Below are 144179 nucleotides of genomic sequence, written 5' to 3'. Positions count from 1 at the left end.
GCCCTGGGTAAGTCCTCTTGAGAAGCCCTGCCCACTAAGCACAGTGGCCCGCGGGACCACAAGAAGAGGCAGGAGCAGATCCATGTACTGGGGTAAGTGCATTCCTGGCCCAAGAGAGTGCCTATAGTATTGCTGTGCCCTGAAAGTGGGAACACATCCCAAGGCTACTGTAAGTGGAGGTGGCAGCAGCCCTTAGCCCACTCATCGCTTTCCTGGCAGTGGAGGAGCCCACCATGCCCCAGCAGCCTCAAGGAGTGGCCCTAGCTTGGACCCTGTGAGGAAGCCCCGTGTACCAAGCACAGTCTACACACACACCAGAACACTCTCCAGGCTGGCGCAGGTGCCCACAGTACCCCCACAACTTCCAGAAGACGGGATGGGATCAGAAACTCAGCTTCTGTTTCCCCTTAGCAGTAGCAGGTGGAAACTACAAGATAATAACACCACAAATGCACCAACAAAAGATTAGTTCATTAAACACCATAAGAAACTACAGCAACAATTCATACCAGAAGGAAAATGGCAATTCTTCAGAAATCAAAACTGAAGGCACAGAAATTTATGATCTAAATGACAGAGAATTCTCATAAATTCTCATAGCTCTTATAAAAAAACTCCACGAGTTACAAGAAAACTCAGAAAAACAGTTTAAGGAGCTCAGGAATAAAATTAATGAGAAGAAGAATACTTCACCCAGGAGATTGAAAGTGAAAAAAAACAACCAGAAATTCTGGATATGAAGAACACAATTAATGAAATAGAAAATAATCTGCAATCCTTAAAAAAATAGAGCTGATGTTATGGAGGAAAGAATTAGTGAGTTAGAGGATAGAAATTGAGTTAGAGGATAGAAATATAGAAATGCTACAGGTGGAGGAGGAGAAAGAATTAAGATTTTTTTAAAACTGAAGGAATTCTTTGAGAAATATCCAACTCAATTAGGAAAAGCAACATAAGGATTATACATATTCCAGATGGAGAAGGGAGGGAGAAAGGAGCAGAGAGCTTGTTCAAAGAAATAACAGCTGAAAACTTCCCAAACATGGGGAAGGAACTGAATTTATAAATACATTAAGCTACTGGAATACCTAATTACATCTACGCTAAAAGACCTTCTCCAAGGCATATAATAGTAAAACTGGTAAAAGTCAACAACAGAGAAAAAATATTAACAGCAGCAAGGCAGAAGAAGATGACCTACAAAGGAACCCCGTCAGGCTTTCAGCAGATTTCTCAGCAGAAACCTTACAGACTAGGAGAGAATGGAATGATATATTTAAAATACTGGAAAACAAAAACTTTCTGCCAAGAATACTCTATCCAGCAAAACTTTCCTTCAGCTATGACGAAGAAACAAAAGCTTTCCCAGATAAACAAAAGCTGAGGGAGTTCATCACCACTAGACCTCCCCTACGAGAAATTACTAAAGAAGCCCTGACACCAGAAACAAAAAGGCAAAGTTCTACAAAGCTTTGAGCAAAGAGATAAAGAGACAGAAAAAATTAGAAAACTACAGCTTTCTATCAGAACAGGGAAGCAAACACTCAATTAGAACTTAAAAGATAAAGGGAAAGAAAGCATCAAAAGTAACTGTAAGCACTTCAACTTTGTAACAAACTCTCAACACAAAACAGAATACTTTGTGACAGCAATAACTCAGAGGGAAGAGGAAAGGGATGGAAACTGCTTAGTTTAATGGTGATAAACAGCTATGAGAAAATGGACTATTTCATCTACAAAATCTTTTATACAAACCTCATGGTAACCACTAAACAAAACATAGCAGAACAACAATTCATAAAGAGAGAAAACTTCCTCAGAAAACCACCAAAATAAAATGGCGGTCAGAAATACAAAGGAAGAGAAACAGTGGAGACATAGAACAACTGGAAAACAACTGGAAAACAAGCGATAAAATGGCAGCATTAAGCCCTCATGTTATCAATAATCACTCTAAATGTAAATGGACTGAATTCTTCAATCAAAAGACACAGAGTGGCTGGATGGATTAAAAAACAAGACCCAACAATATGTGACCTCCAGGAAACACATCTCAGCTCTAAGGACAAAGACAGGTTCAGAGCGAAGGGATGGAAGATGATACTCCAAGCTAATGACAAACAAAAGAAAGCAGGTGTTGCCATACTCCTATCAGACAAAGCAGACTTCAAGTTAAAAAAGACAATGAGAGACAAAGAGAGGCAGTATTTAATGATAAAAGGGACACCCCACCAAGAGGATATAACACTTATGAATATATATGCACTAACACAGGGGCACCAAAGTACATAAAGCAATTATTAACAGACCTAAAGGGAGAAATTAACAGCAATACAATAATAATAGGGGACCTCAACACCCCATTATGTCAATGGACAGACAATACAGACAGAAAGTCAACAAGGAAATACTGGATTTAAATGAAACACTTGGTCAGATGGACCTAATAGATATATGGAAAGCATTCCTTCCAAAACCAGCAGAATACACATTCTTCTCAAGCGCACATGGATCATTATCAAAGATAGACTATATGTTGGGTAACACAGCAAGCCTCAATAAATTTAAGAGATTAAAATCATCTGAAGCATCTTTTCTGACCAAAATGCTATCAAATTAGAAGTCAACTACAAGAAAAAAACCGTGAAAGTCAGAAATATGTGGGGACTAAACAACATGCTACTGAACAACCAGTGGATCAATGAAAAAATCGAAGGAGATATTTAAAAATACCGGGAGACAAATGAAATTAAAACATACCAACTCTTCAGAGATGCAACAAAAGCAGTCATAAGAGGGAAATTAATAGAAATACAGGCCCAGCTCAACAAACAAGAAAAATTTCAAATAGTTAATCTTAAACAGCAGCTAAGAGAACTGGAAAAAGAAAACAAACAAAGAAGAAACAAAGCCCAAAGCCAGAAGAAGGAGGGAAATCAGAGCAGAAATAAATGAAATAGAGACTAAATAAAACAGTGGAAAGGATTAGTGAAACTAAGACCAGCTTCTTTGAGAAGATAAAAAAATTGAGAAACCCTCAGCCAGAATTACAAAGAAAAAAAGAGAGAAAGCTCAAATAAATAAGATTAGAAATGAAAGAGGAGCAATTACAATGGATACTGCAGAAACACAGAGGATTATAAGAGAATAGTATGAAAAACTATATGCCCACAAATTGGATAACCCAGAAGAAATGGATAAATTCTTAGATTCATAAAACCTCCAAAATCTTAATCAAGAAGAAATAGAGAATCTGAATTGACCAATCACAAGTAAAGAGATTGAAACAATAATCCTCCCAAAAGACAAAGTCAAGGATTAGATGGCTTCTCTGGAGACTTCTACCAAACATTCAAAGAAGACTTAATACCTGTTCTTCTCACACTATTCCAAAAAATTGAAGAAGACAGAATGCTTCCCAATTCATTCTATGAGGCCAGCATCACTCTGATACCAAAACCAGACAAGGACAATACAAAGAAGGAAAATTACAGGCCAATATCACTGATGAATGTAGATGCAAGAATCTTTGACAAAAGACTGGCAAACTGAATGTAACAATACAATACCATGATCAAGTGGGATTTATACCAGGGACACAAGGGATGGTTCAACATCCACAAATCAATCAATGTGGTACACCACATTAACAAAATGAGGAACAAAAACCACACGATCATCTCAATAGATACAGAGAAAGCATTGGATAAGATCCAACCTCCATTTATGGTAAAAACTCTGAATAAAATGGGTATACAAGGAAAGTACCTTAACATAATAAAAGCCATATATGACAAACCCACAACTGACATCATACTCAACAGTGAAAAACCGAAAGCCATCCCTCTCAGAGCAGGAAAAGAGAAGGGTACACCCTCTAGCCATTCCTATTCAATACAGTACTGGAGGTTGTGGCCAGAGCAATTAGGCAAGAAAAACAAGTAAAAGGAATCCAAATTGGAAAGGAAGAAGTGAAATTTTTCCTGTTTGCAGATGACATGATTCTATATATAGAAAACCCTAAAGAATACATCAGAAAAATATCAGAAATAATCAACAACTACAGAAAAGTAGCAGCGTACAAAATCAACTTGCAAAAATCATTTGCATTTCTACACACTAACAGTGAACTAGCAGAAAAACAAGTCAAGAATACAATCCCATTTACAATCACAACAAAAAGAATGAAATATCTAGGAATAAACTTAACCAAGGAGGTGAAAGTCCTATACACTGAAAACTATAAGACATTATTGAAATAAATTGAAGACATAAAGAAATGGAAAGACATTCCAAGCACATGGATTGGAAGAATAAACATAGTTAAAATGTCCATACTACCTAAAGCAATCTATAGATTCAATGCAATCCCAATTAGAATCCCAATGACACTCTTCATGGAAATAGTACAATGAATCCTAAAATTTACATGGAACAACAAAAGACCTCGAATAACTACAGCAATGCTGAGAAAAACGAATGAAGCTGGAGGCATCACACACCCTGGCTTCAAAATATTCGACAAAGCTATAATAATCAAACATCATAGTACTGGCAGAAAATCAGACACAGAAATCAAAGGAACAGAATTGAAAGCCCAGAAATGAAACTACACATCTGTGGACAGCTAATCTTTGACAAAGGAGCCAAGAACATACAATGGAGAAAGGAAAGTCTCTTCAATAAATCATGTTGTGAAAACTGGACAGCCACATGCAAAAGAATAAAAGTAGACCATTATCTTGCACCACACACAAAAATTAACTGAAAATGGATTAAAGACTTAAATGTAAGACCTGACACCATAAAAATCCTAGAAGAAAACATAGGCAGTGCACTCTTTGACATTGGTCTTAACAGCATCTTTTTGAATACTATGTCTACTCAGGCAACGGAAACAATGAAAAATGAATGAATTGGACTACATCAGACTAAAACCTTCTGCAAGGCAAAAGAAACCAGGAACAAAACAAGAAGACAACCCATCAATTGGGAGAAAATATTTGCAAATCATATATCCACCAAGGGGTTAATTTCCAAAATATATAAAGAACTCATACAACTCAACAACAGAAGAACAAACAACCCAATCAAATAATGGGCAAAGAATATGACCAGACATTTTTCCAAGGAAGATATAAAGATGGCCAACAGACATGTGAAAAGATGTTCAACATCACTAATTATTAGGGAAATGCAAATCAAAACTACAATGAGATATCACCTTACACCGGTCAGAATGTCTATAATCACCAAGACAAAAAACGAAAAATGTCGGAGAGGATATGGAGAAGGGAACCCTCATAAACTGATGATGGGAATGCAAACTGGTGCAGTCACTATGGAAAACAGTACAGAGATTTCTCAAAAAATCAAAAATACAAATATCATATGACCCAGCTATCCCACTACTGGGTATTTATCCAAAGAACTTGAAATCAATGATCCAAAAAGATTTATGCACCCCTGTGTTCACTGCTGCATTATTGACAATAGCCAAGAAGTGGAAGCAACTCAAGTGCCCTTCTATGGATGAATGGTTAAAGACGATGTGGTATATATATACAAAGGAATACTACTCAGCCATAATCAAAAGACAAAGTCGTCCCTTTTGCAACAACATGGATGGTTCTTGAGAGTATGATGTTTAGCAAAATAAGCCAGACAGAGAAAGACAGATACTGCATGATTTCACTCATGTTTGGAAGATAAACTAACACGTGGGTAAAGAGAACAGATTAGTGGTTACCAGATGGGAAGGGGATGGGGGGGGGGTGAAATGGGTAGAGGGGCACATATGCATGGTGACAGACAAAAATTAGACTACTGGTGGTGAGCCCGATAAAGTCTATTCAGAAATTGATAAATAACAATGTACACCAGAAATTTCACAATGTTAAAAACCATTATGATCTCAATAAAATTGTTGGAAAAAAAAGTAGTTCTTCAACCAACCACAAGGGAAGATAGATTGACAAATGTGGCAAACATGAATATTCAAAGATCCATTTTGATAAAATTAAGGTTTGAAAACAGAAGCTGTAATATTATTCATTACTGTGCCAGACCAATATGAAGGAATAAATTCTTCCCTCTTTTCAGAGAATACATTAACGTGGTTAAAATATATTAGTTCATCACTTTTTCTTTTTTTCTGCAATATTCTGTTATTTTTTATTACTTTTTTATGGTATGATGATATTTACAAAAATTAATAAAGCATTTTTAATAGTTTGTATTTCTTTCCTCTCCATTATTACTTGTTTTACTTTGTGATACGTTTGTGAAATAATTTTGTGATGGAGAGGAGGGGGGCGTTAAAACACTGTGAATTCTGGGTGTCCAATACCCTGGGTGAGCCTATAGGCACACCACTGCTCGAGCCCCCTCCTCAGCCCCCTCACAAACTTGCCTTCCGCCCGGCCTCTCTCTCTTCCTATTGGTCCATCTCATTTCAATCAGGGAGGCTGAGGTTGAAATGGAGGTTTTGTAGCAGCAAGGTCAATCAACAAACCCTTAGGCACACCTCCAATTGTTCTTTGAACTAGAATGTGGGGGTACTTATTACCATTCATTCTCAGAATTGGCCTTTGTCTTCAACTCTAGAAAACAGGAAAGATTTTTATCAGCTCCTCACACCACCACACATTTTAGAAAAAGTCGTAAATCAGTTCTTGAATACTCCTTCTATTGAACTTGATTGTACCAGATTGGCATTACTTAATATGAATATAAATGATTTTAGTTTAATGAGATAATTTCGAGATTTTCCCTAATAACATTGCTTTTTAATTCTCAACTTTAAGTATCTTACATCACTTCAACTTGTAGTTTTAAAATAGAATGGTAGAGAAATTTAAAATATGTGATACTATAATTTTAACGCACAGGAGAAAAAAATTAGTATGAATTAACTTCTTTGCAACCACCGCACTACTGACAGGATTCGCCAGCAGCGGGAAACTCTGCTTTTGTTTCCAGTTGAAAAAGATAAAAATGGTTCTGATATGTACAGTGTTATTTTGCAAAGAAGACGTATACTTATTAAATTAGGTTTAAAAACTTGAGACTACTTGGCATAAATGCTCTCTGAAATCCTTCAGAGTTGCTCTCAGGCAAGTCGTATTCCAATGTCTTGCTCTGCTCTAGCTTCCCCGGGCTGGAAGTATGAGGGTTCGAGGGTGAACAATTCTGAATCTTTGTGGTTCCCTCCCGGGAAGAAGGCATCAGTGCAGGCCCACAAATGAGCAGCGGGGGCTGTGTTCCTTGATCGATGAGCCACAAGGCTGGGCAAATGGAAGCCAGCTTTTGTTTGTCTTTTCCTCCTGTTACTAGTCGGTAACGCAGGCCTTGCGATCAGCGTGTGTTTGGTTTTCTCTGCGTAAGCACACCCCTTCAGGTGGAGCCCTTGCAATGACAATGTGGAATGAGGAAGCAAAAAACAAAGTCGTGAAGCGTAGTGTCTTTTGCTCCGGAAGGGGATTTCTACCTTGTTTAATGATTTCTTTATAACAGACACGGCCTGAAAAGAGAAAATTAAGGCTTTCGTATGTCTGTTCTCCGTTTAAATAGAATATTGGTTCCAGTTCACCGACACAGAGGTAGGAAAATTAGTAAAAGGAGCTCAATCTTCATGATTGATGGCTTCCTGAGAAAATCTTTAAAATTATGCATCTTTTATCTTTTAACAAGAGAGGCCATCTAGATTTGCTTTTTAAAAAGAATTCCAAAGTGTTTAAAGACTGATACTTCAAAGGAAAAAGCTGAATCATAAAGGCGGTGCAATACAGTCTTGATCTACATACTAAGGTCTTTAATTTGGGCTACACTACCAGCATTTGGCCGCTTCCTTTTTATCGTTTTTTGAAATAATACTTCAGTGAAATACACCAGGACCTGAAATAAATATTTTCGCACTTAACTGAGATTGGCTCCCTGTCCTACAAGTCACAGACCGCTCGGGTAGAATGCCTCAAAACCTTTCTTTGACCTGCCTTCAAGTCAGCGTTTGCCTAGTGTAAGGACACAATTGTGAAATTATAAATAGATGTGGATCAGAAATAAAATACCGGTTGGTTGTGTTAATTTTATTAAGCTATGGTTAGTGAAGTCGACTGATCCTGCAACTGGATTTTCTCTGCCCCCAAAGCTTTCCAACCCCCTTCTTCTCAAGACAGACCCTAGTCCTTGGGCCACAGAGGTGGGGGTAGCTAATCCCAGTGCTCTCTACCTCTCGGCAGCAGTGCTTGATCAGGAGTGAGCCTGCGACCATGCGGGGCCAGTCATCGTCCTTCCCTGGAACTGATAAATAAACACTTAGAGTTAAAAGAAAGTTCTCTCTTTCTGGCTGGGTTACTGAATTGAGACTGCCAGGGGACAGGTTCCCTGCCACAAGGAGATCAATAGGAGAGAGCGACCAAGAGTCTAAGACTTGAGAGCCAGGCAGAGAGAAGCAGCCTGGCCCTGAGCGCTCCGGGTCTCATCTCTGGTTCTGAAGCTCTGCCTTTAGGTCTGTCATCTTCCCCAGGAGCTCTTCCAGGTACTTGAACAATGAAGCATCTCTTTTTTTCTGCTTAAAAACCATTTGAGTTTCTGCAACTTGCAGCCAAAAAGTCCAGAGTACTACATGTACCATTTTTACAGCACTTATTTTTGCCTTTTTTTTTTAAATTTAGTTTTTAGTTTGCATACAGGAAGACATTTTTGGGGGTGGGGGAGCGTGCAGCTATATCAGGTATGTTAGCTTTAGCGAATACATAGAGTCATGAGACAACCACCACAGCAAGATACGGAACAGCTCCGTCACACCCAAAATGCTGACCCTTTGTAGTCAATCCCACACCCAGTGATCTGAGAACCAGTGATCTGTTGTGATCCCAATAATTTTGCATTTTTCAGAATGTTATATAAATGGAACTATACAATATGTAGTCTTTTGTGTCCGGCTTCCTTCACTTAGCACAGGGATTGGCAAACTTTTTCTGTAAGGGGCCAGGTAGCAAATATTTTTAGATTTGTGGGCCATATGGTCTCTGTTGCAACGATTCAACTCTGCCATAGTAGCATGAGAACAGCCACAGACAATACACAAACAAACAAGTGTGGCAGAATTTGGCCTGTAGACCAAATTGCAAGCTGACCCCTGACTTAGCATGATGCATTTGAGATTCGTCCATCTTGTGATTGGTATTAATAGTTTGTTACTTTTGATTGCTGAGCAGTGTTCCATTGGATGGATGTACTGAAATGTATTTATCCATTCAGCAGTTGAAAGACACTTGGGTTGTTTCCAGTTGTTGGCAATTATGAATAAAACTATTACCAACGTTTGTGTACAGGTTTTTGTATGAACTTAAGTTTCGTTCTCTTGAGTAAAATACCCAGGAGTGGAATTGGTGGGCTAAATGGTTGTTGCACGAGTAGTTTTATAAGAAACTGCCAAACTATTTTCCAGAGTGGCTTACCATTTTGCCTGCCCACTAGCAATATATGACAATTCCACTTACTGTTTATCTTTGAAGGAGCTTAATATTGTTAGCTTTTAAAAGAAATGTTGTCGTTCTAATAGGAGTACAATGGTATCTTGTGGTTTTAATTTGAATTTCCCTAGTGAATAATGATGGTGAGTATCTTTTCAGGTGCCTTTCTATATATCTATCTTTGGTGAAGTATCTATTCAAATCTTTTGCCCATTTTTTATTGGGTTACTTGCTTCCTTTTTGTTGAGTTTTAAGATTCTTTATGTATTCTGGATACAAGTTATTTGTCACACATTATATGTGTGATTTACAAACATCTTCTCTCAGTCTGTAGCCTGTCTCTTCAGCCTCTTAACATTGTCTTTCACAGAGCAAGTTTTCAAATTTTGATGAAGTCTGATCAATTTTTTCTTTGTAGTCATGCGTTTGGAGTCATATCCAAGATATATTTCCCCAACTCAAGGTTATGAAGATTTTCTCCTATGTTTTCTTCTGAAGTTTTATAGTGTGCTATTTTACATTTAGGTTTATAATCTTGTATAAAGTGTACAACGTCAAGGTCCTTTTCTTTGCGTATGACTGAATGACTATTCTTTCTCTGCTGAATTGCCTTTGCATCACTGCCAAAATCAATTGGCTGTATTTCAGTGGGTCTATATCTGAGCTCTCCATTTTGTTCCATGGATCTACATGTCTGTCCTTTCACCAATATCACACTATCTTGATTAGTGTAGCTTTATAGGAAACGTTGAAATCAGGCAGTGTGCCTCCTCCAATTTTGTTCTTCTTTGACAAAATTGTTTCGACTATCCTAGTTTCTTTGCTTTTCTATATAAATTTTAGAATCAATTTTTTGCTATCTAAAAAATATTTTGTCAGTTTTGTTTGGATTTTGTTGAACCTGTAGATCAACTGGGGAGAATAACTTACTAACAATATCGAGTCTTTCATTAACGTGGCACATCTCTCTGTTTAGGTCTACTTTGATCTACTTTCGGCATAGAGAATATGTATACATTTTGTTAGATTTATGCTTCAATATGTAATTTTTTTGGAGCGGATAATTTTCTATAATTTCAATTTTAGATTGTCCATTACTAGTATATAGAAATATAACTTATTTTTGTGTATTACCTTTGCATCCTGTGATATTGTTAAACTTACTTATTAGTTCTAAGAGCTCTTTTGTAGATTTCTTGGGATTTTCCACAAAATAATTGTGTTATCTTTGAATAGAGATAGTTTTATTTTCTTTCTAGTCTTTTTTTCTTTTTCTTGCTTTATTGGACTGTTTAAAACTAACAACATGATACTAAATAGGGTAAATATGATGAGAAATAAATATGATGAGAAAGAACATCCTGGCATTATTCCCAATCTTAGGGAGAAAGTGTCCAGTCTCTCGCCATTGAGTATAACATTAGCAGTAGAGTTTTGGTAAAAGCTCTTTACCAGGTTGAAGAAGTTCCCCTCTATTCCTAGTTTGGTGCGAGTTTTCATTATGAATCATATGTTAATATGGTGAATTACACTGATTGATTTACTGATGTTGAACCAGCTTTGTATCATAGTGCATTATCCTTTTTATATATTGTTGGATCCTATTTGCTAATAGTTTGTTGAAGATTTTTGCATCTTTGGTCACGAGAAATATCATTCTGTAGTTTTTTCTTTTAATGTCTTTATCTGGTTTAGGAATCAAATAATACTGGCCTCAGAAAATGAGTTGGGAAGTATATCCTCTTCTTTCATTTTCAGGAAGAGAATGTGTAATATTGGTATAATTTCTTCTTTAATATTTGGTAGAATTCTCCAGTGGAACCATTTGGGTCTGGAATTGTCTTTGTTGGAAAGTTTGCAACACAAATTCAATTTTTCAAAAGATGTAGTACTATTCTGGTTACTTATTCTTCTTGTATGATTTTTTGTAGCTTGTGTCTTTTAAGCAATTGATCCACTTTACGTAAGTTATAGAATTTATGGAAATAAAGTTGTTGTCATATTCCCTTATCTTTTTAATTTCTCTAGGGTCTGTAGTGATAACTCTTCTTTCATCTTTATACTGGCAATCCTTTTTTCTTGGCTGGTCTGGCTAGAGGTTTATCAATTTTATTCATCTTTTCAAAACCTAGCTTATCATGGCATTGATATTTTTCATTTTTTTCTCTTTTCAATATCACTGATTTCTGCTCTGTATTATTTCATTCCTTATACTGCTTTGCATTTAATTTGCTCTTCTTTTTCTAGTTTCTTCAAGAAGTATAGAGCATTGATTTGAGACCTCTTCTTTTCTAATATAAGATTTAATGCTATAACTTTCTCTCTAAGCATTGCTTTAGCTGCCATCAAAATTTTGACATATGGTATTTTCATTTTCATTCAATTCAAAATATTATCTAACTTCCTTTGAGACATCTTCTTCAGTCCGTGTAGTATTTAGAAATGTGCTTTTTAAAATTTCTAAATATTTGGGTATTATCCAGATATCTTCCTCTTCTTCATTTCTAGTTTAATTCCATTATCATTAGAGCATATATTTTGTATGATTTCAATTTCTCGTTTCTATTTATTTATTTATTTATGTGGGGGCAAAGATACAGTCTATCTTGTGAAAGTTTCACATGTACTTGACAAGAAAGTATATTCCACTATTGTTGACAGGAGTATTCTATAAATAAATAAGGATATTTTCACAGGTATAGAATTCTAGGTTGACAGTTATATTTTTTGGAGTTTTTAGTAAGAAATCCACAGTTATTTGAATCCTCATTCTTTTATAAATGTGTCATTTTTCTCTAGCTCCTTTTAAGGTTTTTTTTCTTCATCTTTGGTTTTTAGGAGTTTGATTATGAAGTACTTGGGTGTGGTTTTCTGTGGGTTTACTTGGTTCAGAGTTCAGTGACATTCTTAAATCTGTAAATTTGTGTCTTTCACCAAATTTGGAAAGTTTATACTCATTATTTTTTCAAATATATTTTCTCCATCCATCTCTTTTTCCTCTTCTTTTGGGACTTCATTGGCAGTAAATTAGACCATTTGAGATTCGCCCACATGTAAGGGTCTATTAACTGTTTCAAAATCATTTTTTCTCTCAGTACTGTCCATTTAGCTACGGAGCCTATCTAGTAAATTTTTTATTTCACATATTGTATTTCTCAGTTCTTGGTTTTTCAGGGTTTTTTTTTTTTATTGTTTCTGTTTATCTGCTGATAATTTACATTTTTCCATTTATTTCAAAAGTGTTCACCTTTACCTCACAGTACGCAGTGGTTATAATGTGTAGTTGTATTTAACTGTCTGTCTGATAATTCCTACATCAGTGTCGTCTTGTGGTTGGCATCTGTTGATTATCATTCCCTTTCAGAATTATTCAGCTTTTCTTGGACTTTTATATGTTCAGTAATTTTCTTTTGCATCTTGGACATTTTCAATGTTATACTGTGAGACTCTGGGTCCCATTAAAATCCTCTGGATAATGTTAATTTTGTTTATTTGTTTTAGCAAGCAAACAACCTAGATAAGTTTGGATGACAAGTTCTGGCTTACAGATCCTGGGCGGTGGTTCCAATGTCTGGTTTTCAAAGCCTGTGTGCATGAACCACTGAGGGGTCAGTCTGAGACTTGGGCGGTAAGGTTGGATCATGGTTTTGTTCTCAAATCTTTTGCTAAGCTAAGCTTTTTTGGCTCTGTTCTGCACATGCACAGCTTGAGAGTCAGCCTGGGACGTGTACATAGAGAGACCTAAGGGATCCCCTTCTCTCAGGGTTTAAGTCCCAGTACTGTCATGTAATTCTGTACACCTAGGTTTGCCGTGGAGGTGAACTGATAAGAGAGAAAGAGAGAGAGAGAGAGAAACCCAGGAGTTCCTTTTCCTGGTCCCTCTCATTGGAGAGAGGAATTGTCTCCGGGATTTCAGATGCTCGTGCCATGCTGCCACTGGTGCTGCAGCAGAGCAGCCTCACGGCTGGGGCTGGCTCAAGGCAGAGGAAAAGAGAGGGGAAACAGGCTCTGGCTAGAAAGAAGTGCTTTCTCTCAGCTTTTCCTGACCACGTCCACTGCGCAGTTCCCAGACCTGGCTCAGCATCAGACTGAAACTGGCAGATTAAGGAGGGAAAGAAATCCAGGAAAGTCTTCTTCATGCTTTGGCTGGGCTGCAGTTTGTGACTTCCTTCCCCGTTCGGCCTGCTGTGTTTACTTCTCAGAGTCCTCAAGCAGTTACTTTTTATATTCTGTCCAGAGTTTTCGTTATAATCAGTGAGAGACAGACTGGAGTGGGTTGACTCAATCTCGGTCAACACTATGAGTTCACACTGCTTATTTTTAAGGTTAGTTCTAAAACTTCTTAAATTACTCTAGAATTTGCTTAGTCTTTTCCCCTCTCCTTCGGGAACTCTCATTTTTATGTCCTCTTACCCTAGCCCTTCTGTGTACAATGTCCCATTAAGTCTGTTCCCACGCTGTACTCAGATTGTGGTCTCAAACTGACACTTAGTAATTGCACCTTTAACCTAAGAAATCCTTACTTTCTTTTTATATTTGCTTTGGATAGTAGGAAATGGTTATAAGTTTCAATGAGAAAGTGCTTGATTATTAAAAATAAGGATCTTGTATGGGTTTGGGATTCCTTCAGGAAATCTAATCACTTAAAACTACTAACCATTCAGTATTTCCCTGACTTTCCCACTTCATCAGTTTTCTCCTGACGTGGAGGAGCACCCCAGAGGAGAAGGCAGACGAGCCGGACCATGCGTGCACAGCCTGCTTTCCCATCACCCCCATGCTGTAGCCTCTTAAAAGTACAAAATGGATTATAGGGACTTTAAATTCCCCACTGTTAAAAGTGTAAATCAAGAGGGTTGAACTTAAGTCCTGATGCTACCATTTACGGGTTGTGTGAGCTTCAATAATTTACTTCACTTCTTGAACTTAATTTCCTCACTTGTTAAATGGGCTCATTGGACAACAGGTCTCTAAAATCTTTCTTTTCCAAGTTCTGACATCCTATGAGTTTATAAGAGACTGTTGAAAACAGACTGTGCAGATGTGCAACTGAATGGGGAGCCAGGGATGCACTATCAGTTACACTAGAGAGCAGACAGCTGGGGGAGGTGACCAGCATGATCCTGCTGCTGAGAAAGGCAACAATCACTGAGTGATTAATCCAACATTTTTGGACAGTTACTGACTGTCCAAATTATTTGAAAATGTATGATGTGCAATGAAGCTAAGGCCAAAGCTGGAACAGTTCTGAGTCTGTGATGGAGTTGGCGTGTCAGCGCTGGGCTGGTAGTGAGGCTGTGAGCTGTGGGCAGATTTAAGATGCCTGGAAAGAGACGCATTCCTGGGAATCAGAGGCAGCGTAGCTGTCATATGTTAGATCAGCCATCTGTTTCCCTTGCTCAGGAGCCCTGGGAGAAGGGAAAAACAAAAATCCTCAATGTGCAGAGCAGAGCTCAAATATTGGGCTAAACAGAATTTGAAGTTAAAAAGGAAAAATAAATCTGAAAAACAAGAATGTCAAATATGCACATGAGATATTACAAAACCATCTAAGCTTTCATAAAAAGAACCAGATAAGTGGGAGAAATTGTGACAAAAAATTTCTAATACATGAGAATATTAACTCTAGACAAATTTGTTGGGTTTTAGCCAATTTTAGTTCTCTCCTTCCCTCCCATGTTTTTATACTTTAGAAATTTAGATAAATGTTGGGCTGGCCCCGTGGCCTAGTGGTTAAGTTCCTGCACTCCGCTGCAGGCGGCCCAGTGTTTCGTTGGTTCGAATCCTGGGCGTGGACATGGCACCGCTCATCAAACCACGCTGAGGCGGCATCCCACATGCCACAACTAGAAGGGCCCACAACTAAGAATATACAACTATGTAACGGGGGGCTTTGGGGTGAAAAGGAAAAAATAAAATCTCTAAAAAAAAAAGAAATTTAGATAAACGTTATCACGCTCAGTATATACCTTGCAACTTGCTTTTTCCTTCAATTTATCCTGTTGATATCTAAGCTCCAGTTCACTCACATGACTTACTCTCTCATTTACCATTGAACAATGATACAAACATTAATTTATCCATTCTCATCTTGGTAATGTTGTTCCCTGATTTAGGCTATTGCAAACAATGATGTCTTGCTTCTACCATCTTATTTCATACTTCTTGTTAACCATTATTCTTATATTCTTTAATTTTTTCCCTGCCAATTTGGAAGCTATATCTTGTATTTTATGGCCGACAAATTACCTTTCACTTTAAAATGTGAATATTTAACTATATATTTTTCTAACAAGACTTGAAGTTTTCCAGTATTTTAATCTTCTTCCTGTGTAGGATGCAGAGCTTAGCATGCTTTAGAAATTCACGAAAAGCTCCTCCCCCCATTATTAAATTTTTTTGACATACAAAAATAGTAAAAGCTGTATATTCAATAGCTAATTAAGACATTTTAATTCCTTTTTATGATGAATTTTCTTTCTTGTAATTTAGGCTTGTGAGGTCATTTCTTTTTGCATGGTATATGCTTTAATAATTCTTTCGTAAGGGTTTAGGGTTGTACACTTTCTTAGTTTGATCTGAAAACATTTTTATTTTCTATCTCTGTCTCGAATAATAATTTACGTAGGTAATATAAAATTCTAGGTTGATAGCTATTGTCCCTTTAGCACTTTAAGGATATTAGTGTATTGCCTTCTGTCATTGTTGTTGCCCGTGACACATATGCTGTCAGTCTAATTGTCATTCCTTTGTAATAGTAACTAACATTGTTTGAGTGCCTGTTCTGTAGCAGTGTGCTAAGAACAAATATGAGCTCACTTACACTTCACAACTACCCTGTGAGCTAAGTGTTCTTAATGTTTTCCTGTTAGAGATAAGGAAACCAGAGCACCTGGGGCTGAAGTGTCTTGATCAGTGCCCGCAGCCGATTAGCGGTAGAGCTAGAAGTATGTATTTATCTTCATCATGCTCAGTACTCTGAGCATTTGCTTTTGGGTTGGTAAATCACATCCTTCAACTCTGGAAAATTCTCAGCTCAATTCTCTTTAAACATTGCTTTCCCATTATCCCCTCCTTACTCTCTTATCAAACTCCTAGGTTGGCAAAGGCACTGTGTGCGGTTGTGCAGGTGATGCACTGCACAACTCTAGGGACACCATTCACATCAGAGGCTGTGAGCCCTTTATTTTCAACTTATTTTCGGTCAATTCACCTGGAGACATTTTTGCCAATTCTCAAAGAATTTGTTTAAATAAGGAAATTTCTACCACATGTTTACAAATTCTCTATTATATATCTGGTGATCCAGGAAAGAAGATTATTTCTGATGACAAATTGCCAAGTAATTCAGGTTTACCGCAGCTTTTAAATAATTATAATGTTAATGATAATACCTTTCATGTGTATCATGCTCCACTGTCTTAAAAACGGTTCTTGTATAGGGGCCGGCCCGGTGGCACAGCAGTTAAGTTCTCACCTTCTGCTTTGATTTCCCAGGGTTCGCCAGTTCAGATCCTGGGTGTGGACCTAGGCACTGCTTGTCAAGCCATGCTGTGGCAGGCATCCCATGTCTAAAGTGGAAGAGGATGGGCACGGATGTTAGCTCAGAGCCAGTCCTCCTCATCCAAAAGAGGAGGATTGGCAGCAGATGTTAGCGCAGGGCTAATCTTCCTCAAAAAAAGAAAAGATTCATGTATATTATTTAACCTCATTTTCGCTCAGTCCTGTGAGATAGTTTGGGAGCGTAGTATCGTTAGCCCGTGTTTGATAGATACGGAGACCTGATCTCAGAAAAACCAAGTGCCTTATGCAAGTTTACAAGGCTGATGAACGGCAATTGGACTTGCATCTTCTGAGTCTAAAACAGTGGCCGGCACGCTCTCAAAGGACTAGTAACGTGCATAGTAAGGTGCAGGACCAAAGGCAGGTCTATGGTACCACCCCCGACTTGTCGTTGCTATTGTTAACTTTACCATACGATAAATTGCATTAATAACACAATAAACTACGGTACGGGGTGAAAAGCCTTGACTTGACACGCAACTGTTTAACGTAAATATCGCCAGTGGTTTCCCATGGCTGAAAGATGAAGTCTCGGCACTACAGCCTGTCACGTCGTGGCCCTCTACATTTTTCTAGTCACTTTTCTTATCATCCCTGTTCCAGGCACTATATCTTTCAACATCCCTAAACCCCTCCAGCCCTTTTCGAGCTGACGTTCCTCTCCTCTCTGGTTTCTGCCCCCTCTGCCCTCTGTGGTGCCCGCGGAGCAGGAGACCTAGGAGGTTCCCAAGGAGGAGATAACCTCTTCCGTGACTTCTTCACAAGCCTCTCCTTTGCTGTGCTGGCTTCTCCCCCACCAACCTCTGAGCTCCCAGAGAGGGCAGGCCAGTTCTTCTTGGTCTGTGAACCCACACTTCTTAGCTCAGGGCTTGGGCCATACACAGTCAGTGCCTGACATTTTGCGAATGACTGAATAAATTGAAATGCAAAAAGTATTTCAGATATATTATTTTAATGAAATTTTACAGTTTAAAAACACTTTTATATGTCAATAACCTTTTATTTTCAAGTTCTCTGAAAAATACCAAATGCTGCATTAATGTATGCCAAATGAATAATGGGCAAATGAACTAATGAATGGATCATAACAATAAAATAACGCAATACCTCCACGTGTGTTTAATAATAACTACTCTCGCTTTAAAATTTAATGTAGTCAGTTTCATGTACAATTAATTCTTAACCTTTACTGACATTTAAATCTACAAGCTTACAGACTTAATCCTTAAATTAAATGCAGTGTAAAATGTTTAAAATTTGTCAGGGAATCTGAATGAAAAGGTACGAGCAAATACAACTGGCCGTGTTAGATATTGATTTCATCATTTCTGACCTGGGAAAATAAAATCAATGTTTAACGTGGCAGCCGATGACAAACGGTGGGGGCTAAAGGGGTTCCTGTGTGTATTCATTCTGACGATAAGCGAAACGAAAGGGATCCACAGTGAATTACGTCTGCGGCGGAGTTGATTGAACCGGGGCGCACAGTCACAGTGTGACTGAGACATCACCGCATCCATGATGAGTTGCTCCTCTGGATGCTGCTTGCCTTGTGGGACCCCCAGGCAAGCAGATCTTCCTCGGTTCGGTGATTTTACTGCATATATACGATTCCAGCAAAGCGCAACAGAAAATACTCAGAATAAGGGCAGCACTGGAAAGACAGCCAAGCCATACAAGGCAGAATGGCTGTTTCAGCGCAAGGACCAGGGCGGCGTGATAAGCACGAAGAAAGGAGAAATGGACGCCCTGCATTCCATTACATCGTCAAAGCCAGATGCGAGAAAAGCACGTCTCTGTTGATCTGTAAGTAGGCAAGGAAGGACAATTACAAGCAAATATTCAAGGAGAGAAAAATATAAAAGCATTTTTTTTCACACCTGGCCCAAGTACACCGGGCTAGATTAGAAGAGCAATTTAAGAGCCGTAGGGAGAGACACTACTACAGAGAGAAAATTCCGTCATGTAGCTGTTTGTGGCGGTCTACTTCCCTCCTCCATTTAACAGACATTAATAGGGGTCTTGCTAGGATATGTGGAGAATGCAAAGAGAACAGTCACACCTATGCTCAGGTTGCCTTGTTTGGTTAAAGACGCACTTTGCCATCATTGATTTGATTGTAGTTGGAGGTTATAAGGAAGAGTGTCTGGTTCTTCCATAAGTACATTTCCCCACAGAATCTGGAGAATTCTGTATTACGCTGGATTACATTATTCTCATGTTATCATGGAGATATTTCCTTTTGGAGGCGTTTAGCAACTTTTGGGCCATAGGAATGTTGTTTAGGAAGTGATTTCTTCAAGTCCCTGAGCATTCGTATCTATTTCAGCAGAGGGTAAGCGCTAGGCATGTTGTATATATTTATACGTTCAAATTCAGCAACTTACTGATTTCCTAAGCCTTTCTATTAATCTGGTATTCTCCCAGGCCATTTTAGAAATCTCTTTCAGACATGTCTTTTAAAAGTGAATTATACTTCCTCAGCAGATAGATAAGATATTAATACTAGGTGTCAGTTACTTATAAAGTCTTTTCAGCTTTGCTCTAGCGTAATATGAAAATAGACACGGGTCCAGAAGCTTGTAGGCTAAAATACCCACCAAAGGAAAATAGGGAGGCCATTTTCCTCTCGCGGGACTCGCATTTGTGGGTTTTCAGGACAACTGGCTGCAAGCGTGTTGAAAGTATCACTTCACAAGTCGAACGTGAGAACCACAGGAGGTGGGGGACAACATCAGCTATTGTGAGTACAGTGCATTTTGGGGGCCTATGCTATTTTAAATTATTCTCTGAAACGTTATTCTAGGCTTCTTAATGACAAGAAACCTCTATCTGTCTTGACTATATCTTCTCAATTACTTGGCTTTTGGAACAAATACTTTACTTTACATTATGTTACACCTGTTTAATTCAATTCAATAAATATTTTAAAGCTTCTACTTATACTCTTTTCAACTGAGAAACGTGTATTCCAAGGGCCACGTGCTAGAAAGTCTAACTCGCACAAGCATAAACTGTGGGGCAGTTTCTAGAGTCTAAGTTTTATGCAGGAGTCAATTTAAACATTTTTGTATGAAAATTACTAATACTATATGATGAATTTGAATGTAAAATTCACATGAATTTTTAAGATAAAACACAGCTTCAAAGAAATTCCATCCTAAAGCAGTCTGAAGGCATACACTCCTCTGCTATAAGAGGTACCTAAGGGGAAATGTGAGAACATTCTAGGCAAGACAGGCTATTAGGCATGTCGCCCTGGGAAGTACAAAGAGTCGACATGTTCCTTTCACTCAGGGAGCTTATAATCAGGAAGTGGAAAACATGTTCACAATGAACACAAACAGAGCTGCGGGAGGACAAGGGGGAAAGACCAATTCTGATTAATAGAAGTGCCATGTGAGTGTTAGTACTCAGAAGAACCTGGAAATCCGAGTAGAATTCCAACAGGTGGAAAGTGCGGGAGGACTTTCCAGGTGGGGTGATGAGTCTGTGCAAACGCACAGAGACATGAACTGGGATGGTAGTTTAGGAACAAGAAACCACATCGTGTGGCTGGAACATCGATAGAGGGCACAGTGAAGATTTATTAAAAGTTGCCCTTATGTATATTTTTTCCATTACTTCAGATAAACCAATGTTTAGTATTTAAAGGAATCTTCCTATGAAGAATTAACGTTATAAAGTGAAAATAACTTCCCCATTTATCTGCAAAAAGATTAGAGTTTTAAATTCACTTAGAGTGGGGCACAAGTACATAGTATCATCCTTCATAATAGATTGGGTGAACATTTTTTCCTTTGTTTACCCATAGCGGGATTTTGTTTATTTCCACATACATGTATGTAGTGCCTACCATTGGCTGGAACAGATTGGCAAAGATTGCCATCTCCCTCCACAAAAAAGGGAAAACTTCCTCTGAGAGAAGGTACCGAGCCCAGCTTTATGCAAACACTCATGCTCCTCTGGACTTCAGGGGAAGGCCAAGGCTTGTCCAGGATGTTGGGATGATCCAAGAGAGTAGCTTCCGCACTGGGTGAGGCCTGCTGTGTTCCTTTTACCAACACATCCCATCTGGGGCCTGAACTTAAGTGCCCAAGAAAAAAGCAATCACCATGATGCCATCAATTTTAGACAATAATTCCCAATATTCTCACAAACTTGGAAGAAAGCAAATAAGTCACATCATTTAACTCAATCCCAGTATTTCCTCCCCAAGGTTGGAGAATTTTCATAGAGGCCTCCTCTTACTTTCACTTCCCTCATTCCAAAGTGAATCCTTGGTTTCCTACAAGTAATATTGAGAAATTCTAACTTTCTCTGTGTGATGAAAGATCAAGAATAATGACCACATTTAAAACTTTTCATTGGACTGAAAAGAACAGCTGTCGAGATGGAAAATTATTTCAGTGTCAAGAAAAACAAAAACGCTGATCCACATTAAGGTCATAGGATGACACAGATGGCAAAATAAACTGGGGCCTTGTCAGAAAAATTCAGCAGTGCCGGAGACAGACCGAGAGGCATGAAGGCGAAAGACTGACCTGGCCAGAAGGCAATGCATAGTGTGACGATCCCTTGTTAGGGTCACCACAGCCAAGGTCTGTGCACCAGCTTTCCAGGGCCAGGAACTGAATTTTGCCAGTGCTCCCAAAGTTGTCAGTTTGAGTGATACAAAAAACAGAAAGCAAAGCAAAAACTTCTGTATTAGCCACAATGTCAATTCATTGATCCTGGGATTAATGGTCAGAAATCTTCCTAACAGCTAACTATACATTTCTGCTAGCCAGAGCACCCCCTCTGACACGAGGATCCCAAGAAGGCATCGGAAGGCTGCTTGGCAGGCGTGGAATTGGATCAAAGGAAGGGGGAGTTTGAAGGTTGGCTCCCACAGGCCTCCGCGCACTCCCACAACAGGGAATGCCTTCTGTTGCCCCAGAGGAAGAAGCATAGTACTGGGTGTGTGGATTTTGGGGTCAGTCAGATCTGGGTCTGAGCTCAGCCTAGCTATTTACCAACAACAAGCCCTGGAGAGTTATGCAGTCTCTCCTAAAGCCTCAGTTTCCTCACCTGTGAAGCGTTATGTGGATAACAGCGATAGCTAATTCTTAACGAACAGCCATATGGACCAGGCTGTGCGCCCAGTGCTTCATAGACATCTCCCAACTGACCCCAACCTCAGGGGTGAGTGCTCTTATTACCCCAATATGGCGGATGAGGACCCGAGACACTGCTGTTCCCTGTAGAACTGGTGACAGCTCATCCCCACTGTGATGCCTTGTAACCGTCCCATTTCTTGGTGAAGGGCTTTGCTCCTTCTCCAGCTTTCTCCTGGCTCACAGAGAAGTGAGTAGACCGCTCTCCAGACCCCTTGACTCTTGGGGCTGGGGGGCAGTGGGGTCTGGAAGGGAAGAGAGAGCTCTGGTTCTGTGACGCAGAGAGGAGGAGGACCAGAGGCGCCTTCCAATCCAGCTTGGGGCTCCTCGTCTCCTAAAATATCTAAAATCAAACACACATCACACTGTGAGATGTAATTTTATTCCTGCTCCACCCTCCAAACCTCCATCTGGCCCATGAGAATGATTCATATTCCTCTTATTTAAATGTATTTACTCTTATTTCGTGTCAATTAATACTCTTGACTCTGATTTGTTGAGGGCATCGCACCCTCCTTTCTCTGGGGTGCCTTCTTGGGCTTTCCCTCAGGGACTAGCAGTGAAAGGGATGGTGCCTGCAGCACGGCTCCCTTCTCCTTTGCGTTCTCCTGTGGCTATGAAAGGGTTTGGATACAATTACATTTCGCGCAACCACAGAAATTCTTTATCTAGTGGCCAGAATGTTAACATTGGCCAGATGGTGTGTTTTTCTTCTATGAACAAGTAGAACAAACACTCTCAAGTTCTTTAGTAATGTGTGTCACACACCCGGCTATGAAGAGAGCTGGCTAAGGTGGCATTCAGTGAAGAGCTTCTAACTTGGTCTTCCCACCCAGGTTACCAGAATCTTAAAGACAACTACCAGTCATTTTAAAATATAGGTCTGGTTACTGTCCAGGTATGGCAAGGCCAACAGATCAGAAGGCAACTGCCATAGAAAAGATAGTCTGCTATACTCACAGATCTCAGGAGGAAGGGGCAGGCCACACCACGAGGGGCCACAAAGAAAGCACCAGGTTTGGTCAGGAGGCTGAGGGAGTGGGAAAATGTGAGCAAGAGCATTTATTGCAGTTTTCATGGGAAGGAACTAGTGAGGCAGTGTAGACAGGTTTAGGATTGACTAGTCTGAATAATGTCAGCAGGCTTGGGGCATAGGATCCATACCTTGTCGTCTGGTACCTGGCCCCGTGGTGATGCGCATGGGTGTGTGGGGGCCCAGAACGTGAGAGCCCACAGAGGGGGTGCTTGAGGACTTTGGGCTCTCTATGGCTGGCTTGCAGATGAAAGGCACTCACAGGCGAGTCGTTTGCTATCCAGGTAGTCCCTCCCTCCAGGGGCAGCAAGGTCCCAAGATGTCAAAGCATCAGAAAATAAAAGGCATGGTTAATACACCAACTGAGATCAATTGGATATAGACATTAAAACCAGAGAAGCTCATTAACTCAACGCTTAATAACGATCACAAAAGGAGTCATCGAGAATAACTTAATGAAGGCCATCTGGAATAAGAACTGTAAACACACTCCTCTAAATTAGCTTGGGCACAGTTCTTTGCTGCAAACTATGAGCGCTGTGTGCTGCGGTATTTGTAATAACTTCCAACGTTATTTCACTAGGCATCCCTGGAGCCACTAGCTGTGCGGCTAAAGGAAGTTTTGGGTTTCTCTTCTCTACTTCAGGCCTGCTATCACCTCGTCTGCTGAGCCTCTCTTTTATGATTCTCATCAGTCTGCTGGAATGGTCATTTCTTTACATTCCTTATAACTAAGTTCAAAATTTTTCATTCTCTTGATTCATAGCCATTGAAAACTTAGATTTTAGGAAGGTTAAATTTTCACCAGTTGTCTTTCTACAACTTTGTCAATCTGTTATTAATTTTAAAAACATTTCAAGAGTTCCTCCTGAAAGGCCCGTTGACAATTACTTACCTGAGAAAGGTTTGCAGTTACAGAGTTCCACTGGTTTGTGTCCCAAGAGGTTTTAATCTAATACTTGGTCATAAAATAAATGCAATTTTCTTCCATTAGCCTTTGAGTTTTACCTGTCACGTCGAGATCTCATCCATTTGGCACCCACCCTGGGAGGTCGTCTTCCCTGTGCTCCGCGCAGACCCACTCTGCCTGTGCTGGGCTCTGCGTTAGCACTGCAGGGCTTCAGTGCCCTTCGCAAGAGGAGTGGCTTTTTGGGGCGTTATTGCATTCGCCCCAAATTCCATGTTCAAACTCTATTTCTGCCACTTACCAAATGTGTGACATTCAGTAAATTAACCTAATTTCTCTAAGTCTCAGTTTCTTCCTCTATAAAATGAGGTTCAAATAATAATACTCACTTTATAAGGTTATTGTGAGGACAGGAGATCTCGTCAAGGTGGCGGTGTGAGCAGACTCTGAACTCACCTCCTCCCATGAACACAACCAGGTTACAACTATTTTTGGAACAATTACCCCAGATAGAAAACTGAAAACTGGACAAAAAGAACCCCCACAACAAGGGACAGTCCTGACAAAGGCAGAAGAGGTAGAAATTCCTGCTGGAGAGGAAAAAAGCCACCTTTGGGAGCAGCAGAGCTTCTCAGCTGGCCACGCGGGAGACACCCTAAGGTCCGCAGCCCTCCCTGGAGGAGGGAGGTCCGGAGCGGGCCCGATAGTTCTCTAAGCATCCTGCAGACGCAGCCCAACTGAGACAAGGGTCTTACTGTCTGGCTTTGCTGGCTATTAACTGCAGCAAGGATACCCCCAGAAAAGCTATCGGCTGAAAGCCGAAAAGACCTGGGTCTTAAAGGGCCCACGCACAAACTCACTCATTGCAGCAACCTAAAATCACCAGAGAGAAGGCTGACAGTCCTTTGGTGAAACGAGACTCACCAGGTGGTCTCTGGGGGCATCTTGGTGAGAGGAGGGACCTCTCCAGAGACTGAGACATTGGTGGGGGCCGTTGTTCTGAGCTGGTCCAGGCATGCTGACACGGACCCCAGTGGGTGCCACGGAGGTTCTTCCCTTGGCCTGTAAGCCCAGAGATCTGCTACACCCACTAGAGCACAGATTTAATCCAGTTCAGCCAGGGCAGGCAGCCTGCCCTAGAGACTGGCCCCACCCAACAGCAAGCCCTCAGGCTAGTTTTCGGCCTGCATTTACTGGGTGTCTTGATCCTCTACAGGCAGGCAAGGGTGTCCGCCTCTGTGGGGCAGGGCCTGTGTGAGGACCAGGTGAACTGTGGGGGGCATTGGGGGAAAGGAGGGGGTCTCTGCAGTTGGGTGTCAGGGTATGCTCCAGGGGATTGGGAAGTGTGCAAGGACCAGGACTGTGTTGACAGTGTGTGTGGTCCTGTGGGGGGGTGAGGCTTATCAGCAGCAGAAGACCTGTGCTTCACAAATAGCCATAAAAAGGATCAGCCCCACCTTCCAAAGCCTGAAACAATTGAGTGCCCCCATGCCTAGGGCCAGCCCCACTCAGCTGCACTCCTAAGAGAACTGACAATAGCCTTGTACGTCTGAGGCCTATGGCAACTGTAAACCCCTGAGCCTAGCAACCAGCTACTCTGGGTACCAACCCAATTAAGAGGAAAACTGCAACAGGAGTGTGCTGATAGACTTTGTAGCCAATGGTGCTGAGGTTCCCCAAACCAGATTTACAAACAGCTGGCCAGGGAAGGAAAGATTAGACTCCCTGGGTACCTGCAGTGGGAGCAACCCTGCCACAGTAGAAGGACACAAGTAACCCACAAAGGGGTCACTCCTGGATCATTGGACTGGTGACGAGAGGGAAGCACACTGCTGGGCCTCAAAAGGCATCTCATACATAAGGCCACTTCTCCAAGATCAGCAGACATAGCCGGCTCACCTAATACATAGAAATAAGCACAGAGAAAGAGGCATAATGAGGAGACAAAGGAATACATTCCAAGCAAGGGAACAGGATAAAATCCCAGAAAAAGGACTAAATGAAACAGAAATAAGCAACTTCCTTGACAAAGAGTTCAAACAAAATTTCATAAGGGTGCTCACAGATATTGGGAGAAGACTGGATGAACACAGTGAGCTAATCAGCAAAGAACCGGAAAATATAAAAAACAACCAACCAGAAATGAACAATACAATGCTGGAAATGAAAAATTCACTAGAGGGACTCAATAGCAGAGTAGAGGATGCAGAGGAACGGATCAGCAAGCTAGACGAAAGACTAGAGGAAATCACGCAAGCAGAATAGAAAAGAGAAAAAAGAATTGGACAGAATGAGAACAGTCTAAGGGAACTCCGGGACAACATCAAGCGCACCAACATTCAGATTATAGATGTCCCAGAAGAAGAAGAGGGAGACAAAGGGGCAGAAAATTTATTTGAAGAAATAATAGATGAAAACTTTCCTAACCTAAGGATGCAAACAGACATCGAAGTACAGGAAGCACAGAGAGCTCCAAACAAGATAAGCCCAAAGAGGCCCACACCAAGACACATTATAATTAAAATGTCCAAAATAAAAGACAGAGAGAATCCTAAAAGCAGCAAGAGAAAGGCCACAAGTGACATACAAAGGGAAGCCCATATGGCTATCAGCAGACTTCTCAGCTGAAACCATCCAGGCAAGAAGAGAATGGCATGAGGTATTAAAAGTGCTAAAAGGAAAAAACCTACAGCCAAGAATACTCTATCCGTCAAGGTTGTCATTCAGAATGGAAGGAGAGATAAAGAGCTTCCCAGACAAGCAAAAATTAAAGGAGTTTATCACCATGAAACCAGTTCTGCAAGAAATGCTGAAGGGACTTATTTAAGTGGGAAAGCAATGACCACAAATAGAGATAAAAAACAATTACAAAAAAAAACAGGCAATAAAATCACTTGTAAAGGTAAAAATATAGTAAAGGCAGCAGATCACCTACCTGTGAAATAATATGGTTAAAAGACAAATATACTAAAATCACCTATTTCAATGATAAAAGGGTAATGGATAGTCACACTAAACAAGAGACTGTATATGATTTCAAAAACATAAAATGTGAGGGGAGGGGAGTGAAAAAGTATAGCTTTTAGAAAGAGGTCAAGCTAAGGAGTCTATCAACTCAATATGGACGATTATATACACAGACTATTCTATGGGATCCTCATGGTAATCACAAATCAGAAACCTATAATAAGTAAGAAAAAAAGTAAGACAAAAGAAATCAAACATATCACTAAAGGAAGCCATCAAACCACAAGGGAAAACTGTATGATCTCACTCATAAGTAGAAGATAAAAACAACGACAAACAACACATAGCAATGGAGATTGGATTGGTGGTTACCAGAGGGGAAGGGGCGGGGAGGGCAAAAGGGGTAATTAGGCTCACATGTGAGGGGATGGACTATAATTAGTTTTTGGGTGGTGAACATGATGCAATCTACACAGAATTTGAAATATATTACAATGTACATCTGAAAGTTATATATTGTTAAAATCCAATGTTACTGCATTAAAAAAAATTTTTTTAAAGGTTATTGTGAGGATTAAATGAGAGTGCACATAAGAAGCTGGGTACACCTGGTACACTATAGATGCTCAATAATGGTTATAGTTGCTATCACAGATACCCCAACTTTGCTCTTCCTGGAGGCTTCCTGTATTTTAAGTAGTTTTTCTAAATTATTGGTCTCATTCGTTATGTTGATTTACTAGTTTAACTCTTAAAATGTAGCTTTGCTTTAAGTGTGACCAGCAAGTACCAACTACTGGACCTAGAAGATAGAGACCCTTATAGTCTCTCCTAGTTTTCATCAACCAGAAGTTTTATAAATTCCTGTACGTCAGGACCTATAGTGGAGAGGACAGCACTATGACTTGTGGACCCTTTCTTTCATTAAAACAAAAACTGAAAATTGTATTTTATAACTGAGTTGGTATAAAGACAAATATAATCAAAACTGCATTATTACATATTCATCATTATTATGCTCCTTTTTCCCTTCTGATTTTAAAAGAAATTAAAACATTTTCATGGGCCCTAAAAGTACCATGGACCCTAGTGTCTACTGTGTGTCAAGGCTGAGTCAGCACTGATGGTGGACTCAGACCACGATGAGAGTCAAGCAGCCTCGGTGATGGTATTTCTGAAAACACAGCTAAAGATACTGCTGTCGCTGTTTTCTTAACAGGGATAATAAAGCTATTACAAAAATCACTCCTGTAGTGAAATATTATTGAATCACAAATGTGTCAAACCCCCTTGAGGTCACCTACTTCAAGACGCATGGTTCAGAAACGGGAAATTAAGACTCAGTGTCAAAGTGTTCAGCTTGGATGCACAGACAGCTGGAGCTAGATCCCAGGTCGCCTGATCACCAAGCAGTGCTTTTCCACCACGTGATTCATTGCTCTTTACAGCCTTGTTTGAGCTTATGCCAAAATGTAGTTAAAAATCACCTCTCCTGTTCCCCAGCAAAGCAGATCTCCCCATACTGTACTTCCACAGATCTTTACAGACCCCGCGGAATTGGACGAGCGCTGTTACTTACGGGGTGGGATTTGAAATCTCTCTCTTCCCCACTGCATTACTAGCAACTATCTTCCAACATAAACTGACACTGGGTTTATTTAAAATAGTTCTTATTAGTTCTCCAACCCGAGATAAGCCAATTTGGTCATTAGAAGATAAACAATGGAACCTTGATAGGTTTGGTGGCTTTGAAAATGACATGGTCATATAAATGCCCAAATGGGAAGAGTCAAATGAATGGATAAACAATAAATTAGGTCAAATATTCAGTCAGTCAGCAAATATTTGTTGAGTGTCTCCCCTGTACCAGACCCTGTGCTAGGCACTGGTCATAGACATTTCAAATGGGGGAGTACCTTTGTCTTACTCATAGTGCTACATGTATGACTGGTAGTTATGTTTTCTGATTATTGACATAATATATGTTCATTCAGGACAATGTATAAATTACTCTTTAATTAGACATTACATGTTATTTTTAGGCTATGCAGAGAGCTTGTAATGAACATTTTTGGGTCTTATTTGTTTGAAATTTTATTTATTTTGCTCTCATCTTAAAAGATAGTTTCTGTGAGCATACAGTTCTAAATTGATGGTGATTTTCTCTTAGTACTTTGAAGATGCTTTCTAGATTTCATTGATGCTATTGAGAAGCTACCTGCTAATCTAATTTTAGTATAATCCTTCTTTTTCTCCTGGATTCTTTTATAAGCTTCTCTTTTTCCCTTCACATCAATGTGTCTAAATAAAAATTGCTTTTTATTTATCTGGTTTGAGATTTGTTTGGGTTTCCTGTATCTGAGAATTTGAGTCTTTCTATAGTTTGGGAAAATTTTCAGTGTCTTTGTGGATATTGCCTTTCCTCCATTCTATTACCTTCTTCTGAAACTCTGCATTGACTATAGTTAAAACTTCTCACTGTAGGCCTTTCTTTTATATTTCTTATCTTATTACTCTCTAATTTAATTCTGAGTAACTTCTTCAGCTCTAGCTTCCAGTTCACAAATCTTTAAGCTAGGTCTAACTGCTATTTAACTTAGCCATGGGGTTTCTCATTTCAATAATTACGTATTTCTTTATTTCCATAAGTTTTATTTTTTTATCCTGTCTGGTCATTTTGTAAATCTTTTTGTCCCGCTCATATTTTCAATACTTTCTGTATTTCTTTATGCATATTAATACTCTTTTATATTCTGGTATCAAATGTCTCCAATATCCAACCTTTAATTCTGCAGTTTGCTTTTTCTGTTAATTCTTAGTTATAGTAGTTTATTTCCTCTTGCATTTAAGTCATTTTTAATTTGAGCTCATGTTTCCTGGAACATTCTCTGAGAATCTTTTGTGTTCTGGGTTTATAATACTTACAGTAGACAGGAATGCCATCTCCTACTGCTTGTGACCCGTGTGGAGCAGCCTGGTCAGAGCTATCTCTCCCCTCTGCCTTGTTTCACAGTCCCTCCAGGGCACCTCTGTTGCATGGAGGTGGGTTGTCTGGTCACAACATCCCTGGGAGAAGGCTCCTTTAAATATGGCATCTCTCCAAGAACTGAAGTCTCAAAGGCCAGGGAGCAAAGTGGGGGAAAAGGGAACTAACATTTGTCAGGTGATTATTATATGACAAGGTCTAAACTGGGTGTTTTATATCTAATCTATCTTTTAATCTGGAAAGTAGTTATCAATATCTTATATCTTGAACCCTATACCCCTACCACTTGCTAAAAGACTCAAACAGCTAGGGAAGGCTAGACATACCTGGTTTCCAGAATATGCTCGCCCTCTTAGATACCATCTTGTTTTGACCCATAAAATTGGAGTGAATTGCAACAGTAATTTAGCCGCTGCAGTTGTAGATCCAAGCTTCTCCAAAATCCACATGTATTTGAATATTATACTCTCTGGCAGAATGTTCCAAGTGGCCTGGTAACAATGATTCCAGCTTTGCTGTAATACAAAAGTTAGTTATATCCATGTGACAATGCCAAAAGTTCGACTTCATTGCCCAAGGGACTGTGTTTGTCTGCAGTGATTAAATTAAGGTTCCATCAACATTTCTGAGAAGTGCCCCAGCACTATATCAAAACCTTCCTAATCCAGCTAGATCAACCCTTTTGTGTATAAACCATCAATATTTCCATAGGATAGTTTCCATATGGATCATCTTCATGTTAACATACTAAAACAGTATTTAAGATGAAATATTTAGCCTAAATAGAGAAGCACTAAGAACGAAGACCAGCTGTTGTGTCTATGTACTTGGTAAAGAAACAGCTGGAATTGATATAGCCTTTGGACATGTGGCTGAAGATGTACTTTGCGTGAGGAATATGCCTTTGAGAGAAAAGAACTTTTGCATTTGTGTACAACTGAAGTGGAAAAGAAGAGAGAACCGTGAAAGCCAGGGACTCTCTTCAGTTACATGACAGGAGTAAAGAGTGAAAGTTTTAAACGTTATTGATTAAAAGGCAGCCATGATAGACCATGGAATTTTAATTAGTAAAGCCTGCCCACTGGCAGTGAAGGCCCAGTCCCAACTTTGTGCTAAGTTTTAGGAATTGAGTATTAATATAGCCTCTTGGGGCATCTAAGTGGCCTGCGCTTGTTAGATCTGTGCTCATCAATATGGTAGCACTAGCCGTTTGTGGCTATTTAAGTTTAGAATTTAAAATTCAGTTTCTCAGTCTCACTAGGCACATTTCAATGCTCAGTAGTCACATGTGGCTAGTGGCTACTGTATTAACAGTGCAGATACAGAACATTTCCATCATTGCAGAAAGTTTCTTTGGACAGCACTGTATTAGACATTCAATAAATGGATGTTGAATGAAAGAGCAAATGAATGTCCAACATTCGAAAGAAGAGAAAATGTACTGCTTTTATAAAAAGTTGAACCAGTCCCCTTAAAGAAGACATAGTATTTATTTGGGAAAAATAAAACCGAGTGGTGAAGTGATAGAACAACCTTTTAAGAAATGTAATGTTACCACTTCATTGGACATGCTTATATTTCTGTGACAAACTCCACTTCTGAAATCTCTAGTAAGTTTGATTTGTTCAAGAAGACCTGTGTGGGTGGTGACTTTTTGAGGAGCTCAGTGAAGGGGTGATACTTCATAGGAGGGCAGCATGGTGCAGAACAGAGACCAGACATGAGGAAAGAGGAATCAGGAGATTGAGAAGGTCATGAGCGCATATGTCCACCAAGAACAGACAGGAATTTAGGGACAGCTTGGAAATTCCACAGGCCAGGGAACCCGGCTCAAGCCATTCTTACCTCCACTTAAAGTACCCTGGCTGATGTCTAGGCTGCACTTCAGTACACTGTATCAGGGGTTGACAGGCCAAATCTAGCCCTCCATCTGTGTCTGTAAAGCCTACCAGCTAAGAATGGTTTTTACACTCTTCAATGATTGTAAAAAAAATCAAAAGAATATTATTTTATGACACATGAAAATAATATGTAATTCAAATTTTGATGTTAATAAAAAATTTTGTTGGAACACAACCACCTCATTTGTTTACGTATTATCTACTGCTGATTTCATGCTACAATGGCAGAGTCAAGTGGTTGTGACAGAGACCACAGGGCCTGCAAAGCTTAAAATATTTATGCTCTGGCCTTTTACAAAAAAAGTTCACCAACCCCTGTACTATATCATCAATAGTGAGAGAAAGATCTGCATACAAGATATCACAAAATACTGAGGCCAGGAATGGGTTGCACTAAAACATGGCTGCCTCATGGGGAACCAGAACACAAGAGAAGATTTTAGAGATGATGAAATGAGTAGAGAGTTACTTCACAGTTTACATTACATGTAAACTGCTAAATTTTCATTCATGATGATAGCAGGAAACTGGACAGTTAATAGAAAACTGTGGGGCCAGCCCAATGGCCGAGTGGTTAAGTTTGCACACATCACTTCATCAGCCCAGGGTTTCGCCGGTTCAGATCCCGCGCGCAGACTTAGTACCACTCATCAAGCCACGCTGAGGCAGCGTTACACACAGCAGAACCAGAAGGACCTACAACTAGAATATATAACTATTTACTGGAGAGTAGAAGAAGAAGAAGAAAAAAGAAGATTGGCAACAGATGTTAGCTCAGGTGACGATCTTTAAAAAGAAATGAAAAGAAAACTATGTGACCTAAGGCAATTAATCATCTAACCTTTCTGAGGATCAGTTCAATATCAGGCAACTGTCCATCTGCCATGCAGCACCAGGTGCTGCAGGTCATTTGCTCAACAAATGCCTATTTAGTGCCTCCCATGGGAAGGATGTGGTAGAGTCAATGGGAAGGAAGGATGGGAAGCCTAACTTTTGGCCCTTATTTCCAAAAAATATGTAATCTCCTTGGGGAGTTAAAAAAACATATGAATTATTGATGATAATCCAGTGACAAACGAGAAATTCTAGAAATAAGTTATAGAACCATTCAAAAAGAAAGGAGCTAAAAATCAGCAGAAGTAGTCAAGAAAGGCCCCCTAAGAAAGGAAGGACTTGGGCTGAGCTTGAAGGCTTATTGGCGGGAGGGAAGGGGAAGAAAGGCATTCCAGATAGAAAATGGACAAGCAATGGCTCTGTGTTGGGTGTGAGAAAGGCACACTCCACAAAAGGAGAGATCAGCCAAGCTGAAGCAGGTGAGTATGATGGGGAGAAACTGGAGATAGAGAGGAACAGAGCAGGGACAGGAATTTGGGAAGGTTTTTGAAAGCCAGGATGAAGGGCTTCCCAGACTGACAATGGAGAAACCTAGAATCCTTCTGTAAGGAAGAAGGATAAGACATTGGTATTTGTCAAAGTGACAGCACAGGGAAGAGTTATGTAAACACAAAGAAAACAGACAAGTCTGATGATATCCGAGTAGGAGAGAGAGAAGCAGTAAGAAATAGAATGTGTACCTTGGACCTTACAAGCTAGGAAAGAAGTAGTCCTACCAGACACATCCTCTAGAGCTTCTGAGGACAAAAACAACAAAAGCCCAGGAATAAAGACGAAAACTGTGCAGCTAGCACTGTGCACTTAGGCACATCATGGCATGACCAACTGCTGGCCACACAGCCAATGGCTTCATTTACGCAAGGAGCTGACGAACTGCTTTGAAAAGATAATGAGTAGAAGCATTGGCACAGGCAACCGGCTCCTTAGAAAGTGTCCTAAACAACTGGGGAACCACAGATGTCCCCTACCCTCCTGAACGAAGGATTAAAGAATAAAAAGGGAAAGTGGTTCAAGTGGGATGAGACTCAGAGGACATTTGCTAAAGCCATCAACCTTGAATCGGGGAGAGAGACATGCTCAGACTGGAGCCCTGAGTAATATTCTTATCTCCTGACCAGACTTCCCAGAGCTTCTCTCCAAATTCCTGGAGAGAAGGGAGTGGAGAAAGTGTAATGCTGGAGAGTGAATCAAGTCAAATATCTTTACTATTCAGGAAGCTGCTGAAAACACACAGCATACTCACCATCTTTTTTTTTTTTTTATCACCTTCTTTCTTGACTATTTCAGTGTGGCCACAATTAGAGTGAAATAGTGGCTACAGCACCAACCTCATGGCTGACAGGTGACCACATCCCCACTGGGAATGTTGAGCAACAGTAATCAGAGCTGTGAAGCTTGGAGAAGACCATCCCAAGGGATGCTCAGAGCTCACACAAAGGTCATGACCCCCTGTCTGTGAAGATTATAAGAGGAGCCTAAGGACTTCCACCTTAGAGATTTCACCAGAATGGACAATAGCAGATGCTACTGTTTTTATAGTGCCGTAAAGAGGCAAGATTTTTACCATTTGGGTTGGTGATAAACCCTAAAAATCTTGACTCATACAATAAAATAAAATTATTTTTTATAAATTGAAGAATAATTTTGTTAGTTTTACCAGCAGATTTAACATCGTGCACAGTTTTTACTAGGAGTCATTGAGTCCCAGTGGTGATGCACTGAAGAAGGCAGTGAGCCCTGATTTGAGCAGACCAGACTGGCTTGGAATGAATGGCCCAAAGGCCCGATTCATCTGATATGGAGGGTCTTGTCAACACTGACCATAAATGCACTTATTGTTTGCATGAGAATAAAATGACTGGAAAAAAAGGAACGTACATGAAAAGTATTCCATGATTAAGATGGCTTGTTGTAGGTATGAAATAGAAGAAAACCAATTATCACATTGACCTTGCATGCTTGAGGAAAGGGCTTATTAAAAAAATTTAACAAAAACTTCAAACCACTATTTCTTGGGGAATAGAATTAATTATCTCACTGTATCAGTAAATTTAGTGTGGATGGTGAGAAGACATAGACTATATAGTTTTATATTTAAGAATGTGCCCAAAACATCTAAATCTTTTGCTAATTAATCCACAAGTTCATGAGTAACTAGCATGGACAGGAATTGACAGCGCTGAAACTGAAACATGTTTCTAGATTAATTTCTGCACAATAGGGTGATTATACTACTAAACGAACTAAATTCCATAAGAATAAAAGGGTACAATGATCTAATTTCAGATCATTTATTTCTGCCAACAGAAAGGGAAGATAAATGGTTACATTTAAAAATAAAATGCAACTGGTGTATTGTAAAAGCTTTTCCATTAAGAAAATAACTTCTGTATTAAATTATTCTTATATATTTTAAAGTGATTCTTTAGGCAACTAGGATTAGGTTATAAAAACTCTAGGAAACTTCCAAAAGTAAAGAAAAAACAAAACTTCAAAAGAAAAGACAAATTGCTAGCTCAGAAAAAAGTATTTAGGTACTTTTCAGGTGAAAATAAAACATTTAAAATGTCCAGTTTCTTTTAAAAATCATGCAGTTCAGGTCAGTGCCTGCAGTGAACACTAAGAAGTGGTGAATCATTATTCTGGTACTTTCTCTTGTTCCATAAATTCAACAACGGTGCAATGTCAAAATAAAGGGATATTTTACTCGTCTGCTGGGCGCCACTTCCTGAACCCTAATTAGAGGGTCATGCACATGTCTTCCTAACCAACCTAACATACTTGGAGTTGAGATACCGTCCCGGGAATATACATTCAAATGAAAAGGAGAACTTATTTTGGGTAATGATTATTCTTGATTACTAAATGTCTCATCTCTGCTTAAAATTAAATTTCTCTGAGAGAAATGTTTATTTTAAAGCAGGAAATTAAGAAAATGAAGGTAAATACAGCAAAGTTCACTGATTTATCGGTTAAAAATATGCCTGTGGATAGAATTTAAACTTAAACAATTTATTTAACACTCACTTTTTGGCTAGGAAAAAGAAGTAGCTTCTTTCTTTTCAAGCAACAAGTGTTTCGAACACAAAGAGTCCAGAGGCAAACCAGGACAGCGCCCCCCTGCCGGGCGCGAGCCACGCCAGCTGGGGGCCGCAGCTCCCTGACACACTGCGGACCTCAGCAGACTAGACTAGACCAGAACAATCCCCAGAATAGTAACGAAATGATGCTTTCCGGTGGACAGACATCCCAAGACACACTTTCCGCACAGCCCGGGAGCCTCGCCTCCTTCATCTCTGGAGACACGTGCCTGTGGATCCCGGAAGCACCATCTCTGAACTTCGGCATCGCCGCTGTCACACCCGGGAGCAAGACGCCTGCGGACCGCTGCTCTCCTTCAGCCGAGCCCACTGAGATCTTCTCCTAGTCTTCAGGGATGGATTCAAACTTCATGGGGCCTGGAGTTTATACAAGATTAACAATACAAAATTGGGTAGGAAAGGAAACATTGGTTGGAGTGAGAAAAGATATTACATAAAATTACAAATTTTAAAAAATTGACTAATACCAGCACTCCCAAATCCAGAAAAAGCATATTTCTTATAATTACACTTCTAACTTTTCCTACATTTTTGGTTGTATGTTCTTTGATCATTTCTTCATATGAAAATCAGTTTTTAATCCAATTTTCTGTAGAGAAATTAGAAATAATTCATGCTTTCTCCTGGCACAGTTGATTGAACTTTTAAAAAATTATTGATAGTTTAGAAAAATTTTTTCTAATTTCACAACTCATTATTAATGGCCTGTATGTTTCTAGGAAACTTCTGGCAAATTTCTTCCATACGTGTGTTATAAAATTTCAAAATTTTTATGCAGCGACTAATCTTAAATATTACTTGAACTGATAACACTCAGTTTTGTGGGTCATTTTGCCTGGAACCACTAGGCTATGTCAGGACAGCATGTATCAAAACTGCTAAGACTCAATCTGATAGGTCAGGATACATAAAATGAGTGATTCACATACAGATATTCTCACTAATATGCTCCAGGTTTGTTTTTCCAAACATAGGAATTCCATTAAATTTTATTTTGCACAATTTCTATGAAAAACGAAAAAAAAAGTATATGGCACCTTTATAGTTATAGGTGCTATTTATTGCCTGCATTCCTGACCAAAAAGAAGCTCTCTTCTGACAAGGCGTCAGTGAGAACTGAATCCTCTGTGTACAACTTCGCACACAGATGACTGGAGGAAGTTTCCATCGGCTGGCTCACGGCTCCGTCCGTCGCACCTTTCTTTTCCCTTCTCTGCCCATGGGCTTTGCGGGAAGCTGTGGGAGGACACGTTTACAGCGTGATCCCCCGGCCCTGCAGCCGTGTGCCAGGATGCTGTGAAGCAGCACAGGGGCAGTAGGAGTCTTTTGGGAGCTTATCCCCCACCAAGCCAGTGAGCAGTAACTTCCCTGGACAAAGAAGTCATCGTGAACCACACAGACAGCTCTCAGACCAAGCGGATCCGCAGTTCAGCTTCCCCTTAGCCAAATTTTGGACCACGGCCACTCCGACACACTTGACATAAGAGAAAAAGCGACAGAGAACATATCGGAAGGGAAAGAGGCAGCTATCCTAGCCAGTCTTATGGTGACTTTTACACTAACATGCTCATATGAGCGCGTCGCTCGGGCCCCTCCCATTGCCTTGAAAGGGAGCTGTGTGAATGAGGGCCCTGAAGCTTGACAGTTATCACGAAGTTCACCTCCGCTGGTTATTAGACAATCCAGCCTTGGGCTTCTTGGCTTCTCCAAAAAGATACTTCTCATTAGTTGGTCTCTCTTCAAGCCTGATGCAGTGAAAGGGAGAGTAGAATGCCGTAACTAAGTCCGAGGAGCTTCCCCCTCAGGTGTTCTGAGCTAAAACCAAAGCGCTCTTATATTCAGAGCTGGTGTGGAGCGGCTCTAAAGGAGCGAGCATCATTTCAGTAACCTGAAATCCAGAATGCTAACTGGGGGGCAGATAGTTAGAGAATTACTGTGTTGGAAAAGGCACGTTCTTGACCAAAGTAGAAAATGCCTGGGTACTCTATGCTCTTTCTGACCAGCTATTCACAAAGTATCTCTGAGCTTTCACATGGCAGAGGACTAAACTTCCACGTCGTTTAAGCCATTGTGACTAGGGCTTTGTCTATTAGTTGTAGCCCAAACTGTCCTTAACTGAGAGAGGGTACCAGCAGGATCACCGGGAGCTTTCCTGAGTTATCTCCGCCTCCATTCTGCTGTCCTCCAATGTCGGGAGGGTGGAGCTCTGAGGCCTTCTGCTGGGGAGGGGGGTGAGAAGACAGAGACTTCATGCAGTGTTTCAGCTATGTACTGCAGTGAAACACGCCACCCTGAAGCTTAGTGGATTAAAACAACAACTTAACATTTCCTGTGATTCGGTGGGATGGGTCAACAGGGCTGGGAGGTTCTGCCCACACAGTGTCAGCCAGGATTAGAGGGGGTCTGCACTCAGCCATGCGCTCAGCTGGGGCTGGAACACTCAAAATGTCCTCACTCACATGCCTGGTGCCTCAGCTGAGGGCTAGCTGAGTCTCCACATGGGGTCTGCCATTATACATAGTCCAACCTGAGCTTCTTTACACAGTAGCTAGGGCCCACGAGAGCAAAAGCAGAAATTGCCAGGCCTCATGAAGCCTAGGCCTGCAATTAGTGCAGCATCAACTCCCACCACATTGTGCTGGTCAAAGCAAGTCACTAGGCCAGCCCAGCTTTAAAGGCAGGGGAAATAGACTCTACCTCTTGATGGGGCAAGTGGTCTTCAGGTACAGGGATGGAAAATGTGTTGGCAGCCATCTTTGTAGACAGTCTGCATGCAAAGAGATGGATAGAAAAGTGAAATGATTCCTAAAAGGACAACAAGTAGGATGGAGTGGAACCCAGGTTTGCCCTTTTAGTAGCAAGAACACAATGCCTGTGTCAGATTTCAGCCATTCTTCCTATTCAATCGCTTGTTTTTATAGAAAATTGATAGTTCTGGGGAAAGGGATGCTGTCTACTTTCCTAGACTGGGGCCGCCCAGGATGGAACCACCGTGTTGGTAGTGACCATGTTCCAAGATCTAGCTCTCAGGAAACAGGCCTCCAAACCAGTTTTTCAGTATATGTTGAGCTGAGCTGGTTCACCGAAACAAACATCACACACAAATACACAGACATACACAGAAGTTGTGAAAATCAGATTGCCAATTTATTAGTTTGAAATTAGAAAATAGCTGCTAAGTAATCCAGAATATTGTGTTTTCTGATCAGTAGACTTTTTCTTAGAAGCTGGACAAACTACCTGGAAAGCCAAATTATTTCCAGAGGTTGCACAAAGAGAATTAGAATCAGGATGGAGGAAGATTATCTTAATATAGTATCCTCTTCTGTAAGGCTTGAAGGAAGGGCCTGCCAAGTGGGCAATCAGACTACCAGTCCACTGGCTAAATGAAACCCGTGGTCTGTTTGTGTGTGAACTTCGAGCTAAGAATAAAAGTGTTGTAAAGAAAAACAAAGAGGAACATACAACAGAGACCATATGTGATCAGCAAAGCTTAAGATGTTTACTATTGGTCCCTTTATGGAAAAAGCATACTCAGCCCTGAGCCAGACAGCAAATTGATGGAAGGCACTCTCTGTTTCACCTAAAACAGTGTTTAAAAATTGTCACAACCCAATAGTAGGCAGTGAAATTAAGTCTCTGAGTAGAAATCAGTATGTTATGGGCTGAATTGTGTCCACCAAAGTTCTTTTGTTGAAGTCCTAGTCCCCGCTACCTCAGAATGCGACTGTATTTGGAGAGAGGGCCTTTAAGTGGTATCTAAGTTAATATGAGGCTATTAGGGTGGGTCCCAATCCAGTATAACTGGTGTCCTTCCAAGAAGACGAGATTCGGACACAGATACGTACAGAGGCAAGGCTGTGTGGAGACGCAGGGAGAAGACTCCATCTACAAGCCAAGGGAGAGGCCTCAGAAGAAACCAATCCTGCTGACGCGCTGATCTCAGACTCAGCCTTCAGAACTGTGAGAAAATAAATTTCTGTTGTTCAAGCCACTCAGTCTGTGATGTTTTGTTATGGCAGCCGTGGCAAACTAGTACACAGGAATCTTAGCGATATGCAATAGACTGAACGGAACATGTCAGGGAACACTTTATACTGAAGGCGCAAATGTTGTTTAATATAGCTTTATTATATTATATGGTCTGTGTGTGTGTGTATTTGGGTTTTGATATGTGACATATTTCCCAATGTGGCTCATGATCAAAAAGTTTGAAAGTCCTTGGCTGGGAACGCTGTAGGTGCTCAATCCGTTTGCTAAAGGATACTTGCTCATCCCGTCAGGGACCTTCTAGGGCTTGCTGGAAATTTCTGGCCTTGCCTTCCCTTCCCTATGAGGACCTCTCTCTTTCTCTTCACATTCCTCCTGATATGTTATTGTGATCATTCAGACCACGATCTTCTATACTGTCATGGCCTGACTGACTTAAGTCAACTTCCGCTTTTCACAAGGTCTTATTGCTTCTTGATTTATGTGGTTTCTGATAGTTTTCAGATCATCTCCAAATGGCTAATTTCACTCATTATTTGGGATGTAGTAGATATCTGTTATTTTCATCTGACCAGCATGGCTGCTGACATCTGGCAATTGCCCCTCAACTTTTCTTTTGCGGAACCGCCCCTCCCTACTCCGTGTGGTTCTGGTAGGCTGTTTGTAGGGTGGCTATGTGACCCAGACTGGCCAAAGTCTTCCCTGATATTTGACATATGGTCATTAGTTTTAAGGACCATAGGAATCTGGAGATTTTTTTTCCTTCAGCATGGAAGACTATCTGTGAAATGAAGCTAGACGCAGACTCAAGCAGAGAGTTGGAGAGAAAGAGCCCTAGCAACATGGCTGGAGTTCCAAGACCCAGCCACTCCTAACGTGTTAACTTCAGTTCTCAAACCAGTATTCTGTTATCATCACTTGAATTTAACAAAGCAGAGGTTGGTCCCATTTGCCTCACATCCAAAGTTATCCTTGGACTATTGTTGGCTACAAGTGCTGGCATGGTAGCTGATAATGGACAGCAGGTTCCCCAGTGAGGAGCAGTGGTATGGTAAATGAGGTGGGGTTAAAGAAAGACAATGGAAGTGTCAGTGCCTGGTTAAGAATTCTGTAAATTCAATTATGCACATCATGCAAGTGGAAAGGAGATGTGTAAACCGGGAAAGACGACAGCAAACAAATCGTGTTAAATGAATGAAGACCATGTATGGGACGTCTCCCTGTAGGGCCAACGACTGAACTAAACCAATTAGCAGGCAATTTAAAAACTTTTCAGAGTATGATGTTTTGTTTAGAGGAAATTATTGTATGTAGTGATTAAGTAAAAATAAAGACTCCTGCAAGTATAGTAATCAGTCTCTCGTTTTTGGTTTTAATTACTTTTTTTAAAAAGCAACACAAAAATTATGGGCACCAAAGGGTAGCTTTAAATCAAATTTCATAGAGTTATTCTGGAATAGGAGAGGGTAAAATTAGACACAGTTAGTGACCCAAGTGTCCGAGGTTTTGCCATTGACCTATACGGAAGCCTTCCCGTGGGCTTTGCTCCGTGAGTAGAACAGATCCCCAGGAGCATACATTTTTTTGAAGACACTAAAAAATAAGTTACTGTGATAAAAAGCATCTCTCTGTAGCTCATGGACAACCCGGTTTCTAATGCACTAAAGAATTACACCTAGGAGTGAAATACTGAGAGGTAAGAGGAGGCCTAGCACATGGAGAGCTTCCAACACATTGTGTAGCATGAACAGATAGTTGAGAGGCTATTAGTCATGTGAGACAATAGGCAGTTCAACTCCATAGTAAGAACTCTATAAGGAGTTCATAAGAACTCTGCTTTTAATGCGATAGCACAAAATTGAAGACATTCTTAAAAACCAGTTTTTAAAAGTTACCTTTGTCTCCATCACTAATTTCCAACTTTTTTCTCTGTTTTCCTTCTGTAAAAATGTTCCTAGAGCCTCTAACCCTTCTGATCTCCTTTTTCTCAATTTCGCTTATTTCTGGGCTCCCCATGCTTCAGCTGGCTTGCGGAAGCATTCCCTGGTTCAAGTGCCTTGCCCACTTCCAGGAGAGTCCTTAGTCACACCTGCTACTACAAGTCCACTTGCCCCGACTTCAGCAACTTTCTACCTGCATTCACTGGTCCTATTCCATTTCTAGTCACTCTCTCTCAATTCCAGCAATTCTTCCCCACATGCAAATAATTAAGGAGCTCACCCAAAACTTCCAGGATGTCAAATCCAAAGGATGTGTCCTAGTGTTTGTTTGATCTGACCTTTCTTTGAGACTCTTGTCTCTCAGCTTTCCATACTGTACTTTCTGCTGTTCTTTCTTCCTCTCAGACGGGTCCTTCATTTCCCGTTCTCCAGGACTTCCTGAACGATCTCCTCACAGGCACTGCGCTGCCCGACGGTGAATTTAACTGCCTCCGTGTGTCACCAATACCTCAGACTCATAGTGGCCAAAGGCAGCCCCATTACTCCCCGATTTCCGTGAATTGAGTCCATTAACCCCACCAGAAAATGTGGGTGTCACCCTTTACTCTTCCCTTTCCCCAACGGCTAATAAGACATCTCCTTGGCCATGACCCTAGTTCAAGCCCTTATCATCTCTGAATAAACTAATTGGTCTCCCAGCCTCTACTCTTCTCCACATCCCATCTTCTCTTCTCACTGCCACATCTGTGATTTTCTGAAAATGCAAATATGATTCTTTGACACTCTTGCTTTAAATCCTTCAATGCCTTCTAACACCTACAGCTGTGCTTCTCAAACTTCATTCTGACTCTGAATCACCAAGAGTGTGTTAAAACATGATTGTGACTGGGGTGGGGGGTATAGCAGGCTCCACGTGCTGCTCCTCCTTGGACCACACTTTGAGTAGCAAGAGTTCCAGGTTCATGTCCAAATCCCACAGCCGCTTACAGACTGGTCCCTGCTGAATATTGCAGCTGCAGTTCCTGACACTGCCCGGGAAATACCTGAGATTCCTCAGTCACTCCCAACCTGCATTCCACCTCCATGCAGTGACCCTCATGCTCTTCTGGCCACGGTTCTCATTTCTTCTGTCAGCCAGTGAAATAAGCCCCAGCTGGGGATTAGTCCATAGTCAAAAGATAAAAATCAAATAAAATTTCCATAATAATAGGGAAATACATGTTTTACAAGCTCTTTAGTGTGAAATGATTCAATAATAGCACATTTGTTTCACATTTCTTAACAATTCACCTTGAGGTCTTTACCACAGTAATCTTTTTTCTTAATGAAAATCTCACTAAAATTTTCATGAGGCAGTGGTGAGGGAACAGAAGTATATTAAGAGTCTTATGAAAAATATATTATACATCTTTCTCTAGATATTGTCATTTTGCTTTGGATTATCAATTGCTTATCTTCATTCTAGCTTCTTAGCTCCTTTTTCTCTTATCATTAGAGGTAGGTAATAAAAAGGCAGATGAAAATATATTTGCTTGTTTGACCAGAGTTGAACAGAATTTCCTACGCCATGAATGCTGGGAAGAAATGTTTATGTAGACAAGATCAACTTTCTCTTTCTTTGAGCCCAAAACAGATACTATCGTAGGAAGAGCAACGTCTCATAACGTGGTTGGGCCATTAGGTTCTGCGTCACCTCCCACCACTTCCAGCAACACAACTCAGTCTTATTAATCATGGAAACTGCTGGGCTATTTTACACGTCTGCACTCTTACATATGCTATTTGCTCTGCTTAAAACTCCCTTTCTTTACCCCCAGAGCCAACTCGTCCTGATCTTTCAGAACTAGGTCAAATGTCACCTGGATTAGGAGGTGTGAACTGATTGCCTCAGCTGAGCTAGTTTCTCACGGGGTTACCTACCATTACTGCTGTTTGTACTGCTGGAAAATCCCATTTATTTGTATGATCCCTATCCCACCCTATTAGAGGCAAGAACCGAATCTCTTGAGCCTGGCTGGCCCAGTGTTGACTGTAAGGTGGTTGTGTAGGCAGCGTTATCTTCCCCTCCTCCCGAAGATGTCCACATCCTAATGCCCTGAGCCTGTGAAGGTGTTGCTTTATGTTGGCAAAAGGGACTTTGCAAGATGGAATTAACAATCTTGAAATGGGGAGTATATCCTAGGTTATTATCTGTGTGGGACCAATGTAATCACAAGGATCTTTTAGGAGGAAAGAAGTGTTAGCGTCAGAGAAGACGTGACGTTAAAGCAGAGGGCGAGTAATGCAGCCTTGAACTGGGGCACGCAGGCTGCCTCTAGACACTGGAAAGGCGAGGAAATGGACCTTCTCCTAGAGCCTCCGGAAGGGAACGCTTCCCTGCCAACACCTTGGTTTTAGCCTGTGAGCCCCGTTTTGGACTTCTGACCTCCTGAACTGCAAGATAGATTTGTGCTGTTTTAAGCCACTAAGTTTGGGTAATTTGTTAGAGCAGCAATAGGTCACTAATGCAGTGCTCAATTAATGTTTTTAAGGAATACACGAATAGAAAAACGCCTCTAGGCTCATATTCTCTGGCCTCGTGTCCCTTCTCTCTCCTCTCTCTCCCTGAGCTGCAAGGGAAGCTGCAGCGATGGCCCTGAGACCTGACCAGGTACCTTTCACTCCCACAGGTGTTCGGCTGGCCCAGCTATGTCATGGCTGGGATGAGGGACTCCCCAATATGTCACTCCACCAAAACGCAGAGACATGCTTAATAAAATATCTTCTGTCACCTATGGGTGCAAGACGCTGTGGCTGGTGCTGGGGGAAATGTTATCGGGTCTAAAGTTTACCGTACGTTCTCTAGAACTCCTTGAACAGGAACGCTGCACTAAGGTAAACTGAGGCACCACAGCCCCGCGCGCCGCCGCCCCCCCCGGGGAAGCAGGGCCGCCCCCTCCTCCGAGAACGCGGCTTCCTGCCCCGCTCGCTCGCTCTCCGAAAGCCTGCCAAGCGCCCCCTCCCAGGCCTTCAGCTCCAGCTTAACGTATCTAAGTATGTACTGAAAAAGCCTTTTTTTAAAGGTAGATTTCCTTTCAGGGATCTTCACAGCTCTGTTTAATTTCTCTGGTGACGCTCAAGATGCAACATCAAGTCCACTCTGGAACTTGGACTCAGCCGTCCGGCCTCTAGGTGTCGCCAGCACCCAAGCGCTGTGATCAAAGGGCGCCCGCCCGTGCGCACCGGCTAAGCGCTTGGTATTTTTTCAAGATTATCCAGGGAAAAAATATACACAAAATATATATTATATATGTGTAAACATATATATTTTTCGCCTATATTATTTACATATACTGTATAAATCACAGAAAATTGCCATTTTCCTGTTCCATTCTAGCTCTAGTTTTCTGTGCAAAAATCAAACTAAGAGAGTAAACGATGTACCTGGCTACTTTTTAATTTTATTCTTTTGTTCTCTTTTCCACATCAGCCCTGGAACATCCTGGATTTTGTTTGACTATCAGAATACTCATTAACAATGCACCCGGTTGCACAGACACACACAGAAACTGTTTCTCCTGTCGGACCCCGTCGCCTGTTTTCCTTCCCTCTCGATCTGCACACAGTTCTGAGGGCTGCTGTGAGCTGATCTGGTTGTCAAAACAAGTGGAAAGCAGCACCCAGGGAAGAGTGGACGCGGGCAGAGCTCTGGAAACTCGGACAGGTCACCAGGCACCACTGACAGGTGGCTCTTCCGCATTCTGAAGCTGCACAGCTTACAAATGCAAACATATGGTATCTGAATGTGAAACAAGGTGGGTGGGTGAATTCAGGAGGGTTCGGAAAGGTTAAAACCTGCCCTTCGTTCAGTGCAGCTCCTTCCTGACTTTATGAGGTTTTTCTCTATATTGCCAAGTTCAGAAGACTAGTTTGTCTTGATTTCAAAACATACGACAAACTTTTACAAAAATCATCGTTCAGTTGTTCTGCTTTCTCTCTTTATGCCAGATCTGCCTTCTGGGTCCACGTGTCCTTATTTGTGCTGTGGCGTTGCTGCCACTCCTGCAATTCCACTTGTCACTCTCTCCCCGTAACTCTTCCTGTTACTTTGTAATGATCGCATTTTACTTCTGATGGCTGCTGTAGGTCGAAGTTCATAGGCAAGGCCAAGACTTAAATTAAATAGCTGGAAAGGATATTCTGTTTAAAGATACTCGACTCTCTTTTTTTTAAAACTAAGATTGAGTAGAACTAAAAATTGAGACAAATCGCCACTAAGATATATAAGTGCGTATGTATGTGTATACACACACACATAAAAAGGAGAGCTTTCCAAATCTTACATTTAATATTTACACAGTCATTTTCTGACAAATTTGAATATAACCAAAGCTATTGTTAGGCAAAGAACTGTGGCTATCATCAAGGTTATTTAAGACAAGAGAACACGCTGTTTTTATCATCCACCTACTTGCTCTACCCAAGAAAAACACTGAACAGCAGTTAGCTCATGTTAAGGGCTATATCTAGTTACTGCTAAACTGGCAGTCTGCTGGCAGGCTTCTAAAAGCAATTCATATTGATTTCTGACTTTGGAGGTAAAATTAATCAGGGCTCAGGAAGGTCAGAGTTCTCCCTTGAACAGAGAAACCACCCAAAGGTTATGTTAGTGACTGAACTGGCTGTGCTAGTTAAGGGTTTAACAAAGTATGTATATAAAAGAATATCCATCAAAATGAAAAGGTGGATAGTTATGTAACAACAGTGAGTCTCAGATTTTCGTCTGCTTTTATTGTAAGCCAGCAGTGGCTCTTTCATGTGGCTACTGGAGAAATTGGAATGTTTAACTAGTACTTTTGTAAACTAGCAAATAGTCCCAAACCTCCCTGGTTGACAAAGTGTAGGCTTGTGGGGGATGGGTAATTAATTCCCACAACTAAAAGCAATGTCACTGCTGACTTACAGACATGGGTCAAATCCATCCCATTGAACTGAAGCTTTAAAAGGGCGCAGAGGCTCTCCATTGCAGCTCACCACCCCCACAGAAATCTTCTCTACAGGTGGGCGTGGTGGCACACAATGATGTCCACGCTGTAAGCTCTTAGTGTGCTAGAGCCGCACTGGAACTTACTTTTATATTCCCCACAAAGGCCAGACAGTGCTGGTCCTCTGAACAGCTATTTGTTACTCTTGATTTAGTGAACATGTCCTGATGGCACACAAACCCCTCCAATACTGATGAGAAAATCAAAACAGAAAACGGGCAAACCAAGTGTTCCAGCAGCAAGCTGTGAGAGGCCCTGACGAGGAACGGAGCGTCCTGGCCTACCGTCTTCTGAAGCCAATTACTCAGTGAAATTAATTTTTCTCTCACTCCAGGCTCACTTAAAAGTTAATAACAGAAAGATGTCTGACAGGATCATCTCTCTCTCCGTCTACCCACCACTTAATCACTAGCCACCACGGACCGAGAGTCTGGGAATGCCCATAATCATTGGATTTAATTAGATCTAGCATCTACCATTTCCTAATAACCTTCTGCCTTGTCTTCCATAGAAGTCAGATTTTTTAGGGTGAGTGAATAGGTCAGACTTTACAGAGAAGTTTTTTCAATTTTCTATTCACCGCAGGAGAAAATTAAAAACAAAAAGAGAAAGAGCTAACAGCTATGTCCTTTGTGGAAGCAGTGGGTCCTTGGTATGTATTGTTTTGGAATTAACGAGAAATTCTAGTGCTAGGCTAAGACCAATCCTCTAAACATAGCTTGGTGCATATCCTCTGAATAACTGATTACATGAAGAGTCATTTCTAGAAGCTTTAAATATTTATTTAAGCATCATGCTTTTTCCTTTAAATAACATTTCAACAGCTTTAGAAAACTGAGAACCACAAAGTAAGGAGGACTAGAAGTCATGGTTACATTCCTGAGCTTGGCGTCTTCCTATAACATTTATTTTTGTGACAAGACACTCATTGGTTTAGCTAACAACTGACTTGCTAGCTCCCGAAGACGAAGTTTAGATACTGGACAGCAAGGCATCAGTGTTGCTTGTAATGCAAATTTTCACTTAAATTACCTGTTTCACAAAACACTGATGATCCTTTTGCTCTTAAGAAACATGGCTAATTCCAGATAAGAAGTCACTAAGAGAATCCTTTTATGACACCTGCCAGTTATCAATTTATCATGTCTTAGCTCCAAATTTACCCTGCAACACACGTTCTTTGATAATGGACAGAATTCCTTTAAGCTTTTCTCCTGCACAGTGAGCACAACGTTGCGCTTTCTCAGTCAAGGGCGCTGGAGGGATGCTGCAGGAGGAAGGGGGCTCTCGTGTGGGGGGGCTGCACGGTGGTCGGCGGTGTGGGTCTGATGGTGCTGCCTCAGCCTGGGGTCCCAGAACACAGGTCCCTCAGGGACCTTGCAGCTCTCACCTGGCCTGATGATAGCCTCCCTGCAGCCCGCTTGGCCAGGACACCACCTGCTCCAGGCCGCCCGCCTGCACTGCAGCCACACAGCCTGGCCACAGCTGCCCGGCCCGCTGCACTCTGGGGGTTGCTTCCTGTTGCCCAGGGACCGCGGACCAGCCTTGCCCCGGAAACCTTCGACAGCTGCCATCCCTACGCTACTTCTCTAAGGAGATCTGAGGCCTGCCTCCTTCCAGGGTGCCCTTCCTGGGTAGTCTCCCTCAGCCTCAGGGCAAAATAGAGTTTTCTCATACCCGAGAGTGGCTCTCTTATCAGAGTTTAATAATTCTCTGTATTTGACCTAACTCGCCATGTGGTGTTTATCTCCTGATTGGTAATAGGCTGACACAACATGTTTCACACTTAGCAACTGGTGACTGTTAGCAGAAAAGACATAAGGAATCAGGATACAGTAAGAAAAAACTAGACTTTTGAGTACATGGCCACATATTTAATTATCAGATAGACTATGAACACATACTAATAAACCATGTCTTTCATTTGACTGTAGGGTCAGCTTTTATATAACAAATTATTGTATACAAGTAAAAAGAGGACATACAAGTAATTTCTCTCTCTTCATACAAAGCTAACCCAGACCAAATAGTATTAAAAGAAAAACCCTGAAGCAGCAGCTTCTGAGATACTCAACAGTAAACACATTTGCTCACAGTAAGTTACAAAGAGTACTGACTGCCATCAACATCCTGCAAACGTACATATCAATACTCATCAATCCTCAGGATCAACAGACGCCACACAATGGTCCTAACACAAGATAAGAGATAATGGATCTGGTTTTTATATCATCATATTTTCACCTAATCGGTGATTGATGATTGTGCCCTTACTGAAACAAGAAAGGCCTTATTCTCTCCTTTCTCAGATCTTCACCAGGTAAAAGTTACGAGCCGAAGTACAAAGAGAAAAAAAATGACTTATCAGCACAGAGTGCTCGGGCTCGGGCTGGATGGTCACTTGGCGACCCTTGCATCTACCACAAGCCATGCAAAGGATACTACTCCAATCAGCAAAGATCTGAGTGTAAATTATAACAATATACTGAAAATACTACAAATCAAAGGCCATAGGCAATGAGAATGACTAATATTCAGTAACGACGAAAACGTGGGAGAAAATAGATCTTCACCGACACTTAAAATCCATTCTCTGCTAAAGTGACACATTTTCAGGAAGGCAGCTGTCTTTCCAGGTAGACACCACCACCACCCAAAGTCCCCTACCATCAACTTGTCGTTTGCCCGCATATCAGATTCCAGCAGTACCTCTGTACGTCTTCACTGTAGATTAACAGTTTATGTTTTGGGGTTCCTGGAAAGCTGTCCCTAGGGAACTGGGTCACTCTGGAATTGTCTCAGTTAGGGGCAGGCTGGTCCCTAAATGAGTCAATGACAGAGAACAGATTTCCTGCTGTTGTCATTCAGAAACTGTCCACCAGCCTGAATGCTTTAGTCATTTTACCTGCTAAGTATGTAACTGCTGAGTATGTAACCTGCTAAGCATGTACCTGTCTGCACAGTCACCTAACTGGATGGGAAATCTGTCAGTATTCAGTTTCTCATTTATGACTGGGAAGCAGAATAGTCATAAATATTTATTAGGCATGTAAAATAGTACAGTACGGGAAGCTGCAGCTGGAGTCACTCCTTCTGGCTGCCAATCTGGGGAATAAAAACATTGCTGTTGTCATCACTTCTGCTACCGTACTAGTTGGTTAGGACGTGGCGGGGAGCCGATTAAGAGTGTTTTACCACTAAAGACAGGAAGAGAGAGAGGGAAGGATGAGTCTGGTCCAGGATTAGAGTCAATGCCAACTGCTGGTCTTTTCGCTACAGCTATTTTCTTGGAGTCATCTTTGAGCCTAGCTGTGGACCGACCGTCCCAGAGCCCAGAATCTGTATTTCAACCTAGTGATGTTTTTAGGACATGACATAAAATGGATTGACAGGGAGAAAAATATTATCTCAACTTAACAGATGGGATAACAATACCAATAAGCTAAATCAAATTAGCATGAAAAATGTCTAGAATTTCTCTCAGACAAGTTGTTCCACCCATGCCCAAAGGATAAATCCCACAGAGGTGTGGCAGTTCATTAGAATAGCAACTAATCAACCGAAAGCAACATACAAAGCTGCTCGGTGAGACACAAAAGGCTGTCATCTCCCGGCTGGCGAAGACCAGAATGCAATCACTCTCTCATTTCAGGCAAGGGTCCCAAACAAAATAATTCAAAAAACATTCTCCCACTTAACAAATACTGTTACCATCCATTATTTTAACGACAAAAATAATACAGGTTTTCCCCCAAAACTACTTTGTTAAGAAAGTAGCAAAAAATAAAATTTAAAAAAAAGGTTAAAAAGTCTGGGCAGGGAGAGGAAGAGATTTTCCCTTGATATTCACATTCTGTTTTAATCTTTGGCAAAGAGACCAGAAAGAAACTTTTAAAAAGCAGATTATCCATCTTACTCTTATGAGCTCAAATGAGTTTTACAGATACAGAGAATTAACACTTTAGGAAATCTAGGACAAATCCTATTAATATTCATCACTGTTCTGCGGATTATAGATGGTTATCTGTGTGGTTCATTAAATACCTTCTTTTAAAAAAAGAAAAAACAGGGGCTGTCCCCGTGGCTGAGTGGTTAAGTTCGTGCGCTCCACTGCAGGCGGCCCAGTGCTTCGTTGGTTCGAATCCTGGGCGCCGACATGGCACTGCTCATCAAACCACTCTGAGGCAGTGTCCCACATGCCACAACTAGAGGGACCCACAACAAAGAATATACAACTATGTACCAGGGGGCTTTGGGGAGAAAAAGGAAAAAATAAAATCTTTAAAAAAAAAGAAAATTATATTACAGAAGATCTTCACATTTCCCTTCATATTACAAGTCAAAGAAGGAGATATTTTTGCCAACGCCCCCAAAACCTTTTAAAGGTATTTATTTCTCTATTGTAAATTCAGTAGAGGTTGGTACAGAACAGTACTGCCCAATAGAACTATAATGCAAGCAACAGTTCTAAAGCATAGACAGGTTTCCAAAGCACATCTTCTCTTGGCTGATATGCTGATAAGCGGAAAATTAGCACACAATAAAAACACACAAGACAGGCTTTTAACTTTATTTTCTCCAAATAGAATAAAGTTTCACATGCTTTTCATACTTCTGGGAATAGTTTCAGAGGATTTTTCTACTCTAAATATGGTTTCACTTCACTTTAATAGTTAAATAAGCATTAATTAAGGTAAGTATAAACAACTTTTAAAAATTAGTAATTAAAAATAATACAAAAGGAAAAAAGGTAAAAGACTGAAGATGGATTTCTAGAATAGGAATTCCCACAATAAAACACGTTCAACTGATTTGTGTTCAAATATACGCAAATTGAGACACCATTTTACACTCCTGTGCTTGGCAAAAATTTTAGTCTGACGATCTCAAACACTGGCAAGGAGCTAGAGTACCGGAAATTCCAGTACACAGCGGCGGCATAAGGTGGTACCGTCACTCAGGAAGACAATTTGGCCGTATCTATTAAAGGTGATGATGTGATTTATTGTACAACACAGCAGTTCAATCAAGGTGTACATCCACTCTGTGTATGTACACCAGAAATCATAAAGAATGTTCATAGCAACATCTCCTCTATTTCAAAGAAAGACGCAGTTCAACGTCCAGCAAGAGGAGAAGGGAAAAACCGTGATATTCATACAATGAAATAATACCTAGAAGTGAAAACAAACGAACTAGGGTGCTTGTTTCAAAATTATAACACTCAATTGCTGTGAACATAAAAAGGAAGTGACAGAAGAATCCAGTTTAATCTCATTTATTATTATGTAAAGATACACACATGGAGGTAAAACGATAAAGGAGAGAAAGGCTACGATCAACACAGAGCTCAGGAGAGGCGCTGCCGCTATCGAACAGGGACAGGACAGGGTCAGAGATGAGGCACAGTGCCTCAGAGGAAAGGCAGAGAGCTGGGGACAGGCACGCAGGGGTGGGTTTGATTATTTCTCTATATTTTAGCATGTCTGTGTATATATACATAATATATATGTGTATGTGTATATACTCCATTGCACGTATGAAATAATTTTAAAAACTGGAATGTTTGTACTAAACAAAGGAACAGATTATACCTAACGTTTCAGCCGACGAACCATTGCCTGGAGCGCCGTGCACGGACCTCAGTGCTCTTGCTCACTGCTCGGCTGCACCTGCTGCTGCCGCCTCTCTGTTTCTCCCATCCTCGAGGGTGGAGAGTCGTCCCGCTCAGACACACCCGTTACATTCCAGGGACTCAACAGACGCTGACTGGAAGGATGACCAAACTAACCTGACCTGCATTTCTGGAAGAACTGGGAAAACTGAAAATCTGAGTTACAAGTAGGCGGTGATTACTTGGCTGACTTGGTTTAGTGATTTAGCACATTTCTGCAAACTTACAGCCTGTTCTCTTTCATCTCCTCCTCACCCTCCCTCGGTCGTGGTGTGTAGAGTTTGAATAGTTCAGTGCTGAGATCGCCTTCAGAAGCGCTGTTTTCTGCTTTCGGGGGTGGCTGCATCGAAGGCAGCCCCGCCATGACGAGCTGCGGCTCCACTGTACCCGTGCTCTCCACCCAACCAGGGGGGCAAATCCACCAGCCCGAGGCTTCCGTGTCCCCAGGAAACCACCGTCATCCACCTGAACCAACCACAGGACGAGTGATCTAACACTGTCCCAGTCCTGGTCACTGTCTGAGATGATTCTGTGGTTAGCTCCCAATACACACACATATGCATACACACACACACACACACAGGCAGGACTGCACGTGCGTGTCCTCGAACGGTAAAATGATCTGTCTGCATTTTTAGGACTAGCCTGCAGCTTTCAGGTATGGGGTTCCCAGAAGGCAGTAGGAGCACAGCATCCCAAATAAACAGGAAGGTTTCAACCAAACAGAAGCCAAACTAGAAATGGTGTAAGAAATGGCAGGGAACAAACACTCCATTTTCAGAACATGTGTTTTCTGGAATTTATTCTTCTTTAATGCTGAAATAAAATCTGGGATTTCACCCATGTCTTTGGAGACAAACGCATACAAACTGAAATCTAAAAACAGTAATTACGCAGTTCAAAGTGGGCCCTGACACTTAAGCTGTTAAATGAAGCATTTCTAGGAAAATCAAAACCCTACATAGCAAAATCAAATTAAAAAAACAAAACAAGACAAACAAAACAGAAGGCGGCTTTGGTACCTTTCAAAAGTAGAGGACAAAAATAAGTTTAGTTCATTATTAAATTCATGAAATATAAAAACATCTACGTGGGAGTATTGAATAAATCTATAAAACAGAAACAAATCTAAAATACATTGGAATCTGAAAGAAAACAATCCTCCTTTTCTTCTCTTTGACTTTAATACAACACCAGAATTTGGAAAAACAACTATCTGCCCAACTAGATCTTCTCCTGGTCTGCACAGACCCAGCAGGATGGTACTCTACTTTATCTAATTGTAAAACAGCATAATTTGACTTTCAGCAGCACATTTCCTTTGCCCCAACAAGCCTACTACAGGAAATAAAAATCCTGTCTAGCAATGCCCTTGTTATTACATCTATGTCTTCTCATCCACTTCTTTCCTAGGCTTTAAAACTGTGATTATCCAGAGGCAGCTAGTTAAAGAAGGGAATAAGAAAATGATTACATGTTTGGAATTCAGCCAGTAAAACAGCACAAATAAGGATACAGTAATGTTCTCGGAACGGCGTGGTCCCAGAGGGCAATCCCACAGGATCTGTAGGGCCTGGGTCCTCTGGTGGACGTCACACATGTGCGTCCAGCTCACTCACAGCCAGCACAGGACCAGCCAGGCTGGTCTCTCCTATGTCTTTGCTGATCAAAAAAAAAAAAAAAGTGGGGCGGGGGTAGACGATGTGTAACTGTGGGAGTAATTTAGCACTACTATCCATCTGGTCCAATTATGAGAAGCCTACTGGGCCTACCATAACCGTAGTAATTCAAAGTTTCAAGACAGACATCTGGGTAGCTTTCTTTGTCTAGCAAGCATTATGATGACCCTACAATGCCAGAATCGAACTTGCAGAGCCTCTGCCTTACTAACTTTGCTCTTGGTGCTCACTGGCAAAAGCAGACTAAACTATTAAGTTAGATCACGGTAACGTTAAGATATTTTAAATTGCTGTATCATAAACAGCAATTCTAAGTCTTATCAGATGACTCTCATACTCAAACACAAAATCCAGTTCAAAAAAAATCTGCTGGATAGTCCCTGGGATTTATCAAATGGAATTTGACCTGGATTTTATTTAATGCCAACTAAGCAGTAATACCCATGATTTCACAACAGTTTTCCTTGGAGAGAAAATTGTGGATCGTCTGTCTGTTCCAGTCAAGTAGAAGTCTGTGGCATGCTTTTCTTCTGGCTGTGGTCCTGGGCTGTGAGTCAGGCTGGGACCTCAGCTTTAGCCTTCGGCAGTTCTTTAGAAGAGTCCACATTTAGCAAGTTGGAGGGTGAGAGAACACCTGTGACCGGGCTTTAACTCTGTTCTTTCGATTTCTTACAGACTTCCAGCTCGGAATCTAAACAGCAGGTCCACCACCAGGATGCTGAGAATAACAGGATATTTTAAGCAGCCCTCTGAGACTTTATCCTATTCAAGACTGTCTCCATGTTTGGCAACTAAACACTCTAAAAAAATGGAAGCAGGAACAAGAATGCAGAAAAGCAGCCCCTACCCTCATGAAGTAGACATGTTCAGTGTTTAGAAGCATCCACTCCAAAGGGAGTAGAGACACACACTAAGTACAATTCGGAGTTACTCTCTGCTGGCCCCTTTCTCATATATGCTGCTCTGAAAACTCACTGGTGCTCTTATGGAATGAGACCACATACCTACATTACTCTGCAAAATCTGGGACTGTGCACTGGCCAGAAACATGACCTAGCAAAGTTAGAGGACCAAGGAGGAGTAACACAGGAAAAATACTAAATTGTACAGCAGTATCAGTATCTTTTAATATGCCTCAACAAGGGTTCACAAAATATATCTAACCAAGATCTTCCTTTCTCAAAAAAATATAATCCCTTCACAAAATAGAATAAGAAGCTGCTAGCTAGGGGAGCCGCATTTAAAAATACATGCACTTATGCATAAATAAGTTGCTAGAGCCACAAATGCCTTCAGATATAAGTCAGATAATTTGCCTAGAAATTCACTATCTAATTAGTGCACCTCTTAAAATATATCTTTAAGCAGTCTTATGCATTTAGGTGAAACTTTCCCCTTGCAAGAGATAAAGAAACATATATTTTCCAAACCAGCAATTATTTTCATTCCTGTCACTTGGGTCTGATCACACATTTTTGCAACAGTGATTTCTGGAAACATCTGTAGGAGCTTGGAGGATTTATGGGGGTACGAGTCTCCACTACCGAAAGGAAGGCAGAACATCTAACTTTTTCCTCAGGTGTTATTACAAAGCACTGGAACAGTGATGTTTGTGGTTCTGCAGCAAAACTCTTCAGCCCTTTGTCAAGCAGCATTGCTTTTTTCCTTTCTGATCAAAAGAGTGTAATAGCGTGCAGACTAATTTCCAGGATACAATCCAGGCAGCTTAAAGAGAAGCAGGTCTGACCAATACTGGCATCAATAACAACCCAGGGCAGATGCACCATTTTCTCTCTAAGGGTGCCACCCACTTATCTTTCAGTCATGAAGGAAGTACACCTGTAACAGGTTAACAGCACCGCCAGGGGAGTGAGGCAACTGCAGGCAATTCTGAAAATAAGGAAAAACCCTCCACAGTCTTGATTTGGTTTAGCGCAATCATGCAACCCCATTATACCCACATCTTCCAGAAACACCTTTTCCATGGCAAGCAAAGTAACTGGTGATGCATGTGGCTTCTGTCACAGGGATGCATTAGGTAAGCAGGTGTGTGCTGAGTACCAGGGGTGCTCCCAATGCATCTCCATCATCTTCCACCCATCTTCTCTAAGGTTCTGCCTATTTATTAAAAAAAAGAAAAATGTCAGTTATTGTATTGCGTTGACAACAAAATTCACCCTGGCAGTGATATTTTAAATGTCAGGAACAGGGTGGCTGGAAATCACAATAAACCACTCCACGTGACTGATAAGAGCAATCTTATCAACTGGTTTTCAGGGTCAGAACCCAGACTGAAATAACACGCACCTGACCTGCCACATATAAAAGTGGAAAGAAAGCCACAGGTTTTCAACAACTGCTGAGACCCTCTGAGAGGTACTGTTACACTCACACCTGAGAGAGTGTGTGGGGTGGGGGTTACCTCACTCAGGGGGACTGCGGAGGGGGCCCCGAGCACCAGTATGGCCATATCTATTGGTAAACAGCCACTGCCCCAATCCTCTAAGTGCCACTCCAGCCCCTCCCCCTGGAATGGCTCCATGATTCAACCACTAAACAGACACCTGGCACAGGGGGCCTCCAAGACCTGCTCCAGCACTGGCTGGTCAGAGACCCAGGGGTAGCCAATTGTTACGTATCGTGAACACCACCCCTGAGTGGCAGAGATCCGAAAGCAGAGACTTCTACCTCAGGCCCTGCTCTGCATCTACTAAAATTACAATTGATAGTCTTCTGCCTGAAAACTATTGGTGAAAAGGCCTCCTTTTCTGCTAGGTAGGTACCATGGTGGGCCAGCCACTGCTGGCTCCGGCCAGCCACGGGAGAAAGTGGGCTCCCCCCAGGGTTTCCACACCTTCCTACTTTTCAAGAAAAGTGGGAAATCTGTTGTTTTTTTTTTTTAAAGACTGGCACCTGAGCTAACATCTGTTGCCAATCTTCTTTCTTTTTTTCTTCTCCCCAAAGCCTCCTAGCACATAATTGTATATTCTAGTTGTGGGTCCTTCTAGTTGTGGCATGCGGGACGCCACCTCAGCATGGCCTGATGAGCGGTGCCATGTCCACTCCCAGGATCCGAACTGGTGAAAGCCTGGGCTGCCAAAGCAGAGCACATGAACTTAACTACTCGGCCATGGGGCGGGCCCCTGTATTTTAAATATTAGCAACCCATTTAAATTCTTTTAAAAAATTCTATGCAGGACAAAAACATCCAGAGTCAATGTGGCCTGCAGGCCACGATTTTGTGGCCTCCTACCTCCCGCTGCTCTGTCCACTTTTGAGAACTGCCCGGAGTCTACACTGTAACCGTGTACAGCCAAGAACATCCTTTTCCTAGCATCCCCCTTCTCTCTCCTCGCTAAGAAGCAATCACAGAGGCTAATGGTGTCTTTACATGGTCCTGCAGGCTTTCTAGCCCTGGCTTTTACGTGTGCATGCTGCACAGAGGGGAGAAAAGGAGCTTCCACCTTTCAGTACCTCACACCTGTGAATGCTCTGTCTAGGCCTGCACTTGCTGGGCCTAGAGTGTAGACAGTGTACTGAATTACTACCAAGGTGAAAAATGAAGACCTAGAAAGGAGGAAGATGCTGAACTGCTCTTGAAGACATTTTTATTTCTCTCTTATGAAGTTTGAGTTGCTGTTAACCCATGAGGCCCTGAACGGCTCCTGAGGGCACGGCACAGACCCTGCTCCACGGACTGCCCCTCTGGTTCCGTGTGCTCCTGCTCAGCTGTGAGTGAGTGTCTCAGGCACCTGAAATGGTGGGCTTCACGGCGGGGAGGCCCAGAGCCCTGCCTGCCTTTGGAACAGTCCACTGAGATCAAGTAAACATCAATGGCAGACCAACTCCAACACTATGACCGCGAGTCACGTGAGGATGCAAATTTTATAGATCAGAGGTTTCCTGAGACATTTCTGAGAGAATCAATATTTTTAAAAAGTAAAAAGTCAGCCTTCAGAGTCTCTAAGGAATCTACATCTTTGGGGAAAATAAGAACAAAGATGGCAAGCACACAGTATTTCTTTAAAGGTTTTTGCATAGACAATAATGTCCACTGGATTTAAACATCCATTAGATTACCCCTACCCTAGTTTTTTCTAGTTCTTTGAAGATAAATCTGGATTTAGTATCTTTGGATGAAACATGTTATAAAAATACTATAATTTTCCTAACAAGTTCCATCTTTATAAAATTAGTTTTAAGAACCTTTAAATACTACATGTGTGGGTTTTGCCTCTGTTTAAAACATGTGCATGGAAACCACCCACAACCATCTGTGGGCTCACTGATGTAAAAACAAAGCAAGATTTCACCTTGGCTGTGAGCTGCAGGGGCTGGTGTATAATTTATATTATCGATAGTCTCTGCCTTCCTCCCACAGGTGTTCCAGAAATGGTACAAACGCTGGGCAGCCTCAGAAGCCCTATGACAGACATCACAGCTCCCAGTAATGTACTTTCATTCCAATTCAGTGTTAAAAATAGACACTTTAGAATTCCGTCTCAATTTGAAATACAGTCAAAACCTCGACTGCTATGTATATAAAGACTGCAAGGAAATACACCAAAAATGTTCATGTGGTTCTTTCTCAGTGGTGGGATAAGAGGTGATTTTTATTTTCTGCTTTATACTTCTTCGTAGTTTCCCCATTTTTCTAAATAAGCCTAGGCTACTTTCATAATCAGAAAAAGAGAGTTTTTTTAAAAGGGGAAATAACAAACAAAATATTACTTCATTTAATAAAGAAATGCTATTTTCTATTTTGAAAGTGGATGCACATGCTTTACAAAGTTGTGATAACATACATTATTTCTAGGTCTAAAGATTACAAGAGCTTGAGCTTTTTACGTTCTTGGCAGGACATATGACATAATGAAGTTGCTTCAGAAACATTTTGATTAACTCAGGAACTGCAGCATTCTTTTCAAGGCCGACCATTTGTTATTGCAGACCATCGCCCTTCCAGTGTAAATGAACGTGCAGAAGACTTGAAAAACATGGCTTTGATGCTGCTATTTCAAAAAATGTAAGGTAATATAAACTTGCACTTTAAAACAGAAAGCACTTACTACTTTTTGCTACCTTAAATTCTTCCTGGAAGAAGGGGGTATAAATTATAAATAAACTAAATTATAAGTAAAAATAAACTCGAGTATACAGCAACAATTGAAAATTGGAAAGAGAAAAAACTGGGCTTCTCTGTGTTTTTGCACTGTGCAGTCTCTAACAGCGCATTTGAGAAAGCAAAAGCTACAAGCTTGGAGGTTATATATGCATTCCTCTAACATCGTCAACCTCGATCCCTAAGAACAATTCAAGAGAGATGAATTTTAAAACAAGAAAAGATTTACCTACCGTTGATGCCAACCGTGATTTTAGGCCTAAGAATGAAAAGACAGTGTTGCTTTCCTTTGATTCAAAAAAACTGTCATAATCCTAGGAAAAAAAGGAGGATAAAATAAACAAAAGCAAACAATTATCTTTGTATTTGGTCTTTGTGACAAATTTTCTTATGGAAATAAAAGATGTACCATTGCTCCAATCGGGCCAGGGAAGAGCTACATAAATCTACTGAATTTGCTCTGTTTGAGCCAAAACATTTCCTTGAGCAAGATGATGAATGTAACAAGTTTTTAATCCAAAACCTATGACAGGATTAAAATGTAAAACATTGACAACAGAAATGAAATTGGAACACGCTCCCTTTCCCTTGCATGCAAACTAACGTTTTTTTGTGTGGAATCACTCTGACCTAAGATTTTACTCCAGCACTTCAACATGGAAGGCTGCCTCCCAATTCCAATCCTGATGTTTCGTTATCTAGGGCTTAAAAAACATCACTGGGTAAACAGAAGGCCATAAAGGTCTCCTTCAGTCAACGTGTGTCTCTATTCTGCTTTTGAAGTTTCCCACATTCTTTGAGACTATGTCTTCAGAGAGAATAAAAAGATCAAATAAAAACTAGAGGAGACTATATTCTCTATAACATTTATCTTTGCCTCAGACAGAGAATCATTTTTATCTTCCTACTTTCATAAAAGAAGCCATCAAGGAAATCTGGTCAGTATGTTCACCAATAGTTTCTTTTCAAAAGTTTGCATATATAATACTGCACAGTCTCTAAGCTGATCTAAAGCAGTCCTAAAATTTGGTAGAAGTCCCTTTGATAACTCTATCCTAGAGGTAAATATCACAAGCAGATAATGATCAGAATTATTTTTAGGCATTTGGTTTGTGCTAGGTGCCTTAAAGTCAGGACGTCATTGAATGCCCACCACAGCCCACCCAGTTGGAGTCTGGCTCAGAGCAAAGAAATATGTTGCCCAAGTGTGACAGCCAATACGTGAGACAGCTATTTGGGCCCACTTCTCTTTGACGTTGAAACTGATGCTTTTAGTATTTTGTGAAGCTTCTCGCCCAGGAGGAAACCAGGTATGGGGCACTCTGTACACCAGTATCACTGAGCCCTAATGAATCCACTGCTGAGTGGAGTCAATGGCATCACAAGTACTTTTGAAATCTGTCTAGGAATCTAAAGGAGAGTCGATGACTTACAGAGATCTGCTTCTTGCAAAGCATGCCACAGTTCAAGAGAAATCTTTGCATTTTTCACTCTGTGTAGAGTACAGACCCTCTTGTCCAAAAGCTTTAGCAAGTTGAGTCTCACGGTTTTGAAGCCAGCTTGATTTTAAGCCATGGTCATCTCAGCCTCAGGCCTTGCACTCCCTGCTCCTTCTGTAGATTTTAACGGGGTAGCTCCCTCTGTCATTTGGATCAGCCCTAACACCAGCAACCTCCAAAGAGAGGCCTTCCTTGACCATGCCAAGAAGGAGCAACACATCTGAAGAGAGAGGCTCAGCAAAGACCTCCTTGAACAGTGGCGTTTAAGCTGAAATCTGAAGGATGAGTAGAGCTGGCCTAGTAAAGGGCTGGGACAGGGCATTCACGACGGGGAACAGCACCCGTGAAGAGCGACCATGGCAGGTTTGACAGGGATCAGCACATGCCAGACATTGGAAACTGAGAAAAAGATTTTTAATCTTATCTCAGGTACAAAAAGGAAATCATATACAGGTTCTGAGCAAGGGAGCAGAATGCTCTAGCTTCCTTTAAGAAAATACCTAAGTCAGCTGTGGGGAGAAGGGCTGAGAGAGAGGGCAACAAGAAGAGAAGCAGGGAGAAAAGTGAGAACAGTACCACAGTAATTCAGGTCAGAGACGATGGTACCTGAACCAGAGCAATGGTGGTGGAGACGGAGAGAAGTGGACAGATTGGAGATACATTGCGGAGGAAGAACTGACCATATTTGATTTTGCAATTGGTGTAGGAGGTTAGAGAGAATTAAGAATTAAAGTGGCTTTGAGCTTTGTGACTTGATGGAAAGGGCAGAGAAAAAGCAGCTTTGAGGGTAAGGTTGGAGTTGAGTTTCGAAATATTAAGTTTGAGAAATTATATGAGACATCCAAGTGAAGAAGATATCAGCTGGGCAGCAGGAGGTTCCTAGCGGCTCTAGGATTTTACAGATTTCGTAGAATTTTATGGAAAATTTTAGAATTTTTATAAGAGAAAGTATGTCACAAATAATACAGGTCTAAATCTGACATACAGTTTAGGCAAAATCCCATGAACTGAAAAAGTTGTTACAAACAGTCTTTGTAACAAAGATGCTTCCAAATAGTTGAGTAGCATTTCATTAATCTGGGTTCAAGAAATAATCCTGTTCAATAGACACTTTCTCTACCTGACCATTTGTTACTTATATTCAACGTGGTAATAGGAGGAAAAGCGCTAAACTATGGCCAGACTTATCTCACCCTTGTAGAGATCCACTATGTCAAAATTGGTGTGCTTGTTCCTCTCGATACCATATTCTGCCACTACTCAGTCTAAATTCTTTCCCTAGGGAATCTCATTCACAGCCAAGGTCCTCATTAAATCCATATCTCGAACTCTGATTTCTTGTCTCAGTTCCGGTTCCATAAAAGCAAGTAACTGTTCATAGACTCTTAAACATAATGGGGTCTAAATCTCAATTCATGTTCTTCCTTCTACTCCACAAGTTAGACCTCTCAGAAAATGTCACCACCATCTAATGGGCTCTACCAGTCAGAAATCAAGCATCACAGGAATACTCTCTTCCCTTAGACAGTAACTGTCTTCTGTACCCCTTCAATCTCTCCATTTTTCTACCTCTGTCTCATCGCTCTAATTCAAGCTGGACTTCTGCAGTAGCATCCCAATTCATCAACCCTTCTCCAATCTAACCTATTTCCACCCAATTATTCTCAAGCAAGGACAGACTAATGTTTTAAAAATGCAAGTTTGATCATATTGTCTGCTTAAATCCTTTCCATCAAGATGTCTCACTGCTCTTAGAAAACAGATTAAAATTCTTAATATGACAAAAAAGGTGCTATATGGTTGCGCTCTGATTTAGTCAAGACTGGGGAGAACTTGTACTTCCACCTGCAGTGACCACTGTCTGTTTGCAGATTCATTTCTGGGAAACTGAGTGGTATATATGCTCAGGCAACTGTAGATACGATGTCCAGAAATCTACTATCTGAGTTATATGACCTTGATCAACTCATTTAACCTCCTCAGACTGTTTCTTCCTTTCTGTCTCAGATACTTCAAGTCCCTTGAAGCTCCAGAATTCTATGAAATGATGGCGCATTCAGTGGAGGTGCTCTTAAATAGGCTGTTAGCTGTGTCCAGGTGTAAGTCCAGCCTCTCTTGCAGTTACTGGAGACCTATCGGAAATGTCTCCCTCTCTCTGGCTGAACTGAACAGGAAAGGGAAAACACAACAGTGAGAGAAAAAAATTGAGGACTAGTGACTTAGTCATCAAAATGCTGTCCCTGCTCTTGAATTTTGAAAGGTCTTTTCTGTTTCTATTTGATTAATAATTTCTGATGTCAGTGCAAAATGCAGGAATAAAAAAACTAATGTAAAAACTAAAAAATGAGAAACAATGCCTGACTCAATCTGTAAATGTACTGTGAATTCTACTTTAAAAGATGAAGTGCTAACATAAAAATATTGTTCATGTAAAACATCAAAAGGCAAGTTACAACGACACGATGTGTATAATTCAGGTTTCAGTGTGTATATTAAAAATCTTAATGTTAAAATGACTAGAATTCTCCAAATCACAAAACTGGAAATAAGGTCGACTTTCTTATCACAAAAAAGTTTCAAAAATATAAAACAAGATAAATAAAATATGTACAGGTAGAGAAAATATGGTACATTGTAAATAATCCCTTTAACCACTGAACCATAAACGTCCTCATAAATTTTAGTCACAAACAAAAGTATTCAGAGATTTCAGACATTTAGAAATCTCAGAATGGCAACATTTCTTATTTATGTAAAAAACTCTTTGACTATATTTCTGTCATAAAAATTATATGCATTATTTTTATGTTATGAACCTTTAACTCAATGCCGCATCACTACGGTCAGGGGGCTTCTTGCCCGAATACTGAATTGGAGCCTCCCAACAGTTCAGAAATGGTGACTTAAGTTAATCAGTTCCTTCCAAAGTGACAAATATACTACTTGGTAATTAACTTTAAAAGCAGAATAACTTAAAGGAAATCATTTTGAAAAGTCAGTGTTAGAACAGTACCTGACACACACCAGGTTGCAATGCTTGTCAAGTGATGAATGAGTCGTGGTTGCTAATTACTGACTGCCATGTCATGTTTTAGGTAATCTCATAGGAACACAATTTGAGTAAATCCCATTTCTACTGTATTACTCACGGGTTTTAAAGAATTATGTAACAAATTTACTTCCTGACATTTGAAAGGTTTTGAGTGGCCTGGTGAATCTCAAAGTGTAAGAGTTTACATTTTTTTTTTTACCATGTTTAGGCAATGCGTAGGTGATTGATAATTTAAAGTCTAGCATTTCTTAATAGTTAATACCTCCTTTCAGGGATAATAAATTAAATAGTATGATGTGAAATAATTTAAGAGTAAAACAGTATTAGAAATTTTTTTTTCCTGAGGAAGACTAGCCCTGAGCTAACATCTGCTGCCAATCCTCCTCTTTTTTTGTTGTTGAGGAAGACTGGCCCTGAGCTAACATCCGTGCCCATCTTCCTCTACTTTATATGTGGGATGCCTACCACAGCATGGCTTGCCAAGCCGTGCCATGTGTGCACCAAGCATCCGAACTGGCAAACTCTGGGCCGCCAAAGCAGAATATGTGCACTTAACTGCTGTGCCACTGGGCTGGCCCCAGTATTAGAAATTTTAAAATCATGTGCTATTAAGATATAAATTCTGATATTATGGCCCTAGGCATTCTCCAATAAAAGAGAAAGATTTGCTTTCTTATCAAATTCATTTCACTTATCAGGCTTATATTTTAAAAAATTATTAGGGATTGTACTTGAAAAGTTCAAAGCACTGTATTTTAAGAACCCACTATAAAGTTTCTAAATGGGCTTGCTGAATTCCTTAGAGTCAAAGACACGCTCTCTGAAGTGTCTAATTGCTTGTCTGCAAACTGCACATTTCAGGACAACCAACTTTCTGTGTCTATAGAATATAATGATTAGTTAATATCACACAAACACACAAAGCATATTCAAGATAAAACTGCCCAGACTCAGAAGCTGGTAGGTTTTTATTACATTTAAGACAAAGGATGAAAAATTCACTTTGTTTCTAGTGCCAACTGCTTATGCAAAGAAAAATTTCTGGACTCTATAGATCTCAGCATAACTGAGCACTGTTACTGATAGAACATTTACCCAAATGCTGAAATTTTAAAAATAAAGCAAGCTAAACAGCTGTTGAAAAGAAAAAGCTAGCTTCCATCACCCATACTTCTGCTTGCGTTCAAGTGAAAACCAATGTCAGAGACATGTAAAGGCTCAGACAGAACCAAGAACAGGGAGAGCTCACGGCAGCCTCCTCCACCCACCGAGCTTCCTAAGGACATTACCACATGCCACGGCTCCACTATTGCAGCCTAGACAAGCATCTGAGACAGACACCTCAAAGTTCTTTGCCTTTTTGCTGTTCCCTAAGAGAACAGTGGGGAAAACCCACAGCAGCCACTCGGAGGAGCTGCACCGCCTCCCACACTAAGGCAAGGACAATTAAGTGACAGCCCCGTATTATTTCCACACGCCAAGGGCATATCCAAATAGGAGGCTGCACGGAACAAAAACAACACGCAGGCCACAAGAAATGGTGGCAGCAACCAGTTCTAAAGGAGCCAAAGGAAACTGTGTTTACCCAAAAGAAAATTTTTTTAAAATTATTTTTAAGACTCTATGAGTTACTGCTGCTGCAGCTGCTGCTGCTTAAAATGAGCAGAGGCTCCTTTTCTTACAATTTCTTCCAAGCCTGAGGGTAGCCTCTAGCAGAATTTCTTGATTAAATGGTTAAGGACTGTTAATGCTATATTCTATTTTATGAAATCTTGATACAGAAGGAAAAAATAGTTGACAGTTCCAATTCTGGCAGGAAATGTAAGATGGAGTTGTCTGAAACAGCTTCATTCAGCAATTTTTATGCCGAAAACCAAAAATATGAGTAAGCCCAAAGATGAGGATTTTAAATTCCTAATTCATTTTTCTGCTTTATCTCCCCAACGCCCCACCCCCCGCCCCGTACATAGTTGTATATCTTAGCTGCAGGTCCTTCCAGTTGTGGGATGTGGGACGCCCCTCAACGTGGCCTGATGAGCGGTGCCATGTCCGCGCCCAGGATCCGAACCCTGGGCCGCCGCAGTGGAACTCGGCCACGGAGCTGGCCTCAGTAATAAAATTTTAAGAAATACCCAGAGGAGTAAGTGAAAAGGCTAATTAATTAAGAGAATCTGTTGGATATTGCCGTTTGTGTCATTATCCTTTAAGCCACAAGGATTTAGCAAAACAGAATTATATAGCCTCCTCTATGACTGTTCGCACAGCTAAACAATTCTGTAGAGAATGGTATTTATATATTTGTAACAATATAAATATAATATATATTTACATATATAATAATTATAGTTACAGAACAGAATGTGACAAACTTTAGCAATGCTGTGTACGTGTGTGCATACATGTGTGCATCTGTGTGTGTAAATAAAAATGTGAGAGGAATGAGAGAAGCTATAAGAATGCAAACTTATCATCTTTCAAAGAAAAACAAATACTGTCTAAACTATAAAAGCAAGGAATACAGATATTAGTACACGAAACACAGAGTGGTGATAACTTAAGGAAACTACAGAGCAGAACCTCCTAGAAGAGGGCACATTTTGGGAAGCTGGGGGAGGTGGCAGACAGAGATGGGTGGAGGGAAACTGGCTGTTCACTGTGACCCTCTTGTCAACAGGCTTTATTGTCATAACATTGATGTTAACGTGGCCTTGGTGTCTTAACAGTTTTCTTTTCATTAACTAACTTCAGAAAGAGAGAACATTTTAACAAAAAGAAAACCACCAGCTTGGATATTAGTTAAGATACACTGCCAACCATGCAAGTGCGGTGGCCTGGAACTGTCTGGATGAAGGTTGTCAATATCCACAGCACAAGTCATTGTTTTTAAAAGAGACACGTCTCGGGGATTCATCACTGTAGAATATTGAGGCAAACGTCGCAGTAAGGTGAAAATGGGAGACTGAACATTTATAGACAGAAGAGTAAAAACCAGGGTTACATAGAAGAGATAAAACTGCAAAGAATATCTAATTAAATTGGTATGCTTCTGGGCATACAGCTGATCCGCAATCAGCGATAAAGAGGAATTTATATCACCCCTCCCCCACCTGACTTTCCTCTCCTAGTATCTGGGAGGACGCCATGTGAGATCATTTCCAGTGAAACATCTGAAGAAGACTCTCCTTGATTAGATAAGTATCTTTTAGACAAAGGACTTGGAATACAGATTTTCAAATTCAGATCAAAAGTTTCCTACAAAAATTCTACCTGTGGGATGAGTGAGCTTCTAAAAGAGGTGACTTCCCAAATAGATTTCATTGTAAAATTTAGAAGGTTCTACAAACTTGCTTTTGAGAGATTTGGCTTTGGCTTTTATTAATAAAAAGGGAATGCAAATGCTCAGAACCTTGACAAGGCGAGACCCATTGGAACGAGTCAGCTACCCGCTCAGCTGCAAACATCTGTGTAGCTATTCGCCTGTTCATCTAACCAATTCTGCTATGTTCTCTGTTCCCAGCACTCTGAAAAGTACCAGATACTAAGACAAATATGCCACAGAGCCTGCTGAGGGTGAGCACAAGGAACTCAGAGACTGCTTGAAGGCAAAGACACGGAAAAAAATTCTATGAGAGAAAAGTCATAATAGCAGTAACGCAGCACAGGTTTGCTGGGCATGGGGGAGGGGGAGTAATAACCAGAGTCCTAGTTAATTAGAGCAGCTCAATAACAAAGCCCGTTTGAAGTGCATGTTGCAAGAGAGATCTTCCTCAGAGGACAGAATTAAGTAGGAGGTAAAAATGACAGGATTTGGTCATCAACTGAGTACTGAGGCGAGGAAGATGGGTGTGGGGAGACTCAGCACTTCGCCCTGAGTACGGTGTAGATGATGCAGCCATTAACCCCACATAATAACATCCATCTCCTCCTGTGGATAACTTGAGAAGTTTGGACTTTAGCTTTCCTTTTTTTTTTTCCTTATTGCCTCTAAACAGAGTTCTATTAACACGTAATTACTGCAGACAGGCTTCAACGTAGGTCAAAATATCCATCCATCAATATGTTCTACTCCATTCCGCCAGAGGATACGCTTAATTCTCACAGAGGAGACTGCGGAAGCAGCTGATGCTGTGTTTCTCCGATGTGAGCACTAAGGAGCCAAGGAGGCAAAGGGAAAGGTGAATGGACCGCCCACAGCAGGAGTAAACTATGAAGGGGTGTGTGAGCCAGGCAGGGTGTTGCCTTTTTTTTTTAATATTCTTTTCTTTCTTTATTTTTATCTTATTGAGGTCACACTGGTTTATAATGTTGTGCAAATTTCAGGGTACATTATTCTATTTCAGTTTCTGGACAGACTGCATCATGTTCACCATCAATAGTCTAGTTTTCATCCATCACCGTACGTATGTGCCCCTTTCCCCCTTAACCCTCCACCCACCCCTTTCCCTCTCACAACCACTAATATGCTCTCCTTACCCATGTGTTTATCTTCCATATATGAGTGAGATCATACAGTATTTGTCTTTCTCTGTCTGACTTATTTCACTTAGGATAATACCCTCAAGTCCATCCATGTTGTTGCAAATGACAAAATTTCATTTTCTTATGGCTGAGTAGTATTCCATTGTATACATATGACACATCTCCTTTATCCATTCATCCATCAATGGGCACTTGGGTTGCTTCCACATCTTGGCTATTGGGAATAATGCTGTGATTAACATAGGGGTACATAAAATCTTTGAATTATTCATTTCATGTTCTTTGGATAAATACCCAGTAGTAGAATAGCTGGGTCATATGGTATTTCTATTTTTTGAGAAAGCTCCATACTGTTTTCCTTAGTGGCTGCACCAGTTTGCATTCCCACCAGCAGTCTACAAGGGTTCCCTTCTCTCCACATCCTCTCCAACACTTGTTATTTCTTGTCCTGTTAATTACAGCCATACTTATGGGTGCGAGTGATATCTCACTGTAGTTTTGATTTGCATTTCCCTGATGATTAGTGATGCTGAACATCTCTTCACGTGCCCATTGGCCATCTGTATATCTTGTTTGGAAAAATGTCTGTTTATATCCTCTGCCATTTTTGATTGGGTTGTTCATTTTGTCGTTGTTGAGTTGTATGAATTCTTTACTTATTCTGGAAATTAACCCCTTGTCGGATATATGATTTGCAACTATATTCTCCCATTTGGTCTTTTCAAGCGAACAGTTTCCTTTGCCTTGCAGAAGCTTTTTAGTCTGATGTAGTCCAATTTGCTTATTTTTTCTTTTGTTTCCCTTGCCTGAGTAGACATGGTATTAAAAAAATACTGCTAAGACCAACAGCGAAGAGCATACTGCCTGTATTTTCTTTAGGAGTTTTATGGTTTCAGGTCTTACTATCAAGTCTTTAATCCATTTTGAGTTAATTTTTGCATATGGTGTAAGATAATGGTCTACTTTCTTTTGTACCTGGCTGTCCAGTTTTCCCAACACCATTTAGTGAGGAAACTTTCCTTTCTCCATTATATGTTCTTGGCTTCTTTGTTGAAGATTAGCTGTACACAGATAAGAAGTTTTATTTCTGGGCTCTCAATTCTGTTCCATTGATCTGTGTGTCTGTTTTTCTGCCAGTACCATGCTGTTTTGATTACTATAGCTTTGCAGTATATTTTGAATTCAGGGAGTGTGATACCTCCAACTGTGTTCTTTTTTCTCAAGATGGCTTTGGCTATTCAGGGTCTTTTTTTTTTTCTGAGGAAGACCAGCCATAAGCTAACATCTGCCACCAATCCTCCTCTTTTTGTTGAGGAAGATTGGCCCTGAGCTAATATCTATGCCCATCTTCCTCTATTTTATATGTGGGACGCCTGACACAGCATGACTTGATAAGTAGTTCGTATGTCCGCACCTGGGATCCAAACCCATGAACCCTGGGCTGCCAAAGCGGAGCACACGAACTTAACTGCTGTGCCACCGGGCAGGCCCCTGGCTATTCAAGGTCTTTTGTTGTTCCATATAAATTTTAGGATTCTTTCTTCTATTTCTGTGAAGATGTCATTGGTATTCTGATTGGGATTGCACTGAATCTGTAGATTGCTTTAGTAGTATGGACATTTTAACTATGTTTATTCTTCCAATCCATGAGCATAGAATATCTTACCATTTCTTTATGTCTTCTTCAATTTCTTTCAATAATGTCAGATTTCAGTGTATAGGTCTTTTGCCTACTTGGTTAAATTTATTCCTAGGTATTTTATTCTTTTTGTTGCAACTGTCAATGGGATTCTATTTTTTATTTCTCTTTCTGCTAGTCTGTCATCAGTGTATAGATATGCAACTGATTTTTGTATGTTGATTTTGTACCCTGCAACTTTACTATATTTGTTGATTATTTCTAATAGTTTTTCAGTGAATTCTTTAGGGTTTTCTATATATAGAATCATGTCATCCACAAATAGCAACAGTTTTACTTCCTCCTTTCCTATTTGGATCTCTTTTATTTCTTTTTCTTGCCTAATTGCTCTGGCTAAAACATCCAGTATTATGTCGAATAAGAATGGTGAGAGTGAGTATCCTTGTTTTGTTCTTGTTCTCAGAGGAATAGCTTTCAGTTTTTCATCATTGAGTGTGATCTTGGTTGTGGGTTTGTCATGGCCTTTCTTATGTTGAGGTACTTTCCTTCTCTACCCTTTTTTTTTTTTTGAGGAAGATTAGCCCTGAGCTAACATCTGCCACCAATCCTCCTCTTTTTGCTGAGGAAGGCTGGCCCTGAGCTAACATCCGTGCCCATCTTCCTCTACTTTATATGTGGGATGCCTACCACAGCATGGCTTGCCAAGCGGTACCATGTCCGCACCTGGGATCCGAACCTGCGAACCCCGGGCCACCAAAGCAGAACGTGCACACTTAACTGCTGTGCCACGGGGCTGGCCCCCTTCTACCCATTTTATTGAGAGATCTTATCATAAATGGATGCTGGATCTTGTCAAATGCTTTCTCTGCACTTGAGTCTCTCAAGAGTTTCTGCTTATTGAGATGACCATGTGATTTTTATTCTTCATTTTGTTAATGTGGTGTATCACATTGACTGATTTGCAGATGCTGAACCATCCCTGCATCCCTGGAATAAATCCCGCTTGATCCTGGTGTATGATCCTTTTAACGTATTGTTGTAATTCATTTGCTAATATTTTGTTGAGGACGTCTGCATCTATGTTCATCAACAATATTGGCCTGTGATTTTCCTTTTTTGTGCTGTCCTTGTCTGGTTTGGGTATCACAGCAATCTTGGCCTCATACAATGAGTTAGGAAGTGTCCCATCCACTTCAATTTTTCAGAAAAGTCTGCGAAGAACAGGCAATAAATCTTCTTTGAATGTTGAGCAGACTTCACCAGAGAAGCCATCTGGTCATGGATTTTTCTTTCTTGGGACTTTCTGATTAGTGTTTCAATTTCTTTACTCGTGATTGGTCTTTAAAGGGTAAGACAATAGAACAAAAACAAGCAAACAAAAATCAAACAAAAAAGAACACACAGCAGAGAACTAAGTGGCCTGCAAAGCTTAAAGTATTTACCAGGTGGCCCGACTCCTGACTGGAGGATATATTTTGATGCAGCCCCTGCAAATGTGAAATTTCTCTGAAGCCTTGTTTAATCTTAAAAATTTATGGAAATTGGGCATCCTGCCCCATAATCTATCAGGGTCTGTTTTTCTATTAAAACATATTATGTTTTGCAACGTACTTATCTTCAAGTCAAATGGCCGCTTTGGGCAGATGGGCAGTCTTTATTCTACAACTTTGGGCACTCCCAAGCCCTGCGAAAGCTAACTCTGGCTTTACCAGCAGCACAATAGATACTCATCTTGTTTTAACTTTTACTAGTTTTCATTTCACCAAATGAGTTTTTCTTGACCTTGAACCCAGATTCTGGGGCCACCAACAATAACCCTTCATATCTTGATAACAATTTACCCCAAAATATTTCTGTTGTTTGATAGATGACTCTAAGGAATGGAAGAAGAGCGGAATAGACTAAAATGAGAATGCAATTTCTATAATAACATTCAAATTAATGCATTCTTCACAACAGCTTGCTAGTTACAAACTATGGTTTCAGGTGGATGGAAACAAACTAAATAGCCCACAGTGGGGGAATGATTCAGTTAATTATAATAATCTACCCAAGGGAATAATAGATAACCTCTAAAAAATAAGTCTATATGACATGGAAACTATTGTTGTTAGAGAAGAAAGCAGAGCACAAAACGGTATATATAGTATGATCAAAAAATGTGATGTTAGGGGCCAGCCCAGTGGCATAGCAGTTAAGTTCACGACTCTGCTTTGGCAGCCCAGGGTTCAGATCCTGGGCATGGACCTACACACCGCTTATCAAGCCATGCTGTGGCAGGCGTCCCACATATAAAATAGAGGAAGATGAGCACAGATGTTAGCTCAGGGCCAATCTTCCTCAGCAAAAAGAGGAGGATTGGCAGTGGATGATAGCTCAGGGCTGGTCTTCCTCAAAAAAAAAAAAAAAAGTAATTTTAAAAATTTAAATCTACCTGTAAGAAAATAGAACATGTATAGACCAAATGTTTGCAGTCTTATTTAAAGGTAAAATTGATCACTCCCCCTTTCTTTCCCATTCTCATTTTTCAAATTCTCTCTACTTTCATATTCATTTTAGTGCTGAGGAAAAAATAAACAATAATAATGTTGGATAACCAATTCAGTATGAAAACTTTTAAATATCTTTTTCCAACAACTTCTTTTGAGACCTTTGGCTGACGATCATTTCTTATATTTATGTGTGGAGACATATATATAAATATGATCCTTTTTTAAAAAAATAAGATCTTATGTATGAATCAGGGATTTGTAAAACTGATAATTAAGGGATTTGGCTCTTCGTGCTTCAAAAAAGATTCCCAAACACACTTAAAATATATTATCCCATGACAATCCTCTCAAAAGTCTTACATAAACACTGTATTTGGGCACCATGTAACTACACATATTTAGGAGTTCTTGTGGGGTGTTTCTGAGACTCCACCAATGGTCAGAAGATGATACCACATGTCCTTATCTCCTTTCATGGGAAAGAAAGAAAAGGAGAGGAGATGCCACAAAGAACCACTGCTGGTCGTTTAGCCTGTCTGCACCTCGTGAAGATTAGTCTAACCCATCTCTAGTCTACTTTCAGGCTCCAATTAACCAAGGTAAAATGGGGAACAGCAGTCATAGTTGGCCCCCAAATCATTACTTAAACAAAACGAGTCAATAGCTTTAACGTAACCTTATTTGGTTGCAATAAACCCAATGTTTAGGTTCAAATTTAACATTCTACAACCATCATCTGAAAGTGTGAAAAAAAAAATTTAATAGTTTTAAAACACAGATAATCTTCCATAAGTTGCCTCATATAAAATGATCAAAAGGTTATTTTTCATAAAAGCAGTCTGCCATCAGAGTCACGTCAGCATCATGGCGAAGTGAACTAGCCCAGGATTCTCTCCCCTGCAACATACAACAAAAAGGGGCATCCACACTCCAACAGAGGACATCCTAACACAAGGCAAAAACATCAGAGAGACATGAAGCCATATGAAGGAGGGCGGAGAGGCTGGAGCCCCCCTCAGAAGAGCTGGAACAGGGTAAGAGAGAACTTCGCTCCCTCCCCTAAAGACTGCAATCAGTCACCATGGGCGTCTCTGTGAGGGAATGGGGGAGGGGACACTCATTCACAGGAACATCAAGGACTCCCTAGGTCCCTTGCAGCCTAGAGGGAAGCCCTTTAATGGGGTGAAATCTTTAGCAGGGGGTGACCTCATCAAGTCAACATGCCAGGAGACCAGATAGGGAGAGCAGGCAGGAGACAGTGCCCCTCCCCCACTTGCTGCATGCCCGCTCCACTGCCTGGGATCTGGGCTGAAAGCAGAGGGCTCAGAATATGTGGCTCTCGACCCCCACCCAGTGGCGAGAGGCAGTAACTTCAATCAAATAATATCAAAATGCATAAGACCCAACCCAGCTCTAGCAATACCAGACACTACATCAAATCTCGAGACCAGAGAGAAAACAAGTACCCAGAACTCATTACTGAGGACACAGAAATATGTAATCTAGATGACCATGAATTCAAAATAGCTATCATCAAAATCTCAATGAGGTAAAAGAGAACGTAGAGAAACAATTCAACGAGTTGAGGAGCTACTCCACTGAAGACATTGACACTATAAAGAAGAATCAATCAGAGATACTAGAGATGGAAAACAAAATGGAAGAGATAAAACAAAATACGGAGTCCCTGAACTGTTCAAGGGAACATCATAGAGGAGAGTATCAGCATAATCAAAGACAGACATGTTGAAATGCTCCAGACAGAGAAGGAGAGAGAACTAAAACTAAAAAGAAATGAAAAAAGTCTCTGAGAAATATCTGACTCAATGAGGAAATGCAATATAAAAATTATAGGTATTCAAGAAGGAGAAGAGAAGGAGAATGGAGCAGAAAGTATGTTCAAAGAAATAATATGAGAGAACTTTCCAAACCTAGGGAAAGAGATGGAAATTAGTGAGGAAGAGGCTTCCAGACCTCCTAGATTTGTCAATGCAAAAAGACCTACTGCAAGGCATATAGTAGTAAAACTGGCAAAAATGAATGACAAAGAAAGAATACCCAGGACAGCAAGGCAGAAGAAAATAACCTACCAAGGATCCCCTATCAGGCTTTCAGTGGATTTCTCTGCAGAAACCTTACAAGCTAGGAGAGAATGGAACGACATATTCAAATCTTTTAAAGACAAAAATCTTCAGCCAAGAATACTCTATCCAGCAAAAATATCCTTCAGATATGAGGGAGAAATAAAAACTTTCCCAAACAAAAACTAAAGGACTTTGTAGCCACAAGATGCCCCCTACAAGAAATCCTCAAGAAGGCCCTCATACCTGGGGGGCAAAAAAAGGGAGAAAGGGGTCACAAAATACAGAGTAAGGAGATAAATAGGTAGACAGAATCACAAGAAGGCCCTCATATCTGGGGGGAAAAAAAGGAGAAAGGGGTCACAAAATACAGAGTAAGGAGATAAATAAGTAGACAGAATCATAATAGGATAGCAAATACTCAAGTATAGCATTAAAGATAAAGGGAAGGAAAAAACCAAAACCAAATATAATCCTGTCAGTTTAACCACAAACTCACAAAACAAGATGGAATAAGATATGAGAACAACAACTTAGGAGGGGAGGAGGAGAGGGACTGAATCGATTTAGACTAAGGAAATAAGAGGCCATCAGAAAATGGACTATCCTATAGATGAGATTCTGAATACAAACCTCATGGTAACCACTAAACAAAAAAGCAGAACAGAGACACAAATAATACATAAGAACAAAACAAAGAAACACATCATAAACAACTACATAATTCAATGGGCAGACCAAAACACACAGGACGAGAAACAAAGGAAATGCAGGAAAACTAGGAAACAAGTGATAAAATGACAGCATTAAGCCCTCATTCATCAATAATCACCCTAGGGGCCGGCCTGGTGGGGCAGCGGTTAAGTTCTCACGTTCCGCTTCTCGGCAGCCTGGGGTTTGCCAGTTCGGATCCCAGGTGCGGACATGGAACTGTTTGGCAAAAAGCCATGCTATGGTAGGCGTCCCATGTATAGAGCAGAGAAAGATGGGCATGGATGTTAGCTCAGGGCCAGTCTTCCTCAGCAAAAAGAGGAGGATTGAAATAAGCCAGACAGAGAAAGACGAACTCTGTATGACTCCACTCATAGGTGAAAGTTAACATATAGACAAAGAGAACTGATTGGTGGTTACCAGGGGAAAGGGGGGGTGGGGGGAGGACACAAAGGGTGAAGTGGTGTACCCACAACATGACTAACAATAATGTACAACTGAAATTTCACAAGGTTGTAAACTATCATAATCTTAATAAAAAAAAAAAGAGGAGGATTGGCAGTAGTTAGCTCTGGGCTAATCTTCCTCAAAAATGATAATAATAATAATAATAATCACCCTAAAAGTAAATGGATTGATTTTCCAATGAAAAGACAGAGTGGCGAGATGGATTAAAGAACAAGACTCAACAATATGCTGGCTCTAGGAAACACATCTCAGCTCCAATGACAAACACAGGCTCAGAGTGAAGGGATGGAAGACAATACTCCAAGCTAATGGCAAACAAAAGAAAGCAGGTATTGCAACACTTACATCAGACAAAGTAGACTTCAAGATAAGACAGGTAAAGAGAGACAAAGAGGGGCAGTATATAATGATGAAAGGGAAATTCCATCGTGAAAAAATAACACTTATAAACATCTATGCATCCAACACAGAAGCACCAAAGTTCATAAAGCAACTATTAACAAACCTAAAAGAAGACATTAATAATGACACAATAATAGTAGGGGACCTCAACACTCCACTCACATCAAAGGATAGATCATCCAGACAGAAAATCAACAAGGAAACAGTGGAATTAAATGAAAAGCTAAACCAGTTGGACTTAATAGACATATATAGAACACTCCATCCAAAAACAACACAATACACATTCTTCTCAAGTGCACGTGGAACATTCTCAAGGAGAGACCATATGTTGGGAAACAGGGCAAGCCTCAATAAATTTAAGACTGAAATAATAATAAGCATCTTTTCTAATCACAATGCTATAAAGTTACAAATTAATTACAAGAAAAAAGCTGAGAAAGGGACAAAGATGTGGAGACTAAACAACATGCTACTGAACAAGCAATGGATCATTGAAGAAATTAAAGGAGAAATCAGAAAATTATCTGGAGACAAATGAAAATGATAACATACCATACCAACTCATTTGGGATGCAGCAAAAGCTGTATTAAGAGGGATATTCATTGCAATACAGGCACATCTTAACAAACAAGAAAAATCCCAAATAAGCAATCTTAAATTACACCTAACTGAATTAGAAAAAGAAGAACAACCAAAGCCCAAAGTCAGCAGAAGGAGAGAAATAGTAAAAAAAAAAAAAAATCAGAGCAGAAATAAATGCAATTGAAACAAAAAAGGCAATAGAAAGGATCAATGAAACAAAAGCTGGTTTTTTGAGAAGATAAATAAAACTGACAAACTCCTAGCCAGACTTACAAAGAACAAAAGAGAGATAGCTCAGATAAACAAAATTAGAAATGAAAGAGGAGAAATAACAATGGAGACCACAGAAACACAACGGATTATAAGAGAATACTATGAAAAGCTATGTGCCAACAAAATGGATAATCTAGAGGAAATGGATAAACTGTTAGACTCTTACAACCTCCCAAAGCTGAATCAAGAAGAAACGGACAATGTGAATAGACCAATCACAAGCAAAGAGACTGAAACAGTAATCAAAAGCATCACCAAAGAATAAAACCTCAGGACCAGACAGCTTCCCTGGGGAATTCTACCAAACATTCACAGAGGATTTAATACCTATCCTTCTCAATCTATTCCAAAAAATTAGGGAAGACGGAACACTTCCTAACACATTCTACGAGGCCAACATCACTCTGATACCACAGCCTGACAAGGACAACACAAAGAAGGAAAACTACAGGCCAATATTGCTGATGAACATAGATGCGAAAATCCTCAACAAAATTCTGGCAACCCAAATTCAGCAATACATCAAAAAGATCGTACATCATGATCAAGTGGGATTTATACCCGGGACACAGGGATCGTTCAACATCCGCAAATCAATCAACGTGACACACCACATCAACAAATTGAGGAATAAAAACCACATGATCATCTCAATAGATGCAGAGAAAGCATTCAATAAGATCCAACAGCCATTTATGATAAAAACTCTTAACAAAATGAGGATAGAAGGAAATTACTTCAACATAATAAAGCCCATATATGACAAACCCACAGCAAACATCATACTCAATGGGCAAAAACTGAACGCCATCCCCCTGAGAACAGGAACAAGACAAGGTGCCCACTCTCACCACTCTTATTCAACATAGTACTAGAGGTTTTGGCCAGAGCAATTAAGCTAGAGAAGGGAATAAAAGGAATCCAAATAGGGAGTGAAGAAGTGAAACACTGTTTGCAGATTACGTGATCTTATATACAGAAAACGCCAAAGAATTTATCGGAAAACTAATAGAAGTAATTAACAACTACAATAAAGTTGCATGGTCCAAAATCAACTTACAAAAATCAGCTGCTTTTCTACACTCCAATAATGAACTTACAAAAAGAGAATACAATTCCATTTACAGTTACAACTAAAAGAATAAAGTACCTAGAAATAAATTTAACCAAAGAGGTGAAGGACTTATATAACAAAAACTATAAGACATTACTAAAACAAATTGATAATGAAATAAAGAGATGCAAAGAGATTCCATACACATGGATTGGAAGAATAAACATAGTTAAAAGGTCCATACTACCCAAAGCAATCTACAGATTCAATGCAATCCTAATCAGAATCCCAAGGACATTCTTCACTGAAATAGAACAAAGAATCCCAAAATTCATATGGGGCAACCAAAGACCCCAAATGGCTAAAGTAAACTGAGAAAAAGAACAAAGCTGGAAGTATCACAATCCCTGACTTCAAAATGTACTACAAAGCCATAGTGATCAAAACAGCATGGTACTGGTACAAAACAGACACTCAGATCAATGGAGCAGAACTGAAAGCCCAGAAATAAAACCACACATCTATGGACAGCTAATCTTCAAAAAGGTGCCAAGAACATACAATGGAGAAGAGACAGTCTCTTTAATAAGTGGTGTTGGGAAAACTGGACAGTGGCACGCAAAAGAATGAAGGTAGACCATTATTTCATGTCATACACAAACATAAACTCAAAATGGATCAAAGACTTGAAGATAACTCCTGGAAGATAATATAGGTAGTACACTGTTTGACGTCAAACTAAAAAGGATCTTTTCAAATACCATGTCTTCTCAGACAAGGAAAACAAAAGAAAAAAAAAAAAAAGTGGGAGTTCATCAGACTAAAGAGCTTCTGCAAAGCAAAAGGAACTAGAATCAAAACAAAGAGACAACCCACCAACTGGGAGAACATATTTGAAAATCACACATCTGACAAGGAGTTAATCTCCATAACATATAAGGAACTCACACAACTGAACAATAAAAAAGCAAACAGCCCAAACAAAAAATGGGCAGAGGATATGAATAGACTTTTTTCCAAAGAAGATATACAGATGGCCAATAAACACAGGAAAAGATGTTCAACATCACTAATCATCAGGGAAATGCAAATCAAAAATACACTAAGATACCACCTTATGCCTGTTAAAATGGCTATAATCACTAAGACTAAAAATAACAAATGTTGGAGAGGGTGTGGAAAAAAGGGAACCCTCATACACTGCTGGTGCAATTGCAAACTAGTGCAGACACTAGGGAAAACAGTATGGAGATTCCTCAAAAAACTAAAAATACAATTATCATTCAACCCAGTTATCCCACTACTGGGTATCTACCCAAACAATTTGAAATCAACAATCCAAAGTAACATATGCACCCCTATGTCACTGTAGCACTATTCACAATAGCCAAGACATGGAAGCAATCCAAGTGCCCAGCGACTGATGATTGGATAAAGAAGATGTGGTATACATATACAATGGAATACTACTCAGCCATAAAAAAAGACAAATTCATCCCATTTGAAACAACATGGGAGGACCTAGAGGGAATTATGCTAAGCGAAATAAGCCAGACTGAGAAAGAAAAACACCATATGATTTCACTCACATGTGGAATATGAATGAACCCACGGACAAAGAAAACAGTTCAGTGGTTACCAGGGGAAGCATGAATGGTGGGCACAGGGGGGTGAAGGAATGCACTTACGTGGTGACAGACAAGAAATAATGTACAACTGAAATCTCACATTGATGTAAACTATTATGAACTCAATTAAAAAAACAGATGAAAAGTCAACTAAAAATAAAATAGTCTGCCATCTCTCTCTCAACTGAGCTGTTTTCTCTTCATTAATAAGGCGGGGCTTTACATGAGTAACTCCAGCCACACGTGCCACCTCAGTCCATCTCTCTCCCCACCTTCACCCAAGGCCCAACTGTTAGCCTTGGCCAAACCTGCACCGACTCGTCACTGTTTTTTTCCCTCTTGATGGTTAATCCACAAACTGGTTAATGTGACCCCAGGCAAATGAAACTTGACTGCATTCTCAATTCTGTCTACCAGTATCTTTTAAAAAATAAAAGAATTAATAAATTAATTCAGACAAGTTGCAAGACAAAAAAACAACATATAAAAATCACTTGTGTTTCTATGCACTAATAATGAACAATTGGAAAAGGAAATTAAGAAAATAATCTATTTACAATAGTACCAAAAAGAATAAAATACTTTGGAATAAACCTAACCAAGCTGGTAAAAGACTTGTACACTAAAAGCTACAAAGCATTGCTGAAAGAAATGATTGGAGACACAAATAAATAGACATCCCATGTTCATGGACTGAAAGACTTAATATTGCTAAGATGTCAATGCTACCCAACGCCATCTAAAGATTCAATACAATTCCTATCAAAATCTCAATGGCATTTTTTGCATAAACAGAAAAAAAAATCATCCTAAAATTCATACAGAATCTCAAGGGACCCCAAATAACCAAAACAAATTTGAAAAAGGACAAAGGTGGAGGGCTCACACTTCCTGGTTTCAAAACATATTACAAAGCTACAGTAATCAAAACAGTGTAGTACTGGCATAAAGACAGACACACAGACCAACAGAAAGTCCCCCCCAAAAAACAAACCCTTACATCTATGGTCAAATGACCTACAACAAAGGTGCTAAGACCGCTCAATGGGGAAAGGACAGTGTCTTCAACAAATGATGCTAGGAAAACCAGATATCCACATGCAAAAGAAGGAAGTCACACCCTTATCTTGCACCAGATACAAAAATTAACTAAAAATAAATTAAAGACCTAAACATAAGACCCAAAACTAAAAAACTCCTAGAAGAAAGCATAGGAGAAAAGCTTCTTGACACTGTATTTGGCAAGAACTGATTTCTTGGCTATGAATCCAAAAGCACAGGCAACAGAAGCAAAAATAGACAAATAGGATTCCAACAAACTTAAAAACTTCTTCACCAAAGCATACAATCAACAGAGTGACAGGCAACAACCTAAGAATGGGAGAAAATATTTGCAAATTAGGTAACTGATAAGCAGTTAATATCCAGACTATACAAAGAACTCTTACAACTCAAAAACAAAAAATGAAATAACCTGATTAAAAAATGGGCAAAGAACTTGAATAGACATTTCTCCAAACATGATAGACAAATGGACAACAAGCATGTGAGATGCTCAAAATCACTAATCACCAGAGAAATGCAAATCAAAACCACAGTGAGACATCACCTCACACCCATTAGGATAGCTACTCTCAAAACAAAACACAAAAAGTAAGTGTTGGTGGGGATGTGGAGAGGTTGGAACCCTTGCGTACTGTTGGTGGGACTGTAAGATGGTGCAAACACTGCGAAAAACAGTACAGAGGTTCCCCAAGAAATTTAAACAGAACGACCATACGATGCGGCAATCCCACCTCTATCTTTATAGCCAAAGAAGTTGAAAGCAGGATCTTGAAGCGATATTTGCAAACCCATGTTCATAGCAGCGCTATTCACAATAGCAAGAGGTGGAAACAACCCATCATCCATTGACACATGAATGGATAAACAAAACGCGCTATATTAACGCAATGGAAGCCTTAAAAAGGAAGGAAATCTCGTCACATGCTTCAATGCTACAGGCTGAATGTTTGCATCCCATCAAAACTCACAGGTTGAAGTCCTGACGCCCAAAGGCTTTCGGGAGGTGGTTAAGTTATGAGAGCAGAGCCCTCACGGATGAGATTAACACCCTCATAAAGAGGCGTGAGAGAGCTCTGCTGCCTCTTCCACCACTCGAGGACACCGCAGAAAGGTGGCAGTCTGCAGCCAGAAGAGGGCTCTCGCCAGAACCTGCCCGTGCTGGCACCCTGATCTCGGACTTCCAGCCTCCAGAACTGTGAGAATAAACTTCTGTTGTCTGTAAGCCTCCTAGTCTGTGGTATTTCATTACAGCAGCTTTAATGGACTAAGACATACTACATGAAGGAACCCTGAGGACATTATGCTAAGCGAATAAGCCACTCACAGAAGGACAAGTACTGCGTGACTCCACTTCTATGAGGTATCCAGAGTACTCAAATTCAGAAAGAAGGATGCTAGTTCTCAGGGCCTGGGGAGAGGGGACAAACAGGAGCTGTTTAATGGGTACAGAATTCAATTCCGCAAGATGAAAAAGCTCTGGAGATCCGCTTGACAACAATGTGAATACATGTCACACTACTGAATTGTACATTTAAAAGTGGTTAAGACAGTAAATTTTATAATACGTGTTTTTATCACAATAAAAACTTTTTAATAGAAAACAAGAAAAATATATAAAGAAATCCAAATCACTTTTTTGCTGAATAGGGAGGGAGGAAAGAAATCAAAAGGGAGTAAATATTTTCCTTTTGTGGAGATGTGTGCATTTTCATTTCTGGTATTCCACACATGCCAGGTCGACAGAGAAAGCATAAACTTTAAACCTTGAACACAAGGACAGGTCTAAAGGGCTTTCTAAAATCCAAAGCAGACTGTAAAACCCATCAGAAAAGCCTAGGTGTTGGGATGTTTTCCTTTCGGACCCCATTTCCAGAGAAGAATCTTGCTCATGGTAAGACGTGCCAGGGATACCACAAGGACAACCAGTCTGTGCCCATTTGGGTTCTTGACTACAGACACCTGAAATGGACACTGGCAACTTAAAAGGAAAGGAATTTATGGAGGTCTAGTGGGGAGCTCACAGAATCCACATTAAAGCTGAAGGACAAGTTCAGAAAAGAGGAGGACTTTCTGTGTCTGGGTAGACAAGAACACACCCAGGCCAGACCCCAGGCTGTCATTAGGACACCAGCCACAGCTATGCCTGGTGCCATCACCCCCGGACACTTACTGCCACCCTCCAACTGATCGTGTGTTTCTGCATCATCCCCTCAATGTTAAAATTCTACAGGCGGGGGGCGGCAGGGGCAGGGGCACGGCGACTCTGACTGGGCATGCCAGGGAGCTTCCATTCAGTGGGGGAATTCCTCCCAATAGGCAGGATCTTCAAATGCTAAGGGAGACAGAGAAGACAATTGTCCACACTGCTTACCACGTAGTTTAGCAGCTCTTTATGTCTCACACGCCTAGCGCTTCCAGTTTAAAATACAGTAATAAGTTTCCAAGCAATTCCAGGAAATAGGAGGATCTTCATGCTTCCTGGATCCTGTCAGTTGCAATGTGGCAGGTTTCCACAGCTTATATCCAACCAGATAAGGCCACTCATGAACTAGCACTGGGTAAAGACAGCAAGATGCAGAGGAGCAGGTGAAAGGAATGAGGCCATCGTTAGTTGCCCTCTAATGCTTTTGCTTTTGTCAAAGTTGAATTTACTTGACCTTGATAAGAGCAGATACTGTCTTCAACACTCCTGCCAGAACAGACTCGAGAGTGCACACACCAGCACGACTGTCACCATCCCCAGGGGACTAACCCCACTCAAGCAGAGAAGATGCCATTTATCTAGCACAGTTTAATCAATATGTAAGCCTCTAGCCAGCTCCCAGACAGTCTATCTGAAAAATTTCCATAGACTCCACAGGGCAAAGATATATACAGATTTAGAAAGTCATAAAGAGGTGGAAATAAAACCGGATTAACTTTTTTTCACAACATTACATTCTTTCATTCATCCAGTACATTCCCCTATTCAAAGGGCTCTGAAGACTTCTGCTTTCATCATGATAGAGCAAGGATGTCTCTACTTACTTTCTCTTGAAAGTTAACAAAACAATAAGGATTTTTTTATAAAACCAGAAACTCCATTTCTTTCTTTTTATAAACCTAGGAGACATCTACAGCCCTGAACCACAACATATACAGAAAGTGGGCAGAAAACAATGAGGGACGTTACATGGCAAAGGACGGTCAAACCTCAGTGTCTGCAGAGGCAGCATCAACAAGAAACAAGCTGCAGGGCCCCCAGAAAACACGAGGACCTGGAGGCTCTTGTGAAGGTGGGGTGAGTGGGCAAAGGCAGACAACAGAGACCGTTCACAAGCCTACATGAACAGCAGCTGGACTCCAGGTTACCTTGCTCTCCCTAAAGGAGCTGGAAGGTACACTGTTCATAGACATGACCTCTGGGAAGCAACAAACTGATAAACACCAGCGTTGAAGGGAGTAGGAGTGAGAACAGGGACACGAAGTGAAAATGTGCATGACAGAGTAAGACCCTCCAGTTCTCGCACCCACAGGGCCAGAACTCCAGCAGCCAGGCTGATATTCCCAATGCAAGAGAATAAAGGGTCATTCTCTGGAAAAATTAAACCATCACCTGAGAAAAGACCTACAGATACTGCTAGCAGTATCAGTAACGAGAAACTAGCAGGCTACCCTGTCATCCCACAGCAAAGCCCACTGGGAAACGAGCCTTCAAGCCTGTATGGGCACACACAGCTTCTAAGTTGCTTTGTAGTGCCTCACCTCTTAAATAAACAAGACAAGGATCACCAGAGAACCGAGGAAAGCCCACCACACTTGGAAGGAAAGATCAAAATAAAGTAAAAAAAAGGAAATTAGTGGAAACAGGGACAATACTGGTAAAAGAAGACAACTTCAAAGAAATCATATTTAATGCCTCCATTGAGCTAAGATCTTGCATTCATCTCATAAAAGCACAAGATTATTAAAAGAAAAAAATCAGAAAGAAGGAGGAAAAAAAAAGATGACATAAAGAAATTGAATGAAAAGATTCAGAGCTAAGTTAAAGAAATCTCCCAGAAAGTACAACAAAAAGTTAGAGAAGCGGACAATACAAAAAAAATAAGAAGTCCAATATTCAAACTAATAGGTACTACAGAGAGAGAGCACACAGAAGAAAGCAGGGAGAAAATTTTCAAAGAAAATAATATAAACATATTTGATAATTCAATCACATAATTTTTAAATTATAAGGACCTAATGAGCACTGAGCACAGTGAATGAAAAGCAGCTTACATCATGGTAATTTACCAAAAAATGTTAGGACACACATATGAATGAGAGATCTTTAAAACTTGCACAGAAGAAACTGATGAAAACATAGAAAAGATCAAGAAAAATGGCATTAGACTTCTCAGCTGCAGTACTGGAAACTGGATGATGACGAAGCAATACCATCAAGATTCCTTCCACCCCAGAATTCTATACCCAGCCAAACTACCACTCAACGATAAGACTAGAATAAAGGCATCTTCATACCTGCAAAGCCTGAGCAATGGAAAACTGCTGGATTTTTGTTTTAAGCCTGCTAGTGCTATTTGACTCACACCTTTACTTTATTTTGAACTGCACAGTTTACAAACATTTTCAACTGTTACCTCATTTTGTCTACCGGCACAACAGTGTATCTTCTACAGCCTGTGATCATGAATGGGATACACCCTTGGTCCACATACTCCCCTAATAAAATATGAGATCATGACATAAAAAATTCCACAAAAATAACCACCTTTACTTCTATATAACAATCTACCCCAAAAATACTTTAGAAACAGTCACAAATAATCCCATGAAGTAAGATAGATAATATCATCCCTTGCTTAAAGATGAGAAAATTGAGGCTTAAAGAGGTAAGTGATTTTCCAAAGGCATCCCAGCCAACATGAAGGTGTACAGAACTCAAACCTATGTCTAACGCCACGTTCAGGATTCTCCTCACGACACTGGACGTAAGGTCTCCGCACAATCTCTTTGGCCTTATGATCCAACAACTCATTCTCCCTCATACATAGAGGAAGGGAAGCATTTCCTCTCAAGCTGCCAAAAGCACTCTGTGATCCCTTTCCTCCACTCTAATGACAGCCTAGCTATTCATTTCATCTCACACACCCCAGCGCTGTAGCCCCTTCTCCTTCTCCAGGCCATCCTTAAAGAACTGGAGTCCAGGTCCCAAAATAAACACCAACTTAGACAGAGCTGTGGCAAAAGCAAATCCTAACTTACTCGTTGGAGAGAAGTTTCTCTATTTATTTATTTATTTGTGTGTGTGAGGAAGCTTGGCCCTGAGCTAACATCTATGCCCATCTTCCTCTATTTTCTTTTTATGTAGGACGCCACCTCAGCATGGCCTGATGAGTGGTGCTAGGTCTGCGCCCAGGATCCGAACCTGTGAACCCTGGGCTGCTGAAGCGGAACGCACAAACTTAACCATGCGCTACCAGGCCGGCCCCTCAATTTTTTTTTCTTAACCTAAAGAGTGAGAAGGAAAATAAATAATCAGACAAAAGTGACTTTATCTTCCCACATGCTTCATATAGCAGGAAGGCAACTAATATATTTTAGATGCTCAGAATGATCCATCTGGCTTATTATCATTAAAAAAATGAAATTCTTGTTTATAATCAGCTATTAGCAGTTTTTTTATACCATATAGAGCAAAAGATTCTAGCATAATTACCCCTTCTACTCTGCCTCCTCAAAATGTGTTAATCAAAAAGTATGCTTTAAAATTTAGAACACCATAAACACACACACACAGCTTCCCTCCCCACTCCCTTTCCAAAGCAGAGAGACAGGAAGACTGACAGACACGCATGTGCTCACATCCACATAGTCCGTGACCTGGACTCATGTCCCCTCTTGACTTCACCCTCTGTTAGATCTGTGGACCTGAACAGGCACGGGATGAAGAGGTCACCAGCCTCATGGAAAAAACCCCACCAGCACTCTAGGTGACTGTGATTTGAGCCATGAAAAGAAACAGTGTGATGACAAATGTGCACTTACTCCACAGTAGCGGTCACCATTAAATATCTGAGGTGGCAGAGGGTTGCCCTGAGCGGGCTTCTTTTCCGGGGGGATGTTCTTGTACATCCATTGCCTCTGTTCTTCTGACATTGTGATATCCACCTCCTCAAACTCTATCTTGTTGGCTTCCAGAAATCTAACCACATCCTGTTGCTTCTTCTTTATCTAAAGAGAGAAGAAGAGAAGTAAACAGAAAGGCTCATCTGAAACAATATGTACACATTTCCAAATTGAACTGGATTTGCTTTCTCATTGTCAGAGGTCACTGACACAAAAAGCAGGCCACCCACAGGCGCCACGCACTGCCCACTCGCTGCACATCCAGCAGAGATCTAAGCAAGTCCTGACACAGCTGTTTCTTCACCTGGACTCCCCAGAACTTGGGGGCACAACGCAGACTGCCTGGAAGGAACAGACTCTGGATGAGGTGAGAGGTCCACTTAGTTCTCGGGGGGCCCCCTTCACCCTCAGAAACTGACGTCTACAGTCACAAAAGCTCCCTCTGCCAAAACCACTTAAAAACCACGTACACACGGCCCATCAGAGATGTCGACATTTCTTTGATTCCCGGGAGCAGCAGTATTTTCATTCCCCTCAGCAGCCTCTTTCAGATATTCCACAGCTGTAGCCACTGTCGTGAAAGCATCCTTTCACCAATTCACAGGAGAAAAAGTCCTCCACCTCTAGGCAGAGGGCAAACAGCCGCACCGCCTCGCCCTGACTCTGTCTCAGCCCTCCTGTTCTCTGCTCTTCCACGTTCCCTCTTCAGTCACTAGGGGTCAGCTGTGTGCTTGAAGAGCTGCAAACGCCAGCAGGCTTTCGGAACGCCACCAGCCTTCTTAATTTGAGGTAGGTAGTAACTAATTTAGATGGGACGCCAATACTCAGTATCTTAAACACAGCATGTAAAACATGAGAAAACCAGCTTGCTTTTTCTAAATAATTCTGGGAAATCTGCATAAAGAATGAATGTAAGCAGTGAAGTACATTTTATAATGGCCAAATGAAAGAATCATTTTGAGAGGTCAAGCAGCCAGAAAGACCTCTCATCACAGAAGATAAAATGCTTGCAAAACGAACTTTCACACACTGAGCGCCCCCCAGCAATTCCCCCGCCCAACTCCCCCTAAAAGCCTCAATGGCATGTGTCTCTGAGGTCGAAATCTGTCATACGCCATGAACAAGGAAAGAGATTCTGATCACTGGGTTGAAGTTTATGAATGACTAACAAGATGGCGTAGTTAGTATGGACAGAAACAAAAAGCCGGCAAGATAGGACGTCTTTAAGCTCAATGATAGAAAATGAGAGAATTACTGTATGGTTATAAATCCAAATTGATAAATGACATTATCTCACTTTCTTCAATTAAGTCATTTCTCCTGTCTGAAAAAGTTAACTTTTTTCCTTATTGACAATTTCAGAATACAGTTACATTATTTTGTAACTTCAGCTTGCAAAAAAGGATCATCCATCCTACTGAATTTCCCCCTTACAACGCTACAAGGTAGATTTTATTATCCCTGAGATCAAAAGTGTCAGCTACTTTGATCAAGGTTCTAGCGTGTGTTCTTGTCAAGACAACTGTGTCATTCTCCTACTTAAAATTCTTCTTTGGTGGGTCCACACCACCCTTGGAAGAACATCGACACTTCTTAGCACAGCACAACGTGCATAATCCAGCTCCTCTGGCTACTAAAGCAATGTATTTGCATTCTTAAAAGTCTGGCAATTGTAAAACAAACAAACAAAAAGTTCCCTCCTCTCCTACTACAGACAACCACTGAGAAAATCTAGAGGAAAAGGTCTGGATTTAATGTTGGTGTGGAGCTCGACATATCCAGCACATTTCAAATGTTCATGGGAGAGATCAAAATTGACACTGATACACAGTCAAACCCTGGTTTTCCATATCACGTATATACATATAACATCCACCACCACCCCAGAATGTGGGCACTTAAAAACACACACGTTCTCTCAGTGCTAGGATACATCGAAGACATGCAGTTTCTTTACTCCCTGACCCCTTGCCCTATACATACACACACACACACACACACACACACACACGCAGCATTTATTGCTGGACTGTAGCCCCCTGCAGCTTGACTGGTCTTTCCTTTCACAGGATCACTCTCAGTAAAAATAGCTGCGTCTTGCCCCTTTCACTCAACAATATATCATGAGTACTGTCCCCTGTCATTAAAAATTTTTCAAAAGCATGAATTTTAATATTTTCCTGGCCATTCTAGCAGGTGCAGTTAACTGTTACTCTGTTGTTAGATATTTAGCATCCTTGTTGTTTTCACCACTAGGAATAACATCACGTTGTGAACATCTTTATTCATAAATCTTTGACTGTGTCTCTCAATACCGCTTTAGGACAAAGCCCTCTAATGAAACCCAAGTCAAAGGCTGGAGGCGTTTTCCAGGCTCCTGAAGGACCCAGGCTGAACTGCTTTTCAACAAGGCCACATCGATGTACATTCCCATTAGCAAGGTTTGAAAGTGTCCCTGTGTCAACACCCCTCCCTTCTTACAGCCAACAGGTGAAAGCTGTATCGAAGAATATTTAAATTCAAATGGTGTGAGGTGATGGATGTTAACTAAACTTACTGCAGTAATCATTCACAGTATATATGTATACCAAATCCTTATGTTGTACACCTTAAACTTATACGATGTTATATGTCAATTATATCTCAATAAAACTAGAAAAAAATAGCTGCTGTTATTATTTTTAAAAAATTCAAATGCACGATTCTACAGTAACAATGCTCATGAAGCAGAGGATAGCTCCTTACTAACAATGCTGATGACGACAGCAGTGCAAGGAGTAAATTGTAAGTAATTCCACCTCTATTTTAAGAGGGACGCAGGGGAGGCATGACCAAGTTTGGTACAAAGAGATCACTTTAATACTATGGAACTTAAAAAGAAAAACGGAGAAATTCCCTCTGTACTGTTAACACTGCTATGAAAAGGTCGGTAAGATATATTAGTAAGTGAAAAAGAAACTGTACGGAGTAGGCAATCTTTTCGGGGAAAAAAGGAGAAAAATAGGAACACGTTTGTATTTGCTTGTATTTTCATTTTTCAGAACAACTCGAAGACTGTAAGAAACCAACAAAAGTGGTTACCGGGTGGTGGGGAGTGGGACCTGGTGACAGGGACAAGTGGGAGCAAGAGTTTTCACTCCTACATGTGTAAACTGAAAACTTGTTTGAAAAGCATGAATGTGTCAATATTCAAAAGATGAAACAGAATAAATTTATTTTGAGAGAAAGCGAGCTTCCCGGAGCACAGCCTGCGGGGAGCAGTGGTGGCGCCACAGAGACGGGAGAGCTCTGCACAAACCAGGCCTCTCAGGGCCGCGGAGCAGGAGCCAGGCGGCTCCGTCACGCGCTGGCCTCCACGTTTCCTCACACTTGTAAGAAAGGCCAGATGATGAAAAAGAAAAGAAAAAACGAGCTAGGAAAATAACTAATACTACAGCAAATCACCCAAATAAACAACAGGGAGAAATTTAACCTAGAGAAGGCAGTTTTCAAGTGCATGTTTGTGACAGCAGCATCAGGAAGGAAGACAAGTCACTCTGTTTTTAAGATCCATCTGCCAAGGTGAATGTGGCCTGGAACTGTGGGGCCCAGGCCTGAGGGGCAGGGACAGCCCAGTGCAGGAGGCAGGGACATGGGAGAAGTCGGGCCCAGGTAACAGAAAGGCTTCCCACGTGGCAAGAGGAAGCCGTCGAGGCCACTTGATGTGCTGGCACAAACCCCGCGCTCACATAGCAATAACATACTCCGTCATTTCCTTGACACAAAGAACTCTATCCTCCCCATGTTTCAACGGTCCTGAAACAACACGCACCTTACAGTCAATATCAAAAGAAATTTGGGGAGCACACGGAAGAGAAGTAACTTGCAGGATAAGAGTCGCTGCCTTCACCCATGTTCATTTAGCCATGAGAGGAAGGTGCCTATAATTCACGCGGTTTGGTTTTTTTCCAAACATGCTTAGAAGCTATGGCAGAAGGCTAGTTATTTACCCGGGAGCCAATCTCCTTTTCTTTCTTAATGACAGAAGCCTGGTTTTGTTTAGGAACGCAATGTGCTCAGCTACAAAAACTTGTTTACCCAAACTCCTCTGTAGCTAGGGGTGATCACACGACAGAGGCCTGGCCGGGAGATACACGGAAGACACTCCTTGGGAAGGTTCCACTTCACAAATGACAAGACAAAGCGCATTTTGCACTTCCTCCCTTCTGCCCTGCAGAAACGCAGACGGGGGCCTGGCGGTGCAGAAACCATCCCGCAAACGTGAAAGCAAACACCACACGCTGAGGATGCTCAAGCAGAATGACACTAGCCGGGGCCTCGAGGACACTTCACAGCTGCCACACTAGTCTTGTGCAGCGTACTCTAAACCTTTCTGACAAACAGACAAATAGACCCCTAATTAGTTGAGTGCTTTACCAAGTTTTCTATAGCTTGCATTCAAATTCAATGCTACTCGGTAAAGTTCTTAATTGCTACAAAAATGTCTCCAGAAATATTGTAGTATGATGGATTGAAAATAAACGCTGTTAGCGCACAGCAGAGCCTAGAAATAAAAGCCGTAAGACACAAATTTCATACACGTGAAGAGAATATTTGTCACTGGATAAACAGCTGAATTTTCATTATTTTCCTTGCAAAGCAACAACAAAGTTGTCAAACCTAAACAGGAAGATATCTACAAAAGCTGGAAAGTTGCACTTCACCTTATCATTCAAACATCCACCATTACACACCATCCAAAGCAATTAAAGGGAACAGACACCGCTAAGTCTCCTGGGCTCGATCCAGGAGAGCAAACTATGGCCCACAGGCTGAACCTCGCCCACTCACTGTCTGTATGGCACACAGCCAAAACTAGTCTTTATAGTTTTAAACAGTTGGGAAAAAAATCAAAAGAACAATAGAATTTCATGACATGTAAAAATGATATGAAATGCAAATTTCAGTGTCCATAAATAAAGTTGTACTGGAATACAGCTACACCCAGCGTTTACGTACTCTCCACACCCGCCTTCGCCCTGCAACAGCAGCGCTGAGCAGCTGCAAGAGGCTGTATTGTTCCCAAAGCCTAAAGGACTCGCCAAGCCTGGGCTAGATCAGAGAGCTTCATTTCCGGCTCCCAGTTCCCTTTCTCGGTGAGCCTTCCCTGACGGCCTGATTCTACATTTTCACCCACGCCCCTAGAATCCCCCACTCCCCTTCAATGCTTCATTTTCCACCACAGCATTTAGCATCCGACACACTGGATGCTTTATGTGTTTGTCCACCTCCTGCTACCAGAAAATCAGCTGCACAAGGGCAGGGGATCCGTCTGCTGCTCTGTGCACTGCTGGATCTCCGCGGCCTAGAACGGCTTCCGGTACACAGCTGCCACTCAGCAGACAGTTGTCCAAGGACGGGACTCTCACAGCAGGGCAGCGCAGCAGCAGTGCTGGCTCTCGTCATCCAGGAGGAGACACTGGAAGTATCGCCTCCTTGGAGAGCCCTCTCGGACGGCTTCAGCTGAAGTTTTACGGTCGAAATTTACCAAAATTTTATTAATTTATCAGTGTACTTGTATTTATGTCATCTCTATCCACAGTGTGAGTTCTGTAAGCACAGGGACTAGTGTGCAGGAGGCCTCAGTGAATATTAACTGAAATGAAGGATTAAAGAGTTATCACTGCGATGCTGGACATCGAAGATTTCCAGGTGATGTTCAAGAGACCAAAGTGAATGGCTAACTGAATTTAGGAACAAATGTAACTAACAAGTTTAGCCAAACAGGAATGCAGATCAAACACCAGCATTTCTCACTTAATGTTAAAGCCGTATGACTTTAAAAAGCAGGAGGGGGCGGCCTGGTGGCGCAGCAGTTAAGTTCGCACGTTTCGCTTCGGCGGCCCGGGGTTCACTGGTTCAGATCCCGGGTGCGGACATGGCACCGCCTGGCAAGCCATACTGTGGTAGGCGTCCCACATATAAAGTAGAGGAAGATGGGCATGGATGTTAGCTCAGGGCCAGTCTTCCTAGCAAAAAGAGGATTGGCAGCAGTTAGCTCAGGGCTAATCTTCCTCAAAAAATAATAATAAAAAAAATAAATAAAAAGCAGTGTATCTAGGATGCTACACGTAACTGTAAATAACCAAAATAATGCGGAAGAATCTCTAGACCCTCAATGCGAAAAAGGCTTCACCTCTAACATTGACAATGATACTGAAGAAGTTTTATGTAATTTTATGTTTAAATAAATGCTGTTGTCAGTTCATTTTAAAAACTGCAAGTGCATAACGTAGTGTTTTGTCTGGCTCAAATGTTTTCATTAACTTGTTGAGATATCTGCAAATTGATGGCGACTGAGAATTAAGCGAATACGTTAGTACTGCCTCTGCTCCCACCGGCTGCCACAGGATTCGCTCATCCTCAGCCCCTCCACGTGTCTGCAGGAGCTCTGAAGCAAGCTCCTTGGGCAATGCATGTGTAGGTGCCATGGCCTGAATGCGTCCCCCCAAAATTTGTATCCTGAAACCTAACCCCCAAGTCAATGGTGTCACAAGGTGGGGGCCTGTGGAAGGTCATCAGGTTATACGGGCAGAGCCCTCAGGAGTGGGACTGGACAGCTCCCCTGGCCCTTCCCACGTGACGACACAGCAAGAAGTCCAAGGTCTCTGCCCAGAAGAGGGCTCTCACCAGAACCCGCCCTGCTGGCACCCTGATCTTGGACTGCCAGCCTCCAGAACTGTGAGAAATCAATTTCTGTTGTTTATAAGCCACCTAGTCTGTGGTATTTTGTTATAATAGCACGAACAAAGACAGTAAAACCTTTACCCTGCCAACTCCAAACCCCTGCAAGACCCAGATGTGCTGAGGACCCCACTGCCTGCACCCAAACCCTGGGGACCCGCCCCCACAGGTGCCTGCTGATGAGCTGCCTGGGCTGGTGCTGCTGGATCCGCTGACGTGGCACGAACACTCAGTGACCCATGGAAATCTCAGCGAAGACGCTGCGGCTCTTTCACCGGCTGCCTCCTGGCTCCAGGAAGCCCTGGGCCTGGATCTGAGGACAAGCTAAACAGTCACATGGCACTTGACTTCGACTCACCCCCGACTCTGCGGCACTTTTAAGTAAACCTGCACTCCTCCTCTCTCTCCCCCTGTAGCATTAGCTCTTTCCCAGAAAGCTGCCAGTCAACTTAACGGAATTAAGCAGCCCTGTCAGATTCCTTCCAGAGGCTTCCAGACATGTCTCGTCATGTGTGAATTCCGGGGTGTACAGCACGGATGCTGCACCCTGGGACCTTGGGAGTCGCTAGTAAATAAAGAGGCACAATCTATTTGAATAAGATACGGTTTGTTTTTTTAATTGAGATTTAATGAGCAACTGTGGGAAAGCAAGTTTAGAGCAAATGAAACACAAATGAAAAACAAGGAAAACTCGGGGTGGGGCAGGGGGAGTACGTATCTTCGAGTTTGACTGTCCTGGTTTTCATCCTGGTGCTGTCAGTTGAGGAGCCCTGGAGAAATTACTGGGCTTCCCTCTTGGCCTTAGTTTCCAAATCTGTGAACTGGACCCAAAATCTTTTATCCCAGGTTCACTGGAGGATGAAATAAGAAAAGAGCTAAGCAATAACAGACACTTACTCAACCTGTTTCATTCACTCAAACACATCAGCTTTTCCTTCTTTGCCCTAGATGCGGCCTTCTGCAAAAAATATAAAGTGATCCTGGGTACTTTCAAAGGCTTTAGGAATTCGATGCAACTGTTCTTTATGTCACCTACTTTCACACTTCAGACACAGTTTTCTTTTTCTGACTTGAGGTGGATGTAAGGCTGATTAGGCCGTTATACGAATCTCATGTGGAAAAGGTCAGAGACAGGCAGAGGAAAGAGAACAGAAAGGGTGAGTTTTCTCATAACTCGACCAAATTTACAAGGAGGGGTTGGACTGGACCAAGAGACGGGGAGGGTCCTCTCAACTAAAACAGGAGCAAAGGGCTGACCCCAGGAATGCTCAGGAAGAGAGCAGGGTACATCAAAGATGTATAATTCCATGGCAAATTCTTTAACTAATACCTCCCTGCTGGACTCACTCAGCATTATACTGTCATAAAGAGGACGCAAATAGCACAAAGCATTGTGGCAGACACCAGACTGGTCACCCCAAAGCTCTTCCCCACCTCTTCTCTGAAGGCTGGAAAACTAAAGCTCCTCTTCGCCCAGCCACCCTGCAGCTGGGGCAGCCATGTGACCAGATCTGGCCCGAGGTGTGAGCCAAAGTCCTCTGGGTGGAGCTTCTGGACAAGGCTTTGCTCTCCTGCTGCAGCAGATGGATTAAGGGGGTCCTCGTCCCTGCCCTTCCTCCTCCTTCCTGCTTGGAACCCCAGTGTGAGGGCTAGGGGCGCAGAGGCAGTGAGGCAACCAGCATCAGGAAAAGGCCAAGAGAATCCCAGAAACACAGGCCCTGAACAAGTCAGCCTCCAGAGTCAGCAGCAGAGACCCAAACACTCTGAGTATTTCTTTAAGCTCACGTTAGGCAGGTTCTCTCTTACGTGCAGATGAACACACTCCTAATTAAAACACTCACTGTTGGGCGTAGGGCAGAGGTGTGGAATAAGCCCCAAAAGCCATCTGCTGTCAACATTCTAACACTGTTTAACTAAACATGAGATTAAACATAAAGGACTCCGTCTCTGGTGTCTGTTTCAGTTTATCTTACTAGAAAGCAAATACCAGGTTCCCAAGCCAAAGATAACAGTGAGAGAGCCCGTCTTGCAAGAGATTGAAACTTGAGTTTTATGGAATCAGTGTCAGAAAGATGGACTATGAAATACAGGGCAGTATTTGAAAGAACCGTTATTATACGTTGTAAATTAAAGCAATACAACTTCCATGATGGAGAAGATTGAGCTTTTTCTTTCTTTCCGGGTCATCAGCACAGTCCCTGGCACCCACCAGGCATTCAATATGTTTGTATTAAACAAATGAACACTACTGAGCTTGAATAAACACTTTCAACATATTTTCTTTTGAACCAGTCAACATTTTTGGTCCTGTTTTCCTAACCAATTTGCATTGGTTTCTTTTCTTCACGTTGATAATGTTGTCATCTTTTCAATTTAAAAATTTCTTATTAAAAAAAAGCCATAATGTCATCACCCTGAAGTAATTACTTTTCATATTACCTTACGAGGATTCAACATTTACAAATATACTTTATATAGTTGCCATAGTAACACAGATATTTGGGGTGGGATGTTTTGGTTGCATTACAAATGTTTTCTATTTTTATAATCTTCCTAGTCAGTGCATGCATAAATTATATTAAATACACTAATGTTTAGAACATTATCCTATCACTGGAAATTCAAGTATGTTCTAGAGATTTTCTTTTATTAAAAAAGAAAACTACTCCAAATGTGCTGACTTTTTCATGTTGACAAATGACATCAGCAGGAAGCTACCTACCAGATATTACAACACATGGACACCCTCACACACACACACACACACACACACACACTCTTTCTCTCCTTTCTTGATTTATCCCTTCAAGGTGAAGGTGATACTTTATCAAGTAACTACTTTAGAACACAGATTTTAGGAAATGTTTGATATTATTTTGTTACTGAGAACAATGTTTGTTGTCCATAAAAAAATGGTCACCAAGGGGCCAGCCTGGAGGAACAGGGGTTAAGTACAGCACGTTCTGCTTTGGCAGCCTGGGGTTCATGAGTTTGGATCCCGGGCATGGACCTACACACCGCTCATCAAGCCATGCACTGGTGGCACCCCCACATACAAAATAAAGGAATATTGGCACAGATATCAGCTCAGGGACAATCTTCCTCAAGCAAAAAGAGGAGGATTGGCAACACATGTCAGCTCATGGCCAATCTTCTTCACCCAAAAACGGGGAAAAAAAATTGTCACTATGAAAACCTAGAAATAAAATTTTCTAATCTCTTTAAAGTCTTTCAAACGAAAATTTTCAGTGAGTTTTTTTAATGTAAAAATATAACATCTTTCAGTTGGTTTTTAGGAGCAATTACTTGACATTGGGGAAGACTATGATTTTAACTATCAAAATTTTAACCACTTTTGCTTAATGGGATCAGAAGAATGATTACCACTGTTCTTTAATTGAATGATGCTCATTCTCCATCGACGTCTACATATTTTGGGGAGGTACGCTTTCAACAATGACAACTGTTAAGAGCAGGCCTTCAAATTATAGTATTGGTAGTCAGTTCTCATTGTTCTAAAAAAAACTGGTTTTGATGAGAGAAAAAGAAATTTTTATCATTAAAAAATAAAATTAGGAATATTGTTTCCACTGTATCCCAACATCTTATAATTGCTATTTTGTGGACATTTTATTAGTACAGCAACATATGCATAGAATTTAATTAAAATATACACAGATTGGGGAAAAATGCTCAAAGGATTATTTTTATTATTAGGATATTTGATCAAAAAACTTTGCAGATCACTGCACTAGAGAACTGTGGGGACCAGGAGAAATGTAGGTATGCAAATGCACAAGATTATATGTTATTTTCCTTTATAATGTAAAAATATGTCTAAATAACTTTCAAGCCACAAGGTAAATCTCTGTTCCAAACGTGAGAAATATTAAATTCTATTAGTCTAATTTCTCAGTCCCTTTCTTCTTATACTAGGTCTCAAAAGTCAGTTTATAAATTCTTATTTTGCACAACCAGCAAAAAGACGGGAAAAAATTCCCACCATCTTTTCTAAAAGTATGGCTTAAATCTTGATACTCTTCATCTAGAAGCATTCTAGCATACTTATGACCGGGAAAATTCCAGACTGATACAGAAATCCTGGAAAACTAGCCAGTTTCACTGTAGATATAGAAGTATACTATATGATAACAAATTTTCTACAAGTTAACATAAAAGAGACATGGTAATAAATCTGGAGGCGGGGAGACAGGAATATAAGCATGTACTAACGGACCTGAGTCATCACAATGGCTTGCAATATCCTTTATAATCTGTTCCTCGTCCTACTAATACTTTTGCCCTTGAAGACCTCATATACTTCCATGACTTCAACTATCATCTCTAGGAACATATATCAAGGGGCCAGCCCCGAGGCTGAGTGGTTAAAGTTCTGCGCACTCTGTTTCGGCAGCCCGGGTTCAGATCCCCGGTGTGGACCTACACCACTCGTCAAGCCATGCTGTGGCAGCGACCCACGTACAAAGCGGAGGAAGATTGGCACAGATGTTAGCTCAGGGCTAATGTTCCTCAAGAGGGAAAAAAAAGAGGAAGACTGGCAAGGGATGTTAGCTCAGGGAGAATCCTCCTCAGGAAAAAAAAAAAGAGATATCCAAAATTTGCATTTCAAAATTGGCATCTTTCACAAGGATCAATCCCACAGTTTCAAAGTCTTGCTGGAAATTTAAGATTAAATGTCCCATTCACCTCAAACTTGACAGCTAAAATAAAAACAACAAAAATTTTGTTGTCACAAGGTCAACCCCCTAATCCACTTCCTCCTCCGCACTTTCCTGTTTCTACTAACAACGTGCCACTTGTTAATGACTCAGCATGACAACAGAACCGCCTGTAAGTCCACAACTTAACAATGTTCTGAAAATAACCAACCTAAATGAAAACCTTCTTACAAACACACACACACGCGTGTGCGTGTGCACACACACACATACACACTATTGAACCAGCACCCTCCTGTGCTCAGTCTGGTGGCACTAAAGCAGGGATGCTGCAAAGGTGAGGAGGTAAGTCTGGCCACCACAAGCTTGGCTCTGACGTCTGCGTGGGACCCTGGTTCATCTCTGACTTTTTCATGATGGTTAGAACACTCTGGTAATGATGCCAAGGGCAGTGGCCTGATCCTCACTTGGGCCACTTAGCTCTGATTTATGTTCTAGTCCCCAACAGTCAGAAAGGGGCAGATCTGGGTCACCTTGGGCAAGTTCTATTCTCTCAAAGCCTCAGTTTCCTCATCAGTGAAATGCAGATCATAATTCAGCTCCGAGGGTGGCAATGAAAATTAAATGACACAACGCTCACAGAGTTCTAGACCAGGGCACACTGAAAGAGGTCAACCCGTTAGTGACCATTATGAGTATAATCGTTATTCTAAGGCCACAAACCTCATCAGCTATTCTCTTCTTCAACAAGCATACTCTTCTGCTAGTTACTGGGAATACCTGGGCCTAGTAACTCCACAGCCATTCCACTAGGACACTTTGAGGGTCTAGCAGGTGCCAGGCACTGTGCTAGGCACGGGGGGACCCACTTGCCTCTGCCTTACGTTAGTTCGACCAAGAAAGCTATGAGTTACGGGGAGTCAAGGGTCAAAGCACAGACAGTGCCCGAACTATAAACTGGATTCAAACAGAGAGAGGACCCACCTCCTGGGAAGATACCCTTTAGTGAGAATGGGTTCCCCCGAGATATGAGCACAATGTTGTTGCACTAGCCAAATATGCTCTGTGAGAGTGCATTTTCCACCCAGGCTAATATGGCCATACTTCCATCCCCGACTGAGAAGCAGGCTAAAGCAGACTGAAAGTGATGAGGGCAGACAGGGGTCCCTTGTGCACACTGGGGGACAGATGCTTGTCACTCACAGAATGGAGCGCACCTGCCCCGTCTAGACGGGCAAACCCAGGAACGAGCAGGGCTCTTCACTGCTGTGTGTTCCCGAGAGTTCCCTTTTGACTCTCCTATCTCTGCTGCACACAAGAACGGAGAAAAGGAATGCTAACGTCAAAACCAGAAAGTGGAACAGGAGGAACCGGAGATTTCAGCCAAGCAAACAGGAATTAACAAATGTCCCCTAGGGCTTACAGTCTCTCCTGGTGTATTTTTAAACTGATAACCAACATCAATTTAAACCCCTTTCTATTCTGAGTCACACTCAGTTGTCTCTCTTTTGGAATTACAGATTAAGATCAAGAAGCTAATATGTAATTAAATCCAGTCACCTCATTTAGTTCCCTAACTGAAACTCAGGCAGGTGTCCGACTTCATGGTCTACTGTTCTCGACTTTAAAGTATTTCACAAGAGATCAAAGAGAGGCTGCCGCTGCCCTGACTCTTCCCATCCACCACTAAGGAAAATGTTCCCTGTAAGGATTTTCTGCTTGGGAACCAATATTTTCAGAATAGCTTAGTCAACTCCCTTCACATTCTGGATCATAGGTTGCTGAAGCAATATTTGCTTCTAATTCTTGGTATAATTTTAAAAGACAGCTAAGTAGGACAATTAAAATTTAAAAGATAAAGGGGTCTATACAATCTGACACCTCAAATTTAATAACTTTATTTTTCAAAACTATACTTAAATGTTTAATCTCATGTTACTACTTGTTCATGTTAAAAAACTAAAACCAGTGTCTTCCACAGCTGTCCTCTCTCCTCAACTCCTCCATCACGAGCTACAACAGTCATATCCTCTCCCAGTTTCCTAGTAGCCAGGAAGTCACCTCCTTCTTTTGGCTTCAGCTCTCAAGTCCTGAAAATTCCACTCCTCCTCTTATCTTGCCTGTTTTGCCCCTTCTGCAGCTCCCATCCTGCTGCTAGCCATACCTCCAGGAATCTGACCGCCCTGCACACTCCCATCTAAAAGCTGACCAGAATGTTCTTCTCAAGCATGTATCACTGCCTGCCCGAACTTCCCAATTCCTCATTGGCTCATGATAAAAAATGTTTTAAAAAGACAGCTCTGCACTCTCCTGCTCGTAGATTTCCAGGCCTCTCACCAGCCATGCCCTGTCTCCATCTCACCTTAGAATCCTGGTTACTTATGGTTCCAGATGTGTGTTGCTTATCTCCCAAGAGTGTTCTCCACATAGCATATGCTCAAATGTCATCCAACATGTTGTCTCTGGGGGTTGCCTGAAGGAGGAGACTCTAGGGGGAAGAATGGGTGACTAATATTTACCCACATATTAGAAAACCAGAAAACCTAGAAGTCTTAGTGATGGTACCACCACCCACTCACCAGCCCAACCCAGAAACCTGGATTTCATCTTAGACTCTCCCTGATGATACAACTAATCATAAGTCATTAATCACCAAGTTTCTGCTTTCAAATTCTCCTGAACCCACCCACATTTCTCCATGTCGCCCCCACCTGGCCTGAGCGTGACAGCCAAGCCACCAAATCTGGTCTACAGTTTCCGCAATTTGGTCTACAGTTTCCGCATCCTCTTCTGGTCAGATTCCCCTAAAACCACTTTTCACAAAGAAGCTAAAATGAATTTTTTTTTTTTTTAAAAAAAGTATAAACCTAGTGGTTTCATATCTCTGTTTAAAAACCTTTCAGTAACTTCCCATTATCCTTGAGGGTAAACATCCATGCCCAGGCCCACGAGGCCCACCTCTCCAGCTTCATGCCTCTCTCCCACTCACCCTGCAGCAGTTGCTCTCAACCCCGTAAACTGTTCCAGGTCACCTGGAGGGCCTGCCAAACACAGACTGTGGAAAGTTTCCAAAGTTTCTGATTCAGTAAGACTTGGGTGGCGCTCAAGAATTTGCATTTCACATCCATACAGTGGAATACTATGCGGCCATAAGAATGAATGAAGTGCTGATACATGCCACAATATAGACGAACCTTGAAAACATGCTAAAGGGAAAGAAGCTAGTCAGAACGGACCTGATATTGTAAGATTCCATTTATATAAAGCGTCCAGAGAACAGGCCAATCCATAGACAGAAAGCAGATTAGTGGCTGTCTAGGGCTGGCGTCCAGAGCATGGGGGCACGGGGAAACGGCTAAGGGGTGTGGGACTGGCATTTGAGGTGTCAACTTTTCCACATAACCTCCCACCTCTCCTTTCCATATACTTACTTCCTCACCACACTGACTGACCCTTGCTTCCCCTGACTTAAGGCCCGACTTAAAGCCCACCTCTCATATAGTACCACCCCAATCCAGAATATTCTCCACCTACTTCCTCTCAACTTCCACAGAACATGCTGCCCACATTCATTTTGTGTCTAAGAGCTACTGGGTCTTGTCTAGTCAAGTAATTTTAAATTCTGGAGGGTGGGGAACATTTCCTATCCTCTTTGACATTAAAGTACCTTGCACACTACCTCAGCAAACGAAGGTGCAGAAAACAAGGGACATGAAATTGCCAGTGCCTACACCACAGTCCCGAAAGGATTCATTTGTCCTACAACTATTCAATGACCTGCCGACCTATTTTTTTTGACAAAATGATAAAACAGACACAGAGAGGTTAGTTAAGGAACTTACCCAAAATAATTCCCTAAGTAAAGAGCAGCAGTCAGGACCAGAATCCAGATCTCCTAACAAGCAGCCAACATCCACTTCTCCATTCTGCCAAACGACTTCCATTTAGGAGTTGGGAAACCAAGAACTCATGTCCCATAATATCATCCCAAATGAAAATACAAAGGCTTAAGCTCCGTATACTATTTCAAGCAATTAGTTTTAAGATACTAGCAAGGAAGCAGTTAATATTCAAAACTTAAGCATTCCAGGAAACACACAATGCCTCGTAAGCCAGAGCTACAAAAACAGAATGGAGAACCAGACCCACGAACGCTTCAGATACTGAAATTATCAGATACAGAATATAAAATAAGTACGCTTAATATGTTCAAAGAAAGAAGAAGAGTGATTAAAAAGTAAGTGGCAGATGGAATTTCAGAAACTGAAGTTTTTCGAGCTTCTAGAGAAGACACAAGCACAGGCCCACGGCCATGGACAAGGAATCGGCCTCCTCAAGCTCAGAGCAACACGACCCACGGATCCAAACAAGAATCCACAGCAGGAGTACAGGGGCAGACCCACCAACCCCACTAAAACACGCCAGGGCACGGACCTCTTCCACTCACAGAAAACACCAATAAACCAACAGGCACTCTCCTTTACTCCTTTAAGGGACGGCCACAGCCCTAGCCAAATAATCACAAAAGTTACTTTGCGCCAAAGACATTAAAGTGTTTATAAATCCCAAGAGGGAAGGACACACATAATTGGAACACAGGGTCTAAAATGCAGAAGTTCAAGTTTCAAATAGGCAACTATCAGTTCCAAATTACATCCAAGGGCAAGAAATTAGAAAAGGTTTCTAACTGGGGAGAATCAGATGCTAAAAGACTAAAACCACAGAGACAGGCTAAAGGACATCAACATACCCTCCTAAAGCCACCCCCATCTCAAAAATATCCACTGGATTCCCCCTCCCTACTCCTAGGTCCATTCTGCTCTGCTTGGAGGCTTTCCAAGCATTCATTCATTCATTCATCCTGAAAACATTTATTGACCCCCAGGCGTAAGAGCTGGGCCTGAGGGTCTAGTGGTTAAGACGCAGCACTCTCACCACCAAGGCCTGGGTTCATTTCCTGGTCAGGGATCCACACCACCTGGCTGCGTGTTGCCGGGATGCTGAAGGCTATGCCACCAGTATTTCAAATACCTGCAGGTCCACCTGTGGTGGACAGTTTTCAGAGGAGCTTCCAGACTAAGACAGACTCAGAAGTAGATTGACCTGCCACCTACTTCTGAAAAAACTGGCCATGAAAACCCTATGAATAGTGGAACTCTGCCTGATTCAGCTCCCCAAGGTGAGAGGATGGTGCAAAAAGACAGCGCAGGGTTCTGCTCTGCTGTACACAAGGGCGGTGGGAGTCAGAATCGACTCAACGGCACTAACAACAAACCAGGCCTAAGACGTGTCCACCAGGCACCTGTGAGATCCCAGAAACCAGTCCAACTTCATGTTCCACTTGGGCCATCCCTAGCCCATCTTATTTCCCCACTGTGTACCCTAAATCCAGTCTGGTCACAGCCTCGATGCTTCTCAAGTATCAGTGGTAAAGGACCAGTTTGCTGTTGTTCTCGTTGTCTCAATGTTCCACCTGTCACAGACTGATACTTTCAGAAAACGAATTTCTAGAAAAAAATGAAATAAAGAATACAAAATAGAAGCCTGACGTTTTCATGATTATAGTAAAAAAAATAAAATAAAATTACTCCGTAAACTTGCTATAAAAGTTTCTAAATGCTTACCCTCACTTGCAGTACTTACATCAGTAACAAAGTTTGGTCCACAGCTGACACTTTGAGCAGCCTTGCTCCAGGAGTGACTGACCCAGAAACTGACTGAGTCTTTAAGGAATGGTTCCTCTCAACTAAAATCGTCTCCATATTCTACTTACCCAAATCCTATCCAAATCCTACTTATTCTTCATGGCTCAGCCCCAAACCCACACTGCGCTCAGTTCAACTCTGCCTACCCAGTGGTTCTCAACTGGGGTGATTTTGGCCGCCCCCAGGGGACATTTGCCAATGTCTGGAGACATTTTTGGTTGTGACAACTGAGGGGTACTACTGGCATCTAATGGGCAGAGGCCAGCGACGCTGCTAGACGTTCTACAAGGCACAGGACAGCCCCCACAACAAAGAATTATCCAGCCCAAAACCTCAGGAGTGCTGATGTTGAGAAACACGGACTTTCACCAACCACTCCCTCCCAGATCATATCTTTCACCAAACTCTTATTATACCCAAGGTCACCACCAGCCCAGCATCTAATGATATACAGCATGGCACTGTTCGGTAACAGCGGTGTGTATCTGTGCCTTTTTTCCCAACTTCACTAAAACTTCCTCTGGAGCATGAAGGCCGTGTGCGATTTATAGCACCTACATCCCACGGGACTCAGGAGGCAGCTTCAGAGGAGCTGCCCATCACTTACCTGTGAGCTGACCCGTCTCCCTTCCCACCTGCTTGATGCAATATAAATGGCTCTAACTAATGTCTCCATCAATCTGTGTACTAAACCACGTTTAGTCTGCATTTTTAAAAAACTTGCATTTTAAACATTATTTAGCTATGTGAAGCCATAATAAAATGTTAGCAAAAACAGGGAACGAGAGATGTGGGTGATTTGATTTTACTGTTTTTACATTCCCTGTCAAGATTACATGTTTGCTTCCTGAAAGAAAAAAGTCAGCCAAGTATAAAATATGAATTTAGGATGTCATTATTTTACGAGACTGTCTATGAAAACTATATACAACTGTTCACACACATGCTTCCTGTTAATTAGAGGATACTTGCGGAAGAGCTGCTCCAGCAAAACTTGCTCTAACAGTCAAAATCCTCTGCAGCAAAGAGGAAATCTTGCTGAGGACAGTATTTTCCACAGGCAACAATTACAGGACTTCAGCCAAAGGCTATGCCATTATCAACGGCCAGAGATGCTGCTCTGCAACGTGTGGTGTTTTGGCCTATGTGGTTCCTGTTTCTACATCAGTCAACCTCAATTGTGTGAAAAGTGATCCTAGGAGATGATCTAGAAACGACTTCTATTTAAGTTTGAAAATTGGGACAGCAGATCACTCTCACAATTACATTTTACAGGGAATCATGTAATTAGTTCACATTTCCATAGTAGGCACAAATGGCTATCTATAAGAGAAAGTCTGGATGCTCTTACCTGCATTCCTGGGCCCGCCTCGTCTTGGGCTAGCTCTGTCATCAGCTTTCTCCTCCCTCCTTGGGCTACTGCGCAACTCTAGTGTGCCTGGTCTGCCAAAAACTCTAACTATCTAACTTCAGCTGGAGACTAGATCCTGCTTCGTCCTACTAAGAGCCATTAGGAGCTTTCACAGCTTCCTCAAATCTCCTGAGGCACTAGCCCCTCCTACAGATGATCCTAATTCCTGCATTCCAGACAAGATAAAGTCCTTCTAGAAGAATGCCTCCAAATTCTGGTGTCTCCACCTCAAGTTTCTCTAGAACTTCAGCCACATAATTCTCCATTCCGTCTTAACTCAAAAGAGTAAGTGAAGAATTAACAAAGGAGGATGAGAGAGAGAGCATGGAGAGCCAGCACAAAGAAAAATCAAAGTCTCTTTAAAGGGTTAAGGAGCCAGCGTTCACTCAACAGGTTTTACGAGACCTCGTGGAGCCCCTGCAATGTGCTAGGCTGTCCTAGGACCAAGGGAACACAGGCGACAACACGAGGCCTCTAACTTGATGCGGTGCATAGTCTAACGGGGCGGGGGAGACAGGGCTTGCCAACAAGCAACTTCCACTTGAAACTGGCAGTAACAGAGGAGCACCTATAGGACGAGGGCAGCCAAAAGGGGAGTGCTCGTGGGGAAGGTGCATGGCGAGGCCATGCAGCTACAGTGGTGTGGAGATGAAGAACAAAAGCCCAGCATCAGAAATATGAAGAGAAGGAAGACGAAATAAACAGCTCCTAGGATGACGAGGAAAAACAGGGTACAGGCATGACAGTGGAAGGGAGGAAGAACGGACATGGAAGGGAAAAGAGCAGCTGCAACCTGGGCAGAGTCGGGAGCAAATAAGTTACTTTCTCCCAGAATTGGAGACTGAGGTTTTCTGTATAAAGCTCATCCCTTTAAACGCAAGTTTATTATAACTTTATTTTAAACTATTTTTAGTTCAGCAATCTTTCTAAAAGGCACAGCATGTGCCCCTGCATTGTTGAGCAGAATGCATCAAACCCAAACGCGCCAAACCTGATTTCATCTGTTCTCGACTCGGAATCAGCAGGATGATCCACTTTGCACTTTGATGTGGTGCACTGACATTCTCAGAGTCACTTACGTGAAAAGTCTGCTGGTTTGCTCTATACCAAAGGGAGCCCAAAGCTGTGCTTCTGGAATTCTCCATTTCTGCCTTCAGAAGGCAGCTGTCACCTCTCAGAGCTTCCCCTTCGACTCCCTCACTTGGGTCCAGACAGTTGTGGCCCATTCCCTTCCCGGCTGTCTGGGCGAAGGGCAGCCCCCTGCCCTGCGGAATGTACAACAGCCAAGTGTCTCTCAGTGGCTGCGCTGCCTCGTTCCAGGTCCTTCAGCTTCACCCCACATGGGGGTCCTAGAATTCTGACATCACTATAATAAAATTATCTCCAAAAACATAGATTCTTCATGCCACTTATTTAAGAAGCAGTCAAATAAACCGTGTCCCTCGCAGCCTTTATGTTTTCTGAAGCATTCCATCCATTCAGTGTGGTCACAAGCTCCTGATTAGCTTGATATGAGGTTTTTCTTGGCTTTCTCAACCTAACACACAGACTTAGTCTCGTTAAAAGGATGATGCTTTTTTTTTTCCTTTAATGGAAAAGGAATTCAAAAGGTGAATTATTAACCATCTCATCCCTGTTAATTATCTCTTAGAACCAAGCTAGCTATTAAAATGTCACCATGGAGCTAACTGCAGAGTGTCCATGTGTCTGCTCTCACACTACAGGAAACACACACCGATGGAAAAGGAGGCATCTGGTCTAACACGAAGGGCGGCAGGGGGACACAAATCAAACTCATTTCTGTGACAAAAAAGAAGAGGGAAGGTAACATCTGTTCCAGTTCACAAGCTCATATAAAATATTTTGAAAAAGAAAAATTTTCCACTGGAGCCTTTCATTTAAGTGTAATTTTCTAGAATCTTAACAATAGCCACCTTCCCAACCTGAGATGCTATTTTTCTAATTAGCTCTGATTATGACCTTCTTTGTCTTCATTCAAATAAATACACCTGCCCTTGAGACTCACCTACAGGACAGGCCATGTTAGCATTTTATTCCATGTCACTCTGGATTGTCTTCCATTTTCCCCGTTCATCTTTTCTCCCCAGTCAGATTATGAGGGGGTTAGGATCATGCCATATACTCATTCTGCATCCTGAACACGGCCACACACTGGGCAATAGAAGGTACTCATACATGTATGGAAATTGATTAACTCAAGTAATTTCTAAAATACACATCCTCTAAAAATTCACTTCTGTTACTCGTATTGGTTTATATATGGAATAGAAGAAAAAATTAAAAATTCAGAGCTAGAAGAGCTCTTTAAAAAAGGGATCTAAACCAGTTATTAAAAAACATCAGGGGCCGACCCCGTGGCCTAGAGGTTAAGTTCGCGTGCTCCGCTTCAGTGGCCCAGGGTTCGGATCCCGGGCGCGGACATGGCACTCCTCAGTAGGCCACATTGAGGCGGCGTCCCACATGCCACAACTAAAAGGACCCACAACTAAAATATACAACTACGTACTGGGGGGATACGGGGAGAAAAAGGCAGGAAAAAAAAAAAAAAGACTGGCAACAGCTGTTAGCTCAGGTGCCGATCTTTAAAAGAAACACTATCAGCATTATCAGACATTAGTGAGATATAAATCAAAACCACACTGAGATACCACCACACACCACCAAAATGGCTACCATCAAAAAGACGGTCAATAGCAGGTGCTGGTGAAAATGTGGAGAACGTGAGAAGCCACATACATGGCCAGTGAAATGTAAAATGGGACCGCTGCTTGGGAAACAGCGTGGCAGCTTCCCACAGTTAAACACAGAGTTACCCTGGGAGCCACCAATTCTACTCCTGGGTGCGCATCCAAGAGGACTGCAAACACACGGTCACACAAAAACTTGCACCCAACCTTTACAGCAGCATTATTCGTAACAGCCAAAAAGTGGAAACCACCCAACTATCCATCACCTGATGAATGAATAAACGAAACGTGGTGTATCCGTACAATAGACTATTATTCTGTCACAAAAACAAATGAAGTGCTGATACATTCTACAACCTGCATGCACTCTGAAAACACTACGCTAAGTGAATGAGGCCAAATGCAAAGGGTCACATACTGTATGATTCCATTTATGCAAAATGCCCGGAGTAGGCAAATCCATAGAGACAGAAAGTAGATGAGTGGTTGCCAGCGGCGAGAGGCAGGAGGAAATGCTAAGTGACTGCTAATGGACATGGGGTTTCTTTCTGCCGTGTTGAAAGGTTCCGGAATTAGATGGTGGTGATGGTTGCACAACACAGTGAATAGGCTAAAAGCCACCGAAATGTACAACTTAAAAGGGTGAATTTTATGGTGTGTGAATTATATCTCAAGTGGAAAACAACAGTAACAACACAATGAGCAACGTGAAGCCCAGAGAAGCTACGTCTCCTGTCCAAAGGCACAAAGCTGATTAAATAGCATCATGGGAACCGGACTCGAAGTCTCCCAGCTTCCAGTGCAGAACTCGGTCCACAGCGCACGGCTCTGGAAGCACCAGGACAGTGGCGGAGACACGAACCAGTCAGCGAACAGCTCGTACCTCATGAGAAGAGAAAGACGAATTAAATGGTCTCTCCAGTCCCTTCCAGTTGTAAGCTGAGTCTTCTCAGCCTGTGAATCTCCTCTCTGCTACTATGGCTCAGAGCAGAGTTTCTCAAGCAAGGGTGACTCCGCCCCCCAGGGACATCCAAGAACACCTAGAGACGTGTCGGTTGTCACAACTGGGGGCAGGGGTGCTACCAGCCCCAACAGGTAGAGACAGGGCATGCCGCTCTATGTCTGCAGCACACAGGACAGCCCCCACAACAAAGAACGACCGAGCCCCAAACGTCACTAGTGATGTCAGTGATAAACCCTGGCCTGGGTGTGAGCCACTCTCTTTCTAAGCTTTTCAAGGAAGTCCTGTTCTCGAGTATGAGGACTTCAAGCAGCCGTTCTGCGACTACAGAGTGACGGGGAGCCTGGCACACGCACACACGGGAAGGAGACACCTTTTACCCCCACAATAATTTGCTTCCACACCAAGTTGAAAATTCAAATGCCCACAGGAGTCAGAGATTAACACAAAGGAAGGAAGCCAACAAACACCTAATAACCACTGCGGACTATGTCCTTCCTTCCACAAAAAAACTTTCACTGGCTCCCATTCTTCATGAAACACACAGAACCCTCTCAATATAATCTTGTGGTTTCCCACTTTTGACAAACATAGATGCCAAGAAAGACTTTCAATTATAAGAAAAAGAATCACGGAGCTCACTAACAAACGGCTTCAAGTTGGGAAGATGGTGGGAAAGGTGAGGGGGCTGTAGAGACCGCCGGGGTACATGCCCCCGCAGGGGCCACCGCTGATCAGCTTCAAAGGATCCCCACCAGGATAGAGAGAGGCACCCAGGTCGAGAGATCTCCAGATGTCGCCAGAAGACTGGTAAATTCAGATGATGTGTGTGTGTGAGAAAGACATCTCCCAGTATTTAAAAATCTTTGCTCAAAAAACTTTTAAAACACTGTGTTAAACCAAAATCCAACGGGTTCCAGCCTCTGCACCCAGACCATGACCTCTAGCCTCCACTAACTCTAACAAACAATGTCAGTTTCAGGTCTGCCCATGGATTTGTTCCATCGAACTCAGGACCTACTGTCCTATTATAAGAACATTTTTTTCCTTAATTAAATCTTAATAGCTCATTTAAAGGTTAAAACCCACAAAAGACCAGAGAATGACAGCTGACAAATTTACATGAAATTCATAATATCATTACTGGCTGCCATTTCATTAGGCTCCAATAGCTTTCCAAATGGGGATGCTGAGATCCAGAGAAGTTAAAAGACTTGCTAAGCCACCCTCTAATTAAGGTACCAAACCCATAATTCAAACCCAGGTCTTCTGCTCCTAAAATCCACATTCTTTCCATGTATCACCTTGTTTGTATCACACAAGTTTCTTCTACCTACCAAGTTTACAAGGCTCTCCCAGTAAATTACATGTAAAGAACCTGATCTTAGAAAGAGAGATGGCTGCCAATGAAAGAGGCACAAAGATCTTGGAACAATTAAACCAGGTAGTGAAGCGTATGAACGACAGCTTTGCACACCCACTCCTGTGGGCCCCTCCTACCTTCCCATGTATGTTGATTGCATCTTTCTCTTTACACACAGTGGCTGTCTGCACAGGCCCTCCTGCCCTCCCCTCCAACCACTAACAGCCCTGACTCCAGCTCGGCTTGGCTCCTGACTCCCACTTTCTAGTCACTCTTGCACTGAGCTCCCACAGAAGGCTGCAATATACTGATAAACTCTTTCTACCCAAAGGACACTTTATTTGCAGGGTAAGAAAGAGGGAATGATCACCTCATGGAGAAAACATCTTCCAGAAACCTAGGATCCAAGATGGAAAGAAAGAAGGCAGACACTTCCACCACCATTTGTCCCAGGAGACCTCATGTTGCCCAAAAGGTCCCGAGAGATTAAATATCTCTGCCCTCGACCCCATCCCTGGGTTCCAGCCACCCTGTGCACATTTACTACTCTCATATTACCATCCTGCCCTGCTCCCTCCAGTCCAACACACCAAGTCCGTTCTCCTCAACTTTATCACTCACAGCAAGAGAACTATATTTGAGGCAAATCATATGCCTGGTTTCAGGACATCCAACAGTCCCTTTGAAGCACTGCCTACTCTAATTTCTCCTTACCCTCTGATTTCTTCCTCTGGGACACGGCCATTAGGAGGAAGGATGGCACAAATCTGGGTGTCTGGACCTGATGGGTCCTATGACAAGGCAAGGTATGTAAAGTTTCTGAGCTTCGGTTTCCTATCCTATGAAAGAAAGAGAGAGGGAGAGAGAGAATACGGATGGCCACCATGCAGAGTTACTTTAAGGAATACAAATAACAAACACAAAGCCCCTAGTACCTCCTGTCCATGGTGTGAATGTAGTTGCTGCTATTATTTTTATGAACATTAGCTCTCCGATTCAGCCCATGCTCCTTATAGCTGTTACCAGTCTCTGCAGAAGCAAGGCCACTGCTTTGACATGCCCTGAAGACACTGTGCCCACAATTACCTGCTTGACAGCTGAGCGGAAACCCCCAGATCTGCTCTTGAGCAGCCCTGCCCGTCCCCCTTCCTTTAGCTTGCTCTCACACACTGTTAGCCCAGCCTGCTTTCTGGTTCTCACTGGTCTCCAGTCAGGGGCTCTTCTGGCAGCAGCGGAGGCAATGAAGAAAGCACCAGACACAAAATCAGAAGACAGGGGTTCGAATCTGGATTCACTGAGCCAAGTGATCCTAGGCACGTTACTTAATCACCCTGTAACTCAATATTCTCATCTGTAAAATCAGCATAATAAACCATAGTTTGTAGGATCGCTGTAAGGATTAAACAAGCGGCAGGGAAAATCCCACCGCGTTGCTGGGCACAGGTAACCTCTAACTGTTCACCTGACCCTCCAGTGCTCCGAGGCTCAGCACAGGGGACACGCACACCCAGAATCCCCCATTCCAGGTCTCGCTCCCTCTCCTATCTCCAGCACCTTTCTCCCTAAAGTCCCCTTATCTCTTTACGACCATCTACCTGCCCGATTTGAAAGCCCTCTGCCTACATTTCACAAGCGTCAAGACTCAGTGTTCGGTTTCATGGTTGGCATAATCACTGTCTTTCTGGGAAGTATCACTCATCTTCACTAAACACAGAAATCCTGGCCCTTCTCCACCACCCTTCCCCCAAAATTTGAGCTGAGATGTTTGCAGAGGATATTATCCATCAATTCAAGCTGGTATCCCATATTTCTCCTCGCTCTTACTCAGAGACTCAAAATATTCTACATTGTTACACAAATGTGAAAGCAGAGTCCAAGTGCACAGACTGGAAGACAGGGCTGGCAAATACCTGACAGAGCCCCGGCCTCCCTCCCCCGGTGCCAGGGCAGACATCAAGAATCAATCACGCTGTTTGTTTTCCAGCTGATTCCAGACCAGGCTCCAAAACCCCTCTCCCAGCTCTCCAGGCAGCCAACATCCATCAATCAGAGCTGTCACTTAGGATGAAATCTACTTGCCAAGTTTGCAAAGCCTTAAATCAAACCAGGACTCTAAAATCATGTACTACTTACAGCAAAGAATCATGCCTATTTGCATAGTAAGCACTGTGTAGGCAGTGAAGAAATATGGTTTAGTTACTCATGCACAACATGCTGTGTACCTATAAAATGTTCAAAAATTACAGAAGAACTCTAAGTGGTTTGTTTAGGGAATGACTTCAAATTGTAACGTTCTTATTAATTCAAATTTCACCAGAAAACTCTTTATACTTAAATTTCCTAAAAACTCTAAAATTATACCAGCATGCCGCCTCGGCTTAGTAAGTACTATGTATTGTACATAATTTTTTTGATCATTAAAGATCTTACATGATCCAAAGTTATAATTTTTTATTTTTTTATTACTCCTGCTGCTAACAATGATATAATAGAAATAACAGTTAACATGCACTGAGTACTACTATGCACCTGGCACTCTGCCAATGCCTTATGAGGAATACTTCATTCGTTCAAGGCCCACCGCAACCCTAGACAGAAGGCAGCATCACGATCCCTCTGTTACAAATGATGACACAGAGGCGACTGGCCTAAGGCCACGTCCCTCATCAACAGGCAGAGCTGGGATTCGGACTCAGCCCCTGCCTTACCCACTAGGCTACACTGCCCTCCCACAACAGACCATCCACAGATGAGGCAGAATGGGTGCCTGGGTTGAACATAACCTATCTCCAGAATTAAACAAATTAGCAAATATTCAACCCAGACACCTACTTTGGCTAGTAAGTAGTTTATCGTGAAAGGACAGTGCAACCTAAACACCTGTCAACTGGGGACCCCAGCTTATGGAAGTGGCCCATTCCCCTCAAAGAACCCGTCCTAATGAACACAAATACTACAGCAGAGAAAGTAAGCTTCAACCCCAAGGGAATGTCATGAATGAAGACCATACGCCCACTCCTTGTGCAAGCCACAGGAGGAAAACAAACTCCCTCAAAAGCTATGCTGCTTCTGTTGCTTTGGGCTTTTTGTTTTGCTTCGCTTTGTTTTTAATACAAAAATTGGTACACAGCAACAGCTGCTGACTTAAACTACACTCGCATTCACCAAATACCACTGAACTAACCTGTCGAGCAAGCCACCGACTTGGGTCCCTTACTCAGCCCTCCACTCCCAAAGCCACTGGATCCAAGACAACAAAAGCCATTTCCAGATTTGGGCCTTCACTGGTAGGAGATGGGAAATGCACCTGGAAGCCCTGGGAACCCTCTGCCCTCGGTCACAGCCAACGTTCCATTTCCGGCTACGGGAGCTCTGAAGCAAAGTTGGCAGAGAGCCCACAAAGGTCCCATAACCAGGTGACACACCCTGATCCGTGCCGTGCCCTGCCCTTCCACTCTCAGGGGTCAGTTCCAGGAAACCCCTCTTGGGGTTCTGCCAGGTACAGAGCCAGCCCCAAAGAGTCAGGCCCCCTCAGGAAGATGTAAGTTGTCAATGGTAATAACAAAGGGAACCAGATCTAGGAGACCAATCAAATTGTTCCAGACTCTCCCGGGGGCTGTACCAGCCTAAAAGCGCCTGGGTCTACAGGTGGGGGCCCCCATCTGCCAGCACGTAGTTCAGCTTTCAGTCCCACAGCAAAGCTGTCCTGAGTTCAGGATGGAAAACATTCAATTAAGGACTTTCCCCCAGGTTGAATTCTTATTTTAGAGTTTGGAAAAAACAATAAAACACAAAAGAAACAACAACACTAACTTTAAATTACCATAGACCAGTTCCTGAATAACCAGCCAGTGCAGGCAGATAAACTCAGATAAGCCTATGACCAGGGCAGAAGGGACACCACACTGCCTTGCAGCAGACTGCTCAGCCGCAGCTGGTCCGGGCTTCCAAACCCCAAATCGTCCCTAACACCCCACCCCACGTCTCCCACCACCCCAAACACCAATCAAAAACCTGGCAATGCCACAGACTGACCACTATTGGTCTAAAAAACACGAACCAGAGAGGTTCAATGACATGTTTTTAAGCTACAACTAGAAAGAGGACCCAAAAAGACAATCAGACATAATCAGAAGCGGAAAATTTCCCTCAAATGTTAAGAAGCATTTGCCACTTCATAGAAAAAATAAGTTTTCACTAAACTTCTAATTTGGAAAGCTAAGATCCTTTTTCACACAATGGATAAAGAGTATAATATAAAATCAATCAGAAAAATAATGAATACAGGAATGTGATTTAAATCAGAATAAGTTTCTAAATAACTCTACAGCTAAAATAAAACCCCTAATAGGAGCTCCTGATGAAAACCTGCTGAACCCTAAAAGGGTCTCCTTCTGAATTTAGAGTCGGGAGGGTAACTTTGAAAAAAATTAACACTTAGCAGCTGAACTAGTAATTTCTTGATCCCATTTTTTTTACATCTGCATTTCAAAATAAAGTATTTTAAACTTTCATATATAATGAAAAGTCATCCTAAGTTTTATTTTTAAAAGTGAAACATTTGCTAAGACTCTAGACTTTTTCTATTCTGTCACCCATTTCTAACTTCACTGACAAAAAAAACAATTCATTTTAGAACTTTTTATAAATTAAACATGAAAAAAATCTGAGAAGAAACATTCTTTAGACTTAGTATCTCACACTGCCTCCCGCAGAACTGCTGAGTTTTTCGCAATAGTTGTTTTCCTTTCCTGCTTTTGCCCAAAAAACTGAAAACCAGAAAAAACACAACCCAAGTAGTCTCGCAGTCGTGCAATGTGGAAACCACCTTATACTTCGTATTATAAACAGTTGTCAAAATTTAGTTTCCTCAAATAGACTGAAATGTTTATTTCAAGTGTCCTAATGCAAGTGGATAAAAAGTCCCTAATTTCATGAAGGAGTCCATGCCCATGATTATATTTATATTTAAAAGTTTAAATGATTGTGGAATGGAAAAAATATAAAATTTGGGAAATATTAAAATGAACTAGAGAGGCCAGCCCCATGGCTGAGCGGTTAAGTTCACGCGCTCTGCTTCAGCGGCCCAGGTTTTCGCCAGTTCGAATCCTGGGCTCGGACATGGCACTGCACATTAGGCCACGTTGAGGCAGCATCCCACATGCCACAACTAGAGGGACCCACAACTAAAATATACAACTATGTACTTGGGGGACTTGGGGAGGGAAAAAAAGCAGAAAAAAAAAAGAAGATTGGCAACAGTTGTTAGCTCAGGTGCCAGTCTTTAAAAAAAATAAATAAAATAAAACGAACTAGAAAAACCGAAGTCAGGTCTTCACTTGGGTTATTAATAAATCTCTCTTTCCAGTAATAAGCCTTCTACATTGACTATAATTCCACATCAAGCTGCTGACTTTAAGATTGAAGAAATCTGCCCACAATCTTTCCAATTAAAGGGGGAAAATTCCATCAGTTAACCTTCCTATTTCAACCCTCAGCTTGCATGCTGTTATGGGTTGAATTGTGTCCCCCCAAAAAGATGCAGAAGTCCTAACTTCCAGTACCTGTTACCCGTGACCTTATCTGAAAACAGGATCTCTGCAGATGATGAGGTTAAGATGAGGTCATTAGGGTGGGCTCAAGTTCAACATGACTGTGTCCTAATAAAAAGGGGAAACTTGGACACAGAGCAGGACACACATACAAGGAGAACGCTATGTGAAAATGAAGACAGAAGATCGAACGATACATCTACCCACCAAGGAACGGCAAAGATTGCCAGCAAACCATCAGAAGATAGGAGAGGCACGGGACAGTCTCCCTCACACCCTCAGAGGGAAGCAATCCTGCTGACACCTTCATCTCGACTTCCAGCTTCCAGAATGAGAGACAAATTTCTGCTATTGAAGCCCCCTAGTTTGTGGTACTTTGTTAACGACAGCCTAAGAAACTAACACACAGGCCATCCTAATCTGACCTTCTCTTACAACCACATCCTTGTCCTTGCGCCCCCAACTTATCCTTGCTTCTCCTGATCACTTCTTGTATGCTCTCCCACCTCTTCCCTAACGTCACTGCACACCCACCCCTGCCAATGCCCTTCGGCACCGTTTCTTGTCAGGGGTACCAGTGGCGTTTTGGATGGGCAGTTCTTATGGGGGACAGTCTGGCACACTGCAGGATGCAGAGCATCCCTGGTACTCTCCTTCCCCCAAGGGTGCGACAGTGCCCACAGTGGAGAACTTTTGCTCTAGAAGGTTTGCAGCCCACCAGAGTTTGACTCAGGGTTCCACCATCTACTGCATATGATCTCAATGAGGTCTCTTAACTTCAGCCTCTTTATCTGTAAAATGGAAAAAACTACCTTGCCAAGTGACTGAAAATTCAGTGAATTAAACATTCTGACGAGCCCAGGCTTACCCTGACTAGTTCACTCTGGCATTAGAATCACTTAAGGATCACGCCCAGTTGGTTCTACATGGTCACATCCTGACTTTTAACTGCCTAGGAACTCCTTTCCAGGGCATCCTTACACAGCGAAGCTTCCTTGGATACACTGTGCGGAGATGCAACGGCTTAACTAGTCAATGCATATTTAAAATAGCTGTAAGTCACGCAAACCAGTAGGGCATGCCTTCTACAGCTGCAGAGCCAGACAACTCTGAGCAGTTTCTGTGTGTTCCCCGCCACCCCCACCCCAACTTGAAACATAGTTGCAGCCCTGCACAAAGCTCCCCCTTTTCCAACTTTGCTTCCAACTTCTTAATTTTTGCTCCCAGGGAGGGTCCCTCTCAAACACGCAGGGATCCACTGCTGTCCAGCTCTTTTCACCATGCCCCATGGAAACCTCCCCCAGGCCAGCATCAGTCCTTCACGGTCCCCGATTAAACAGTTTGCATGCCAAGTCTTTGGGTCGTGGAGAGCACTGATTTGTGCCATGACGCCAGAGCCTAAGACTGTTCTGATGATCACATACACCCAGCACCTAACACACAGCCTGGAACTTAGTAGGTTTTCAATGATTGTTTGATGAATGCCAGTGTCAGCTAAGGCAGGAATGAATGCACTGCTAAATGAATACATGAATGAATACACTCGTGGGTCAGGACACCTGGTTTCCATTTAGCCCTCAGCTCTGCACTGACTGACAGAAATGATCTCAGGGCAAGACACTTAATGTCTACACCCAAATTTCCTTCTCTGAGAAACTAGGTGGTTGGAGGTCACTAGAAAATCTCTTCAGGTTTTCTTCCAGCTCTAAGAACTGAACCCAGGAACTTGAACAGAGAACGAAAGACTTTATGTCCTTTTAGAGAAATTTGAGTCAAAGCAAACAGGGGTAAAGATTTTTCCAAAATCACACACCAGGGCTCCCTCCCTGCCAGAGGGCACCTTGCTCCCTGGGGACAACAGGCTCTAGACAGCACGCAAGGGGCAGATGCTAAAGACATCTCTGAGATGCTGAGCACTATGGATTTGTCATCGAGGGCTCCTTTCAGGGACTTAGAGGCACCCCTGTCCTCAAAAGAGGTCCACAGGGACCTCTGCTGCCTGCCCTCCCTTTCCAGCCTGAACGGGGTGGGCGCGTGTGCTCTCTGCCAGGCTCCATATCTAAGCCAGTCCCTCTCCCTGCCATCTGCCTATGGCTCCCACATGCATATTTTATGATTTCTGGCACATTTCCTCCTTATCTGACATCCTGCAATGCATCTCTCTGCCGCCTATATTATTTCTATCTCTGGAGAGAAGGTTCCTGAAAGAGGCCTGTGTCCTTGGGCTGTACTTTATTGCAGGTGGCTTACCTTTCCTATCTCCCCGCCTGAATTCCTTGAGGCCCACACCTTCCCTCCTCCTCCAGCTCCCCAGGAGACCAAGGACAGAGCTGAGCAAGCAGCAGACCCCTAGAAAATACTGGTTTAATGAATAAAATAATGAATGATGAAAGAACTGACTGATTTCAATGTTTTTAAATTAATAAGTCATGTTAATATATTTCCTGAATAGAGTTACCAAGACCTCCCCTTTTGGGTATACAACCAGAATAAATTAAATTTTAAAATGACACTTCTATGAAGACACTATTTTCTTAGGACTGAAATAAAATGTCCTTCACTACAATATGAATTACAGCAACATTATCAGCTGCATAAGAAATCTGATTTTCAGGTACCCATAGCATAACAATGTGGCATCACTTTTACTTCACAGTAAAAGTAGATTTGACCTAGAGCTGGGGAAGGTAAGAGGGCAATCACGCCGTGGTGTTAATTATTCCAACTACCACTGTTACGTGTTGAAGCTGGAGAGTTCAGAGAAATCAGAACAAGATAGGAAGATTTTCTCTAAGTGGGTTGTTTAAATCTACTGCTGATCGGGGCAGAGTATCTTTCTGGAAATTCTCGGGACTTACTTAGCTAAGTCTAATTCTAGTCACCTTCCTTCCTTGTGGTTTAACAAACTTCAGCTAAAACCAAACCAACTTGGGAACCAAATTATTTGTTCTCCCATGCACTTGTTGGTCACGGAATAAACAGCACCAATGGTCAGCACAACACCGCTGGAGGGAAGACATTACGGCCAGGCTAGCAAAGCTTAACGCAGCTTAATGCTATAAGCCCCATTCCCCTCGCCAGCCCAACAGTCGCCCTCAACAACTTCATTATCTCTTAGAAATCATTATTCTTGTATATTAGCATAAACTTAACATCTCCCAAAGTATCAATGTTACATAATTACAGAAAAACTGCAGACAGATACAAGAGAGAATACTATAACTGGAGAGACTCACTGGCTGAGCATTGTCTGAAACTGAAAAAGATCAGGTCCATTAAAATAGATAATTAGCGTTTACGGGCTGGACGTTATGTGATAACAGAGTATGTCTTCCAGGTTAACTCAAACCAAGTCAGAACACATGCTACCAAGAGGACAGTGAGAGGACTGAGACCTCACAGGAAAACACTGAAGGACAAGAACAAACTCACCTTGCAGGCTAATATGGATACTGTTCAAGTGAAAGAAGCTATTACAACGATTTATCCACATTTTCCCAAGTGGTGAAGTCACAGCATTTTAAAGCTAGAGCGCACTTCTGAGTTTTCATCACAAGCCTTCATTCTCCAGACGAGAGACGTGATAGAGAGGGAGCACCTCAGCCAAGCTGACACCACCATCACCGCCCGCGTTAAAACTCGGGTCTCTGGAGTCTAGGTTCACGCGCAGAACACATAATATTAAATTTAAAAATTAAAAAGGCACATAGCAGGCAGGCAATAAATATTTGTTAATGGAATTGAGGAAACAGAGAGTCAGGGTTCCAGAACTATCTTGCTATTACACCTACTGACAGCATAAGCCAAGGAACTACCTTAAGTTTTCACTTTGGCTTGTCCGACATAGCCCTGGCTTCTTAATACTATAGGGCATCTCCTCCTCAATCAACAAAACGCTACTGGAACAATTACTGAAGCGTGCGAGTTGGTGGTGAAACCAAAAGTTTTGCAGCATTCTTCTGAAGCAGTGCATCTGAAAAAATCTATCTATGAAATAGAATGGGTATCCAAACACATTAAGCCTATCTCCAGAGGAGAAATCTACAAAAGGCAGGTATGACTAAGCAACCACAAAACTACCAGGAGTCTGGGGAACAGTGCAGCCTGCAAGTAAAGATAAGGTGGAGTTTCCCATCTATTGTTCTTAAGGCAAAAGGGTGTCTTTTTTTGTACTATAATTTCTTTTTGAATAAAAAGCCTCAGTGGTTTATAAGGATTTGCAAACAATATTTTATACTATCTCCCATCCGACCCGCTTCGGAAACAAATTTTGGGACAATCTGGTTGAGTTGCTGGGCAGGGAACTGGCCAGACCAAATTTTAAGCAATCGATATTGCACTTTTTGACGTATTTGATTATATCTCTCACCAAAGAGCCTCTTAAATCTATAATTTAACTCTTAGCTAAGGAAACCAAGTCTTAATAATCACGTAAAACATACTGCTACCTAACTTACTCAGTGGGCCATCAAGTGTACTACTGAATCTTTCCTTAAAGTCTGACATCTAGCTATTTAACTTCTCTTCCTCCTAAAAACATTTCCAGAATATCGACCGAACAAAACAGCTTAAAATAATTAAAGAGACCACTATTTATACAACCCCAAGAAGAAACTGACCATAGCATTACAGGGAGAAAGGAGCCAATCGCACACACATTTACAGAAAGAAGTAAAAATATTTTACAGCACCCCAGGCAAAATGATGACAAACAAACAAAAAAACCCTTGCACGACAGGATAAACCTGGTTTACTCTTCTCTTTGCGCAGGTATAAAACTAGAGAAATATACTTGGTGGCGGGGAAAGGAGGGTGCAGAGCAATTCCCACTTCAACTTGTTTCACTCGGGAGCTAGGCTGGCAAACCAAGCAGCTTAAAAAGCTCCTGTACAAAACCTAACCAAGCTGAATGTCCCAAATCGAGAACTAACACCAAGGGGAGCGGGACCCCCGAAGCTCTCGGATCACCCCCTCCCTAAATTCCTGAGACACCCAACTAGAGCGGGGGGCATCCCGCGGACTCCATTTTCCCGCCGCGCTGTCTCCCTCTCAGGCCGCGCAGGGTGGGCATGTGGGTGCGCCGGGGTCCCCCACCCACCTCAGCTGCCCGCCCTTTCCATTGTGGTCCCGGTGTGATGGAGCACCTGCGGGCGCCCGCTCCCGCGGCCGGACGCGCCGGGACGTGCAGAGCCGAGCGCCGCGCCCCGCGCAGCACCCGCACCCGCGCCCCACCCCGCAGACGCAACCCCGGCCGGCCACCGGTGTCCGCAGTGCTCACCGCCACGAATCCCGAGGAGGAGGCGATGAACACGCGGATGACCATCCTCTCGCCGGACGGACCTTCTGCCCGCGCGGGGCTCCGGGCTGGCGCGGGCAAGGAGGGAAAACTCGGCTACAAGCCCCTGGCGCCGCGGGGCTGAGCGCTCCGGTTCGGGAAGATCACGGGGACCCGGCTCCCTCCCGCCTGGTCCGCAGATAAAAGCCCGGAGCCTCCCGGCCGCCGGCCGCGGGGCGACGAGGGGAGGAGGACGAAGAGGAGGGGGGAGGGAGAGCTGGCTGCGGGGCATGCTGGGAGTCGTAGTCCCGGTCTCTCCCCTGAGTGGCTGGTGGACCCAGCTCCTTCCAGCCCCTCCTCCCTGCGCATCGGTCCTGCACGCGCCCAGGTGGCTGGAGGGGACCCCGAAGCCAGGAGAAGCTATGGAGGGGGGTGGCGAGGATCCCGGTGAGACTAGGAGAAAGAAAACTAGGCTAAAGGGCTTGGTTCAAAGTCCATGCTTGGGTTCTGTGTTGTGGTTTACTGGTTTGGAGCATCCCCACCCAGAAACGCCACTGGACGCGATAGTGCCGCGGGGACCCACCGTTTCTGGGCAGCAGGCGCGCGGGGCGAGCCCCCAGGACCTGCGGCCGGCAGGGCGGGCGAGGGGCGGCGGGACTGGGCGCTCCTCTGTTTTCCCAGCGGCTCTGGAGATTGCAGAAAAGTGATTCTTTTAGGTAAATGAGGGGTTTTCTTTTTCTGTAGACACTGAAAAGTAGAAACCAGATGAGAGCACAACCGATATTTTATTTTTCTCAGCAAAACTGTAATTGTAGTAGGAAAAAATAAATGCCAAGCGAAATTAGAATCCTTCTATCAGCATTGGGAGTCAGGACCCCGCCCGCCCCACCCTCTAACCTACACAATGGCTTCGCTTCTGTGCACTTAATATTTACAATTGAGCCAAATCTGTGCCTTTTTCAGACCTGCGGCACATTCCAACGCAGTCTCCCAGGAGGATGCTGTTAGATAAAAAGCTTTTATGTGGTTGCTAATAGTTTAGGAATAGTTCCTTAGCAAGTGTTTTCTGTTTCACAAAAGCGCAGCCTCTCACAGTTTCGTGGAAATGAACCAGTTTTCCTCGCAGCACTGTATTTACTTTCTTCCTTTCGGCAGGGGAGCTTAGCGGAGTTCTGGGAACAATGTTAATTAACGTTCTAGAAAGAAAGAAATTAGATGACGAGGTTTGGCAAATTTCTTGCACAAATACTAATTGTTTTGGAGCATTTGTTTTTTAGAACAGCTTTGACTATTCCAAGTTTATAACCTTTCCTATTACTTAAGTCATTTCTGTAGTATTCCTTTTTAATTTAGGACAGTAACAGAAGATGCAATTCTAATGGAAATTTATTTCTTCTTAGTATTCAACAATTTTAAATATAAGTTTTGCTGTAGTTAATATCTCTCTGCAAACGTACTTTAATTTGACGACTAAAAATGTGGAAATGTTTATAAATTTTAAAATAATTTTCTTAAAGATAGATACTATATTTTCTATATAAATGCAACTTTATAAAACTCAACATTTTCTTCAGTTTGGAGTTTTTCAGCTTTGAAGATACGGTTAAACTCAGCAAATAGGAACTCAGAGCCTATTGTCTGAAAGGTAGCCGAGTGGATGACAAGTTGAACAAGTCATTTCCTCAGTCAGCATAGCACCTATTGTCTGCAAAAGAAAACGACAGGTGCAGAAATAGCAACAGAACCAGATGCACTGTACCCATAGAGTGTTGGGTGGATATAAACGAAAGAGAGGGAAAGGGTGGCCTTTTAGAAGAGACTTTAAAGATGAGTAGAATTTCTGCTGGCAGATAGAGGGGATGCTGGGTAAGAATATGCAGAGTCTGTGAGAACAGCAAAGAGTCGGTTTGGCTTCAGAGGGGCATATAAGGGGACTGTTAGGGGACAATGCAGAAAACGTAAGTTTGAATGCATACCACAAGGGATTCTCACTGGGTTGTCTTCCCAGCTCCTGCCCTTTTCTGGAATCTGTTCCTCCACACTGATCCAAGAGGTTGAGGGGTGGTGCCCCAAAGCCCTGTTTCGTACAGCAAAACCCAGACCCCTGGCCGTGGCTGGTTGGTGTAAGGGTGAGCTCCTAACCCAAGTAAGGGCAGGCAACCTCCCTACCCTAAGGGGTTGTAGTTAGGACTGGGAAAGCGAGAGTAACTTGTGATATGGAAGCTCAGAGCTTTCGGAAGCCATGTTCCAACATGAGGACCAGAGAAGCTGAAGAAGCTAGTCAGGACAAAGAGAACAACAAATCAGACATGTGGAGGGTGACAGAGATGAATTTCAGAAAGTCCTGATAATGCTTTAGTCCAGAGGTCCTAAAACTATGACCTGTGTGTCAAATCCTGCTGGTTGTCTGTTTTGTAAATAAAGTTTTATTGGAACACTTTCCTTTTCATGTTGTCTATGGCAGAGTGACAGAAACGATGTGGTCCTTGAAACCTAATACATCTACTCTCAGGCCCTTTACAGAAAAAGTTTGCCAATCCCTGTTTATGATTCAACCTGTTCCTATAGCCGTGTTCTTGAGGCCTGTGTAATGTCCCTGTATCCATATCCTAAATTCCTCGTTCCTTACTTACCTACAAGACAAACATAAATGAGTTTCTGTTTTGTGCAAGCAAAGGTGTCCTAAGAAGTTTGTACTTAATTTGTGAGCATTCTGAGGAAGAGAAGGATATCATCAGAACTATACTTGGAAAAGATTATAGTTCTCTGATAATGGTTAGCTCTGGTTTTTCCACCCTGAAAAAGTTTATCTCTAGAGCTTGTATGCAGGACAAAGTGTTAGCAGTCCAGGAACGCACAGGGCCAGTGCGGAGTTGAGACCCAGTGTCAGTAGTAGCCAAAGTGGATGAGTGACCAAGAAGAGAAAGCAAATCTGGGATATAAGCTAGCCATCCAAGATCAACACCAGGCTCTCATCCCACAGAGAGGGTTAGATGTCCATCTGACAAGTAAAGTCTGCAGATAAAGCAGGCAGCTGAAACTTGAAGACAGAACTCAGAAAACTGAGTAGGTCATTAGGCTTCAGGGAGGTTACTCCCGCGTTGCCTAAGGCTAGATCCCCTTTAGGAGTCATTCCTATGAAAAGGAATGCAGTCTCATGAAAATATTTACAAAACAAACAGCCAGATTTGACACACAGGTCATAGTTTTAGGACCCCTGGACTAAAGCCTTAGTCCATCTGGCTACAGTGTTGTTTTTTTTCCTTAGCTTTACTGAGACATAATTGATATATTACATTGCGTAAATTTAAGGTGTACAACATGATGATTTGATATACGTATATATTATGAAATGATCACCGTAATGAGGTTAGTTAATAGGCTAGAGTTGTAAAGCAGGGTTTCTTAACCTTTCACAGTCTAATAAAGTCTATGGACCCTTTCTCAAAAAAAAAAGTTTCTAAATACAGAAAATAAAAGAGACAGGATTACAAAGGAAACTACTTATATTACAAAACAGTTATCAAAATATTAAATTTTGATAGGGTAATATATGTGCTTCTTTATTAATACATTAAATATCAAGATTTAGTGGTGGGTTAAATAGCCACCATAATTTTGAAATATAACGGGAACAAATAAAATTTTGAGATATTTGAAACACTTGGAAAATCTTAAAACACCTGTGCTTTCTGTTGGTAACAAAATCACAAATGTTTGCTGCTAATACCGTGGTTTCTTGCTACATTCATAATTAAAGGAATTGGTAAATTTTGTTTAGAGTTTAGTGAAAACATGAAGATGTTATTTTTTTCTTATTCATCAAGTCCCTAAATTCTATCCACAGTCCTTTGTGGGTTGGGAGGCGTGTGTGTCCAAGAACCCCAGGTTAAGAAATTGTGGTGTCTGACTGGATCCAAATCTGTAGAAGCCTGTGGAGTTGCCTAAGAAGAAAGTATAGAAAGACACAAGAAGAAGCCATGAAGGTCCTTTGGAGAACTCCGATGTTTAAGAATTGGAAGGAGAACAAGGAATTTAAGCGTGGAAAGGCAATCAGAAAAGTACGAGACCAAAAGAGAACCCAAGAGAAGAGTCTCAAATTACAGGAAGAAGAGAGCAGTGACTTGACATCTTACATGGAAGTCTAGAAAGATACTCATGAAAATGGAGGCTTTGAGTTTGTTAGTTAGGCAGCCTGAGCTCAGATTCCAGTTTTGCCACTTAATACCTTGGGCAAATTTTGTCACCTCTCTAAGCCTCAGTTTTCATGTCTATAAAATGAATATAAATAATGGGTATCAGTCAAGATTGTTATGAGGATTAATTATGCTTAGGATGTTCTCTAAGTTATGCATTATAGTGTCTGTCAACACACAGCCCTTCTGAAGGGCATTCCCACTCCACCTGGTTACAGATGTTTGGACCACATCTGTGTACCTCCCCTGATGTGACCTATTTCAGCTTGAAAATAATTTATGACGTATGACCAGGCTTGAAAATACATGTTGGTCCTCTTTGAGGAATTTACAGTTGGAAGATCGAAAGACTAAGGCAGTTAGCAGTAGGATTATAAAGGAAGATGCTGCCAGGCGGGTGGGGTGGGGATGAGAAGCTCGAAGCAAGCTGAGGCACTGAGGGATCTGAAATGAAGAACAAAAAGAAGGAAGTCTGTCTGTGACAAGACGAGAATGGAGCCGCTATGGAGTGAGAAGCAGAGACACTAACGAGGCTGGCAGCGTCTTACGGCCAGTCTCAGTCTCCGTGAATCCAGGTCTGCCACAGTTCCTGCCCTTGGGTTGCTGTTTCCTAACCCCCGTCTTTTATCTTGAGCTAGTTTAAGCAGGTGTCTATTCCCGGCAACTGTACAATCCTGACGGGGTAGTAAGTCATATTCCTACAGGGGTTGGGCAGGTAACTTAAATGAAAGAGGATAGCAAGATCCAAGTGCACATGTATTCACCGGGAGCACTGTAGCAAACCGGACAACACGTCTCCAATATTCACATTTTTGTCTGAAATATTCTGATTTTTCAGTGTCAACTTAATTTTAAAAAACTGAGCCAACTAAGGTAAAACCGTCTGCAAGTCCTGATCGGCCCTGTGCTTCTCCTGGTTTCTCCCTCCAAGGTAAAGAAAGCCCTGAGTTTGGCTCCCAATAAATCTGCAAGGAGCACGGGGTGTTAGTATCATGATGGTTTCTTGTCATTGCTGACCTTCCAGCAGAAGGGGGGAGGCAGGAGCCAGGTTGCTGCGGCCTGAGGGCTGATGGCTGATGAGGCAGTAGCGGCAACGATATGGTCTCTTCTAATTGGAAGTTGAGGAGTGATACAGGGGACAAGCGAGGACAGAAGCTTGAAGGGGAATCAGGGAACATGAACATTCCTCATGAAGGTTTATCTGCAGATTAAATAAAGAGCTCTTTTAAACCATATGGAGCCTCAAGTGTCCAGATTTTCTGTTTAGACTGGAATTGAATCTGATTGATAATTCTGCTCTGTCAGGGCCGCCCTGTTCTTAACAGCACTTCATCCAATACTGTCTAGCTCCCCGAGGATTTAACTTTTTAAGGAACTTCAGTCACCACACCATGCCTGTCACAATCCCTGCTCTGCTCGAGGCAGTTGCTCTTCTGAAAGCTGAGCTGACACATTTGGCTGTTAGTGGGTGACAGATTTGTGGATGAGGAGGTTATAAGCCAAAGGGCAGGAGGAGGTCAGAGTGGTTAAGAAATGGGCCTCCAAGCCAGAACTAGATTAATGTCACAGCTGTATGACTTAGACAATGTTCTTAACTTGCCGATACCTCACCTCCCACCCTGTTGTTGGGGGCTTAATGGAGAAGATGTATGGAAAGTGCTCTTTCACACAGTGCCTGGGACAGAGGACTCAATAAGTATCGCTGTTATTAATCATGCAAAGTAAATCAGGGAATGGTTTTCTATAAATAAATTTACATGCATAAAGCTTATAAATCCTATAAATACTTCTGTTTCATGTCTGTGATTTTAACTTTCTAAATAACAAGGATCTGGTTTGTATAAGCCTCTTGGTACAGTGCCATGTTCAGTTAAAGTTCTTAACAAAATATTTTTGATGTTAATGAAGTTTAGAGGCTGTACTTAAGATAAAAGGAATATTGGTTAAATGAAGCAGCAGTAAAGTCAAATATGCAGCCTGACGTTCCTAAGAGAATCCAGCCTCTGGATTTTATGTTGCCTCATCAGGCCCATTCTGTCTATTCTTCATAAAATCAAATCTGAATTAACAGGAACCATACTAACCAATCCTTGAAATGGATGGAACTTGCAGCACTCGTGTTAAGGACTGGAGACAGATCATAAAGTAAGGAATTAGGCTTGAAACCAACCTCCAGGACATATTCTTAAATCAGTTCACATTCAACCCACTCAATAGTTTCCCAATCCTCTCTGTCAGGAGAAAACACTTTCATTTCCCCCACGCCTTATTCCCGCTAGAAAATGAGAAAAAAGGTGTGAGAAGAGAGGTGAGTGGCACAGGCCACCATCCTGGAACCATGACACGGAGGCTCTGAAATTGGCTGATAACCACAGCAAGGCCTGAAAGCCTGGTGTGCAGTTCATTTCTTGCTGCTGTGTTCATTCAGTGTGTGCAGAGGCCGTGCTAGATGCTGGCAGTAAATCAAACACGCTCCCTGCCCGCATGGAGATTATGGCTCATTTGAGAAGATGAGCATCGAACAAGAGTGCTCGGAGGCAAAGGCTAGATTTTATTGTTTTGTCTTGTTTTTTAATCTTGTAGGATTCTCCTAATGAACTTTTTTTTGGAGCTATATATATATATAATCTCCCCCCACCCCCAGAGTATATTCCAGGTCAGGAGATGATAGCATGATAACAAAATAAAGGTTAAAGTTGATATTGCCTAAATAGTTCTAGGCAACACGAGTTAGAGGAACTTGCAATATTCTGCAATATTTTGGTTATTAGTTCACTGCTTTGTGAATGATTACCATATTATAATAAACAAAAATTTACATTTAGGCTATTGTTGAATTCAGAAACTATTTTGACTCATGAATACATTGCTAATGCGTTTTCAGATCATTATAATTTCTCATTATGCTAGGTATAGAGGCCATTTAGAATAATTGCAACAGAGGAAGTCTAAGAAAATGTTTATACATAGCTACAATTAGAGAAAATGGAAAAGTCAGGTTAAACAAACAAAGTGTTAATTATTGTTGCAGCAATTATTTTAGTGATTGTTTTTCCTGTGATTTTGAAGGGTCTGCTGAATGGAAATTACGAACATCTGCTCTCAGTACTTTTTCATACCTTAAGCCATAATGATTTTGAAAAGAACAATGAGATCTTTACCTTTAAATTCCTCAACTCTTTCCTAAAATTAAAATCAACGGACTTCAAAAACGTAGAGCACTTTACCATTAGGTTACCACTCTTTTTCCTCAGTTCTTTGCATCCATCTCTCTCCAGTTCACTGAGAGGCCACTTAAATTGCAGAGATTGCTCCACTTGGGTCTCCACTGCACTGAGAGCGTTGGGTTTAAATAGCATCTTTCGAGAGGAGAGCATTTTTGCATGAAGTGGAATTCCGTTTAACACTGATGTCAGGAAGCAAGACTTCCTATGAATGCCACTGACCATACTCAGAAGCCATGATCTAACCCAGATATTACTAAGTTTATGACAAGATGAAGCACTTAGTAGTGGAATTGTAGTCCTTCCAGTCTCAATTGCTTCCTGATTATAAACCAGACGTATTTGAAAAATTCATTCACTTCTTCTTGCCCAAGAACAACATAGTGAAATGTCTGTTTTACTTTGACCACAGTTTACATTTGCCCAGAACATACAGCTTTTTAAAAGCCCCATCTTTCAGTTCAATTTGTTGAACATCTGCTCTCTATCAATAACTTATTAAACTTCCTGTCTTCAGCAATTTGCATTTCTTTAAATTTTTAATAATTATTAAGAAATAATCTCTCAAGATCAGAAAAATATTAATATATCCTTGTAATTCCTGAGAAGCCTATGAATTTGATAGCTGTTCAATAGAGGGGGTATTATGCAATTTTAATTCCATACCACAAGCATTTGTCAAGTTCCTGCTATGCACTAGGCACTCTACTAGATGCTGGAATGTGAAGATTAATAAAATAGAGAGTGTGCGTTGGGGGCGGGATAAACAGTTTTAGCACAAACTAAAGTTCCGGCTAGAAGGACAAAGGTCAGTGAGTGAGCGGTTGTGTGAGAACAATGCGGAGACAGGGACTAGGAGTCTGTTGAAAGGAGCCTCTGTAGTATGACCTAAAGTTTACTTGCAATATGCATCATTATCATTTTAGATAGTAAAGTAGAATAATATTTTAGGTAGTTAAGATCTCATTGGGGTCTATTTTCCTATAACTTGTTACATTTGCCGTGGTTCCTTGGTTAAGAGTAACAGCAGTGTGTTCGGAGGCAAGGATGAGGCAGGAGGTGCTGGAGGACACAGTTCTGCAATGCTGCAGGGCAGCCTATCAGCCTGAAACAGAGGCAGGCTTCTTTTGTCCAAAACCCACTTCTGTCCCCAAATCAGTTGATACACACGCAGCTGCAAGTTTGGCTAAACCTGACAAATTTCCAGCAGCCATAGTGACACTTGATTATTTCACATAACAAGAAATGTGCAGGGAGGTGAATCCAGGTTTACTGTAGCAATCCAACAGCGTCCTCAAAGCCCAGGACACTTTCCACTTCCTTTTCCGCCAACCTCAGCATGATGATGTTCTCCTTCGGGCTTGTTGCCTCATGATTGCAAGGTGGCTGCCACAACCGCAAGTATGGCATCTTCATGCCATGATCCCAAGTAGGAAGAAGGAAGAGGGCAAGAGAAAAATAGGCTTTCCTCTTATCTTGAAGGAAAAGCTTTCCCAGAAGCCCCCAGTGACCTCCTCCTTAAACCTCATTGGTCAGAACTGGGTCACATGGCCAACTGCAAGGGAGGCTGGGAAAATGTATACCAGGAAAAAGAATGGGAGAGCCAAGGTGGGTTCAGGTCTGTTACCATTCATCCCCTGGGACTAGGGTGGAGGGTAGGCATATTGCCAACCCAAACTACTGGGCTTATGCTAGCAAACAAGACAACAGTGACTGCTACAGTCATGTGCTTAGTGTGACCTTGGGTAGATTGCATAGCATCTGTCCCTCAGTTTCCACATCAGTAAAGCAGAGATAATAATAAAACCTAATTCCTAGGCTTGGGGTGAGAATTAAATGACATAATCCACGCCAAGTGCTTGGAGAAGTGCCTGGCACGTGGTAAGCACTCATAAATATTAGCTGCTAATAAAAGGAGGCACTATATTTCCCAAAGTGCTTGATTAACAACCAAATTCCTCAGATTCCCTGGATTGCACCGTGTACAGGGGATACAGAACTGGAAAACATGCCTTCCGACCCTCGGCGGAGAGATCTTCCCGCCAGACCTACGTCTGGGACATGGTTTTCACCCTTTCTGTTCTTTCCCTGCAATATGCCCCATTCCTCTCTCTTTCTCCCGTTCTCCTCTCTCCCTCTTCCCCACTTTTTCTCATATCTACTTTTCCATCTTCTTTTCCCACACGTGTTCCTTTTCCTTCTCATGATCCCCTCCCTTTCCCTTTAGAAAAGGAAATTATCATTGCTTCACCCTGCTCCCGACTCCAAAGCTAAAAAGGAGGATGACCCTCACACAGGACTCTTCAGATTCCTTTGAGACACTTCTCCTGCAAGGACTAATCGGTGATGTATTCAGAGCTAGGTTAATTTCTTCCGCATGTGCTGGAGCATAAATAATTCACAAGTCAGGCGGTGGTCACGCACCCGGCGCGCGTGCATTAGGTGGCAAGCGCTCCTCATCGCCTCAGTTTCTTTTTGCCATATCACTCTCGTAAAGGTCAAAAGAAAAGCATTTTAGGGAAAGGCAAAAACCTTTTAAATTAATCAAATTGGTTTATCCACTTTTTTTTTTAGAGTAGGGCAGAAACAGAACAAATAACGTGAGAAATGAACTTTTATCATTTCAAAAAAAGGGAGACCCTGGTTTCTCTGAGAATGATGAATGGCATATAGCAGAAAAAGTAAACTAAAGATTGTGTGTGATATGAGCTTTGGAGATGAATGAGGGGAAAAGTCAGCATAAAAAGAACTCGAATGCTGTATATTTATAGCTATTCTGAGAAATATAAAATATTTATTTTTGAAAATAGAAGCTCCAGCTTCAGTGTGCAGTAAAATCTTTCTTCAACCAAATGGTATGACTTCTGAATGTTAGTGAAATCCTGCGTTCCTTTGTTTTTTTAATTGCCTTTAAATCAGCACAAGAGGGAAATGAGTCCCATTTGTGCCTCCTGGAGAAGGGGAAGGGAATAGATGCAGAAGGTAAAACCAAGCTGTGTTAAAGCCACACCCATCCCCTCATTCGTCACTCCCCAGCTCTCCGCCTGAGCAGGAAAAAGCCCAGCTGCTGGGGCTGCAACTGAGGGCAAACAGCAACCCTGCGGTTCCTATTCACCATCATCTCCACGAAAGGCAAGTGGGTTGATGCGATGAATCCTCTGGGAATCAACTGTACCTGGCGTTCTCCGCCTTCGCCCAGCTGGAGAGCTTTAGCAGAGGTCGCAACCTCAAATGCCCATGAGGACTAGAAGGGTATAAACAAAGGCAAAATGGGCAAAGCTGCTTGTTTTGGGCTAAACAGCAACAGCAGAGGAGGACTGCTGAATAACGTATGCAGTCACGAAAAAGAATGAGGAAGATATGGATGTGCTTACATGGATTCTCAAGATATATTGTTAATATTGTTAGGAAAAAAACAAGGCACAGAGAAGTGAATATAGTTTGTTTTCTTTTGTGTAAGGAGGGAGAGGATATTGTGCACACAGATATAAAATATCAAACCAACAGAAATAAAATAATTGGTTACCCATAGAGGCCAGGTGTTGAGAGGAAGAGAGGCACGGTAGAGGGGAAATGGATGAATATAGTCGATTTCTCTGACTACATTTGTATATAGTTTTGAATTTGAGCCATTTAAATGCTCAATCATGTTCTACCTGCTCAAAAATCAAATTTAATCACAAAGAAAAAGAAAGGCAGACCAAATTTGAAATCAAACTGAAACAAATTACTTTAACATATACACAGAAAATAATTCTTTCAAGTGACTTTGGAACACAGTATGCACTGTTCATCTTTAATCGAACATATTGTAAGGACAAAAAGGAAATGCCCCCTAAAACAGTTTAAAATTCACCAAGTAATTTTCTGATATTTCAATTTTAAATCTACTTTATGTGTATTGTAGACTATGGTAAATAAGAAAATACATTAATGTTATTAGGAACTGAGATTTTCTATGTAAGAGAAAAGAGGTACAAATATAAAATCAAAAAAGTTAAGAAAAGCCGTGTAATATTAAATTTGAACTGGAAGTATCAGTAAGAACTCTGATGTAAATAAATATATTTCTTAGCTTTATCCCCTGAAAGAGCTTGAAGACAATGACATTCCAATAGCAATGGGCTCACTGAGTACAGAGATCTTGTTTTTTAAATACTATTCTCCAGTGAAAGGTCTCAGGGCTCTTTGGAGAAAGGGCTAATTCTGGGTCTGGAGCATGGGAAGTACAAAATGAGTCCAGGACATTTTCCTGTGCCAAAAAGCAGGGAAATGCTCAAAGAATGATGGGGACATCTCAAAGGACACAGGAGCCAGCCAGCTTGAAGGAGCTCCCACTGGCCACATTTGGGGCAATTTGAACACCAAAAATGACTGCAACTCATTATAGAAATTAAATAAATGAAAAACCACAAGTCCATAGGACTGTCCAAAGAAAGAGAGACAGAAATAAACCAATATGCCACCATTGCAAGTGACTACAGCAACTCCTTGCTCTCAAAGTCAGCAATCGAAGAGAAAGAGGCACTTACCCTGCCTTTTTAAAAAGAGCTGTAATTCATCCCCAATACGTAAGGAAAAGCTCTTAGTTACAGAGGTATGCCTGAAAATAAATGAAGAAGAAATGATAATTTAGAAAGTCACCATTTCACAACTGTCAATTAAATTATATATACAATTAAGTAAATAGCAACAGGCGCTGATACTGTTGAGTACAAGGTTGCTGTGGAACAGACCATCCACACACCCTGCCACACAGATTTTCAAGAGAATCCCACACCTTTACATGGAAGAGCCTGTGGGTGGTCACTTTAGTCGAGTGATCGTATTTAGCATCACTCCTGCTGGACAACCTGCATTCTGTCTCCTGACTGAAGCGACATGAAGCACAAGTCACCTTGAAGTATGGCTGCCAAAAATGTTTAACCTAACTCCAACCCAGCCTTTAGACCCAACTTCCAGTTTACAGGAAAAATTGGAGGGAAAAAATTAAGTAACGCCTCAAGAAACAATCAGAGAAATCCAGAATATGGGTTATTCTACCAAACTGACCTTCACCCTTCTAAAGGGCAATGCCATGAAACCAACACACACACCAAAGTTTGAAGGATTGCTCTGTTTGTTTACCAGATACAATGAGTGAAACTTGATTGGATCTTGGTCCCCCAAAAAAGCTACAAAAGCTTTTGGAAAGAAGGGAATTTTAATCTGGACTGGTTTTTACACTTGGTTATAAATAGGGAACTATTGTTAGTTTTCTTTCATGTGATAATGGTTTGTGGTGATGTAAGAAAATATTCTTGGGAGATGCAGAATGAAATATTTAGGGGTGAAATCTCAACATGTCCATTACTTAATTTCAAATATTCAGATATCTGATAGATAGAAGTAGAGATAAATATGAAAGAATCAAATATGGCAAAGTTTTAATAATTATTGAATCAAGGTGTTTGATATTTTTCATAATCAAAAGTTGGCTGGAAATTCATATATTAATTAGAGTAAAGGACGATATCTGGCACTTAGTCAATAGGCACTCACTCCGTGCATTTCCTTTTTGCTTCCCTGGGTCACTCAGCAGAGCTTTCCAAAGTGACAAGGGCAGCAGGTGAGAGGTGGAGGGGATTGTGGAGATCATCAGTCCAACCCCTTAATTTAACCATAAAGAAGGAAGATGAAGTCTGGTCCCTGAACACAGTGGTTGGTGCAGACTCAGGACCAGCCTGGGAGAGCCTTGGTTGTTCTGTCCAGTAAGAAAATGAGCTCTGGAATCGGGAAGAGACAGATGCAAAGGCCTTGTGTGATCTCGGGCAAGTCACTGACCATCGCTGAGATATTTCTTCTTCCTATATCCTCCTAACAGGAGAATAAGCCATCTCTCACATAGCCATTACGAGGATGAAGTGAGAAAATGTGTATGAAGAACTGCCACGTAGCCAAGAATCCCAGGAAATGTGGGGTCTTATTACTCCTGCCTCCAGCTCCTCGCCACCCTCTATTTTTCTGCTTCCCTCAGCTTTCCAGCATCCATGTCACTTGGGCTTTCATGAGAAAGGCCACGGGCAGGATCATAATGCAAATGGGCTCCTGCTTCTCCTCGGGGCTTTCTTGCCTGCCATCTGACGTGAGCCCCGCTGTGCCGTTGCACTCAGGAAATGTCATTGACAGCTGTTCAGGGCCTCATGCCTCCCAGACACGACAAAAGATGTGGGCTTCAGCCCACATTCTTACAAAATAAAACCCTGAAAAAATCAGAAGTGGTTTAAAATAGTTTTTAAAATATTATGTAAAATATTAAGAAAAATATAAATCAAGACATCATTTGACATTTAGATGCATAGTTTATCATGTTTCCACAACTCATATACAGGAGGAGCCAGTCAGTTTTGAAGGAAAAACACACAACCATAACTAGGGGAGTGTTTAATACGCATCAGGTACTGCACTGGGCACTTGACGGTGAGATCACATTCATCCTCAGAGGGACGCTTCAAGGGAGTTCTTATCCCCTGTTATGGATGAGGCGCCGAGGCTCAGAGAGACCAAGTGATTTGTCTGGTAGGCTGCAGAGCTGCTTTTGCTTGTGGGTCCCACTCCAAGACTTGCACTTTTATTAACCAATAAGGTGCACAGATGCGGCCTCACAGAGCTCACTGTGGTGATAAGGGTCCATTCAGCTGGACTCCAGCCACTGTTTTCTCTGACCACATCAGCCAGGGAGTACAGTCCAGGTGTAAACTCACAATGTTGTCCAGCCCTGCTTGCTGACTCGTGAAACCCAAGCTCCGTCTGAGCCCCTGGCTCTCACTCCAGGAGTGATGCCTGCACTGGGATCTCCAACTGAAAGCAACCAGGGGGCCTCATGGCCTCCTGAGCAGTGAGGTGGCTCCCAGGCAACCCAGGAGTGTGTGAGTGCTGGCGCCGAGGCCACTGTCCACTGCAGACGCTGATGATGAGTCCTTTGGACTCAGGGCCTGCGTCAGGCCCTTGTGCAAGCAACCTTTGGGCTGAGCCCTGAGAGAGGACCCAGGAGTAGCCAGGGAATAAATGCCCAGGCCACCTGGGGTCTCTTCTGTGGTTCTTTCTGCTGACTCAGCTCCCTGAGTCCCACCAAATCAGAAAGTGGCTTTCAGCTCTCCCCTTCTCTACGTACTTGGCTGCTGTCTGTCCTGGGTTGCAGTCCTAGTCCTTCCTAAAACTTCCTTTCTCCTCTCCTATGGCCACTGACCTCCACGACCCATGAAACGCATGCTTTGTTTGCATCAACACACCTGACTCAGGGTTTGTCTCAGTTTGAATCAGAGGCCAAATACGTATTCATTCGCTCCCCTGAATCCTTCCCGGAAGGAGTTGGGTAAGTGAGTAAATGACTGTCTGCTTTGTGCAAAGCTCTACTCTAGGGGAATGCTTAAAATCCAGCAGAGGGTAAGACAAAGGCAGAGGGGGTCACAGTGTGAGGGGGCCATGGGGCACAGGGCCAATGCAAATGCTGCAAGAACAATACCAAACAAAATGCTGCTTGAGTTCAAAACAGAAGGAAAACCTCTGGTTGTCAGGGATAAAGAAAGATTTCAAGGTGGCCATAGCATTCGACAACATTTTTGAGCCCCAAACGTTATATGTCAGGGGACAGAAACAAAATTCACCTCTTCCCCACCTTATCACTTGCCATTCCCACATATGCATTTTACATTCCAGGCAGCCTAAACCATTTGCTTCACCCATAATTTTCTCTATCGTTTTTCACCTCCAACTCTGTTCTGTCTACCTGGATCACCTCCTTTCAACCCAAAGCTCCAACTGGCTATATCTAAATTACCTTTCAAGACTCATGTCAGGGGTCACCTTCTCCAGGATGTTCTCCATTAGGCAGCCCCCTAATGGACTCCCATAGCAACAGGTGTCTCTTGATGATGGGGTGGTGGTTATTGGCACGACTTCTGGAACCAGACTGTCTGGCTGTGAATCCTGGCTCCAACACCTACCATGTAAATTACCTGTACTAGTTAGGAGGACTGAGTTCATACCCATAAAGCACATAGAACACAGCCTGGTAATAGCACCAAATAGATGTTAATTATTACTATTACTACTACTATTAGTGCCACCACCAGCAGCATAGCATTTCTCACTCTGGATTGTAATTCTTTACTTGTCTGTCTTTCCCACAGCTCGGATCTTCTTGAGCACAAGGATTGTGTATGATACAACTTGCTATCTTCCACTCTTCATACATTCCAATTTAATAAATTTAATAAATGCCTGCTGGAATTGGAGTGGGTGAATGGAGAAGTGAAATGAATATGGGAATTCCATGGGATAAGACCTGAGAACAGTTTCCAGCACGGGTATGGGCTAAGGCGTGGCTTTGACTGGAGGTCATCAGAGTCAAGGAAGCATAGACCTATGAACCCTGATGTTAGAGGGATCACCCAAATGGATTTTTAAGTCACCAGGGTTGGTATCAGGAAGTCCAGGGATGAGATCTTTGCATCAGATGGGAATGTGTGCAAGGGTTGGAAGATGCTACAAAGGAGGAGAGAAGGCATGGCATTGAGAAAAGGAGACATTGTCCCTGCCCTGCTCCACTCCCATTATGTCCTCAGCGTTCTGGCCACCAAAAGTTGGAAACATAAACTTTGTTGGTTAGCTGCCTATTTGAAATCCTTCCCTGGCTCCCATAGTTTGTGGAGTTTGTATGTGTGAGCATGTATGTGTGTTGGCACACAGAGAGCTTCCGGTTTGGTTCTACTGACCTCACTATCCTCTCTCCCCCATCTCTGCCCACCTCCCCTACATTCTATTTCACTCCTCCTTGCTTTGGAGTTTGCTGTTCTCTGTAACTATTTGCTATGTGCAAAGCCACTTCATCTTTCTGAGCTTTGGTGTTTTCTAGGGTAACATGGAAAAGTTTAACTGTAATCTCTATAACAGTAGTTTTTAAACTTCAAGTCCTGACCCATTAATGGGTCAAGAAACCAATTTAATGGGTCAAATAAACAGTAGAAAACGAAAGAGAATAAATAACAAACTAACAAAATAATGTAAAATAGAACAGAATACGTATTAGATAGTGTGTGTGTGTGTGCATGCACGCACGCACATGCTGGGTCATATGTAAATATATTTCTTACTATAGATCATGGTCAAAAAGGACTGAAAGCACTTCTCTTTAGATCCAGCTCTGAAATTCAAGATGTGTAGAATATTTCCAACTTTTCTTTGCAACTTTGAAGAAGGAAATGAGCAGAAAAATTTTATTTTTAAGGAAGAATTACTTATGCCAACAGCCAGCAACTTCAGGTTGTGCTGAGCAGGCAGTTATCCTGTGCTTCCTCAATTCAGGAAATTGCTCATGATAGCGCAGTGACAGCACCGGATTTCTAGGGTAACGCAGTATCTAGCTCAACATTTCACGCTTGCGGGGAGCAGTGAGGGAAGCCCTCCAGGGCCCTCAGGGTTAATCTTCCCTTTGGCTGCAGTTCCATATTGAACGCAACGCATTCAATGAAGTGGGGGGAGGGGGGGTGGGAGAGCACGAAGAGGAGGAAGAGGAAGAGAAAGAAGAGAAGGAAGAGAGGGAGGGGGAGAAGTTAATACTTCCTTCTCCCAAATCACACTACAATTATGTATCTTTTCCCTCTGTGCTGCATAAATGTCCACTATTACCAGTCTAGCACTGTGTGTAATCACCACGCCTTCTAATGGTCCTGAGAGGGCTCCACGCTGACAATCTAACATGAGAGTGAGCTCTGTGGTCAAGTGTTGAAGCCTGGACTTTTGTGAAGGTCCTGAGTTTGACCGTCACAGGAAAGACAAGTTCAAGTCCCAGGTCTGATGTTCAACGTCAGGGTCACCTTTCAATGAGTGTTTTTTGAGGACTTATTAATTTAACCTCCTACGTCTATTTTTCCTTCTCTAATACAAACAGGATTAATCAGAACTTCTCTGAGGTTCCTTCCATGTACACTGTCCTCATGCACTGAGATCCCACTGTGCTAGGGCCTTTGCAGACTTTTGGCTTTTTTCTCACAATGACCCCACAACAGAGGTATTTTTTGGCCTAGTTTTTGGGTGTGGGGTGGAGAGTTAAGTGACAGGTCCCAGCTCACGTGACTTGAAACCAACTCTGGTCTGCCTCCAGAGCCTTTGCATTTCACATTATACTTGTGGCTTTTAAACATCGGTCCCCTCAGGCCCACTTAGAGGGCAGCCGCCCTGGCCTCACCCAGACTTACCGACACAGAACCCAGGAAGGTGGACAGCTTCCCAGGGATTCCGGTTAGTCTCTAAGTTTGAGAACTAGAGCATTAAATCAAAACGTAAAAGAGCCTGTGACAAAAAACAGCCTGACACTCTTGAGTCAAGATGAGTTGATGAGATGGCTTTCCCGAGTGACCACAGCAGCACCTGACATTTACAGCGCACTTTCTAACGGCCAGGCACTAAGCAAGGGTCTTTGTGTTGTGGACTCTTACTTAACTGCAATCACATTATGAAGTGAGCACTGTCCACGTCTTAAAGGTGAGGTGTCTGAGGTTGAAGAACTGGCTGAGGTCATGCAGCCAGTAAGTGGCAGAGCCATGAACAAGGTGGTGTGGCTCCCACTGGGAACAACTGTGCCAACCTGTCCCTTGGGGCAATCAAAGAAGCTGAAGCAGCATAAGAGGACAAGAAGTATGAAGACTGGACAAAGAGGGAGATGTGGGACTGAGAAGGGAGCCTGGGGGACGCTGAACACAAATATTCTTTATTTTAGTGTTTTCTATCAATAACCTTAGGGAGAGAGTTAGAGGAACCAGACGCATTATGTGGCATTTATTATGAAGCAAAATAAGGAAAACAACACTTACATTTCCAATTTCTGGTTAAAAGAAGGAGTCAGGACTCAGGTATGGAGACGGGGCTAAAACCAGCTCTGTGTCACTGTGGGAACAACTCAAACTTCTAGGGAGCTTCTGTCATTCGACAGGTGGACACCGTCACTGTGACCTCTCAGTTTAACTCTCAGGGTCTCTTTATCTGCAAAAGAAGCAGAACAGTACCTATTTCATAGAGTATCTGTGAAGTATCAAATCACATCACATATTTGGACCTGCCTTGTGAACCATAAAACACTTGACAGATGTTCAGGGCCGTTCTTATCAGTATGCAGTTTCTTCATCATCATCTTCATCATCAATTTCCTTGCCACTTACCCCCTGTCCACTCAGCACTGTCTAAAGCCGGGTGAAGGAGCTAATTCATGGGTGGCACAGCCATGGAGCCCAAGGGTGGATCAGCGAGAGCCTGCATAGCAAGACCTCGCTTTGTCATGGCTCTTGACAGTTCAGTAAGTGCCTTCTCAGTTCTGCAGATGAAAACCCACAGTTTAGGGGGGTTGAATAAGCTGCCCATCTTCATATGTCTTTTAAAACGCAGAACAAAAGGCAGAAAAACAGTTCTTCTGGTGCCAAGAACACTGGCTCCAGACGAATGTGGCTGTTTTTTGGTAAAATACAAAAGATAGACAGAGAAGAGTCGCATTTATTATTACTTCCGATCAGTGAAATGTGGGACTCTCAAAAAATTTAAATTCAGCATACTCAGCCCTAAGAAATGATGAAATCTGGCCATTTGTGACAACGTGGATGGACCTTGAGGGTATTATGCTGAGTGAAATAAGTCAGAGGGAGAAAGTCAAATACCGTATGATCTCACTCATAAGTAGAAGGTAAAAATGACGACAAACACATAGCATTAGAGAATGGATTGGTGGTTACCATGGTTGTGGGGGAGGGCACAAAAGGGGTGATTAGGCTCACATGTGAGGGGATGGACTATAATTAGTTTTTGGGTAGTGAACATGATGTAATCTACACAGAATTCATAATATATTATGATGTACATCCGAAAACTATATAATGTTATAATCCAATGTTACTGCAATTAAAAAAAATAAAAAACAAAAATTTAAATTCAGGATGGTTTGAAAACAAAAAGCCATTCAGGCTCTTATAACAAAATACCATGGACTGGGTAGCTTATAAACAATGAAAAGTGATTTCTCACAGTTCTGGAGACCGGAGGTCCAAGATCAGGGTATCAGCATGGTCAGGTGAGGGCTCTCTTCTGGGCCACAGGCTTCTCACTGTGTCCTCACATGGTGGAAGGAGTGAGGGAGCTCTGTGGGGTCTCTTTCACAGGAGCACTAATCCTATCGATGAGAGTTCTGTCTTCATGAGCTAATTACCTCCCAAAGGCCCCACCTCCTAATACCATCATTGCTGGGAATTAGGGTTTCAACATATGAATTTGGCTGGGGGTGGGGGGACACAGAAACCGACCGTAGCACCATCTATTCTTGCTGGTATGACTCTCCATCCACAAAAGCATTTATGCAAGAAATACTGTTTTTTTCTATAATTCATTCATTGACTTAATCTTTACTTCAAGCCTCTATCTGAATAGACCTGGACTTCATTTAGTCAGTACTGGGGCCCTTTCTCTCCCTTCCAGGGTTGCATCAGAATCTGGAAGGGAGGCTCACAGAGGGCTAAAAGTAATGAAAAGCTCTCTAAATAACCGCCTTTAACCTATTCCCTGTGTGTTATAGCCCCATAGCTCGGGCTGCTATAGCAAAATACCAGAGACTTGGGGGCTTAAACACTCGATATTGATTTCTCAGAGTTCTAGAGGCTGGGAAGTCCCAGATCAAAGTGTTGGCAGATTCGATTCTTGGTGAGGGCCCACTTCCTCAGTCACAGACAACCACCTTCTTGCTGTGTGCTCACATGGTCTTTCCTCGGGGCATGTGCGTGGGAAGAGAGGTCACTACGATCTCTCTTCTTCTTCTTAAAAGGATATTAATCTCATCATGACAGTATCAACCTACAAAAACAGAAACTAGTTTAAGAGGCAAAGTGTTGATCTGAGATCGAAGAATTGCAATTTGGGGAACATAGATTAAGGTAGAAACCCAAATAGTGTCCCAGTTGCAGGAGAGGGGCTCAGGGTGTTTATGGGAAAAGGGAGGAAGATGAGGTGAACTGTATTAAGAAAGAGTTCATGGGTACTAGATGAGGTGTGGCTAGGTTTGTACATCAGAGATTGGCTTGAGATTCAGTCATCAGGCAAAAGAGTAGACTTGTACTTCATTGATTGGTTAGCGATTCAGTCCAGTTTCATCAGCCCTTACAAACAGGATGTTCTTGTCCTTACTGACTTCTCCGAGTGTTGGTGGTATGGTGCAGTTTCGAAGCTAAAGAAAACAAGATGTGTGAGGCAATTCCTCTGACATGGCTGCTCCAGCTCTTTTTTAATATGGCTCCACTCGTGTCATCTTTCACAAGAGTATCATTTTCACGACATAATCAAAGCCTAATTACCTCCCTCCAGTGTCCTCCAGGCCTCCGCCTCTCCCTCAAACCCTGTCCTTGTCCATGGGTTTGGCTTTTAGGAAACAAAACCCAGAAGGGCCTATGGACCCTCCTGCTTCCTATCTTCCCTGTGCTCCTCTGAGGCAATGAAACCAGAACCAGAACGGGGAGAGGTGGGTAGGGGAGAGAACAGAGAATGTTTATGGAGACAGAACGGAACTTCATGGTTCAGACGATCCTCCAGCCGCAATGCTCTGCACAGGGAGTTTTCTCAACACTTAGGATAGCAGATGTGGCTTCTCCCCTCTCACTGCCCCCTGGCCAGGCTTGGGGCTCAGGTTCCAGCTGCCCCTGTTTCACAACGTCTAGTGCTCCAAACTCATCTTCCTTCAGGGAAGGGACAATAATGTCACTAAAAGAATCAGTTCAAAGTAATTTGCTTTTCAGGAGTAACTGAAGTAGAATTATCTGACTGGTGGGGGTTCCAAAGTTCATCCAAACAGAGTTTCTAAAGTTCACACAAAAGCCTCCTGTCCAGAGTACAAACACTGTCAGGTGTTGAGAAGGCATCTACTCCTTCTCCACATTTTTTCCCCAAATATTCCCAGACACCATGGATTATAATTTAATATACTATGAACTAAAGTAAAATATTAAAAAAGGGTCAATTTCACTCACTCAAGTGAACGCGGCTCTTTCCTCCCTAGGTCGCAGCTGACCTATTTCGGGCGCCTTGGGGGCCAAGACCTCCTTCAGGCACTTGAATCGCTGGATATTTATGTGGGTTTTGATGCTGGAATAAGAATAAAAAGAGAGGCCCTTCAAAACCTCCCTCCTTTTGAGTTGCAGATTGTTTTCATTTCTGGTTCTAAGGACAGCCTGGTTGGTCTTTTATTAGCTGTGATCTAAACAGAAGGCCGCCTCGCTGTGGGTTAACAGCCCTGCAGAGTTGTCCCCAGCCCCTCTCAGGTGATGAAACTCCCAGTGACTCTGGCATTCCTCAGCGGGGAGCCTGAGGTCCCATGGACAAAGCCACTGACAGCGGGGTCTGCAGTCCGATGTCCCCGAGGGCTGCATCCAGGCCCCTAGATGGCCAGGAAGGACCCAGATGCCTGTGCGTGGGACGGCCAGGGCCTGCTGGGTTCAGAGTCAGTTCTCCACACATTTCCCACTTGGTGAGTGGACAATTTTTGGTTCTACGGATGTTGTAGATCGCTGGAGGATTTCTGTGGCAAATGTTTAACACTGAGCAAGGTGGGCTTCTCTGAAACCTAGTCAGTTTTTGAGCTGTCTCTTCCTGCTTTCCACTGATGTGAGCTCAGCAAACAGGAATTGACTTCATCATAGGCAGAACTAATTGGAGAGGAAGTTTGTTACTGCAACATCCCAAGCCTCATTTCAAAGTCTAATCAAAATGATTTTTGTATTACTCACTGATTTGGATTACTTAGCTGTCCCAAGCTGGTGTTTTAGCAGTACTGTAACAGGGAGTAGGCTGTAGTAACTATCCTCATTGTTGGAACCGCTTAAATTTTCTCACCTACTTATTATCAACATTCTTCATAATAATCTGGAAGTTCCCAAATAAGGTGGGGAGAGGGGAATAAAACCATTATGGAGAAGGCTGGCAGAAACCACTGCACATTGCATTGTAGAATGGAATTTAATAGAGTACACACGTTTGTTTTCTCCAGTGGATGGTGGAGTTATAAAAAGCCCAGAGCCCAGGCTTGCCTAACACCATGGCCTTGTGATCATAGTGGTATTTTTTGAGCCATTCTTATGCCAGATTCTTTACGTACAATTAATCCTCACAGAAAACCAGAGAGAAGCATAATGATCCATATTTTACAGATGAGGAGACTGAGGTTCTAAGTGGTGACGTGACCTTTCCAAGTGTACACAGCTAGCAAGTGTCTGAGTGATTACTAGAGTCTGAATTTGCCCAATGCTGGAGTCTGTGAGTGAATATTTTCAAACTAGAGACTTGAGTTATATATTCTAGTTCACTTAAGGCCAAATGACTTAGCAAAGCTCTGTTAGTTAACAGAGTAGGGGAAAGCTGTTAGTT

General features: G+C 42.0%; 1 protein-coding gene and 1 long non-coding RNA gene across 3 annotated transcripts; both read right to left on the bottom strand.

Annotated features, from left to right (window-relative positions):
* Nucleotides 1-53400: 53400 nt before the first annotated feature.
* Nucleotides 53401-121812, bottom strand: SH3BGRL2 (SH3 domain binding glutamate rich protein like 2). 2 transcript variants are annotated; one of them, XM_023650693.2, is made up of 4 exons: nt 121334-121812; nt 86873-87058; nt 59650-59730; nt 53401-56412 (listed from the first exon to the last, which is right to left on the bottom strand). In XM_023650693.2, the coding sequence occupies exons 1-4, from the start codon at nt 121376-121378 to the stop codon at nt 56401-56403; spliced, it is 324 nt and encodes a 107-aa protein (XP_023506461.1). In that variant the 5' UTR covers nt 121379-121812; the 3' UTR covers nt 53401-56400. The 2 variants fall into 2 exon arrangements, with proteins under 2 accessions (XP_023506461.1, XP_070079610.1); XM_070223509.1 differs by having other exon boundaries at nt 121154-121524.
* On the bottom strand, nt 94265-101561 carry LOC138915784 (uncharacterized). Its single transcript, XR_011422061.1, has 3 exons — nt 101345-101561; nt 100718-100843; nt 94265-94527 (listed from the first exon to the last, which is right to left on the bottom strand). It is a non-coding gene; the product is annotated as an uncharacterized lncRNA (long non-coding RNA).
* Nucleotides 121813-144179: the final 22367 nt, after the last annotated feature.

Source organism: Equus caballus, chromosome 10 (assembly GCF_041296265.1).
Source record: "Equus caballus isolate H_3958 breed thoroughbred chromosome 10, TB-T2T, whole genome shotgun sequence".
Classification (NCBI taxonomy): domain Eukaryota; kingdom Metazoa; phylum Chordata; class Mammalia; order Perissodactyla; family Equidae; genus Equus; species Equus caballus.
The sequence above is the reverse complement of the archived record's forward strand: the minus strand, read 5'-3'. Positions and strand labels throughout refer to the sequence as shown.

Excerpts from the sequence above, each read along its gene's own strand:
- SH3BGRL2 (XM_070223509.1), bottom strand. The coding sequence starts at position 121,378 with ATGGTCATCCGCGTGTTCATCGCCTCCTCCTCGGGATTCGTGGCGGTG. Across the intron at positions 87,059-121,153 it reads GGAAAGGGCGGGCAGCTGAG|ATAAAGAAGAAGCAACAGGA; the intron begins GTGGGTGGGGGA and ends TTCTCTCTTTAG. Across the intron at positions 59,731-86,872 it reads ATGGTGACCGCTACTGTGGA|GATTATGACAGTTTTTTTGA; the intron begins GTAAGTGCACAT and ends TTTTTTTCCTAG.